Source organism: Lactuca serriola, chromosome 4 (genome assembly GCF_051521515.1).
Source record: "Lactuca serriola cultivar US96UC23 chromosome 4, Lser_US96UC23_V15, whole genome shotgun sequence".
Taxonomy (NCBI): domain Eukaryota; kingdom Viridiplantae; phylum Streptophyta; class Magnoliopsida; order Asterales; family Asteraceae; genus Lactuca; species Lactuca serriola.
In genome coordinates this window covers 359363780-359507958 of record NC_136411.1, presented here as the reverse complement: position 1 = coordinate 359507958, position 144179 = coordinate 359363780, and positions in this window count along the sequence as shown.

Genomic DNA, 144179 nt, shown 5'->3' with positions numbered 1-144179 from the left:
CTGACATGTGTCGTGCTCTTAGACAGTTGTAACTTTGGAAGGTCATAACATTTGCATCCGAACTCCCTTTTGACGTTCTTTATATCCACATATAGGTATTTACAGGTACTACAACTCCGATTTAGTCTCCAATAGCTAATTATAAGTCTATTTTAAATTCCTCTTATTATAGAGATTTATAGTGTTGGGGTTTATCATAATTTTTCACGTGAAGTCAGATTTAGACATTCTCTATAACTTTCAAATCGTATGGACGTATACTTTGAGTTGTATCATAAATTATGTATGAAAGTTCATACTTTAACATGAATTACATAGTAAGTTTATCATATTAATAGTTTAACAAAATCACATTACATGATTGGCATAATCACATGTGATTTGTTATAGACCTATTTTGACTGGTGTTACACATGGAAACTAAAGAGTCATTTGAATGATTAGCTCTAATTAATCTTAGAATTAAATCCAAATCAATTCTAATAAATTAATTAATCATAACTATTTCTAATTAATATATTAATCATATAATATATTAATAAATCATATATTTCAATTTCTAATTAGTTTGTTGTTCATATAATAAACTAATAAATTATCCTCTATCTTCAACTGTCATTCTAATTAGTTACTAGTTTTGAGGGCAACCTAAAAAGTACTTTGATTTTAATTCAAGAATATAGCAATTTAGTTAGTCTTAGACACCTTAATCAAATAGTCTCCCACTTCGATAAGTCTGTAACTACAATTGCATGTATAGACCTTGAAATAAACAACAAAGAGTGCTTTCCAAAGCCACTGTCGAACTATGATTCAAATCAACTTTTGGCCCTAACATAAGTGATCAAATATTTATGGACACGAGACATGTATCAAAATCAATCTCATTGTCCAAAATTATGTTTCCCGATTTGTAAAGACTTGATTGGACTTCAAATTGAACACATCAATTAGTCCTGGTTGGGCCCAACACTTTATAGTCACCATCAAATCATCGATGGACCCAATGACATCGCCTTTACTGTTAGGGAAAAGGAACAAATTACTTTGATTATATAGTCATACAATTCACTCATCAAATCACACATGCCCTTTATCACACCCAATTATGAGATGTGTTTGAGTAAACCAATGCACAACTGATCTGGAAACTGTGAGCTATATATCTCTGTTTAAGAATAGAAGATATTATTGTCTTAGAATTACTCATGACAAGATCCATGAAGTAGTCTCTAAGCATGAGTTTATCCAATACATAAAATCTCTTTTTTCAAAGTACTCATGAATATTGTATTAATTCCAATTGCAATGTCTTAACCTCAATCGACAATCTACAATCAATTCATGACAATCATAATCAACTACTTACTTCCAAAACTATGAAATACTGTGGAATTTTGAATAATTATTAGATTAGTCAAGGAAGTAAAACATGCAAAGTGAAACATAATAATACCCATTGATTAATTATGACATCATACCCATTGATCATAAATAAATCTCTGTTATTTAATCATCATAGAAATTATGAAGTTATTCATTGTATAATGTTTCAAGTAATCAACTAACCACTTGAAATAGATAACATCAGTCATGCCATGTCCTGATTGTGCATACTATGCCTCTCGTGGGTCCTTCCTTGTTGAATAGATCGATTAGACACTAGTCCAATGATTCTTAATTCACGATTCTAAATTCTTATCGCTATCCAAGATGTGGTGGAATTCCAACTTTACATGCATTGACTTCTTGTGAAATCGAGATTCTAAAGTCTCAAAGACCGAGTCTCCAATATTACAGAATATTCCACTGAAACTTTGTTACTAAATTTTTTTTCATACTAATGAGGTTTCAAATTCAAGGTTCGCTCCTTGAACACCTTTCTTACATTAAAGTTACCAACTCACATGTAGCTTTTATATCCAACTCTTATAATGGAGACATTTCCATATACCCATCTCCCATTATGGAATTATTTCCATATTCCCATATGAACATCAATGATGACCAAGAATCATCTCGATCCAAAACGTGTCACTATGGTTCTTCCAAAAGAATACCATACTTCCAACTATCCACAAGCAACCAATCTTCAGTAAACCTCAAAATGTTCTTGACAGTTTGTTTAATAACTATACTCACTTGAAATTCTAGTCCTTTTTCTCACAATGCTTAGAGCATTTTTAAAAATTAGAATAAAAAATATTATAGCACATGTAATCAATCCTATATCCAAAGCATATGGGGCTCGATTTAATATTACAAGGGTCCGATATATGTTCATTTTCTTGCTATAATATTTCAATATATAGAATCTCCAATGTTAAAGCATTCCTACATGCTATTAATATGTGCCTTTATACAATCTAAACCTTTAGATACGTAACTAAGTATGTGTATCATCTCCCTTATGTCCACTACAGCGTAATAGTTCCCAAATTTTGCAACTTGTACATTATAGACATTGTTGCATATCGATAGTATTTTAAACATACAATACCAGGAATAACAATTATGCTCCCACTATCTTTGATAGGTACTCAGAAATCAATTGCACTTCTGGAAATCAATACCATTTAACTTTCTCATGGAAGTACAAATTCGTTTTTCGCAATGCTTCGTCAAGCCTCTAATTAGGTTTCTTAAGCTTATGCACTTTATCTGGATAGTTAATGTGTTTAACCTCTTCAAGACGTGATAAATGTATCTCCTGAAAGTTTAAACAATTCCTTACCATTCCTCACAATTCGAAATATGAAGAGGGATGCAGTAATCATATTGTCAATTTAAGTATGCAATTAACACAACCAATATCTATGTTGATCTTTATTAGTTCCTTAAAATCTATCAACGAAAGTGTTTCCTCATAATCATTTTCATGAATTAGAGCGAAACCTTTTGTCAACTAGATTCGAAGGCACATATGTTCCCATCTATGTAGAACTTTATTTTTCAACCTACAGTCATAAGACAAGGTTCACGACTAACCAAAATCACATTTAGTTCTCCTTGATGTACTGAACTTCACTTAATCTAAATTTCTTCCTTGTGGCAGCTCAAAAGCCCACCAGTGCTTCCATGTTGTTAGCAACTCACCCATATTGATCAATCTACTTTCACTGACCAACGTACTTAGGCTTTTGCAGTTAAATGAAAAACATATAACTTATAGGGGTTACCAAATCAACTGGTAGTGCACATAACTTAGAATAAAACACAACATGTTATCAACCTCAGGTCGCATGCTAGTGATAACTAAAAGGATCATTTTCCGTTGACTCTTGATACTCTCAATATCAATAAGACTCTCACTGAATTCTTGACATATGTGTTTTTCTCTCAAGAAACAATCCTTGACGAGCTAAAATAAATATTCAAAAGTTCATACAGATTTTCGACAAGAAAACACTTCATAGAATATGTCTCAGCTTGTTTTTCGATTAACAAAAACATCATAACTCCAATTACAAATGTGCTAGAGTAAGAAAACATTACTACTCCACATTTTACAAGGTGTTGTTATCCTTCTTAGTTTTTGAAATGAGTTTCAAGATATGATTCATTTTTACTAGAGCATGGCTCTGAAACTTTGATTGGACACAAAGTATAACTCATCTTATGATCGAACCATTTATAGCAATGTTCTTTTCCTCATCTTAGTCATATAATTTCACTAAGATGTTCTTCTAGGATTTATTGTGATACAATTCGACAATTACTAACACAATCATAAAACATGATACTAAAGCATTCTACTTCATTTTAGATTGGAGAATCTTTTATGTTTCTACCTGATAGATTACTCTATTTGTTCGGCTACTCTTTGAAATTTTCAAAAGTATTAGAATTATGTTTAATCATATAAACAAAACCATATTTATTGAAACATTAGTAAATCAAAACGAATAGAGTTATTGTCCTTTATGGTGGATATGAAGAGTGCATATGAATATGTACTAGATCCATTAGTCCTTCACTTGCCTCACATAAACATGTGAACAATGATTTGAGTCATAATTTTCCAATGAACAAGAATCTCACAATTAAAATTGTACGATTCCAATTATCCGTCTAGTTGGTGATCAGATTTCCTTTCACTTGGTTAATTATGATATTACCACAAGCGATATCTTCAGAATCAAATCCACAATTAATATTGCTATTATTAGAAACATAAGCAACACTTTCATTAATGTCATTGCAAGGAAATAAGATAACGAAACTATGTAAACCAAAACTTCATTTTATTGCTAAAAAGAAAATTGGAACTTGCCCTTATAATGCATAAAATGAAAAACTATATGTCTAGACATCTCTGAAGAGTAATAGCAATCTAATAAATTATCCTAACTCCCTAGTAGTAGCTCTAAATTCTAACCATCGAACCATGTCACCAAAGTCCATTTACCACGATCAGATTTAGCTGACTTCACTTAAGCTTCCTTCTTCCTTTTAGATCCTGGAATACCATCAAAAAGTGATCATCACATTATGTAGTAAGGGTCTAAGAGTAGGAAATTATAAAACAATGGAGTTAGATATTGGATGTACTAGAAGTAGAGTCATATGAATTGACTTTACCATCTCTGAGATCCTTCAAATACTTTGGGAAGTTTTGCAACCTATGTCCCTACAGTTGGAAATAGAAAGAAAATGGAATGTCTGGGTTTAACACATGGAACGATCCTAGAACAAACATTTCTCTTAAGAATACAATCAAACGGTTTGATCTTAGATGACCCATTTGCATTAGGAAGAGAAATCTTTTCTGGATCACCAATGTCACCATTGCCAGTGTCCATGGAAAACTTGGAATCTAACCCTATAAGCATCTCTGATTCGGATGTGTTCTTAAATATTTCTGCCTAAATAACCACCAACACTTGGGTCAGATCTATTAGGGTCACATCAAGATTCCTCATATGAAATTTCATAAAGAACCGACAATACGACTTAGGAAATACAACACCCATCCTATCTAATTTGTCAATGTACGACTTCATTCAGAACGTGCGCATACGTAGAATTTCCATCTTCAGGTTTACATGCCAAAAGGGCTTGAGTTGTTTCATATCTTTCAACTCGTGACGTTGAGAGAGTCATAGGAGGAGGAGGAGCTGGAAGAGGTGAAGAGAGACGATGTATAGTTCTACCATTTCCTAAGGAAGGGAATACATTTTCACCTTGGCTTGAAAGTGGAAGATCATATCTAGAAGATTGAGGAAAATCATTTCCAAAAGAACGAGGAAGACAATTATTATCTTGATTTGACATCTAATATTTATGTAACATCCAAAAAGTCAAGGACAAAACTTTCATTTTTAATATAAGAAAACCTTTAGTAAAAAATTGAAAACATTTCTATTAAAACAAATAACAGATTTTAATCCCAAAGATCACATAATGTGGAATAACATGGGTGAATGCGCTGCAATCGTCCCAAGCTCCTTTTTCTTGAAACCGGAAGATATCTAAAACCAAAACTGCAAACCGTAAGCACGAAGCTTAGTGAGTTCCCCAAATACCACATACCATACATTTTAACGGGGCCACACATGCCATACAAACTGTGACCCATACATATCAAACATATCCATAATCAAGTAAGGTGCTATGTGCCAAACATAGTCTTCCTATTATGCCACGAGCCGCATGTGGTCTTTCTTGTCAAGCCTGGGGCCACCCCCTCGGTCTTACAGACAAGTGCCAAGAGCCACCTCCTAGTCTTCCATGCAAGCATCACAAAGACAAATAGCAAACATACTACTCTACTTAGCTAATCAGCACATAGTGTGCCAAGAGCCACATCCTAGTCTTTCATACGTAAAAGCATACAATCTGCCAAGAGCTACCTCCTGGTCTTTCATACATATTGCCTCGGGCTAACCCCCGAGTCTTCCTACCGTACATACTAACATACTGTGTGACAGGAGCCGCCTCCTGGTCTTTCATGCATAATGACTAGAGCTAACTCCCAAGCCTTCCTTTCATACATAAACTAAATGGTCCGACATAGGTGCCTTAGACCCACACAAACAGTGAGGAGACTCAACTCACAAGCTGACTGTAGAACCCTGCGAATAAACCTCTCGCAGCTAGCTGGCAGATCCCCAAACTGCTGGTCTCTCGATGCCCCGAGCTACCATTACCCAAAGTAACAATTAGACCAATTCAATAATCCTCCTTAGGGTGAAATGACCAGTTTACCCCTAGTCCAACTTGGTCCATATCTAAGGCCCAAAGCCTTAATACAAAAGGCCCAACACTTGGTAGGCTTTCCAAGCCCACTAGTAGTCAACTAATGGCCTAATTTACTAAATTGGGCCAAATCCCTCTAATGGGCCTTACCCTAAGCCCAAACATATTCTTGGCCCAAAACGTCTAACTTCTGATGAGCCACTAAGGCCCAAAGACCCAAAGTCCACTTCTTCGTCCAAAACACACCGAGCCCATAACTGATGAGTACGCGAGGCGTATTCTTCTGTATGCTAAGAATACTGGCTGAAGGTGGTGTACGATATGCGTACCTGCATGTACGCCCATCGTACCCCTCTGTCAAGCTATTTTTCCCATTAAGTGCTTAATACTCCATTCCAGAATCGACAATTACAGATCCAAGTCCTCTTCAACGTCTTAATCCGTAAAGTTGATTACTTGGTGGATTGAAACCCACCAAATGAGCCCAAACATGAAATGAGACAACAAAATTCCATAGAAAGGGCTAGCTCTCATGCATGGTCACAAATGAACCCTAAATATTGAAACTTTACTTCTTATGGGACTCATATGACACTAAGGGTGGCAACCCTAAAGGTCATAAAGGTTCATTCTTAGGACCAAAAAGGTCTAAAAACTCCATTAACATAGATCTAAGCATACTTGAGGAAAGTTTCAAGCTTTATATCTCAAATTGATCTGAAATGGAACCACAATCTAGGATCTACTACTTTTCCTTTGATCCACCACCTTGCTATACTCTTCACTTTCTTGAAAAATGGCTTCGCGACGCCAAAATGCTCTCTAATGGCCTCCAAAGCTCCAAGAACACTCATGGGAGGGTTAGGGTTTCGAGGTGGCTGTCTAAGGATGAGATAGAGGATGATATCTAGGGTGTTATGTGCTTTATATAGTGACATACCCTAAAAATTAGGGTTTAGGGACTTTGAGCGTACATTAGGCCCACGCCTCTCTACACCAACGATCATATGACATTATACGCTGGGCGTACCCAGCTAAACACACACATACATTCCTTGGATGCATGGGCTTCCTTGCCACCAAAACTCCATTAGGGGCTAAAATTGACAATAACTTCGAAGCATCATAACTCCTTCATTTTAAGTCTATTTTCGACGAACTTTATATCCTTGAAAAGGTGGCGGGAAGCCCTATGCTCCTAGCCATACCCCCAAGCCTAAAACCTTCAGGGTAAAACCCGAGACCCATAAAAGACCAAATCTCCCCTGCCCTTTTGCTTCCGAGGCCACAATCGAGTACTTTCAAAACTGGGAGTTACAAATCTCCCCCACTTAAACTAGGATTCATCCTCGAAGTCTTCTGCAAATACTTATCTCAGATACTTTTCATGGGACACAATAGTTACTCCAAACTAGCCTGAACGCTCACAACCATTCTTATACAACACCTAACCTAGTTTGCTCAGTCCGACACCCAAAAGGACCGCTACACTTGACATCCTGAGGGTCCAACCATTACCCTGTGCAACTGATGGTCTTCCCACAACAACGGTACATACGCGACACCTTTCCTATCTATGCGAAGGACAGATCCTTTGTTGCAAGTAAATCTCCAGCCACTCACAGTGATGGTCCCTTTGATGTTACCCACTTGAACTCTTCCACTTACTGTGACCTGATGCCGAACAACCAACCCAACGAATGGTTCATATAATCCTTTAAGTAATAGATTCATCCCTGTAACAGTTAGACTCATACGAGAGCTTCGCAATAGAGTCAAATCGCTTACTCTGAGATTATTTAATCCTGCTGTGAGTGACTTAGCACCTCTCGGTTAACTAACTCTTCCATGCACGAATTTTCTTATCACTACTCTTGCCCGAAGATCCTGCTGTCTCTTATCCTCCTTCCGGATGAACCGAGACCTCCCAGGTCCCATCATTCTTGTCGACTAACTAGGAATACTAGGTTATGCCCGGTTACCGAACCCAATCATGTTGTGGCCTACTCACATCTGTGCGGCCTACCGTGTCCTGGTTTAACTTATCTAAAAAACTCCACAAGCGAGTCATACATCAATACATTCTTATTGCCGAATCGGGATTGACGAATGCTACGGGCCACCCCACAGTCTCACGCCTCCATAGTAACTAACCACTAATGAATGCTACGGGACACCCCGTAGTCTTAATTTACCATTATACTAACGGCTAACTAATGAGTTCTATGGGATACCCCGTAGTCTTACAATACCAATATTACGGGCCACCCCGCAGTCTTACTATTCTACTATACGAATGCTATAGGCCACACCACAGTCTTATAATACCAATGCTACAGTCCACCCCACAGTCTTACTATACTAATATACAAATGCTACAGGCCACACCACAGTCTTACAACATTCCTACTCTATCTGCCAACAAGTGAACGGTATGGGCCACCCTATAGTCTTACAACACTTCTACACTCTCTGCTAACCAATGCTATGGGCCACCTCGCAGTCTTACTACACTTCTCATTCTATCTGGCCACTGGTGAATGCTATGGCTAACCTGAAGTCTTACAACACTTCCCACGCTGACTGGCTACTAGTGAATGCTACGGCTATGCTGCAGTCTTACAACACTTTCCATGCTGACCATGGTCTTTCACTGACTACTAATCTGAACACACCCATAATCGAGCATACAAGCACGATCTAGAATCCCAATCTATACTCATGTCCTGACTGAAATTCCCAACCTAATTTTTTTGAAGCCGTCTATCAGACATCCGAGAATGCGATCTCACTATCAGGAAATTTTCCGAACTTCCTATTCACACTTTCCTCAATCCGCACAGCCGCTTGGGCCGTCTTTCTTCCCGAAAAGGATGCAAAACATATCCCATTTTCAAAACCGCTATTGCTTCCGATTAAATGACCGTTTCTCCCACACTTAGCTTCAACTAAGTCTTCACATCACATGAGAATCGGAGGATTCCAGTTCCTTCCTTCCTTACACGATAGACACGTTAACTATGAATGCCTAATCTTGCTAGTGACCTATCACTAGCCCACTCCAAAAATCATGCAATAACTGAAGACTAGATGAAAGCTTTCTGAAATCCTAACACTAATAACCCCAAACGCTTAACCTGATGTCCCTCTCGACATCAAACTCTAGTTAGCTGATGCTGAGAGTAGCTTCTTTAGTGATAGACAGCTTCTCTTGGTTCTTACAAAATCTATCCTAGCACAAAGACTGAACTTCACTAAATCCTGACGATGGAGGATAACTATCCTGCTGAACCATGACCGCATATTTCTCATGATGCTCCTGAACTGATCTCGGCCGTAACCGAGATACCACTAAACCCTTCGAACCAGAAAAGCGAAACGACATTACACTAGCTACTAATAATTCCCAGTATGCAATTGGCATATGACATTTTTCGCAAATACAATCCAAATATAAGCATGGAGATAACTCATACATACTATTACCCAAGACCGAGGCAAGAACAACCATAATACAGATAGAATCGAAAAGGGCAATTGATACATACCTGCAACATTGCCTTCTATAATCTGGATCTCCCTCGTCTGTCATTGCAAGGCCCTACCCTCTCGCCCATCTGTAATCCTCAAAGTAGTCAGGGTAGTCGGACTCCCTGCTCCTCCCCTCATCGTTGGGCAGTAGACCTTCTTGTGGCCCACCTAATCATAGTGAAAACATAATGGGCTTGCCCCCTGTGGGCAGTCCCTGCTGACATGGCCATCCCTGCTACACTTGTAGCAACCTGAACCCCTGGAATGGTAAGCTCGCTCGTGCAGTTTACCACACGTGTTGCACTAACTTCGGCCCTGCCGACCTACCAATCACTGATCTGATGTCATGGGTCTCATCTCGGGACCCTCCAAAGTATACATCTGATCTGACCTCTTCTTCTTAATGTGGTCCAACCCAATCTCCCTCTCCATCACCCTGGAAATCATAGAATCCAAGTTCGGGCATGCGGAGTAGCTGACATGCTCTCGCATATCAGCTCTCAACATGTCATGATAGCGGGTCTTCCGCATCTCCTCATCTCCCGCTTACTGAGGCACCAAGAAGGCCCTCTACCAGAACTTGGCGGTAATCTTCACCACTGTCTCTGTTGTCTGCCTCATGTCCAGGAACTCCCTGTCCAGCTGCTGAAGCTCCATGGCCGGTGCAAACTATGCCCTAAACCGGGCCACAAAATCTGACCAAGTCATAGCCTCAATGGCTGAGGCTCCCAAAGAGTCACCAACCGACTCCCACCAATCTTTGGCTCTGTCTCTCAAACTGTTGGATTAATGTCTAAGTCCATAACTATATTTGGTATGTACTTGACCCGACCCGGCATGGTCCATTTGGGTTGCACTTCACCGACACAATTTATATGGTTAATCTTTTGAGAATAGTATATTTATGATTGATATTAATATATTATAAGTTCTAATATATTAATATGGAATCATATTATTTAATTAGTATTGATCAAGAATTAATTTAGAATTAATTAAGTGATCAAAATGAACTAATTAAATATGGACTCTTATATATATATATATGGAATGGGCCAAGTTCATTTAGGTTGGGCTAAGCTTTCATGGATAGTCCATGGAGTGTTTAACCCATGGATCCTAAGAAATGAAAGGTCATGGGTATTAGGGTTTAACCCTAATCCTCCACATTATATAAAGATGTCCTTGGTTGGTGAAATGGGCACTAGTGTGGTACACTAATAAGGGCTAGCCAATTTCACTAGAGAGAACCAAGTATCCATATTCTTTAAAGTCTTCCAAGGTGTTTTGGTGATTTGTGATTCCATTTGAGGCTTCCACACTATTGGGGCTAAGCTCTTAAAGCTTAAAGACATCAAGCTACATCAAAAGGTATGTATTCTATCTTGTTACATTCATTGATTTGTATGCTAGATTAGGATAATACCTTGGATGTTCTTATTTGCATGTGTAATAGAGAAAACATAGATCCAAGGTATTTAGGGTTGCATGTACACTTAGGAGTGTTAGAATGCTCAAAACCCAACAGTGGTATCAGAGACAGGTTTGTTTTCTTGTTATACTTGCAAAACTGCTTAAAAAATCGAATTTCTTGCTGTCTGATCATCAGACTCGGCGAGTCCATCAGGAGACTCGGCGAGTCCATGCCTAAAAAGTGATGAATTCGATCCAACTCGCCGAGTTGATCCATGCACTCGACGAGTTGGACCCCCAGACAGCATAAACTCGACTTTTTTGGCTGGAATTGGACTAGGAACATTACCCAAAGATGTTTTGGACTTATAAACTTGTTTTTGATGTGGTAATGTTCATGCTAATCCAATTTTTAAAGATAATTGTCAATAGATTCATGTTTTGTATTAGTTTAAAAAGTTACTCTAATTACATGGAAAAAAGTTTGATTTGAATTATTTTGTTCTTATGAGTTGCTTAGATTAATAGAAAAGTTGAGTGAAATAGTTGTTTTCAATCCAAATTAATCTAAGAGTTGATTCTAAAATGTGTTTTTGTAACTTGTCCTCAAGTTATATGAAAAGTCACATTTAAGTTTCATAAAACTCATAAAAGTTGGCAATGGTTACAAAAGATGAAGAGTCTTGTCCTTAAGTTATGGACGTTCAAGAGTCACTTCATTAATAAATTAATAAATAAAGTGTAACCTTAATTAATTTCATAAGTTATAAAATAAAGAAAAGTTAATTCTTTTATTAGTTTAAAGTCTTCCATAACTTGTCCTCAAGTTATGGAACTTGAAGAGTTTTTGGATTAAAACTACTTTAAACACGTAAGTTATGGAATTAATTAGTTTTGAATAGTTTCAAAACTTGCCCTCATGTTTTGGAATTTGTAAAGTTCTCACTTATGAATACTTTAATTCCAAGTTAGCCCTTAGAGTTTTAAAAGTTAAAATTCAACCCTTATACTTTATAATATTATAAGTTAATAATATATATATATATATGTATAAGAGTAAAGTCAGTCTTACCGCTAGTACGCCTCATTCACGAAGCCGGTCTATAAGGTGGGTATAAGGTTGTTGCCTATAAAATGGCAACTTAATGGGTGTCCACTCTCACCCACCGCTTGCTTGACCGGTGGAGGGTCGTTAGCCGAACGGGTTTGACTGGACTATAATTCTCCCTTAATAATTCCCAATCTTAGTTACTTAGGAAAATGTGAATAAGGTGCTAATCCATGAAATTACACTTTGCACTTTGTTTAAGTCGGTTAGTCGAGCGTGTGTGGTTAACCGGCACACTAACTCGTATTTAACAAGGTAAGCAAAGGGTAACTTAATGTTTATCATAGTATTGATGGAGCATGTGTGGTTAACCGGCACATCGATTAAGGGGTAAACACTTAAGGGTACCAAGTAATTTGCATGGTTACTTCACACCTTGTTTTGTGATCCTCGACATCCCAGTCACAAAACCTGAAGGGCACACTCGAGATTGAAACATGCCATTGAACAGTTCAATGAATCTCAAAAGATCTAGGAGTTTCAAAAACCAATTAAAACCTAATATTACTTTTCATTTATCTTGTTCGAAATTGGTGAATCGTCATTCACCTACCTTCAAATATTTTATAGCTTGGATTACGGCATACCTTTTCTAAGTTATAAAATAGTTTGTTGGGTCCTAGCCTTAACATTTCATATTGGGTGTATATTAAGGACTTAAGATCAACTATCTTGAATATCTCCCAAAACATGTCTGTTTTAGACATTTATGATCTTCCCAAATCTCTTGAAACAAGCTTTCCTAATGAAGATGATGTCCCATGGATATCATACATCTTTCTTCTCCTCGAATTATTCTCCCTAACCCACAAGTTCTTGAAAAGTTTAAGGTCACTCAAGCCCTATTGGAAAGACAAGGTCTAGGTGTGGTCACATCTTGGAGATGTAGTCACATATTGACAAGCCGGGAGAGTTGGGTGTCAAAGTCTTAAGAAAGTTGGTGGTTCAATCACTTTCTAAGTCACATAGTGAGTTCCTTTGGGACACCTATGAAACAGACTATGACAAGACCCTTAATGATCTTATCTGTTTGCTAAGATCAACTTCCTAAAACTTAATGGACATTGACAATGATGACATTGGATATCTAGTAAATCATTCTCTTCCCAATGGAAAGGGATCGGCCATAGTCAACTCGGTTGACCAAATGGTAAAGAGAAAAGCTAAGTCTGTGATAGTCCCGTGTACCATTATCAAAGGGTCCATATGTTTATATTGCCAAAGAAAGGGGCATTGGTTGCGAAGCTGCCTAAGGATGTTAAAGTCAATAAGTTTGACTCTACTTCAGGTAAAGTCCACTATCTAACTCTGTTAAGTTTCTATTCTGAGATTCCTGATACATGATGTGACTGGGTCACATGGTGATGTTTTAAGAATCAAAGAAAAGTGAAGAAACTTAAAGAAAGAATATGCTGAATCTGATCGCGTAGATGGATTTCTATCACGTAGTTTGAAGATCGGATTCTTGAGCTACTTCTTAGGAGTTATGAGATATTGCTTAGAAATAGATAACAACAAGTTTTCATATGAATTGTAAGGACAAGTTTTTCCGCAAAGTTTTAAAATAAAAGGAAAATTTTTTATTTTATTTATTTTAAAATATCCTTACAATGGCATTTGAGGAAAAATTGTTGCTTATATGATTCCATTAAGAGCAAGAGTGGAAATATGAAATTGATTCTTTCATTTGTGGTAATGTCTAAATTTACCAAATAAGGAAAGATTCTCATCACCCAAGTTTCAGTTGGACCAGAACTTGGAATCATGCAAGTTTTATAGCATGATGAATGAGAACTTTTAAGTTTTGGAAAATTAAGACTAATTACTTGTTCACATGGATGTGTGAGTCAAGTAAAGGACTAAGGGATCGAGTACACATTCTTGTGCACTGATTAAGTCCACCACAAAATATTGATAAAACTATTCGTCATAGTTTACTAAAGCTCAGTAAATATGATTATACTTACAAGCTTAAGTGTAATTCTGAGACATTGGAGAAAGGTTCCAATGTATGACAGAGCGAATAAGAAGAATCAAATTAGGCAGAAGGATAAAAGTTTCTCAAATCTGAAAAGATGGGAGAGTACTTTAGCATCAGTTTTGTGATCATCTTAATGATTAAGAAACCATAGCACAATTAGTTCTCTAAGGAAATCTTAGTGCATTCTTATGACTAAGAAGAGGGATCTTGAATTGTTGAAATGGTTAAATCAAGAAGATGAGTCATACTACAAGTCTTAGAGTCATACTCCAAGATTGTAACTTGAGTGACATGTCTTAAAGAAGGTTTAAAACACTTGTCAAATGGAAGAGTAAAAGTTTCCTACTCTTGTACATTTGAAATTGGTAAGTTGTGATGTTTTGGATAAAACAAAGACCAACTTAGGCCAAATGTGTGAAGTGTTTGTCTTGATTAGAATCCACACTGTCTCTTGGATGTTTGACAAGAGAGTCTTAAAGGTCTTGAAAGTCTCAAGAACTAATCAAGAATAAAACCTGAAGTTCTTCTCTAGCACACGACTTGAGGTTTATAACCTATCGTGTTGACATATTCTGTGCCCATTCCAGTTAAAGTTGGCTTTGCATATGAGTTCATAGAGTTCTCAAGTGGTTGCACAACAACTTGGAAGCAATGGCAGGCCCTTGAGCTGCCAGGTGGCAAGAAATTAAGATCGAGTTCAATCTATATGGTTTTGGATTTGTCATTATCTTTGTCTTGTGATTCTGGTTTTGACAAATTCATATGGGTAGGAACTCATACACCATATAAATCTAAGTTTCATAAGATTTCTCTCCGATTCATGAAAATGATGGTGAGGAAACACTTTCACTAAGTAGATTTTAGCTAGATAGCAATTGTGATATTTGCATTCTCAAAGTCGTTAGTGGAGCGTGTGTGGTTTACCGGCACACTAACCTGGACTTGTGAGAAGTGGCAAAAAGATCTAACCATTATGATTACGGCATCCCTCTTCATAATTGTTTAGATACACAAGTGTGCTATCTAAGAGAAGGTGTATGATTTTGATAAAGCCTTATCAAAACAATCTAGTATCAGAAATCTGAACTTTGGTAAGAAAGTCACGAAGTATTGATTTCTAGAAGTCCAGCTGATTTCTGAGTACATGTCAAAGCTAGTAGGAGCATAAGTGTTATGCTAATAATCATCATGTTAGTGAGAGCATGATAATTATGATAAAGGTTGCAAGTTAGAAATGTTAATTATAGAAAACAAAAGGTTTCAATTGGGAAAAGTTGTTTTGCTATAATTAAGGGAGAGGAAATTATACTACATCTCAAATCTATAAGCTTAGATCGTGAGGTTCTAATCATTTAGTCAAGGATATATATGAATTTCATGTTGGAATGGCTCAAAATAAGGAAATTTTGTATATGAGTCCATTATTTGCTTTCTAAAATTCGATTATGATTACGACATCCCTTTTCATAATCTGAATTATGAGAACTTGGCAAATTGAAATGGAAATGTTATAGCAAAAGACTGGTTTAGTCTTTATGTGAGACATCATGAATCGTGTCCCATATGCTTCGGATATAGGATCGATTACATGTGCTATATTCATCCTTTCTAAAAATTTTCCAAATGCCTAGGGCGTTAAGAAGGGAAAAGGTTTAGAACTGGATATGACTAAAATGATTAAACAATTGTCGAGGACAATCTAAGGTTTACCAAAGATTGGTTGCTCAAGGACAGTTGGAAGTATAGTAATAATTCTGGAAGGACCATATTGACATCATTTGTAAGGAGGAAACTCTTGTTCAGAAGTGATAGTCAAAATGGAATCTGGAAATGTTTCAAAGTTAGAATTTTCAATCTGTGTAAGATTAAGGAAACTTAATGCAAGAAGGATGTTTCCAAGGAGTTGATCTCCTTTGGAATGCTCTGTAATGATTGTTGTCAAGTCTTTCTGATTTTGTACATAATCATTACAAGAAGATCAATGCATATAAGTTTAGAATCTAACAGATTTCAGTAAATGGCATGAATTTGGAATTCTTGCATTTGCAGTAAGGATTTGGGAGTGTGAAAAGAGAATCATTGAAGTTATGTTCAATTGATCTAGTTCACAAAGTAAAGATCATAGACAAACATAGTATGCATACTTGGTGTGTGGCATGACTAGTGTTTAGAAAACATAGTGTACATGCTTGGAGCATGGGACAACTATTGTTTTAAATTTCAAGAATAAAGTTGATAGCTGAAACAGTATACAATGAATAATCTGTAATCATATGGTGATAAATAAAAGGTGTTTTATTTATGTTCATAGGTTTTGATACCATATTGGATTCAATTATTATTGTGTTTCATTTTGCATGTTTTGACTTCCCGAATAAACTAGGTTATTCTTCCGGAATGACTAAGTAATTCAAACCATCCACAGTCGGTCATATGTTGGAAGTAGATATGAATTAAGACTTTCATGGGTTGGCTTGTAGAGGTCTAAGGTGTTGGACAAAGGGCTACAACACTCATGAGTGCTCATAAGTTCTGAGTATTGGATTCAACCTGCGCTCATTGGAATCACTTCATGGATTTTATCACGAGTGATCATGAGACGATAATATCTTATATTCTTCAAACCTAGAGATATGAGTTGTTACTATGAGTTGGTTGTACATTGATTGCACGAAAACGCATTTGGTAACTCGATGCTATAAAACGTGCCTTTGTGTATGATTCAACAAGTAGTAGAACAAGCCATATGAGTCGAAGTTTATCCCTTCCTTTTACCTTCGGGATAAAAGTGATATCTATGGGCCCCTCGATGATTTGATGATGACAAATGGAAGTGCTCGGCCAGGCCAGGACTAATTTGATTTGTTCAATTAGTCAGTCGTCATAAATCAGAAATCGGGAAACAACAAATGGACAGAGAGAATGATTATAATCCATGTCTCAGTCCATATGATATCTAGAATGGAGGAATATATGATCCCTTATCTAATGGACAAGTTCGTTGACGAGATCAGAGTTCGACAGCGGCTTTAAGAGCTATGATTTCCAGTTAGGTTTGAAGTCATACGCAATAATAGTTTTAGACTTATCCAAGTGGGAGACTGTTGGATTAATGTCTAAGTCCATAACTATATTTGGTATGTACTTGACCCGACCCAGCATGGTCCATTTGGGTTGCACTTCACCGACACAATTTATATGGATAATCTTTTGAGAATAGTATATTTATGATTGATATTAATATATTATAAGTTCTAATATATTAATATGGAATCATATTATTTAATTAGTATTGATCAAGAATTAATTTAGAATTAATTAAGTGATCAAAATGAACTAATTAAATATGGACTCTTATATATATGGAATGGGCCAAGTTCATTTAGGTTGGGCTAAGCTTTCATGGATAGTCCATGGAGTGTTTAACCCATGGATCCTAAGAAATGAAAGGTCATGGGTATTAGGGTTTAACCCTAATCCTCCACACTATATAAAGATGTCCTTGGTTGGTGAAATGGGCACTAGTGTGGTACACTAATAAGGGCTAGCCAATTTCACTAGAGAGAACCAAGTATCCATATTCTCTAAAGTCTTCCAAGGTGTTTTGGTGATTTGTGATTCCATTTGAGGCTTCCACACTATTAGGGCTAAGCTCTTAAAGCTTGAAGACATCAAGCTACATCAAAAGGTATGTATTCTATCTTGTTACATTCATTGATTTGTATGCTAGATTAGGATAATACCTTGGATGTTCTTATTTGCATGTGTAATAGAGAAAACATAGATCCAAGGTATTTAGGGTTGCATGTACACTTAGGAGTGTTAGAATGCTCAAAACCCAACACAAACATCCTGCAGCATACCGGACCTTCGACCCCTCATGTCGGAAGCTAATGAACTGAGCAGACTCCATGTTTGTAATCCATCTCCTAGAACCAATGGGGTCTTTCACCCCGTGGAAGTCTGGCGCACCACATCCCCTGAAGTCCTTGAAGGAGAGTGTGCGTGTCCCCATCTGGACAGATGTCATATCTCTCCTAAAAGCCCTGAGGCGATCCTCCATCAACTCAATAATCCCCTCCTTGATCGGCCCGAAAATCACTGGTGTCGCCTCAAGGATACCACTCGTGATCTCCGACACGATGAACTCGCGCAGACTCTCATCCTCTGGTATGGATCTCGAACCTGAACCTGATCCCGATCCTGATCCTGATTCTGATCCTGATCCTCCTGCTCCGTGACGCGTAATCATCACCATTCTGAAATAATAAATAAAGTTATCAAGGGCATCCAAAATCTCGAGAGGTCTCACACACTCTACTAGTTCCCTGGTTTAATCTCGGACCTCCTTCACTCGAGTACGGATCCCGTGCCTTCAGTAGTACAGGACCATACTACCTTCCACATCTATATGTACTTTCCTCAAGGATTGCTTCGACTGTACCAAGTCCCTTCTACTACTGCTGCACTCTGTGCTAATCTCATCCTAGGCTTTCCTAGGTTCCCGAACCCACCCAGTCCTCAACTGCTGAAAGATTCCCAGTAATGTCAACTAACTACCTTATAAATATACCCACATGCAACAAAGATCATATAATCCTTCAAATAAAAGACTCATCCCTAGAACGGTTAGACCCAAACAAGAGTTGTGCAATAGGGTCAATTCCATTACTCTGAGGTTATCCAGCCTGTGCCCCATGTGACTTAGCATATTCACTTATTAGCTAACTAACATCACTAAGAGTCCCTCAAAGCACAAAGCAAGTAGAATTCAGAGAATGGAAAATCTAACCAACCAAGCCATTTTATCCTCTTGTCAGGAATCAATACTCGCATGTAATTCAAAGGCTCCTACAATCAGGCATAACATAAACAATTCGTCTGACTACTAGCTGATCAGTTCCATCATGCAAATGTATAAGCTCATATAAGCATACAAAGTCATCTCTCTTAGATCCTTAGCTTTAATCTAGCATGCGAATCACATAATCATATCCTATCACTTAACAAACATTTGTTGGCATTTTGGGAACCACTTACTTGAGCTCGGCCAATTGCACGCATCACACCCCTTTTTTTTCAAAGTTCTTTTTTCTTATTAAAATTCCTTTCAAAATTTTTTATAAAAATGATTTTTTTTTGAAAATTTTTCATACCAGGTCCTCAATTTGAGTCCAGACACCCCCGAGAGTGTGCCCGAATCCCTCAAACCAAAGCTCTGATACCAACTTATAACATCCCAAAATTCAAGGACAAAAATTTCATTTTTAATATAAGAAAACCTGTAGTAATTTTGTTCCAGACATTGAAAACATTTCAATTAAAACAAATATCACAATTTAATCCCAAAGATCACATAATGCGGAATAACATGGGTGAAAGTGTTGCAATCATCCCGAACTCATTTTTCTTGAAACGTGAAGATACCTGAAACCAAAACTGTAAACCGTAAGCACGAAGCTTAGTGAGCTCCCCAGATACAACATACCATACATATTAATTGGGCCATACATGCCATACATACTGTGAGCTATACATATCAAACATATCCATAATCAAGTAAGGTGCTATGTACCAAACATAGTCTTGCCATCAGGCCATGGGCCGTATGTGGTCTTTCTTGCCAAGCCTGGGGCCACCCCCTCGGTCTTACAGACAAGTGCCAAGAGCCACCTCATGCTCTTCCATGCAAGCATCATAAAGATAACTAGCATACATACTACTCTACTAAACTAATCATCATATAGTGTGCCACGAGCCATATCCTAGTCTTTTATATAGTGTGCCAGGAGCCACCTCGTGGTCTTTCATACATATTGCCTAGGGCTAACCCCTGGGTCTTCCTACCATACATAATAACATACTATGTGCCAGGAGCCGCCTCCTGGTCTTTCATGCATAATGCCTAGGGCTAACCCACTGGCCTTCCTTTCATACATAAACTAAATGGGCTGACATTGGTGCCTTAGACCCAAAAAAACAGTGAGGAGAGTCACCTCACAAGCTGACTGTAGAACCCTGCGAGTAAACCTCTCGCTGCTAGCTAACGGATCCCCAAACTACTGGTCTCTCTACTCCCCAAGCTACCATTACCTAAAGTCACAATTAGACCAATTCAATAATCCTCCTTAGGGTAAAATGACCATTTTACCCATAGTCCAACTTGGTCCATATCTAAGGCCCAAAGCCATAATACAAAAGGACCCAACACTAGGTAGGCTTTCCAACCCCACTAGTTGCCCATTAATGGCCCAATTTGCTAAATTAGGCCTAATCCCTCCAATAGGCCTTACCCTAAGCTCAAACATATTCTTGGCCCAAAACATCTGACTTCTGATGACCCACTAAGGCCCAAAGTCCTTTGCTTGGCCCAACCTGAGTCCCAAAACACATCGAGCCGATAACTGATGAGTATGCGGGGTGTACTCTTCTGTACGCTAAGCGTACTACCTGAAGGTTATGTAGGCTGCACATACCTGCATGTATGCCCAACATACTCCTCTGTCAAGCTACTTTTCCCATTAAGTGCTTAATACTCCATTTCAGAAGCTACAATTACAGATCCAAGTCATCTTCAACGTCTTAATCCATAAAGTTGATTACTTGGTGGCTTGCAACCCACCAAATGAGCCCAAACTTGAAATGTGATAACAAACATCCATGGAAAGGGCTATATATCATGCATGGTCACAAATGAATCCTAAAGATTGAAACTTTACTGCTTATGGGACTCATATGACACTAAGGGTGGCAACCTTGGACCTAGAAAACGAGTTGAGTCATAAAGGTCCATTTTTGGGACCTAAAAGGTCCAAAGACTCCATTAACATAGATATAAGCATACTTGAGGAAAGTTTCAGACTTTATACCTCAAAATGATCTGAAATGGAACCACAATTTGGGATCTATTACATCCCCATTGATCCACCACCTTCTTATACTCTTCACTTGCATGAAAAATGGCTTCACAACACCGAAATGCTCTCTAATGGCCTCCAAAGCTCCAAGAACACTCAAGGGAGGGTTAGGGTTTCGTGGTGGCTGTTGTCACACCCCACTAAAGCGAAAACACGAGGTGTGGTAGTATAAAGGGTCTCATAACAAAAGTTTAAAGATAACACCAACCATAGTATTAAAAATCATTACAAATTTACAATGAGTTGATCAACTTTTAAAAGAAATTACAATGTAAATTGAAATACAATGCATGAGAATGCTCCTAAAAGTGATGTGTCCCTAAGTGTCACTTACTCGATGATTCCTGAAAAAGCATGTAAAACGAGCGTCAACTATAAAAATAGTTGGTGAGTACTCACAGATAAAAAAAAAATATTGGTTCCATGAATCGAAATCAAAGTTTTGATAAAAGTTTTCATAAATAAAATTATATTGTTAAAATGAGTAAATAAATTTTGTTGCTAAAAGAAGTATACAAGTGTCGTTGCTAGCATAAGAATACAAGTTTCGTATGTGAATAACGATTCTGTTCATGAGTTCACAACCTAAGCCTAATGACCGAGGGTGCTCTATTGACTACTATGTGTATCGCAAACATAGTGTATAAAATGGTAAAATGCACTCAAACGAATCGTGCGAGTGAGGAGTTATCTACCTCCTGATAGCGTTATCCATAATAACCATGGGCTCAAATGAGTTATTGAGTTGTGTCTAATGATTCCAGGGACTTAACCGCGATACACTCCTAATGAATAAAGTAACATACACATACATGAAAAATATAGTAACCAATTTTGATATGTGTCAAAATGAATACAACGAACATAAATACTTTAGGACATGCTTTTCCACCCCAAAATATTCAAAAACCGAAAATAAGGGAGTCGTGAATACTCACAATATGTATTGAGATGATGCAAATGGTGCCTTGAACTATGCTCCACTCATAAGTCTCTAATAGAAAGCTAATACCAATATACTTGCTACTACAATAGAATTATGTCAATATTGTGTCAAAAATTAATATTGTTAAGTTACAAACATTTTTCTGTGGAAATTAAATTTCAAAGAATGAATTGTTATAAAACCATTTAAGTGGAAAATTCTCATTATTGAAATGTTAATATTTAACGTTTTAAGGGGTGTTCCAATGATTAAATATTCAAAAACTAAATCAGTTTAGTTCTAAAATTTGCGTTTCAGTTTTAATTGAAGTCAAAGACCATAAGATATATTTTCTTGAGTTTTTGATTTGTCTACTATTTTTCCCCATTTTAGTTTCTTGAATAACCATAAAATCATGAAAAATACTAAACTATTAATTAAAATTACCAAAAATCAGATTTTGGTTTTAACTTGATTAGAAGACTTCCAAAAAAAATTTCATGGAATATAGATATGTAAACCATTTTTCTTATATTTGATTCTCTAAATAGATAGAAATTCATAAAAATAGCAATCAGTTAAGAAAAATCCCCAAACTTTTTATAATACTTCCATTACAAATAATTATGCTAAGAAAAGTATAAAAATGGATTAATAAATAGTTTAACCCGATTTTATGATTTTTTTGCTTTTATTCTAGCAAAAATGAAAATAATTAGAATAAAGTTTCCAAAATTGCCAAAACTTTTTGAAACACTGTTATTATACATATAGAACCTTTGACAAAATATAAAAGGTATTTTTCAATTAGTTTTGCTATTTTTCATTGGTTTATTCACTTTAATAATCATTAATTGGTGAATAATTATCAAACAGTTAAATTAAATTACAAATTTTTTTTTAAACATCATTTACAGTGTACATAATCTGGGAAAAATATCAATGGTTATTTTTATATAGTGTAATCCAATTTTGTGTATTTAAGTGTATTTAATCTTAGAAAATAGAAGAAAAATAGTATACTGAATAGACAAATCATCAAAAATTTTATTTAGTGTTCAAATATAATTTAAGGTCTTCAGGTAAATTTTTATGAAGTTTCGATGAGTACATATATTTTTCCCATTATTAGTCCATTATAAATACAAAAACCGGAGAAAAATAGTAATGCATTATCAAAATTCTTAAAATTTGTTTCTCAGTACTCCACATTAGGTAGGAGCTGCAAAAATTATTAGATAGACTTTTCAAAATCGTTAATGTGGTTTTATGATTTATTTCAATTAAAAAAAGAAAATTAAAAACCATAGCAAATAGTAACAAAAATCGATGAAACTCACTGACATGTCATCATTCACTTTAGGGGTCATCCACGAATTTACCTATGATTTATAGACCTCGAAAAGTTTTTTTTTTATGAATTATTGACCTATTTTCTTGCAATAATTATAGTAATTCGAGAAAAATGAATTATTTTCTAAAAATTTGTAGAACATCTCATTTTGTTGATGGAATTCTAGGAAAAAATGGATTTGGTCATAAAAGAAATTTTAGATATTTATGTGAAAATAAATCCTTTATGAACCTATTTGAATGTTTTTTAACAACAAACTTTGATGATCAAGCCTCTAAGCTTGAAGATCATCAAATGTGTGTTGGTTTTTAGGAGAAATAATATCACCATATACATAAAAATCGTGGTTATGAACATGCATGTGAATAATCCATTCATAGAATGGTGTGGAAGAAGAAGATATGCAAGAAAACTTGAGATTTTGAATTAAGATTGAAGGGGGAATGAAGGATTTTTGTTTTTAACTCAAGAACAACTTCAAATGTTGATGTTTGTGAGTAGAAATTGATGAACTTTGCTGCCAAAATTCATGGTTTACGATGAGGGAGAGAGAAAATGTGGTGGTGTGTGTGAGAGAGATAAATGAGAGAGATAAGAGAAGAGTGTGCGAAAGAGGAACAAATGATGAAATGTTTTTGGAAGAGGCTTTCTTGGAGAGAGGGGGATGATTTTGAGGGGTGAGAGATGAGTTTTTTTATTTATTTTCCATAAATTTTATAAAATATCTCCAATTTCTTTATAAAATTCCCCTAAATTTTAAATAATGTGCATTTAGATAAGATTTGTTCATAACTCTTGAGTTTTTAGTTTATCACATAAGGTTGACTATTAATGGGTTAAATTTTATTTCTCTTGATTATATTTTTCCTCATTTTAATTATTTTAGAATAATATTGTAAGGTACATAATTATTTTTATAGAATTTTTAAGATTAAATTTCATAAATTTAGGTTTTTAGGGCTTTTTAGGGTTTTGATGAGTCTGTAAGTCTTTAGATATCAAAATTAATTAAATTTTGGGACTTCAAACTATTTTAGAGTTACATAACTCTTATTTATATTAGAAATAACATTTGTAATTTATATTTACCAGTTTATTGGCATTCTATATAGTGATTTCGAGATTCAAGCGAAATTGAGGAATCAAGTATACTAGTCCTAGTTTTCAACTTTAACTTAAGTTCCTATGAGACTCAGACCTAATTTATACCACTAGGTCAAGTGCATGATGTGTGTATATGGTTCATAAAAAGGTGCTCGATTCAAAGAGTGACCCAAATATGGATAATCACTACAGTTAAGTAGTTGTAGAAGTCACATATCAATGTGAAATCTAAGTATACTATCCATGGATTCTAATTGTTTCCAAGTTTCTAGTAGGTTATAACTTAGTTTCTAGTTACTAAATCTAGTATGTGTCGTGCCTACATGTAAAACCAAGTTTATCAAATCTAGAACCGACTAGAATTTTGATAGTTGTCACAGTCTCCCTCGGTTGAAAGAATTTCGTCCCGAAATTCAATTTGTGACGTATTCTATTAGAAATTAGTCGAACACAATTGTATAGTTGGGGAGGTGGTGACTTGAAGAGCTCTTTGATTACATTGGGTTAATTCCTCACGGAAAGAGCCCAACCCTTTAGCTATCAACAATTTAGTGTTTCTTTAATTCGAGTTCTACAGCCTAGATTGCGAGAAATTAGGATCATGAGAATCATGTTCCAACCCTGGTGAACTTGTTGAAAAGATTATTTAATTAGATATTATCTGAATTAAGAGAGCACTATAAGTTTGGTTGAAGCACCAACTACAGTGACTGTTAAATCCACATTTATTCTTAAGTCACATTCTAAATCAGCACTAAGTGTAAATTCGCCAGCTAATAAAGAAGCAATTAAGAACAATTGGTTCACTTTCGGGATGGCAACTAAATCTGGAAAAAAAAATACATATTCCGAAATAAGAAGGGGTAGCACAAATGAAAAAGAAGCAACCGAAGGTAAGTTTCTAAAGATATGTACTAAGGGTAAGCAACGAAGTTTTGGTACCTCTCGAATGTAAAGGCTATTTAAGTGTCATCTACAAAATGAATTACGAAACGATTGAGGATTTCCGAAGCAATATTTACTACTACAGTTCCTCTCACTATAATAAAACAATATTCGAAGAAAGAATACATATATTTAGAGAGTCATTGTCGCAAATGGACGCGATGCAAGTTTATGATAAATTAAATCAGCTTGTCTAGATAGCAATTTGAGTGTTAAGAAACGATAAGTAATCTCACTATTATCAAAATGTTTAATAATTCCAAGATAATGAAGATACATGAGTGACGATCAAACGAAGTAGTAAAATAATAAACAAATAAATTAAAGTTAAAGGTTTAAGTCGTCATTAAGGGAATTTTTATACAAATATTGATATTACGCTTTTTGAAAAATTGACTAACTGTCTAAGTCAATACAAATACAAGTTTAAGAGGAGTCGGAGTATTTATGAAAACAAGTTTGAGAGTTTAGGAACTCACTGAAAATTGAAAAGTATAAGCTATTTTAAAAAAGGTGTAAAAATGTCGATCGTTGAAAATAGTGCATTCTTTATTTAGCGATCCTACAAAAACAATCATTTGAAGGATAGATAATCGTAACATTTAAAACTTTTTATGTTCTTTAGAAGAACATAAGAAAATATATTCTTTACATATACTTTTTGGTTTTAGAAAAATGGTAAGCACAAACGTATTAACCATGTGTATTAATTGTAAGGAAAATACAATGGAAATTACATTTTAAATCAAATTTATAAATTCTGAAAAAAAAAAAAAAAAAGAATAAATGTAAATAAGGATCACTTGTTTATAGTAGACTTCAAAGTAAAAACAAAATGTATATGATAAAATGTGTAATTGAATATATCAAAGTTGACTAAATCAAAATTATATCTTACGACTATACACATATTAATTACTCAAAACAAAAGGTTAGACTTCTAGTCTGCATGTGTAAGAACATGGTACCAAGAGAAGCAAAATAGACAAAAACAAAGTTAGAAAATATATTATGTTATTATTATGGGTGTTCAAGATCTAAAATCAGAAGGAGAGAAAGAAATCAAGTGTGGTGGAACCAAAAGGAAGGAAGAAGCAGTGATTTCTATTGTTAAAATTTTAAGATCAATAATTATATGTAGATTTAAAACTTAGGTTGAGATATATTTCAATCTTCAATAATTGATGTATGTTGATAATTAAATAGACATGTGGAAGTTTTAAAGTGTTTGCTAGAAATCATGAGTTATCTATTAACTTAAACTCTATTTGTGAAAAAGAAGAAACACAAAACATTGTAATTGAAAATCAGACAATTTTGAACTTTTTGACTGGAGTCCAACAATGGTTAAAACAGATAAGTTAAAGACTTCACATATTTAGATGAATAATTTTGCATTGTCGAAAGTGCGTCACTGGAATTTTAAAAGTAAACACCAAGTTTTTTCAATTCTTTAAATTTTAGAAACTTTACTAATTATAAAACTTGCCCTCAAGTTTCGAGATTAAAATTTTTTAATTAAAAGTTTAATTTGTAATGTTAAATTCTAAAACACTAATTTTTGAAAAAGTTCAAATTGCACCCTTATGGTTTTATTAAATTAATTAAGTGTATAATTAAAAGAAAGTTAATAAATCCATAGTGATATGGTTTACATTTAATTAAATTAAAAGTGTAATTTATTAAATTAGACCACCTAGTATTTTAAAAGTGTAAGATACAAACTTATACTATATATAACATTAAAAGTCTAATATTATATATGTATAACTTAAACTGCTAGTCTTACCGTTAGTAGGCCTCATTCACGAAGCCAATCTATAAGGGGGTATAAGGTTATGGCCTATAAAATGGCCTTTTAAAGGGTGTCCACTCTCACCCACCGCTTCCTTGTATGGTTGCGGGTCGTTAGCCGAACGGGTATGATAGGGCAAACCCTTTCCATTAAATGTATAATGAATTATGAAGTAACTAAATATATTTTTTTACAAAATTCCCAATCTTAGTTACTTTAGGCAAAAGTGAATTTGATGTAATCCCATGAAATTACACTTTGTACCCTTGCGAAGACGTTAGTGGAACGTGTGTGGTTGACCGACACACTAAATGGTTCTAAGCAAAGGTAGCAAAGGTAGCAAAGTATGACTCAATGTTTGTTATAGTTCGGTGGAGTGTGTGTGGTTAACCGGCACATCGAATAGGTGACTGTAACATTGGGGACACCATGTAAGTTTGCATGGTTATTCACACCCTGTTTTGTGATCCTCGGCATCCCAGTCACAAATCGAGGGGCATATCGAGATTTAAACATGTCATTGAAAATTTCAATGAATCCCAAACGATCTAGGAGTTTTTCAATACATTTAAAAATTAAATTCTTTTTCGTTTTTCATGGTGGAAAATTAGTGAATTGTCATTCACTGACCTTAAAATGTTCTACAAGTGCGATTACAACATCCCTCTTCCAATTTGTAGGATATTGTGCTGGGTCCTAGCCTTAATATCTCATTTGGGTGTTTTATTAAGGACTCAATCAACTAACTTGATTTTTCTCCCGTTTTGTAGATGTCAAAGTATGACAACTATGGTATTCCTAAATCCCGTGGAACAAGCTTTCTACATGAAGTTGATATTCCACGATTCGATCGAGGAACCCGACATTATACTTCACTTTCTCCACCTCCTCTTATTGTTCTCCCTAACCCACAAGCTCAAAGGATCGAAAAGTTCAAGCACACTCAAGCCTTATTGGCAATGAAACATGAAGATGGAAAGTCAGTGTATGCACACGTCTTAGAGATAAAGTTACACATTGATAGATTAAGAATGTTAGGAGTCGTTTTCTATGAAGAACTGGCTATTGACTGGGTTCTTTAGTCGCTTCCTGACTCATATAGTGAGTTCGTAAGAGAGTACTATATGATGGATCACGACGTGACCCTCATCGATCTCACCTATTTGCTTATTGTTGTTGAATCAACAATGATTTGGCGCAATGGAAAAGCAAAGTTGATTGGTGGATCTGCCTTCCAGACCTCTATGGATATAGGCAATGGCAACGAAAGGCATGCCATGGTCGAAAAGTTTAATCATAAGAGAAAGGGAAAGTCTGAAGTAGTTCTTTGTGCTGTTTCAAAAGAGTCAATTTGCTTTTATTGCCAAGAGAAAGGGCATTGGAGACGAAGCTGCCCTGTCTACCTGAGAGATCTAAGAGATGGGAGTGTCAAGACCTTTGACTCTACTTCAGGTAAAATCAAATATCTAACTCCATTAAGTTCCTATTCATTGATTCTTAATACATAATGTGATAAGATTACATTTGAATGTTTTTCAGGATCAGAGAAAAGAAAGGAAGCTAGATGGAAGAGCAAGATGAGTCTGATCACGAAGAAATGGATCATGATCCCATGGACTTGAAGATCAGATTTTGAGCTTAGAAAGTTATGATAGATTAGGAATATTTGATTACATAGTTTTTCAGTTGATTTTGCATTGTAAAGACATGTTTTCCGCTGCTTTTATGAATAAAATAAAATTTTTTCTTATATATATATATATATATATATATATATATATATATATGTGTGTGTGTGTGTGTATATATTGTTGGGTAGCGTAGCTTTAGTTTGTATTGCGTCATTGGGCTCGGTTAATAGTCCATGTTTTGCACTCCGGTTTGGGCCTGTCCAACCGTGAGCTTGTAGGGTTTAGTATATAATAATGTGCTTGCACGCATATTAGGTTAACGATCTAGAATATGATTGACAGTATTACGATAGCTTTGCAGATTTCTTTATCGTTCTTGTGAACCCTTTAATCCTCTACAGTAGAAGTTCTTTATCGAGCTCTTCTGAGGATTGTTTATTAATCATTCGACATCGTTTGATCCATTATTGTGTTCTTGTTGTTTACTTGTTTGTTTCTTTACCTGTTTTAAAGATCTAATCGATCTTCAAGTTAGTTTTTTATCTTATCAATTGGTATAAGAGCAGGAGGCTATGTAATCGATACACTTCTTTTCTATGAAAAAGGTTTCGATTAGGGTTATTCCGCAATTACTGATATTTATTGAGCCGTCATCTCATTATTGACGTATCTCGATATTTATTGTTTTGCCCTAATTTGATTTATTACAAGTCTGATCTTTGAACAGGTTATTCGATCATTATGGACGAGTCGCAATCGAATCCCATCAATATTTCGAACAGTATTGGATCAACAACGAAGATTCCCATCCTGTACACCCATGATTATGAAGTCTGGGCGCATCACTTTGAAGATTACGTTATAGGATATGAGGATAATGGATACCTCATCTGGGAAGCAATTATTTCTGGACCGTTTTCTCATTCTGCAACTTCAAGGATTATTAAAACTCAAAAGGAGTATAATGATCTTCTGAAAGATGTTAAAGATATTGCGCAAGATGAAAAAGATAAATTTCAGTGCAATATCAAGGCGTTAAGATTGATCATATTCGCCCTTCAGTCCGATACTTTCAGGCTGGTGAGTTCATGCACGACGGCAAAAGAGATATGGGACAGGTTACGTGAACTGTACTCCACAGACGAAGATCTAGAACACTCCATTCAAACCTTACACTTGTCTGAGTTTGGTGAATTCAAGCAAGGAGCCGAAGAAACTGTGACCCAAACGTTCGATCGCTTCAATCATCTTCTTAGCAAGATGATCAAACATGATATCAAAAGGAAGCTTATTGAGCAGAAGGTTACATTTTTGAACGGTCTCAGATCCGAGTGGAGAGCAGTTGTGTCCACAGTTAAAGCGCACGAGCAATTTAAATCCTACTCCTTGGCGAAACTGGTGGGCATCTTGAAATCTCAGGAGAAGATCGTGTTGCAGGAGAAGAATGTGGTTTCAAGCCTAGGTTCGTTAGCCCTCTTGTCCAAAAGTAAAGCTGCGATGGAGGACGGAGACCTCAACTTGGAGGATTATGACCTCACGTCTGAGGATTATGCTATGATGGTGTCTAACCCCAAGAGGTTCATCAAAAGGAGATTCCCCACCAACAAAAACCGAAATTGGTAGGGGAGTTACAGCTCTGAAAAGGTTAAAGATGAACCGAAGGCTAAAGAATCAAGGAAGGAACCGAAGGCTGAGGGTGATTCTGGAGTAAGCTGCTACTATTGTGGAGGAAAGAACCACTATGCAAAGGATTGTGTCCTCAAAATGATGGCTGAAAAGGATGAGGAAAAGGATGAAGAAGCTTTTTTTGCAGAAAAAGCTAGATGAAATTAGGAAGAAGAAATCTACCGCTAATCCCTCTATGAATGCTCTAATTGTGCAGGGTTCGGTAGCTGATGACGAGTTCGGTGGCGTGGAGGTTTGGTCAACCGACTCTGAAGATGATGAAGAGAGGAAGCCTTCTCATGGAAAGGCTTGTGTGACTAAAGAAGAAAGCAGTGGAGGAAGATGCTTGATGGTGTCAGACATATCTCAGATGAGGGGATATAACACTGATGGTGGGAGTAATGAACCGAAGGAGCAACAGGACATGTGCTTTACAGCTAAGCCGCTTAGCATGCAGTTCAACGAACATGACGAACTGATCAAGAAGGTACAATCCATCATTGTCTCATTTAAAGTCCCAAAAAGCTCATATGAAAAAGAACTAAAAAGTGTTAATTCAAGAATCTCTCATCTAGATAGTAGTTTAACTCAAACTCGAGTCACCAATTCTAACCTAACTGACCAATTAAGCAGGGTGTCTTCGAAGAGTGAGGAACGGTGCATGTGGATCGAACTGAAGGAGTCGGAATTAATCAAAATAAAAGATGAAAACATTTATTTACAAAGAGACAATTTAAAGCTTTTGAAACAGCGAAATGTTTTTTGTCTGATTGCTAAACGTCTTTACTCTAATATTACTCAGCTTCATTTGGATTGTGAAATAGGACAAAAGATTCATCGCATGATTTTACCCTTCCTTGAGTTTAAGGAGGATGAAATTGATGCTGAAGCGTATAATTGTGAGAGTGTTATTTCATCTAAGGACGTTAATCCGACCTATATGTATGGACTAGACAAAATAGAATCTTTCATTAAATCCAAGGACCATAAGGACATGCTTAAAAACCTTTTGGATGAAAATGATAGACTGAAACTAAGAACCGAACCATACAAAATTTGACTCTTTAAACGTCAACTTGAGCTCAGAAAATAAAATTGATGTTGAAAATGCATCTAAGCTTAATGAAGACGACAATATGAGTGAAATTTCTGTAGAGGACACGGTTGACTGTTCAGAATTTGTAAAAAGCGAACCTGAAAACCACAAGAATCTTATTTCAGAAAATTCAGTGGAGTTCGCTCGTTTGTCCCAAAAAAAAGTCCCCGATTCTTGTAGAGAAGGCCGTAGTATATCAAAAGGTTAGAACCACTCCAAATCAGGTATACAAGGTCACAGGAGTAACCGAACATCAGACTGCTGAACTCACAACTATTGTAAACGAAGACAATGCTGATGGCTGCGATGAGTTCTTCTAGTCAGCTCCAATCGATAATGCTGATGAAACAGTAGGTTTGTCTGAAAGGACCTCATGGTAAAGCAAAGGCAGATATGTGCCATAACCCTTAAATAAACCTGATAGCTTCGATGTGCCAAGCACTAGCGGTACGAAAGACATTCCTCAAGAAAAAGGAATTCCAGCAAAAGAAGTCACATCTTCAAGTGAAACTTCCTTAGTTCAGAGTGAACCAGCTAAAGAAAAACCGAAACCGAAAGCTAACATCCATCATCAACCGAAGCAGATGAGAAATCAAAAACGGCAAAGGAATCAGAGATACAGGAAGAATCTCTCTGAAAGAAAACAGTTTTGGCAATCTCAGAATGCCTATTTCTCACAACAAGACAAGAACTTAAAGTCAGAGAAAAATCCTGTTGAATCGTAAGAGAGCAACAACAACCGAAAGCAAAGGATCGGTTCAGAAAATGATTCCAACCGAAAGCAAAGGTTCGGTTCTGAGAATGACTCCAACCGAAAGCAGAAGTTCGGTTTAGAGAACTACACCAACCGAAAGCAAAGGTTCAGTTCGGAAATCAAAAGAGATCAAAACTCTAAGGTCGGTCCCACCAATGATCAAAAGCAAAAGGGTCACCTAGAGTCTTCTACCAAGATGTCAACTCAATCTAAGCCTTCTCATTCTAACTCATCTAATTCTTCTCCACCTCGTTCTAAATTCCATTCTGCTCCTTCTCAAAAATCTCGCTCATCAGCTGAACAAAAAGGAAAACAGAAGGTCTCTTCAGTTGAACAAGAGTCAAAACCGAAAGCAATGAATCCTAATAAAATTAAAGTTTTTACCATCAAAAAGAAAGATGAAACAACACTAATAAAACGAACATATCTTGTTAACATCTCTCTTACTATTCCTATTCCTGTGAAAGGCTCACGTGGACCCAAGAAACTTTGGGTTCCTAAATCTGCTTAATTTTTGCAGGTTATTAGTGACGAGCAGTTTGACGAAGAATGGTATATTGATAGTGGCTGCTCGCATCACATGACAGGAAGGAAGGAAGAGCTAAGGGAATACAGGTCTCTTTCAAATGGTGGAAACGTCAAGTTTGGGACAACTCCTTCGGCACCATAAAAGGATATGGAATGATTACAAATGGTGATTTCACGATAAGGAAGGTGGCATACGTGGAAGGACTACAACACAACCTCATCAGTGTATCTCAGCTTGTTGGAGGTACCGGTCTCAAAGTCTCATTCGATGATGAGGGCTCTGAAATAATTGAGAAGAAGACGAAAAGAGTTATTCTCAAATCAGAGCGTAAAGGTGAAATGTTTCCTCTAAACCTCAAACCCATCAAAGGAAACCCAGCTATCTGCCTGTTATCAAAAGCACAATCTGACGAAAGCTGGTTGTGGCACCGAAGGCTCTCTCATCTTAACTTTAAGGACATCAACAAACTTGTCACTGGAGGTCATGTTCGAGGTCTTCCACTGCTCAATTTCGATAGAGATCACTTGTGTGCTGCATGCGAAATGGGGAAGCAGAGTCGTCAAAGTCATCCATCAATAATAAACACTAAAGTTGTTGAACCACTTGAATTACTTCATACTGATTTATGTGGTCCTTCATCTATCGAAAGCATCGGTGGTAGCAAGTATATTCTTGTTATTGTTGATGACTTTTCGCGTTTTACATGGGTGTTCTTTCTGAAGCTTAAATCTGAAGCGACTCACAAGCTAAAAGTGTTCATTAAGCAGACTGAAGTACATCTAAAGAAGGTCGTTCGCAACATCAGGAGCGACAATGGCCTGGAATTCAAAAATAGAGAATTAGTCACAACTTCTCAGCTCCCTACACACCTCAACAAAATGGGATTGTCGAAAGACAAAATTGATCTTTGTGTGAAGCAGCCCGAACTATGCTAAGTTTCGCTTCCTTACCTCTTTATTTTTGGGCTGATGCTATTTCTGCTGCTTGTTTTACACAGAACAGGTCATATCTCAACAAGCGATTCACGCTCACTCCTTATGAGATTCTCAACAACAGGAAGCCCAGTGTGAAGTTTTTCCATGTGTTCGGTTCACGATGTTTTATCTTCAATTCCAAAGAACACCGCAACAAGTTCGATGTAAAAGCCGACGAAGGAATATTTCTGGGCTATTCTCTCACTTCTAAAGCGTACAGGGTATTAAACAAGCGTTCGAGGAAAATCGAAGAGACTTACTACGTGACTTTTGATGATAGCTATGTCAAAAAGCTAAAGGCCAATGAAGACACAGCTGAGGAAATTTTTCCTCAAACTGGCCAAGTCACAGTCTCGATCGCTAATCTATTCGAGAAGTTCATGGAGCTCTTTGATGAACTAGAGAAAGCCACTCTCTCAGAAGCAGGCGCAGCAGAAAACAAGGTAGATCATATGAAGCAAATTGTCGAAGATGCTGCAAGAAGAATGAATGAAGGAGGATCAGGTTCTGACGATTCTCCACTACACAATGCTTCAGTCGAGGGGGAGGATCAACCATCGTCAACTCAGCCGACCTCACATGTTGAGGGGGAGCCAAGGTCTCCAACTGCTCCTGAAAGCGCTTCACCAACCGATAGTGCCACACCATCCGAAGGTGCATCAACGCCCGAAAGCTCCACACCACAAGAAACCTCTGAAACTCAAAGCATTCCTGAAAGCTCATCTATCAAGGGGGAGCAAGCTGATATGTCTTACGACTATGAAAGCCAGTCCGAACCAGAAGAAATGATAAATGCTGAATTGGATCCAACCTTTGATCCAAACTATCCTCCTCTCACCAAATGGACCAGAGATCATCCTATCTCTCAAGTTGTTGGTGATGTATCTGAAAAAGTTCTGACTCGATCGCAACTCAAGGCAAAACAGACTTGCTTGTTTTCAAAAGTCGAATTCTGCATGTTTAACTCATTCGTATCAAAAGTTGAACCAAAGACAGTTAATACTGCTCTTGATCACTCCGATTGGGTTCAAGCCATGCAAGATGAACTGAACGAATTCGAGAGGAACAAAGTCTGGCGTCTTATTCCAACTCCTCCAGATGCCTCGGTTGTTGTCTTAAATGGGTCTTTAGGAACAAAATGGACAAGGAAGGGAACGTAATTCGAAACAAAGCTCGTCTGGTGGTGAAAGGATACTGTCAGGAGGAAGGGATTGACTATGAAGAGACTTTCGCTCCTGTAGCTAGGCTGGAATCAGTAAGAATATTTCTAGCCTATGTTGCCCACAAAAACTTTGCAATTTACCAAATGGACGTCAAATGTGCATTCCTCAATGGTAAACTCGAAGAAACAGTATACGTGGAGCAACCTCCTGGATTCGTAAATGAAAAGTATCCAAATCATTGCTACATTCTGGATAAAGCCGTGTATGGACTGAAACAAGCTCCGAGAGCCTGGTATGAAACGCTTACTAAATTTTTAAAGATGTCCAAATTCAAACAAGGTTCGGTTGACCCAACCTTCTTTCGCAAGAAGGAAGGTAACCACCTTATGATCGTTCAAATTTATGTCGATGATATCATCTTTGGCTCAACGAATCCTAGCCTAACAGCTGAATTCAGAAAGCTGATGGAGACTAAATTTGAAATGAGCTCAATGGGTCCTATTAACTTTTTCCTTGGCTTAAATATTAGACAGGGACCCAAAGGCATCTTTATTAATCAGGAAGTTTACACGAAGACTCTCCTAGCAAAATTTGGCATGATGGGAGGTTCCAAAGTCAAAGTTCCAATGGCATTCGACACCAAGCTCACCCCATCCCTGGACAAACCGGCTGTTGATATTACGCTTTATCGAAAAATGATAGGCTCACTAATGTATCTCACTGCTAGCAGGCCTGACATAATGTTTTCTGTTTGTTACTGTGCTCGATTTCAGGCAAATCCACGTGAACCTCACATGCTTGCAGTGAAGAACATTCTACGATATCTCAAGCGAACTACCTCTCTAGGTCTATGGTATCCTTCCAACTCAGGCTTCTTCGTTCAAGCCTACTCAGATGCAGACCTTGGAGGTTGTGGACTCGACAGGAAAAGCACCACTGGTGGCTGCCAATTCCTTGACGGGAAGTTGGTTAGCTGGCAGTCAAAGAAACAAACGTGCGTGTCTTTGTCTACTGCTAAAGCTGAATACATTGCAGCTGCATCCTGTACCTCTCAAGTGATTTGGATCCAGAGTCAACTTCGAGACTATGGACTCAATATGAAAAAGATCCCACTATATTGTGACTCTGAAAGTGCAATTAGGATCTGTCATAACCCAGTGCAACACTCCAAAACCAAACACATAGCACTAAGGTATCACTTCATCAAAGATCATGTGGAAGATGGAAATGTTGAAGTACACTTTGTTATAACCACTGATCAACTGGCTGATGTCTTCACCAAAGCTCTTCCTGAAGCCTCATTCAACAAAATTCTACAAGGGCTAGGTATGATGGAATCAGAGTCAGTACCACAAACTACCTCTCAACCTCAAACATCAGAAGCGAAATAGACCGAACGTTCGGGTTCGGTTGGATCATCTGCACTCGCTCATCATTTCAAAGGTAGTTTTCTTGGTTGTCAATTTCATGTACAATGTGTTTATCTATTCGTCTAAAGTATTTCCTATTTGAAAGTCTAAATTCCTTGGTTTCTAAAAATTTTTCCAAACCGAAACCTACCGAAGGTTCGGGTTCGGTTTTTCAAAATTTTTCAAAACCGAAACCTACCGAAGGTTCGGGTTCGGTTTTCCAAAATTTTTCAAAACCGAAACCAACCGAATGCTCGGGTTCGGTTTTCCAAAAATTTTTAAAACCAAAACCAACCGAACGCTCGGGTTCGGTTCCAAAATTTTCCAAAGTTTTTTTAACTCTTTTTAGTTTCTTTCTGAGTCTTATTTTTTTACTTTCTTATTTTTATTTTTTTTATATATATCCAAAACTCCAAAAATATTTTGTTCTTTATTTACTTTTTGGTCTTTCATTTTATTTGTGTGTTCGTTCGCTTATGGGGAATTTGTTAGATTAGTTAAGTGTCCCTAGAAGCATGCTGCTGTATGTGCCCAAAATCTCATCAGATTCTGAATAACAGCCTTAATGACATGGTATACACAAACATTGTCTTCCCAATTAGGCTATCATATTTATTCTAATCAAGAGCTACCTAACTCTCTTCTCACATGAGATAAGAGTTTTCTGCTTGGTCCTACTTTTATAGTAGAGGTACTTTTCTTTCTTACACCATCTCCATTACATTTCTCCATTAAATTCGTTTCATCAATGTAACCCTTGAGACTCTCAGAAATTACCACTGAGGTTTATGGTTACTCAAAAAATGTGTTTATGATCTTAGTTTCGTGCCACTACGAGCTGAGTGAAACCCAAAATTCAATACCAAATCTGAATTGACGGTGAACAATTAATTTGCTCAAGTTTTAACTAATGAATTGACGGACGTATCCTCATGAAATCTCAAGTTTTTCTTTTGTGTGATTCCTATGAAATTGTTAAACACCATAACATTTCTTCCCTTGGGATCCAGTTTTATTTTTTTTTAGATTTTATATTTTCCAAGCCACTTTAAAATCATTTCCTACCTACTTGTTCAACAGACTACACCGGTCTCACGAGTACTTTGTTCACTTTCTATCTTATTTCAAGATTAGAACTGTTGAATCAAAGCTAAAGCCACCCTAAGGAGCCTAATTAAAAGAAGCCTTTCAACACTTCTTAATAAGTGTTTGATCGTTATTCAACGGGAAACCACACTAACACTTTAAGGTCTCTCTTGACTTTGAAGGAAGAGATTCGTGCCCGGGATCATTTGTTTCGTGTCATTATTGTCATCACATTTATTCCCAAAAAGATTTGCTTTATTTCTTTTCTTTTTACACCCTTAGCACGAAAATCTTTCATTTTCCAAAATTCTGGTTCTAATAATTACAGGCTTTTTCTTTGGATCGGTGATTAATTATAAAGATGTGGTCAAAATTAATCCACGTGGGAGTATTATTCAAAAGATGTCGTTACAAGGATAAGATGAAGGGTTGCTGACTCAGGCGGGAGTCTAATTAATGTGATTTCAAACGGCGGTAAAAAGGGACGCATGCGAATTTGAAACGTCCATTCTTTAACTGACGTCGTGGACGCGTGTGCGAATTTGAAACGGTTCCTCTCTGGCACAGAACGCGCGTGTGAATTTGAAACGGTTTCTTCAAAAGCGGCGCTTGTTGGGCGGCGTGTTCCAAGGAATCTGACACTCTCTCTCATGCATGATCATCGCTAACCTTAACTGTCACGCATCAGTCAAATTCCGGGGAAAACCTTTCGTATTTTGATAGAAGATTTGGGAAGATATTTCTCTCTCCTTAAACCCCAGTATAAAAGGCAACATCATCTCCCTTTTACCTCTTTACTGCATCCAAATTCCCAAGAGAGCAAAATTTCCCTGAAACCCTCACTGTTCATCATCTTCTTCCCAACTTCAACAATGGCAGAATCATCATCTGTTCACGCTACTTCCCACATCCTTCCCATTCGCCCTCAACAGTGTTTGGTGATCGATTGAACCCCTCAGGCATACGACTCATACATGTTCCCAATCATTGAGTGTCTGAAATACTCGCCCATTGCACCTGCACTTTCTAGGGTGGAATCAGTGCCCATGGAGCTTTTATCGCAGATCTATGCGACTGCACATTATGATAAAGCAGTCGATAGAATCTTCTTCGAGGTTTCTGATCACAAAGCCTCGATTTCCAGGCAACGATTTGGCTCATTGCTAGGGTTTGCTACTGACCCTTCTAGGGTTAATCCGAAGACGATTCCGATAGGGCACCTCTACAATATGTTCTACAATATGGGGTACACGGAGGCGCTCACCTCCGTTGCAAAGTTTAAAAAGTCGTGTTTGCCGCCACAGTGGAACGGCATGTTCACTATCCTTTTCAAGGGTCCTTCAGAACGGAGCTCCGGTTCAGACGGCTCCAGTCGACTCTTCCTCTCCATCATGTACGGGGTTTACAACGGCGTCAACGTCGACTATGGGTTGGTTTTCTGGCAACAACTCATCCAGAGTTTATCATCCTCTTCACGACATTCTGAGGTGTCGTATGCCAGGTTCTGGACCATCATTGCTAAGTGGGCGATGGATAAACACGATGTCTCCACTATTGTCGGTGCATCGATGTCTTCGATTGGTACATTCCATACCACGAAGATTATCATCTCAGATGCATCGAAGTTCTCTTTCATTGGTTCCATCCTGGAGACCATGTACGCCGATGTTCCAGCTGACAGCAGGATCATCCGGACTTACAAGGAGTTCAAGCAGTCTGGTCCGATGGATCTCACGCAGGAGATGCTCAAGTCCATTCATGATGCCGATAAGCCTGTTTCAAGAGGCAAAAAGGCAGACAAAGGGAAGCAAGTGACCAAAGGGGCTAAAGGCCCTTCTCCTAAAAAGAGGAAGGCTACTAAAACTGCTCAGTCCCCGCAGCAGAAGAGGCGAAAGACTCAACCTAAGCGAAAACTCATTATCGCTTCCTCTTCTGGTGAGTCGGAGGGTGAGAGTTTGGATTCGGACGGCTCTCAAAGAGTTGACACCTCTACAAGAGGCAACACCCCACCCAGATCACCTACTCCTGACATGGAAATCCATAACTCACCAATTCCCTCTCCTACTCAAACAATTCCCACTTCCATTCCCACCATAAACGCCACTACCAACATTCCTAAAACCTCTTTCCCTATACCACCACCCATTTTCACCGATGCAACAACAGCCACTGCAAAGGTTACAACCAACGTATCTGATACGGGGGTTCATACCAATGCAACCGAACCACCACCAGTAACCGAACCCATACACACAACCGAAACCCAACAACCACCCGAACCTACCCCAGCTCAAACTCAACCTGAACCTACCCATACCACAACACCACCAGCTTCACCACCACCACCATCTCCAGGTCATGCCTCTGACGGATAAAGGAAAGAAGATAGCTGAGGAAGAAAAGGAAGATGATTAAGAAACCATTGCCAACTTGTTGAAACGCAAAAGTCGTCGCAATGTTGATGATGACAATGTTCATGTGGCGCGAGAAGCTGAAGAAGTTGAACGCAAAAAGAAAGAAGCCCACGATCTCCTCGAGAGTAGGAAGACTCTTTTCCCTGCTTGGACTCGAGAGAGAATGATAAAGGAGGCAATCGATACTCCGAGCATCTTATGGCTCGAACCGGTGATCTCCTTTGACTGCTACAACTCTGTCAACTAGCAGTTCGACATGCCCTTAACCCGAAAGGCTTTTATCTTCCACGCCTTCGCCAACGTTGCCGAAGTCCCTCATCCTCATCCGGAGGTTGATCGGGAATTAATCGAGTTCTATCTGAAGGCCGCTTAACCTCAGTACCAAACCTGGAGCACTCAGAAGATCGTCAACGTTCGGGTTCTGAAGCCTTATACTGAAGGGAGATTTATCAACGTTCGGTTCAAGGTGATCTGAGGGTCTGCAAAAACCGAACATCTCATCTCTTTAGCAGATCTACCGAACCTCAACCCCCATGACTGGATCGTTCTGCACAACATCCTCTTGACGAATGAAGCTGAATATGGTCCGATCATAGACCATCTCAAAAGGATGTTGGTGTGCTATATCATGGAGGTCGCCCTGATGGATCAAGAGATTGCCAATGTCTTCAAGAAGAAACCGAAGATCTCTCCTGTTGGCTCGGCCAGTGATCTGAACCAGATGAAGATGAGAAAGATTTACCCAAGGCGAAACTCGGTCATGTTCACTAGGGCTGAAGGACAGAAATGTCTCTTTGCCTTAGTGGATAAACATCTTTATACCACTGCTTGTCTTGAGCATGTGCTGGGGATCATCCACCGGTGTAAAGAAAATACACCGGACGATATCAAATACTTTAACGACATGATTCAGTGGTACATCCGATTCCTGCTGCTGCTGGCCCAAGCAAGAAGTAATGATCTCGCTCCAATTGACGCAAAGGGGGAGATTGTTGGGTAGCATAGCTTTAGTTTGTATTGCGTCATTGGGCTCGGTTAATAGTCCATGTTTTTCACTCCGGTTTGGGCCTGTCCAACCGTGAGCTTGTAGGGTTTAGTATATAATAATGTGCTTGCATGCATATTAGGTTAACGATCTAGCATACGATTGACAGTATTACGATAGCTTTGTAGATTTCTTTATCGTTCTTGTAAACCCTTTAATCCTCTACAGTAGAAGTTCTTTATCGAGCTCTTCTAAGGATTGTATATTAATCATTCGACATCGTTTGATCCATTATTGTGTTCTTGCTGTTTACTTGTTTGTTTCTTTACCTGTTTTAAAGATCTAATCGATCTTCAAGTTAGTTTTTTATCTTATCATATATATATATATATATATATATATATATATATATATATATATATATATATATATATATATTTGCAATGAAATCGTTGTGAAAAATTGATGTTTGTATGTGTCTGTAAATGGATGTGATTCTTAGTTATGTTATTTATGGTAGTGTCAAAATTTCCTAAGTAAGAAAAGGTTCCCATCACCCAAGTTTCAATTGGACAGAAACTTGGAATCATATGATTTGAATCATATGATGTATGGAAATCTTGGTACTTAGGAAATTAAGACTAATTCCTTGATCACACAAGTTTGTGAGTCAAGTGAAGGACTAATGGACTAGAACACAATGTTGTGCACTAGTCAAGTCCACCACAAATAACAATAAGACTATTCGTCATAATTTACCAAAAGGTCTAGTAAATGTGGTTATACCTACAAGATTAAGTGTAATTCTGAATCATTGAAAAGTTTCAATGAATGGCAGAACGAATAAGAAGAATCAATTAGGAAGAAAGATAAAAGTTTCTTAAATCTAAGAAGAAGGGAAAGTACTTATGTATTGGATTTTTTGATCATCTTTATGATTAAGAACCATATCACAATTGATCCTCTAAGGACATCTTAGTGCACTAGTATGGCTAAGAAGAGGAATCGGAAATTGCTGAAATGGTTAAATCAAAAGGATGAGTTATACTTCGTTCCAAAATCAAGTCTTAGAGTCATACTCCAAGATTGTGAATTGAGTGACACACACTCATCAATTGTGAAGTAGAAAATTGTTTTTCTGACTCTTGCACGTTTTAAATTGGTAAGTTAAGATGTCTTGGAGAAGAAAAGATCAACTAAGACCAAATGTGTGTAATGTTTTTGTCTTGATATAAACACACACTAACTCTTGGATATTTGTTTATGAAGAAATGTTTCTTGATAAGAGAATCTAATATGTCAAGAGGTATGTGGGAGTCTGAAAATCTTGAAAAGATTCAAGAACTAATCAAGAGTAAACCTATTAAACACTAGCACACGACTTGAGGTTTGTAACCTATCGTGTTGACAAAATTCTCTTTCTATGCCAATCCTGTTGAGTGATTATGCGTATGAGTTCTACGAGTTCTCAATAGAATGCACAAGGCAAGCACCTTATTCAATGAAAGTACATTGACTGGAATAGGTGAGCTGCTAAATAACTTCGAAGTAATGGTGGGACGCTTGATGGCAAGAAATTAATAATGAACAAGTGTTGTCCATAAGAGTTTGAATTTGTCACAAACATTATCTTTCGATTATGCTTATGGCAAATTTACATGGATAGGAACACATACACCATAAAATCTAAGTGTCATAAGGTTTCTCTCCTTCATGAAAATGATTGTGAGGAAATGCTTTCACAAAGAGTGATTTTAAGAAGATAGCGATTATGTAAATTGCATTCTCAAATTCGATGATGATTACGACATCCCTCTTCGTAGATCGAATTGTGAGATTTGACAATTAGTTTGAACATTTGGGACTTAGTAAAATAAGTTTTGAATTAGTTTAGATACACATGTGAGCTATCCAAGGGAAGGTGTATAAGGTTGTGAAGCTTAGATAAAGGCTTATGAAAGCATATCGTATTAGAAACAATGAACTTTTTAAGTCAATAAGTATTGTTTCCTATAAGTTTAGCTGATTTCTAACTATGTGTCAAACCTAGTAGGAGCATAAATCTTATGCTGGAATGGATATAATCATCATGTTAGTGGGAGCATGATTATTATTAAAGTATTGCAAGGTGGCAATATTAATTATAGAAAAACAAAAGTTTCACTTTGCAAAGTTGTAGGGGTTGAAAAATTGTTTTTGCTATAATTAAGGCAGAGGATGTTATACTTCATTTTCAATCTAAAAGCTTAAATCGAGAAATTTTAATTGAACTTAGTCAAGGTTATATTTATTATTTGCATTCTCAAAGTTCGATTATGATTACGACATCCCTCTTCATAGTTCGAATTTCGAGAACACGGGAAAAAGAAATATTATGACAATATTATAGTAAGAAACTTGTAAAGTATCACGTTTTTTCATTATGAATTGTATCCCATACGCCTCGGGTATAGGATCGATTGCATATGCTATAATATTCGACCATTCTAAAATTTTGAAAATGCCTAGGGAATTTAGAAGGAAAAGGAAATAGAAGCGGTTTTGACTAAAATAATTAAACTGCCAAGGACAATCTAAGGTTCGCCAAGGATTGGTCGCTTGTGGAGAGCTGTAAGTATAGTCATGGATGGACCATATTGACATTATTATGAATAGATAAGATTCTATATAAAATGAGTTGTCATATGGAAAATATGGAAATGTTTCCATATTGGGAGTTAGTGATGGGTTTTGAGCATTCTAACACTCCTATTGTGTACATACAACCCTAGAAACCTTGGATCTATGTTTGACTAAGATACATGCAAATAATTATTTTTCCAAGGTTCTTATCCTATCTAGCATGGCATGGGGAACTTGAATCAAATAAAGGTAGTAGAATTACTTACCTTGTAGTTGTAGTTGATTGCTTTGAGTTTTAGAGCCTAGCACCAATAGTGTGGATGCCTTAAATGGAAATCACAAATCACCACAAACTTGGAACTTGAGAGAATAGTAATCACCTTTCTTGAAATCGGCCCTCTTGCTTTACTCACCACAACTAGTCTGATTTCAAGAGCCAAAGCCTCCTTTATATAGTGTGGTGGATTAGGGTTACATCCATGTAAACCCTAATACCCATGTCTTTTCATTTCCATGAGATCCATGGGTTAAAGCTCCGTGGGGTATCCATGGACTTTCCAAGCAAGCCTAGCCCACTCCAAATAAGCATTAGCCCACACTATATAAATATAAGAGCTCATATTTAATTAGTAATGCTTTTGATCTCTAAATTAATTCTAGATTAATTGTAGATCAATACTAATTAAATAATATGATTTTAGATTAACATATTAGAACTTATAAAATATTAATAAATCATAACTTATACTATTCTCAAAAGATTATCCATAAATTGTTCGGGTGAAGTGCAACCCAAATGGACCATGCCGGGTCGGGTCAAGTACATACCAAATATAGTTATGGACTTAGACACTATATCCAACAGTCTCCCACTTGGATAAGTCTAATAACTATAGTTGCAAGTATGACTTTAGGAACCGATCAGCAATCGTAGCTCTTTAAACTCTGTTGAACTATGAAGCTCCATTTTATATAAGGGATCATATAATCCTCTATTCTAGATATCAGCTGGACAAATACATGGAACACGGTCTTGCTTATTTTCCAGCATTTGTTTCCTGATTTCCGATTTGTTTGACATAGAACTTAACTGAACACATTAATTTAGTTCTGACCGGGCCCGGTACATAGGTCAAAACAAAATCATCGAGGGGCCTAGATATCGCTTCTAATCCTAGAAGGAACAGATAAACTTCGACTCATATGTTTGCTCTACTACTTGTTGAATTACATACAAAAACACGTTTTATAACATCGAGTTACCAATGCATTTTCGTGCAATCAATGCATAACCAACTCATAGGCAACAAATCATATCTCTAGGTTTGAAGACTTACATGATATTACCGTCTCACGATCACTCGAGATGAATTCCATGAAGTGATACAAGTGAGCGTGGGTTGAATCCAATACTCAGAACTTATGAGCACTCATGAGTGTTGTAGCCCCACTTTGTCTAACATCTTAGACCTCTACAGAACAACCCATGACAGTCTTGATTCATATCTACTTCCAACATATGACCGACTGTGGAGAGTTTGAATAATATGATATAAACCATAACATAATTATTCTGGAAGTCAAAACATGCAAAAAGAAATAATAGTAAACGATTGACAAGAGATAGCAACACTTTACTCATAAATAACAACTTTTATTTATCATCAAATGTCAATTACATTTTACAAATTTCAAGATTATCTAACTACTAAAACTAATATCATCCTTCAGCCCTATGCTCCGAGCATGCTGGAGATGCTCAGACTGAGTCAGTACCTCGTGAGGGGATCTGCTGGGTTCTCATCTGATGATACCCTGTTTGCCACGAGGATTCCTTCTTCTATTCGATGTCTGACGAAGTGATGTTTTCTGTCAATGTGTCTGGATCTCCCATGATCTCTTGGTTCCTTGGCTAAGGCAACCGCACTATTGCTATCATAGAAAATCTCCATTGGCTCCTTTATAGCTGGTACAACTCCAAGGTCTCCGATGAAGTTCTTAAGCCATATAGCCTCCTTTGCTGCCTCGCTTGCTTCTATATACTCTGATTCACAAGTGGAATGAGCCACTGTCTCCTGCTTGTAACTTTTCCAAGTGATTTCCCCTTCGTTTAGGGTAAAGACCCAGCCCGACTGAGAGCGGAAATTATCCATGTCAGTCTGAAAGCTAGCATCACTATACCCTACAACTCTCAAGTCATCACTCCCACCGAGGGTAAGGACCCAGTCCTTAGTCCTTCGTAGGTACTTGAGGATATTCTTTACCGCATTCCAGTGTGCCTTGCCAGGGTTCCCCTGATACCTGCTAACCATGCTCAATGCAAAGGCTACATCAGGTTGAGTACACGTCATAGCATACATGATCGATCCTACAGCTGAAGCATAAGGTATTCAACTCATTTCTACTATCTCAGGCTCAGTACTAGGGTTTTGTGTCTTACTTAATCTGGCGTTACTCTGGACGGGTAACTCTCCTTTCTTGGAGTTATGCATGTTGAACCTTTTCAACACTTTGTCCACATAGTTTCTTTGACTAAGTCCAATTAGTCTTTTACTCCTGTTTCTCAAAATCCTTATCACTAGGATATAAGCAGCTTCACCAAGGTCCTTCATAGCGAAACACTACCCAAGCAAAGACTTAACTTCCTGCAGTGTTGGGATGTCATTTCCTATGAGTAGTATGTCATCCACATACAGTACCAAAAAACTGATTATACTTCCACTAGCCTTGACATAGACACAAGATTCATCTTCACTCCTTGAAAAAGCCAAACTCTTTGACTTTCTCATCGATGCAAAGATTCCATCCGTGAGGTGCCTGTTTCAATCCACAAATGGATTTCTCGAGCTTACACACTCTATTTGGGTACTCTGTACTGACAAAACCCTCTGGTTGAACCATGTAAATATCTTCAGCCAACTTTCCATTAAGGAAAGCGGTTTTGACATCCATTTGCCATATTTCATAGTCATGAAATGCAGCAATGGCTAACAGAACCCTAATAGACTTAATCTTGGCCACTGGTGAAAAGGTCTCATCATAATCAACTCCCGGAGTTTGAGAATAACCCTTTGCAAGCAGTTATTCCTGATAAGTGTGTACATTACCATCCATGTCGGACTTCTTCTTGAAGATCCATTTGCACCCAACTATCTTACGATCAAATACATTTTCAACCAAGTTCCAAACTTGATTGTTATACATGGATTGTATTTCGCTATCCATAGCCTCTTTCCATTTAGCAGCCTCAGGGCCTGCCATGGCTTCCGTGTAGCTGTTAGGCTCATCCAGATTTACCAGTGTGTTATCACTGATAAGTGTTTCACCTTCTGCAGTAATATGGAAACCATAATAATGCTCAGGTGCATTCCTAACTCTGGTGGAACGCCTTAGAGGTATAGATTCTTCAGTCGGCTCAACAGGAGTTTCCTCCTCAGGTTGAGGGCTAGGGTTTGAGGTTCCTTCACCACTTGACTCTTGAATTTCCTCAAGGTCAATTTGCCTCCCACTGTCTCCTTGGCTCATGAATTCTCACTCTCGAAAGAATCCTCTTCAAGCTACAAAGACCACATTATCACTGGGTCTGTACAAGATGTAGCCAAAGGATTTATGTGGATAGCTGATGAAAGTACACCTTTCGCTTCGGGGTTTGAGCTTATCCTGAGTTTCGTGTCTCACGAAAGCCTCGCAACCCCAAATCTTGGTGTGGTCTAGATTGGGAACTTTTCCAGTCCACACCTCGTGAGGTGCTTTGGCAACCTTCTTTGTAGGGAATAGATTAAGGATATGTGCAGCAGTTTCTAAGGCATACCCCCAAAATGAGATTGGTAGCGAAGCTCGACTCATCATGCAACTAATCATGTCCAACAAGGTCTGATTGCGCCTCTCAGCTACACCATTCAACTGTGGTGTCCTAGGAGGTGTCAATTATGAGACAATCCCACATTCCTTAAGATAGTCAAGGAACTCAGTACTAAGATACTCACCACCACAATCGGATCGAAGCATCTTAATGTTCCTGCCCAACTGGTACTTCGGGCAGTTTCGCTTCTAGTGCAACTTTTCATGGCAATAGAAGCATTCAGCCTCATTAGGGTTAGCAGAAGAAGTGACAAAACCATTCTTGGTTTTGCTTGAAGAGGAGCCTTCAAGGGTCTTACCCTTGGTACCCTTAGAAGGGTTCTTTCTCTTCTTCCCTTTTGCCATGCCCGATTGCCAAGACATTGGCCGCAGTTGGAGTAGGAGTAGGAGTAGTAACAACCGACACACACTTTAGACCACTTTCAGCGGTCTTCAAGAGTCCTGGAAGTTTGCTGAGGGTGACTTCTTCCTTGTTCATGTGATATGTCATGCGGAATTGATCATAACACGATGGCAAGGAGTGCAAAATGATGTCTATTGCTAACTCCTTAGGGAAGTTCACATTCAGCTTCAGTAAACGGTCCACATACCTTTACATTTTCTGCATGTATCCCATGATGGGTTCACCATCCTTAATTCGAGTTGTTATCATGGAGGAGATTATTTCATATCACTCTTGACGAGCACTTAGATGGTAGCGGTCCATCAAGTCCTGGTGCATCTCAAAAGGATAATAGTCCTCATAGGACTTTTGGAGCTCGGCTTGTTGGATTAATGTCTAAGTCCATAACTATATTTGGTATGTACTTGACCCGACCCGGCATGGTCCATTTTGGGTTGCACTTCACCGACACAATTTATATGGATAGTCTTTTGAGAATAGTATATTTATGATTTCTATTAATATATTATAAGTTCTAATATATTAATATATAATCATATTATTGAATTAGTATTGCTCAAGAATTAATTTATAATTAATTAAGTGATCAAAATTAACTAATTAAATGTGGACTCTTATATATATATGGAATGGGCGAAGTTCGTCTCGGTTGGGCTAAGCTTTCATGGATAGTCCATGGAGTGTTTAACCCATGGATCATATGAAATGAAAGGTTATGGGTTTAACCCTAGTCTACACACTATATAAAGATGTCCTTGATTGGTGAAATTGGCACTAGTGTGGGTACACTAAGAGGGCTAGCCAATTTCACTAGAGAGAACCAAGTATCCATATTCTCTAAAGTCTTCCAAGGTGTTTTAGTGATTTGTGATTCCACTTGAGGCTTCCACACTATTGGGGCTAAGCTCTTAAATCTTGAAGACATCAAGCTACATCAAAATGTATGTCATCTTACTAGTACTTTGTAGTATAAGAGCTTCATAATATACTAGTTAGGATTAAAGCCTTGGAAAGTTATTATTTGCATGTATAATAGAGAAAACATAGATCTAAGGTTTGTAGGGTTGCATGTACACCATAGGAGTGTTAGAATGCTCAAAACCCAACAGTGGTATCAGAGCCTAGGCTTGTTTTCTTATTATTCTTGTAAAATTGGCTGAAAAATCGAGTTTTTATGCTGTCTGCTCAGCAGACTCGCCGAGTCCACTGATGGACTCCCGAGTCCAAGACAAAATGCATCCAACTCGCAGAGTTGGTTCGTGCACTCGACGAGTTGGACCCCCAGACAGCATAAATTCGACTGTTTTGGCTGGAATTGGACTAGGAACATTACCCTAAGATGTTTTTGGACTTATAAACTTGTTTCTGATGTGGTAATGTTCATGCTAATCCAATCTCAAAGATAATTGTCAATAGATTCATGTTGTGTATTAGTTTAAGTGTTATGCTAATTACTTGAAAAAGTTTGATTCCAATTATCTTGTTCATATGAGTTGCTTAGATTAATAGAAAGGTTGATTGATTATGTGTCTTTGATCCATTTTAATCTAAGAATTGATTCTAAAATGTGTTTGTGTAACTTGTCTAAAAGTTACATGAATAGTCAAATTAAAGATTCTTAAAACTCATGAAGGATGGCAAAGGTTACAAAAATGAAGAGTCTTGTCTCATTGAATGGTTTTATGACTCCATAACTTGTCCCCAAGTTATGGAAGTTCAACAGTCACTTCATTAAGTAATAAAAATGTGTAACCTTAATGAATTCCATAAGTTATAAAATAAAGAAAAGTTAATTCTTTTATTAGTTTAAAGTCTTCCATAACTTGTCCTCAACTTATGGAACTTGAAGAGTTTTTTTTAATTAAAACTACTTTAAACACATAAGTTATGGAATTAATTAGTTTTGAATAGTTTCAAAACATGCCCTCAAGTTTTGGAATTTGAAAATTTTTCTCGTATGAATACTTTAATTCCAAGTTAGCCCTTAGAATTTTAAAAGTTAAAATTGAACCCTTATACTTTATAATATTATAAGTTAATAATATTATATATATATATATATATATATATATATATATATATATATATATATATGTATAAGAGTAAAGTCAGTCTTACCGTTAGTAGGCCTCATTCATGAAGCCGGTCTATAAGGGGGGTATAAGGTTACTGCCTATAAAATGGCAGTTTAATGGGTGTCCACTGACACCCACCGCTTCCTTGACCGGTGGAGGGTCGTTAGCCGAACGGGTAGGACAAGTACTATAATTCTCCCTTCATTATAAGTGTTAATGATAAATACTAAGTAACTAAACCTTTTATAAATACTCAATCTTAGTTACTTAGGAAAATGTGAATAAGGTGCTAATCCATGAAATTACACTTTGCACTTTGTTTAAGTCGGTTAGTGGAGCGTGTGTGGTTAACCGGCACACTAACTCGTATTTAACAAGGTAGGCAAAGGGTAACTTAATGTTTATCATAGTATCGATGGAGCGTGTGTGGTTAACTGGCACATCGATTGAGGGGTAAACACTTAAGGGTACCAAGTAATTTGCATGGTTACTTCACACCTTGTTTTGTGATCCTCGGCATCCCAGTCACAAAACCTGAAGGGCACACTCAAGATTGAAACATGCCATTGAAAAGTTCAATGAATCTCAAAAGATCTAGGAGTTTCAAATCCAAGTAAAACCTAATTAAATTATTTCGTTTTCATGGTGGAAATTGGTGAATCGTCATTCACCTACCTTCAAATATTCTATAGCTTGGATTACGGCATCCCTCTTCCAAGTTATAAAATATTGTGTTGGGTCCTAGCCTTAATATTTCGTATTCGGTGTTATATTAAGGACTTTAAATCAACTATCTTTAATATCTCCTAAAAAGATGTCTGGTTCAGACATCTATGATCTTCCCAAATCTCTTGGAAGTTCTCTTCCTCCACCTCCTCCAATTATTCTCCCTAACCCATAAGTTCAAGGTCACTCAAGCCCTATTGGCAAGGCAAGGTTTAGGTATGATCACATCTTGGAGATGAAGTTACATATTGACAAGCCGTGAGAGTTAGGTGTCAAAGTCTTGAGAAAGTTGGTGGTTCAATCACTTTCTAAGTAACTTAGTGAGTTCCTTTGGGACTCCTATGAAACAGACTATGACAAGACCCTTAATGATCTTATCTATTTGATTGGTACTTCTGAATCAGCAATAATTTGGAAGGCTAGTGAAGCATATTTGATTAGAATTTCGACTTCCCAAAACTTTATGGACATTGAAAATGGTGACAATGGAAATCCAGAAAAAGCATTCTCTTCCCAATGGAAATGGATCGGCCATAGTCAACTCTGTTGACCAAATGGTAAAGAGAAAGGCTAAGTCTGAGATTATCCCATGTACCATTACCAAAGGATCCATATGGATCTATTGCCAAAAAGGAAAACGGCATTGGTTGCGAAGCTGCAACCTTTACCTGAAAGATCATAAGGATGGTAAAGTCAAGAAGTTTGACTCTACTTCAGGTAAAGTCCACTATCAAACTCTATTAAGTTTCTATTCTTAGATTCTTATTACATGATGTGACTGGGTCACATGTTGATGTTTTAAGAATCAAAGGAAAAGTGAAGGAAACTTAAAGAAAGAATATGTTGAATTTGATCGCGAAGATGGATTTCTTTCGCTTGGTTGAAGATTGAATTCTTGAGCTACTTCTTAGGAGTTATGATAGATTGCTAGGAAACATGTAATAACATAGTTTTCATTTCAAATTACATTGTAAGGAAAAAAAATTTCCACATTTTAAATAAATAAAAGTTTGTTGTAATTTATTTTTATCTCCTTACATTGGCATTCATGAAAAACTTGATGTTTGTATGTTTATAACAATATTAGTAATATGAATTTGATTCTTTCATTTGTGGTAGTGTCTAAATTTACCAAACAAGGAAAAATTCTCATCACCCAAGTTTTAGTTGGATAGAAACTTGGAATCATACAAGGTTTTGAGTGTGATGTATGAGAACTTTCAAGCATTGGAAAATTAAGACTTGTTCACATGGATTTGTGAGTCATGTAGAGGACTAAGGGATCGAGTACACATTCTTGTGCATTGATTAAGTCCACTACAAAAGATTGATAAGACTATTCATCATGATTTACTAAAGTTTAGTAAATATGGTTGTACTTGCAGGCTTAAGTATAATTCTGAAGCATTGAAAAATTTCGATGTATGGCAGAACGAATGAGAAGAATCAAATTAGGCAGAAGGATAAAAGTTTCTCAAATCTGAAAAGATGGAAGAGTAATTTAGTATCATGTTTTAAGATCATCTTAATGATGTTGAGACCTTATCACAATTCATCCTCTAAGTGCATTCTAATAGCTAAGAAGAGGAGCTATGAATTGTTGAAGTGGTCAAATCAAGAAGATGAGTCATACTTCGTTTCAAAACAAGTCTTAGAGTCATACTCCAAGATTGTAAGTTGAGTGACATATCTTAAAGAAAGGTTTAAAACACTTGTCAAATGTAAGAGTAAAAGTTTTCTACTCTTGTACATTTTAAATTGGTAAGTTGTGATGTTTTGGATAAAACAAAGACCAACTTAGGCCAATTGTGTGAAGTGTCTGTCTTGATTAGAATCCACACTATCTCTTGAATATTTGGCAAGAAATTCTTATAGGTCAAGGAGACAGTAGGAGTCTAAAAGATCCTGAAAGGGTTTCAAGAAGTAATCAAGAACAAAAACCTGTATTTCATCACTAGCACACAACTAGAGGTTTATAACCTATAGTGTTGACATTTTTATGCCCATTCCAATTAAGTTGGCTATATATATGAGTTCTACATGTTCTCAATTGTTTTTATAGCTACTTGGAATCAATGGTAGGCCCTTGAGCTGCCAGGTGGCAAGAAGTTAAGATTGCACAAGTTCAATCCATATGAGTTAGGATTTGTCACTAACCTAGTCCTGTGATTATGGTTTTGACAAATTCACATGGATATGAACACTTACACCATAAAATCTAAGTGTCATAAGGTTTCTCTTCGATTCATGAAAATGATGGTAAGGAAACTATTTCACTAAGTAGATTTTGAGTAGATAGCAATTGTGGGAATGACAACAGGTCTAAACATTATGATTACGACATCCCTCTTCATAATTGTTTAGACACACATGTGAGCTATCTACGAGAGGTGTATGATATTGATAAAGTCTTATCAAGGCAATCTAGTATCAGAAATCTGAACTTTGGTAAGAAATTCAATAAAGTATTGATTTCTAGAAGTCCAGTTGATTTCTAGGTACATGTCAAAGCCAGTGGGAGCATAAGTGTTATGCTAATAATCATCATGTTAGTGGGAGCATAATAATTATGATTAGTATTGCAAGTTAGCAATGTTAATTATAGAAAACAAAAGTTTCAATTCCTGAGGTTGCAGGGGTTGAAAAAGTTGTTTTGCTATAATTAAGGGAGAGGAAATTATGCTTCATTTCAATTATGAAAAGCTTAGATTGAGTTTATAATCATTCTAAAGAGCTTATATTGAGATTTTAATCACCTTTAGTCAAGAATATGTATATAAATTTCATGTTGGATTGGTTCAACTTAAGAAAAATTCTATATATTGCGTTCTCAAAATTCGATTATGATTACGACATCCCTTTTCATAGTCAAATTTTGAGAATACGGCAAAAAAATTATTATGGAAAAAGACTGGTCTAGAACCATGTCTTTATGTGAAACATCATGAATCGTGTCCCATTTACTTTTGGTACAATATCGATTACATGTGCTATAATATTTATCTTTTCTGAATTTTCCAAATGCCATGGGGCATTAAGGGTAAAAATGTCTAGAATTGGGTATGACTAAAGTGATTAAGCAATTGTCGAGGATAATCTAAGGTTTACCAAAGATTGGTTGCTCAAGGAAAGTTGGAAGTATATTGTTAATATTGGAAGGGCCATATTGACATAGTATGAAAAGAGGCAACTCTTTTTCAGAAGTGGTAGTCAAAATGGGAATATAGAGTTGTCTCCATAGATGGAAGCAATCTGTGTAAGATTAGAAAAAACTTAGTGCAAAAAGCATGTTCAAAGCAATACATACTTTGAACATAAGGCTTTGTGTCCATGGAGTAGGTCTTCATTGGAATACCCTATAATTGTTGTTGACAAGTCTTTGTGACTTTGTACACATTCATTTCAAGAGGATAGTGCATTTAAGTTTAAAATCTAATAGATTTCGATTTGGGAGTGTGAAATTAGAATCATTGAAAGTTTGGTCATTTGGTTTATTTCACAAAAGTAAGGATCACAGACAAACATAGAGTGCATACTTGGTGTATGGCAAAGCTATTGTTTAGAAAACATAGTGTACATGCTTGGAGCATAGGACACCTAGTGTTTTAATTCAAGTATAAAGTTGATAAAACTGAAACAATGAATAATGAGTAATCAGTATGGTGATAAATAGAAAGTGTTTTATTTATATTCATAGGTTTTGATACCATATTGGATTCATTTATTCTTGAGTTTCACTTTGCATGTTTTGACTTCCATAATAACAAGGTTATTCTTCCAGAATGACTAAGTTATATAAACCATCCACAGTCGGTAATATGTTGGAAGTAGATATGAATCAAGACTGTCATGGGTTGGCTTGTAGAGGTCCAAGTTGGTGGACAAAGTTATGCTACAACACTCATGAGTGCTCATAAGTTCTGAGTATTGGATTCAACCCGTGCTCATTTGAATCACTTCATGGATTTTATCACGAGTGATCATGAGACGATAATATCTTATATTCTTCAAACCTAGAGATATGAGTTGTTACTTTGAGTTGATAGTACATTGATTGTACGAAAACGCATTGGTAACTCGATGTTATAAAACATGCCTTTGTGTATGATTCAACAAGTAGCAGAACAAGCCATATGAGTCAAAGTTTATCCATTCCTTTTACCTTTGGGATAAAAGCGATATATGTGGGCCCCTCGATGATTTAATGATGATACATGTGAGTGCTTGGCCAAGCCATGACTGATTTGATTTGTTCAATCAGTCAGTCGTCATGAATCGGAAATAGGGAAACAACAAATGGACAGAGAGAATGATTTATAATCCATGTCTCAGTCCATATGATATCTAGAATGGAGAAATATATGATCCCTTATCTAATGGACAAGTCATTGACAAAGGTCAGAGTTCGACAGCGGCTATAAGAGCTACGATTGCCAGTTAGGTTTTGAAGACATACTCAATAATAGTTTTAGACTTATCCAAGTGGGAGACTGTTGGATTAATGTCTAAGTCCATAACTATATTTGGTATGTACGTGACCCGACCCGGCATGGTCCATTTGGGTTGCACTTCAACGACACAAATTATATGGATAGTCTTTTGAGTATAGTATATTTATGATTTATATTAATATATTATAAGTTCTAATATATTAATATATAATCATATTATTGAATTATTATTGATCAAGAATTAATTTATATTTAATTAAGTGATCAAAATTAACTAAATAAATATGGACTCCTATATATATAGAATGGGCCAAGTTCATTTAGGTTGCGCTAAGCTTTCATGGATAGTCCGTGGAGTGTTTAACCCATGGATCATGTGAAATGAAAGGTCATGGGTTTAACCCTTGTCTACACACTATATAAACATGTCCTTGGTTGGTGAACTTGGCACTAGTGTGGGTACACTAAGAGGGCAAGCCGATTTCACTAGAGAGAACCAAGTATCCATATTCTCTAAAGTCTTCCAAGGTGTTTTGGTGATTTGTGATTCCACTTGAGGCTTCCATACTATTGGGGCTAAGCTCTTAAAGCTTGAAGACATCAAGCTACATAAAAAGGTATGTCATCTTACTTGTACTTTGTAGTATAAGAGCTTCATAATATACTAGTTAGGATTAAAGCCTTGGAAAGTTATTATTTGCATGTATAATAGAGAAAACATAGATCCAAGGTTTATAGGGCTGCATGTACACCATAGGAGTGTTATAATGCTCAAAACCCAACAGGGTTGTCATGGTGGCCATCATTATGCATGCCACTTTTGTAGCATCTGTTTCATGTACCTCATATTCAGCAAGCTCTTCTGGAGTAGCAGTTGGCTCGGGTACCTTCAGCTCCTTGTCGAGAACATATTCTTTGTTCTCATATAGAGTGACCATCCTGATGTTTCTGATCCAATCTGTAAAGTTGGATCAATCAAAGATGACTCTCCCATAAAGACTCATGAAACAGAAGGAGCTAGTAGGGTTTGAGCCAGAAGCATTGTTATTGGAAGACATCTAAAAAGAAGAGGGAATAGATTAGATTAGATTTATATATAGTCCTTAATAAAACACCCAAATGTAGTATTAAGGTTAGGATCCAACACAATATTTTATAACTTAGAAGAGGGATGCCGTAATCTAAGCTATAAGACATTTGAAGGTAGGTGAATGACAATTCACCAATTTCCACCATGAAAAACGAAATATTTAATTAGGTTTTAATTGGTTTAGAAACTCCTAGATTCCTTGAGATTCATTGAACTTTCTTCAATGGCATGTTTCAATCTCGAGTGTGCCCTTCAAGTTTTGTGACTGGGATGCCGAGGATCACAAAACAAGGTGTGAAGTAACCATGCAAATTACTTGGTACCCTTAATGTATTACCCCTCAATCATGTGTCGGTTAACCACACACGCTCCATCGATACTATGATAAACATTAATTCACTCTTTACCTACCTTGTTAAGTTCAAGTTAGTGTGCCGGTTAACCACACACGCTCCACTAACGACTTAAACAAAGTGTAAAGTGTAATTTCATGGATTAGCACCTTATTCACATTTTCCTAAAATAACTAAGATTGGGAATTTAATAAGGTTTAGTTACTTTAGTATTATCATTATACTTTTAATGAGAATTTATAAGTCCTTGTCCTACCCGTTCGGCTAACGACCCTCCACCGATCAAGGAAGTGGTGGGTGAGAGTGGACACCCATTAAGTTTCCATTTTGTAGGCAACAACCTTATACCCCCCTTATAGACCGACTTCATGAATGAGGCGTACTAGCGGTAAGACGACTTGATCTTATACATATATATATATATATATATATATATATATATATATATATTACTAACTTATAATATTATAAAGTATAAGGGTTGAATTTTAACTTTTAAAATTCTAAGGGTTGGAACTAAAGTTTTAATCATGACTTTACTTGTTCCAAAACTTGAGGGCAAGTTTCGTAAACTTTCAAAACTTTTCATTTCTTATAACTTATGAATTTAATTGAGTATTAAAAATGAACACTCTTCATTTTTATAACCCTTGTGTTCTTTTAATGGGTTTTATTAAAGTGTGACCTTTGGATTTCCATAACTTGAGGACAAGTTATGGATTCCATTAAAATGCATAATGATCATGAATTTAAACTACCAAGTAGGTTACAAACAATTCCTATGATCATCTAATCTTCATAAGTTCAAGAACATGAATATGAACATTTCAAGAATCATAAATTACTCATAAAACTTGCAATTTTTGATAATAGCCATTGTAAATAGATTAACATAAACATTACACCATCTAAAACAAGTTTTATAATACCAAAAAAGTTTATGGTAATGTTTCTAGTCCATTTCCAGCAGCAAAAGTCGAAAATGCATTATGAGGCTTCTACTCGTCGAGTGCACGAACCTACTCGACGAGTAGGATGAATTTGGTCATGGACTAGGCGAGTCCCCCTATTGACTCGGCGAGTTCATCATGTAGACAACAAGAAAATCGACTTTTTTCACTATTTTGCATCAAGTATCAAACAAAGAAAACCAGGCCCTGATACCACTGATGGGTTTTGAGCATTCTAACACTCCTATGGTGTATATGCAACCCTAGAAACTTTAGATCTATGTTTGACTAAGATACATGCAAATATTTATTTTTCGAAGGTTCTTATCCTATCTAGCATGGCATAGGGAACTTGAATCAAATAAAGCTAGTAGCATTACATACCACCAATAGTTTGGATGCCTCAAATAGAAATCACAAATCACCACAAACTTGGAACTTTGAGAGAATAGTAATCACCTTTCTTGAAATCGGCCCTCTTGATTTACTCACCACAGCTAGTCTGATTTCAAGAGCCAAAGCCTCCTTTATATAGTGTGGTGGATTAGGGTTACATCCATGTAAACCCTAATACCCATGTCTTTTCATTTCCAAGAGATCCATGGGGTAAAGCTCCATGGAGTATCCATGGACTTTCTAAGCAAGCCTAGCCCATTTCAAATAAGCATTAGCCCACACTATATAAATATAAGAGCCCATATTTAATTAGTAATACTTTTGATCTCTAAATTAATTCTAGATTAATTGTAGATCAATACTAATTAAATAATGTGATTTTATATTAATATATTAGAACTTATAAAATATTAATAAATCATAACTTATACTATTCTCAAAAGATTATCCATAAATTGTTCGGGTGAAGTGCAACCCAAATAGACCATGCCGAGTCGGGTCAAGTACATACCAAATATAGTTTTTGACTTAGACACTATATCCAACAGTTAGATATCGAGAATAAATGTCTAGATTAGAAACTTTTATGCAAGAAGGATGTTCAAAGGAATGTACTTTGAATATGAGACTTCCTGACTATGGAATTGTCTTGTAACAATCTCCAATAAAGTATTTTGTAAATTCATTAGACGAGTCTTGGTGACTTTTGTGTCGTGACATTAAGAAAGGGTTGTTCCATAAAATGTTAGAATCTAACATATTCTAGTAGTGGCGAGAATTTTGTATTCTTACACTAATGGATTAGGAATTATGAAATGAGTGTGATTGAAAATGTTATTCAATTATACTATTTCACAAAGTAAGGACCATAGGTCAACATAGCGTGCATGCTAAGAGCATCGAACAATTGTAGTTATAATTCAAGTAAGAAGTTGATTACCTGAAACAACAAATGATGAGTATTCAATATGGTGATTAAATAAAATGTTTTATTTATACTCAAAGGTTTGAGGCCATATAGGATTAGTATTATTCTTGTGTTCACTTTGCATGTTTTGACTTCCCGAATAATAAGATTATTCAAACCTTCCACAGTCGCTCATTCTTTGGAATTAGGAATGAAAGAAGACTATCATGAATCTGTCTGTAGATTGTCTAAAATGTTTAGACATAGCACAAGTTTGCTACAAGGTTCATGAGTGCTGCTATAAGATTAGAGTATTGCATTAAACCCACGCTCACTTGGATCGCTTCATGGATTTTATCAGGAGTGATTGGTTAGACAATAATATCTTATATTCTTGAAATCGAGATGTGTGAGTTGTATCTTGCGAGTTGGTTGCACATTGATAATACGTAAATGCACCAGTAACTTGGTGTTATAAAACGTATTGTTGTGTGTGATTCGGTGAGTGAGTATAAGCGAGCATTGAGTCGAAGTTTATCCGTTTCTTTTACCCATATATGTGGGCCCCTCGATGATTTAGTGATGACACCCTAAGCGCTTGGCCAAGCCGGGACTAAGTTGATGTGCTCACTTGTAGTTTGTTGTCGGTCGTCGTAAATCGAAAATCAGGAAACAACACATAGACAGAGAGAATAATTTAAATCCATGTCTCAGTCTATACAATATCTAGAATGGAGGAATATATGATCCCTTATATAAAGGACATGTATCTGATAAGATTAGAGTTGACAACGGATTTTGAAAGCTACGATTGCGGATCAGGATCGGAAGTCATATGCAGAATAGTTATTAGACTTATCCAAGTGGGAGACTATTGGATTAGTGTCTAAGTCCATAATAATTTTGGTATGTACTTGACCCGATGGTGCATGGTCCTTTTGGGTTGCCTTCACCAAAGCAACTTGATAGGATAAATTATGGAGAGAGAGGATTAATTATGATTTATTAATTATATTATGAGAATAATATATTAAAGGAGAAATCATATTGTTTAATTAATATTAGTCAATAATTAATTAAGAATTAATTTTGTGGCTAAAAGATATTAATTAAATAAAGGGGACTGGAACTGTCAATTGTGTGATAATTGAATATTGAGCTAATGGACTCCATAGAGGATGGAGTGGACGAATTCTATGGGGAAACCCATTAGAAATCGTCCAAGACCTCTAAGGAGGGAGTCCATGGGCTGCTTAGGGCCTAAGCAATAAAATTAGGGTTTCCTTGTTAGATAACCCTAATAGCCTCATATATTTAAGGACCCCTAGGGCACCAAAAACTTGGCTAACTAGTTCCTTAGGGTTTCTAGACGTTTTTGGGTGCCTCTCCTCTTCTCCTTATTCATCCTCTTGCTCTTGGTGTTTGTGAGCCATTAGAGAAGTGACACTTGTGACTCTAAGCTTTCTGAAGCCATTACAAGGAGGATTTGAGATTGTTATTGTTACATAACAATCAATGTAAGATCTAAACCCTATTCTTATGTTAATATTGGTTATCACATGCTAGATCTAGGGTTTAAAGTCTTGGATGAATGCATGTACAATAGAGAAACCTAGATCCAAGCATTTGGGTTTGCATAAGCACATAGGATGTTCTTATGGCCAAAACCCATCAGGTCTTAGTGGCTTCATTTCATGCATTGCTTCATCTTTTTTGATTTATTCTATAATTAAATTTAATCTGTATAAACTATATAAAAGGGCGAAGGTTAATATGATATGAATATGTAATTATTATTGGTTTTTGTGTTTGACATATCTTACCCTTATCTTTTGATGGATGTTTTTCCGAATTTATAAAAAACATTAAATGCATTGAAAACATAACATAAGAAGAAAAATATATCTCCAATTAGAAGTAGTCACAATATAGAGTGGTGTGTATTATGAAAATAGAATGGTTTGTAGAAAAAAAAAACACCCTTATATAATTAATAAGTTTTGGGATTCATGAATATAGTTACGTCTTTGTAAGCCAAGTTGCATAAAGCCAAGCTTTTCACTTTGTTTTATATTAAAAACTAGACGAATACTCGCGTGTTGTGCACAATACAACAATATATTTGAAATCTTTACAAATATATGTTTTTAAATATATGAATGACATTGTTGTTAGCTCTTATATAATAAATCTTAAAATATGTTAGTATAAACATGGTTTGTTTTGAATTATATGATAAAGTAAACATCCTTTAAAATTCTATAAGCCCAATTGTCTCGATAGTCGCTACATGCAGGTTACTCATGAATAAAATTAAATAAAACATATGGTTAATGGCTATGTATAATTTTTGTAATTAATTAATTTTAAAAAGTTTATTTATTTAAAATTTTAATTTCTATCATTGTAATTATTTAAAACATCAAACATTGTTTTTTTAAAGGTAACAATATAATATTTGTATATAATATTACTTTTAAATACTGTTGTTGTAATTTAAAATAATGTATTTGAAAACTCTTAATTATTTTAATTTGCTTTCGGAAATTAAAATGTCTTAAAATTTATTTGATGGATATTATTAGTTTCTTTGATTGTAGTTATTTAAAACAACAAACATTTTTTTTATAGATAACATTATAATTTTTTATATGATATTACTTTTAAATACTCTTATCGTATGTTATTTTTAAGCCACTTATTTGAAAATTGTTAGTGACTATAAAAATGTTTAAGTTAACCATTTAACAATATATTTAAATTAATAATTTAACTATTTTGCATAAAATCATAAATTATATAAAAATTGTGTCTTCAAAATGACAATTGCTCACATACAACAACATATCTAATCTAATAAGTTAACTATAATATGTTAAATGGTTAAAATCATAATTTTATAAATAGAAGTAAAATTAATATGATATTTAATATTGTAGTTTAGTTAATTTGTTATTAGAATTTTGTTTGTGCATTAATTTAACATTATTAACCAATTTATAATAATTATTAGAAAGAAATTGAAAATTAATGGTGGTTCAAATGCATGTAGCATAAGTAAAAATATATCTTTTATATATATATATATATATATATATATATATATATATATATATATATATATATATATATATATATATATATATAAAATAAATTTATGGAATTTAGGTAAAAAGAGAAAATAAAAAAAACAATACAAAATATACAATTAGGGAAAGCAAGGTTAATAAAATCTTTTTGAGATTTTTTTAGCACCATCCATTGTAAAATAGCTTCACAGTTTGAGCATACGCTGTGCACTATACCATAGACCACGGTATAGTGTGGATGCGGTAAACAGTGTATCGACGCCCCAAAAAAGTCTGCGTTTTGAATACATTACGTTACAATTTTGATAAAAATACACTCCTTCAAATGTTGTAGTTCATGCATAAAAATGTATATTATGGTGAGTGTTGTAATGTGTGATATGACCCCACCAATTTGTAGGGTGGAAAAAAAAGGAAATGACAATACAAAAGTGTGGTATGTACTTATGATACCCACAGAGGTATTTAATAGAAATACGTAATAATTTATCTAAGACATCATGGAAGCATGAAAGGAATGAATGTAAGTTGTTGGTAGACAAGTATATGTCGAAATCAAAAGCATTGTTCACCTTAAGATAAACAGACAAACAAACCAACTACTTGTTTGGTTCTATTTATCCTTACATATAAAACCATTTGTGTTCGATTCCAGCTTTCCTCTTTTCCTTTATCTTTTTGTCTCCACTGATTTAAGGATTTTCCGCGTCCATAAGCAATTATATATTATTTATTTTCCAATATTTACCTTTTGTGTGGTTGCTATTGAGTTATGTTGGGCCTATGTATCTCAATCAAAATTGTTAAGATCGGAATCCTACATAGGATTATTTTCGGGTTTGCAAGACCGTGATTGTAAGATCGGGATCGGGATCTTAAGATCCCACAAATTAAAATACAATTTTAATTTATAATTTTTAATCATGAAAAATATTTCAAATGTTCAATTTTTCGTTCAAAAGTTATAAAAACTTCAAAATGTTAGTCATAAGTCCCAACACAAAATAATAAATGATAAATTTTTAAATTGTCAAAAAACATAAAGTGTTAAAAAAAATTCATTTGCAAAAAAAAAAATAAATAAATAAAAAAAAATAAAAATCAAGGGAAGGTAGGATCGGAGCGGATCGAGATCCTACGATCCTACCCCAAATACGATCTGTTTACGATCCGGATCGTTTTTTATATCTAAGATCGTACGATTCTACGGACATGATCGTGATTTTGACAACCATGATCTCAATATAACAGTTTATATATATATATATATATATATATATATATATATATATATATATATATATATATATATATATATATATATATATATATATATATATATATATATATTCGAAAAAAAGATGCACGCCTTAATCATTCGAACTAGACTTTATATAGTACGGTTTAAAACTTGTGGCACAAAAATAATTGCATGATTGTTAGTATTAGGGTTTAGGCTAAAGGTTCTTAGGATTTAGATTAGACTACTTATATATAGCTATCTCTATAAGACACTTATGTATCACAATTTATATAAGGTTTAACCTTTCTTATTAATTAAATAATTTATTATCGTATATGATATCAGAGGTTTATGTTAAATCATATTGTTGACCACAATCCACAACCACGATCAACCACCTTTGACGACCCTCACTAATACTAATGGGAGTGGTTGCGGTAGAGACCGCACCACCAGTGCAAAATAAGCCGGAACACAACCCCTCCACCACGGTTTTGCTGCAGTGGAGGCCGCACTATGGCTTCCCATGAGAGCGCTCCTTTCTTCCTATTTTATTCCATGTGACGGTTGAATGGTCAGATTTAAAAAAAATGTTTTTTCCTTTATAACCTTTAAACTTTCCTATTTAAACCTTTCAAACCTCAACATTTTTTTTTCTTTCTACTACATTTCCTCTCAAAAAAAATTAAAAAATGTTGTCATCTGATTCTTCTGAAGACTTTGATATTATGTTTGATGTCTTTGTAGCTGCTGCTAAATTGGCAGAGCAAACGTATGAAGTGACATGTAGTAGCGCAACCGGAAGTGCTAAACGAAGAACCTCATGATACGTTATAGAAATCGTGAAGAAGCAACCAACGATTAATGCAAGATTACTTTTCAAGAAAATGGAACTTTTCAAAGGTAGTATTTCCGAAGGCGTTTAAGAATGTTCAAACCTTTGTACAAATATATAGTCGATGATCTAACGAGGGAGTTTAATTTTTTCCAACAAGGGCCTGATGCTATAGGTACACCCGGTTTCACCCATTTACACAAATGCATAGCTGAAGTTCGTCAATTAGCATATGACATATCTCATGATGCGTTAGACGAGAGTTTAAGGATGTCTGCTAGGATTGTTCGAGAAAGTCTCCATTATTTTTGTAAAACCATTAACCAGATTTATGGGCAAAAATATTTATGTAAGCCTACACGCAATGACATCATGAAATTGCAATCTCATCATGCTAGCGTACATGGATTTCCTGGAATGTTAGGAAATTTAGATGGTTTACATTGGGCATGGGAAAATTGTTCTACCTCACCCCATGGTCAATTTACCCGAGGAGATCATGGGCATCCAACGGTCATACTTGAAGCTATGACATCACAGGGTTTGTAGATTCGACATGCTTTTTTTGGTTCTCCCGGTTGCCTTAACTACATTAATGTTCTTAATCATTCACTTATATTTAACAACATATACCGCAAATCTACACCAGATTCTTCTTTCCAATTGCGTAGAACACCATATAAATATTTTTATTATCTAGTTAATGGGATCTATCCTGATTATGCAATTTTTGTTAAATCGTTTACATGTCCGCATGACACTCACCAGAAAAAATTCAAGAAAGCTAAAGAAAGAGTTAGGAAGGATATCAAGCGGGCTTTTGAAAAAACCAAAAATTTCTTTCTACAAGGCAAAAAATGCATGAAGACATGTATACATGTATAATACTACATAACATGATTATCGAAGATGAAGGAAGAAGATATGTGATTATGATGAGCATGAAACCATTTCCGAGACACAAGCAATAGTAATTGGTAGCGAAGAGTACATTGAAAAGAGAGTAGAGGTCCGTTCCCATGGAACATTTCAGAATCTTGGTTTAATTCTTGATCTCCCCTGCCTACTCTTCTGTTTTTTATCTTCATCCTTGTTTTCTCTTATTTTTTTCAGTTTAATCGTCTTCTACCGATCAAATTGCACGCGAACATTAGTGATTAGGGCTTAGGCCCAAGGTCCTTAGGGCTTAGATTAAGCCACTTGTATATCTCTTTTTATATGAGGTTTAACTCTCATTATTAATGAAACATTCCATTATCTTACGATGATAACAATTAGATAGTGGGGAAATCTGAATTGAGCTTGACTCATTTAAATTATAAAAGCTCGAGCTTTGCTTTTGACTATTTCTATATGGTTGAGCTTTGTCTTCTTTGATCAAATAAGCTTAAGCGAATTCAAACTCAGCTCAAACTCAACTCGGTAATCTAGAAAGCTTGAGCTTGTCAATTGGTTTGGACTTTGGAGTTCGTAAACGATAAAAATAAATTATGCAGGCCTCTAACAAGAAATACAAAAAGATAGTTTGTTATAGAATGAAAATGAAAATGAAAATCAATAACCACATGTTTATAGATTTTTCTACATGTTTATTAAACATCTAATAAACCTAATAAATCTAAAAAGATGAAAAACAAAAAGATAAGAAGATGAATGGGATTCGACCAAATATCCTCTAAAATTATTGTGAAAAATTATAGTTTTGTAGCATTTCGGAAAGAGAATTCTAACTATCTTTTTTTACAGCAAGACTTTATTAAAAAACAGCAAGAAGCTGGAATTACAAGAGACAATAGATTAGGTAGCATTTCGGAAAGAGAATTCTGACTGTCAAAAATATTCGGATTAGAACAAACAATTGAGAAAGTATCAACACCAAATCAATTTGTAAAATAATGTTGATATTGTTGGAATAGCTGAAAGATTTTGAAAGCAATTATTAGTCAGAGCTTTTGTAAAAGCGAAGTTAAATATCCTCTTACAAAATTTTCCCACTTTTCCTCATACCCATTGGCATTATGAAAAGTGTCATAATCAAAGGATATTAATGTCTAGCAACTTTTTATGGAAATATTGGACTTTAGGCTACATAGAATGGTTAGTGAGTCGCCTCCATATGGTGAGTTGGTAAAGCTAACCTACGCGCAAACACCCCCTAAGGGTCGTAAGTAGGTGGTTTCATAAGTCTACTAACGCTTGGTTACAAAGGGGAGAAGGTATTTGTGACCGTTTTTTTTTACCATTCTAATTAAACAAAAAAAAACTATCTAATATTTGTTGGAAAATTGGTTTTAACCAATTCTAAAAGTGTGTTTTTTTCTCATTTTGAAGATGATATTTGAACATTAAATATAATCAAAACTGTCAAATAATTGTATGTTCGTGTTCTCCTCTGTGATACCTACATCTTGATATATCATACGTCTAAAAAGAATTATAGATTAATTAGAAATTATAGTTCAAAAGTGGTTGAAAGAAATTAAACAAGTGGTTTAATGAGTTTTTGCTTTATCCCACATAGGTGAGAAGATGAAAAGAAAATAGCTTTATAGCTACAAAAGGTTTTTAGCCTTGTAATTTTAATGGCAAAAGGCTTTCTCTTGCAAACGCAGGAGGGTGCAAGTACGAACCATTTTGTCTTGGGCTCACTAAACATGTGAGTGCGCGTCCCGCGGGTACGAATGCACCAGTGATCGTTGAGAAAAGTTCAAGGATGTTTTTTGTAATTATTTTCTTATTAGTTAATAGTTTTTTCACGAATGCACCAGTGATCGTTGAGAAAAGTTCAAGGATGTTTTTTGTAATTATTTTCTTATTAGTTAATAGTTAAAAAAACGACTAAAAAACCATTAATAGTTAGATTTCAGTTTTGATTTCTTAATTAAATTAGACTCTTTAATTCTTCAACTGTTACATGCTTGAACCTTTATTATTTCGAGTATGAATACATGTCTTAGGCTACTGATTGAAGACACCGGATGAATTGAAAATCTCTTCTTATCTTATGCTTTTGTTTCTTCTTTTACCTATTGTTGCAACCAAGGTATTTTTCGGCCTTTATGGGTGTTCGAGCGATCTTGAAGAATTGTTTTTTGTTGTTGTATCCTGGGAAACAAACACCCATTTAGGGCGAATTTGTTTTAAGGACATTATGTTAAACACATGCCTCAACAACAAGTATATGCTTGTTCTGTCGTGCTGATTAAAGTGTTATATTTTCATAACAATATTTACCTCTAAATAACACAATATTTCATACACTATAGAGTGGAGAGTTCTTAAGGAAAGCTAAACGTCACGTATTAAGTAAATGCTTCTAGTAATTGCATTTACAATCCCAAAGCGTGTGGATACCCATACGTCTCATAAAAGTTATGGATGTGTATAGTGTGTATCCTTTTTTTTATATAAAATTACGATCATGGTACCTAGTACACTATCATTTACCCTTAAAATTATAGAGAAAAAATACAATTAAGAAGAGCATATTGATCAATGGAATCTTCTACCCTTTCTAGTGAAACTTATCCATGCATTGACGGTGGATTATGAAACCAAAAAGAAGGTGTAAGAAACATTGTATGTAATATATGTCATTCTACAAAACCATGATAGTTGCATACATACATGGAATACATGACGAATATTTTTTTTTAATTTATAATGTTGATTTATGTTTTTTATTCAACATTACAATGGTTAATTAACGTGAATTTTGACATGAATAAGTCTTTCTATAGGTTAAAATCCGGTGTAGATATTGATAAATATGACTTTTACTTATCTAATAAGTTTCTTATTCTTAATAAGGAAATTGAGTAATCTAACCAGTTTTCAATGGTATTTTAAAAACATTAAGCATTCTTTTTTGAAAAATGACCACATGGCCCAAAACGGGTCATTCTGGAATTATATTTAGGAAATGGTAATAATTACGGGATCCGATCCGATTATGTGGCCCCCCTTATACATACCGTTTCGAACTCAATAACTCCTAAATATCTTCTTTTAGCAGTGAAGAGTATCACTTTATATAAGTAAGTTTACAATTATATGTCTTTATTGTGAATTTTATGTTAACACCTATATAATTTATGCAATTATATCGGTTTTATTTGTTTTTATGCGATTGTTAGTGGTATAAAAACAATTATAGGATTACATTGAGTTATATATGTATGGTACATTGAAAAATCTTACCAATGTCCTCATTTAGACTCGTCCAGAATAAATTTGGAAAACGTATAACACCTTCAGAATACTAAGAACTCGTCTAGAATACGAGTAACAATTATAGAATACGGATTAAAAATGTTAAAATCTGGAACCTTGATCCATAATGTTTTCATTCGGAATCCGTGTAACGCCCCAATTTTCAACCAAAAAATTTTATTTTTATTTATTCAATATTCAATTACATTAGAGTATAATGCGGAAACATGATTGTGAATGCATGTGAGTATCATTGAACCGTGCCCTTCTCATGAACCAACCGAGTGCCTGAAAAAAATTTGTAACAACCGGGTAAATGATATGCTTAGTGAGTTCCCCCAATATAGAAAGATACCACAATACGTACACATACAAACAAATAGGCCCCACCCGATCAACATAACGGGCACCGCCTAAACTACCTAACGAGACTGCCTAATTTACATGACAGGCTCTGCCCCAACATATTAAAATACAATGGCTACTCCTTTAAGTTCTACCAATACAGGAACACATAACACATTCATATAGGCTTTTCTTATCACAACCCCGACCGCCGGGGGAAACGTTGGGCGGAGTGACGTGGGGGAAATTGGATCCAAGCTTTTATATATATATATATATATATATATATATATATATATATATATATATATATATATATATATATATATATATATAGTGATATCCCCAAGTTCACGACATAAAAGACAGATTTGTTTATGCTTATTTAAAAAAAAAAAATCAGACCATCCTTTTTGAAAAGTAGTATTACGGAATTTGTTCCCAAAAAACATGATAATGATATTATCAAATCATTTCCAAACAAATGTATTTTATTTATACTAAAATACTGGGATGTCATCATCAATACAAAAACATAAGCATAACGAAATCTTACAAGTCTTACATTAATTAAACTAGTGGCCTAATCTCTCTGTAGAATGTATCTTTCATATATAGCCACCTATGATACAATAAACTGAGTAGGTCAGGTTGGAAAAACCTGGTGAGTACATAGGGATATTAATCCTACAATGTTATATATATATATATATATATATATATATATATATATATATATATATATATATATATATATTAGAACTCGCAATTTATAATTTCACCTCATATAAGAAATTTTACCCCGCCCTGTCGATCCTCAAAACGGCACGATCCATACTCTTGGATATATAATTATCAGCTTTACCTAATCCATACTCCCAGATTTGGTATGTCTAATCCATGTTTTCGAATCAATGACAAATAACTATGCCTACACCATACTCTCGGACTAGGGACGAATGACTATGTCTAATCCATGCTCTTGGATTAATGACAAATGACTATGCCCTCTCCATACTCCCAGACTAAGGACGAATGACTATGTCTAATCCATGCTCTCAGATCAATGAAAAATTTTAAAGTTCTACCCTCATGTATATCTCACCCATACTCATAAGAATATACGACCCGATATTCATCTTAATTAATTTAGGTTATCATATATGCCCTTAACACGTATTTCAGGCAATATCAAATATTTCACACATAAACATATATTTAATACTTTAATAAATATTTGTATTAAAACCATGTTCATAAAAGGGACTATGCACTAACACATAAACTCTTTAACATTTATTTAACTCTTTAACATATATTTAATACTTTAATTAATACGTGTATTAAAATCATGTTCATGAAACGGACTATGCACTCACATATAAACTCTTTAACATATATTTAACTCTTTAACATATATTTTATACTTTAACTAATACTTGTATTAAAATCATTTTCGTGAAAGGGACTATGTACTCACACATAAACTCTTTAACGAATATTTAACACTTTAACAAATATTTAATACTTTAATTAATACTTTTATTAAAATCATGTTCATTAAAGAGACTATGCACTCACACATAAGCTATTTAAGATATATTTAACTCTTTAATAGATATTTAATATTTTAATTAATACTTGTATTAAAATCATGTTTATGAAATGGACTATGCACTCACTTGTTAAAGTGACGACTTGAAATTCGGGCAACACTTCGCTTGTAGCAATTGTCTTTTCCGTGGATGTAACCTAGTATTATTATCACTAAGTTTTATTCTATTATTTATTGCAACTAATTATTAGTATAGATTCCTCATTAACTCAAAGTCTACTTTCATGATGTATCAAGTAAGGAACAACCAGGTAGGATCATATTGAGGTAGGGTCTGTTTGGTATACGAACTATACTGTTTGGAAATCCCACTTTAAACACCTCACTAAATCACAGCCTAGACATCATCCCCGTAAGTAGATCAATCAATATAAAAACTTGGAATCACTGATAAATCTTGTTTATAGGTTCATAAGTACAATAATGAACTTAAACATAAATTGTACTTAAAATATGGTTAACATAACTCACTTACAAAAGGGTTTAGCGAGGAACTGGGATCTGCGCAGACAGAACTTCTTAGCTGAAAGATCTTCTTCTCGAGGCCTTCTGGCACTCCAGAACTTGCTACTAACACTTAGGAGGTGCACGGGAAAGACTTAGAGAGCTTTGGGGTGTTTGGGAGAGAATGGGTGAGAACAATGTGAAGAATGGAGTGATTTGCGATTTTTGTTTATAGGTTGTCTGAATGTTGAACATGGGGCGTTCAAGAGCCAAATGTTAGGCGTTCACATGCCACGTGTCACCATCTGGTGGCAAGCCGTGGTGAGGAAGCGCCATGTGTCATTTGCTGGTTACTCTAAAAACTAATTATCTTCTAAAATCCGTAACTGTCACATACAAGCTTCATTTTTTATGTTCTTTATATCCAAGCGTAGGTAGCGACATGATCTACAACTTTTGTTTAGACTCTATTGGCTAATTTTGACTTTATTTTTAAAGTTATATTTTAACAGGCTTAGGCAACTAATGTTCGTTAAAAATTCATAACTTTGTCATTCGACATCAATTTTCCACTGCCCTTATATAATTGAGCTCCTATTAGTGATATCTTCAATTATCATTTAGGTTGTGTCAGCTAAAAATCGATCGATCTAAAATTCGATTTATGGGTTGTGCATTGCTATGCTAAATTTTAGAAAAATCATAACTCCTCAAACAAATTCTGATTTGGACGTTCTTTTTATGTACGTTCTTGGTTTAACATATACTATGACTTTCATTTAGATTGCTAATTCTAAAAAGTAGCTTATCAAAAATCACTTTTTACGATACGTGGCGTCGTGTCGGTTTTGTCGCAAAACTTCAACGGGTCATAAGTTCTTCGTTATAAGTCGGATTTTAGCGTTCTTTTTATGTATGAAATCCTTGTGAAATATACTATACTTTGGTTAAGATTATTTATTCTAAATAACATTCTATCAAAAAGTCATTTTTAACGCTTATTATCTCTAAATTGACTAGCGTAAATCTGTGGGCATTATGTGACAACCGTCAAAATTCGAGTCGCTTCTGGATTTTGACTAAACTTAGTTGCATGTATAGCCATGACACATACTACATTTAGTAACTAGAAGCTATGTTATAAACTACTAAAAACTAGGAAACAAATAGAATCGAAGGATAGTGTACTTAGATTTCACATTGGTATGTGAATTCTACAACTACTTAACTGTAATGACTATCCATATTTTGGTCATTCTTTGACTCGAACATCTTTTCATGAAATACGTAGACACATCATACATTTGACATAATATTAGAAATTAGGTCCGAGTCTCGTAGGAACTTATGTCAAAGTTGAAAACTAGGACTAGTATACTTGATTCTTTAATTTCGCATGAATCTTGAAACCACTACGTAGAATGCCAATAAACCGATAAAAATAAATTACAAACATTATTTCTAGCTTGAATAAGAGTTATGAAACTCTAAAATAGTTTGAAGTCTCAAAGATTAAATTAATTTTGATATCCAAAGATTTATTAAATTCCAAAAACCCTAAAAGCCATAAAAACTCATATTTATAAACTTTAGCCTTAAAGTTTTTATAAAAATAATTATGAATCTTATAATAATTAAAATTATGAAAATTCAATCATGGAAAATATAAATTAAGTCATTGACATTTACCCTTAATTTAAAAGAAAAAAATACAATTGAACCTTGTAAAAACTAAAGATGATTTTTATAAAAACTAAATATGATTTTTATATAAATGATTAGGAGGCCATATTTATTAAAAGTAAAGCTTTAAAAGCCTCTTAAAATCCTCTCTAATCTCTCTTAAACTCGGCCTCCACCTCCCAAGAAATCTCTTCCCAAAAACACTACAACAATTTATTCACTCCCACACTCTTCTCTTATCTCTCTCATTTCTCTCTCACACACACCACCACATTTTCTCTCACCCTCACCCTAACTCACGAAATTATCAAGAAAATGGGTCCAATAACACACCTTGAACTCTAAATCTTCATCATCATATGGTGTTCTTGAAGGTAAAATCGATTTCTACTTCATTATTCCTTCAAAGTTTACTATTTTTCTTGGATTTTCTCCATCTTCTACTCCATTCTAATGAAAGATCATGAACACATAAAGATAAACACAGAAACATAAACACATACATACACATACTCACGGTTTTGATGATGATGGTGGTAGGATTTCACCCAAAAACAACATGCATGTTGTAGATGGTGAAGTCCCATGACCTAAACCTAAGTCAAAATCATGGAAATGCACTTTTCATCACGTTTTGGTGGAAAAACATCACATGCATCCTAAGTTTTCTTTTAAAAATGACTTTTAAACATTTCAAACTCTTGAATGGCCTTCAAACCAACATGCATGTGAAAATCTTCAAGCTTAGATGCAAGATGATCAAAGTTTGTTGTTAAAAGCTTTCAAATATGTTCATAAACGATTTATTCCCAAATAAATATCTAAAACTCATTTTCTGATCAAATTCGCTTTTTCCCAGAATCCCACCAACAAAATCGGATGATATGATTATTTTCAGAAAATAATACGTTTTTCTCGAATTATTATAATTATTGCAAGAAAATAGAGCTATAATTCATATAAAATACTTTTTGAGGTCCATAAATCCAGAATATATTCATGGATGACCCTTAAAGTCAGTAAATATCTCTCATGAAGTTTCATCAATTTTTGTTACACTTTTCTATGCTTTTTAGTTTTCTCTATGATTAACACAAATAAATCATAAAACCATGTTCCGAGATATTAAAAGAGTATTTAATAATTTTTGCTTCTTCTAGGACACGTTTAATACTCAAAAAAATATCTTTCGGATTTTTCATAATGTATTTATAGTTTTCCACAATTTTTCATTTTATAAAGGACTAAAATCAGGAAAAATAGTTTTACTGATCCAAAATTCATGACAATTTACCAGAATATCTTATATTACATTAACATGCGATATAAAAATTTGGATGATTTTTTATCTTAAGTATGCGCGTTTTGTTCTATTTTCCTATTTCCTAAGTATAAACATTCATAAATCCAAAAATTGGACTCCACTATTTTAAAATGACTCTTGATATTTTTCTCATATTATATACAACATTAAATAATTTTACAAAATATTTTCAGGAATTATCTTAACTGTTTACTATTTATTCTAATTTTTATTTATTAAATACACAGAAATTATAAAACTCACACTCCTATATACATGAAAATCACATTTGACATTTTTCCCAGATTATACATTCTTGATAAAAGTGGAATACCAAGTTTGTAAAATTTTACAAAGTTTTTTCAAATTATCTCCATTTTTCTTATAATAAATGCACAAAAATAGTAAAATTGGGTTAAACTGTTTATAAATCCATTTTAATATTTTTCCCAACTTATGTACACTGTGTATGAATGTTACAAAAAGTTTTGTAACTTTCCTTAACTTTTTAATAATTATTCACGAATTAATGCTTATTTAAGTGAATAAAACAAAGAAAATATTTAAATTGTTTGGAAACCAACTTTTATATTTTTCTCAATTTTTAAATATTTAATAACACTAGTAAAAAAGTTTGGTGAATTTTTTAAACGTTTTTTTATTTATCTCTATTTTCATAGAATAAATGCATAAAAATTCGAAAAGTCATGTTAAACTATTTGAAAATATGTTTTTTTATTTTTTTTAATAGATTTAATATGTTCTATAATAGTAGTGCACAAAGTTTGGGGATTTTTATTAACTTGTTGCTATTTTTCATGAATTTTTATCTATCTAGAGAATTAAATGTAGTTAAAATGGTTATACATATCTATAATCCATCAAAATTTCTCTGGAAGTGTTATAATACAGTTAGAACCAAAATTAGGAGTTTGGTAGTTTTTATTAACTGTTTAGTATTTTTCATGATTTTATGATTATTCAAGAAATTAAAATGGTGAAAAATAACTAGATAAATAAAAAATGCAAGGTAACTTATATTAAGGTCTTCGACTTCAATTAAAACTCAAATGAAAAGTTTGGGCACTTTTGGAACTAAATTGACTTAGTTTTTAAATATTTAATCTTTTGACACCTCTTAAAATGTTAAATTTTAACATTTCAATAACGAGAAATTCCACTTGAATTTGTTATGCAATAAATTGTTTCATAGAAATCTAAATTTCACAGAAAAATGTTTGTAAGATCGCAATATTAAATTTTGACACAATATTCGCATAATTCTATTGTTGTAGTAAGTATATTAGTGTTAGATATCGATTAGAGACTCACTAGTGTATACCATTATTGTAGGAATCAGTAGTGGTACAAGTGGAACTTAGTTCAAGGCATCATTTGCATCATCTCAATGCATTGTGAGAATTCACGACTCCCCCTATTTTCGGTTTTTGTGTTTTAGGGTGCAAAAGCATGTCCGAAAAACTATTTATTATTCATTGTATTTAAATTGAATTTTTATCAAACATGATTGCTATATTTTGTTATATTTCGGTATATATGTTTATGCAATTTGAAACATGAGGCCTTATCGTCTTAAGTCCCTTCCCATACACTTTACTCCAACCATTAACTCTTTAAGCCAATGATCATTATGGATAGCGCTATTAGGAATTGACAACTCCTCACTCGCCTGATTGTTGGAGTGCATGATACCATATAATCTTTGGAACGATAAACATATATCTTGATAGGGCATCAATCATAGGCATGGTTGTGAACTCATTGTTTGCTCATACACATACAAAACTCCTTTGTTAATTATAGCAATGAACTTTGTTTCTCATTATGGAAATGAACTTTGTTTCTCATTATAACAACGGACTTTTATTACTGGAAACTTATTTACTTGTCTTAATAATGAACTTGTTTTCTCCTTATAGCAACAAACTTGATTGCTCATCATAGCAATGAAACTTGTTACTTGTTTTAATAGCAAACTTTATTTCCCATGAGAACATGAACATTGCATCTCATTTGGGCAACATACTCTATTCATCATGAAGACAAATAATTTTGTTTATACAAACTTATTTACTCATTTTAACATTGTAATTTTATTTATGGAAACTTCTATCAAAACTTTGATTAATTTTCTTGAAATCAATATTCTTTTTAACCTATGAGTAGTCACCAACTATTTTTATAGTTGACACTCGTTTTACATGATTTTTCAGGAATCGTCTAGTAAGAGGCACCTAGAGACACAACACTTGTAGGAGCATTTGCATGTGTTGACTTTTAAATACATTGTAATTTCTTCTAAAAAGTTGTTAAAACCCAGTGTAAATTTTTAATGATTTTTAATACTATGGTTGGTGTTGTCTTTTATCTTTTGGTATGAAACTCTTTGTACTGCCACGCCCAGTATTTTCGATTTAGCGGGGTATGACACAAGAATTCATGGCCCATAACCCAAGTGACTCAAGGCCCAAAATGGCCCAAAAGACCTTCCAGTGAGTACACCTCGCATACCAACCCAGTACGCCTAGCGTACTTACGCTCAATCGAAGAAAGGGAATTGGGTCGCAACCCGTTACGCGTAACGTATAAGAGAGGTACGCCCAATGTACTCCAACTGAAGCCAAAACAACCTTAAGATCTTAATGCTTAGAGACCATATCACCGAAATCATAGATCTAATATCCAAGGGATGTCTTAAATCAAAAAAGTTCCCGACTTTATGACTTTGCATCGCATAACAGAGTGCACACCAAATCCCTAAATTCCTAACTTCACCTAAATGCCACTAACTCATGCATGGAAGATGTATACCCATCATGATATGATTTTTATAAGTTAATGACCTCAAAAACGACTAGAAATAAGGCTCAAAGGTTCTGAAGTAACTTCTACTCACAAGATCCAACCCAAGGGACCAAAACAAGCTCATAACATAACCTAAAACAAGATTCATATTAAATAACCATCAAGATTGACGCTTTATACCTCCAAAAGATATATCTAGGTGAACAAGCTCTGGATCTACAAGCTCCTAGACAATCAACACTTTTCCAATGAACTCCGTATTATCAAAGATACACCAAGATCACTCTAAAACACTAATAGTCTCAAGAATCTCATAAATGGGGCTGAAGGTAAGAAGGGTTTCCAAGAGGTTAAGTCCTTTAAATAGGGTCTAATTCCCAAAAACTACGGTCTGACCATACCATGCTTACACCCAACATAATCCAGGTACACCCAACATACTAGGGTGAATCACCGCAATCATTTAAGCAATGTATGCCAAACGTACATGCCTTGTACAGCTAGTGTACAAGCCAAACTCTACCCCATTAAAACTTCAAAAGACCATAACTTAAGTGTCCCAAATCCATTTTCGACATTCTTTATATGCTCGGAGAGATAATGAAAAACCTTTAAAATCTCATTTGTTTTAAAACCTTCCGAACTTAAATAATTAATTCAAGAAATGGTCTGAAGGATAACTGTATACATCCACTCCCAAACCATAAACTGAAATCCTGGATCACCCAACTGATATATATTCCACACTCATTTGGGTCTAAAATCCAAACCCTAGAATTCTAGGGCCCTAAATTGATCCATTTAATTCCCATAATTCTCAAAATTCGAAGCTTCTCGAAACAAGATTTTACAACTCTCCCCTACTTAAACTAGATTTCATCCTCGAAATCACTCCTTGCTACTTTCCAAGCACTCAACTGATCGAATCAATTATTCTCAAACCCCACTTCAGTCTAAACATCGACTTATACATTCGATGACTCTCTAATTCTACAATCGAAACCCACACTTAGCAGGACTCACATACCATATCGACAAATGAATCCTTGACCCACTCACTTAACCCAATCTAACTAACCATTGTTTTTCTGCCTATTTTCCAGAAATCCACAACCTTGTCTGACTTTCGACTTAGAAAACTCTTCCGGGGAGTAGTCCAAACGACTCAAATTCGCAACCTAAACCGAATGAAACTCTTTTGATCCTAAATTATCTTACAGATACCACAAGAAAAATAAAATCCATGCCCTTTCACTGATACTGAACAAATTTTTATTTGACAATAGGGGTGACTCCAATCATGAGTCTCACCCCTAGTTGCTAATCAAGTCTATATCTAATATCCCGATAACCAAAGATTTGAACATTTATTCTTTCCAAGATCTTTGAATTCCATGATCACCTTTCTTCTAAGCTAAGATATAAAATCTCTAATCCCTAATTGTCCAAGAGTCTAACTGCTACAGGCTACCTATGCCTAAACATAACACAAATTTCATCCTTTGACCATAAAGTTGTCCTACTCTAAGCGAGTTCCAACACCTCAATCAAGACAATTACTAATGGATATGGCCCATACTATCATAACCAAATGGGCCCCACCCATAGGTCTCAACCAATCTGCATAATGGAACGTGCCTCGCCCATGGGTCTCACCTACTCGGTGGCTATATAGGCCCACCATCAACTCAGATCCGATGATCCTCATTCCAAACAAGGAGTGGTCAACCAACAATATTGTTCGACTCGGCGCATGCATGCATTGTGATCCTTCAACAACCCAACAACCACTCCTGCTATGATCTATCTCTATAGAAACAAAAATAAGTGATCGATAGATTCTATAGTAAATAATGTGAATTAAATGACAAGAACAATGATCAAAATAGTATCAAATGCTTTGATTGTAATAACTCTAGAAGAGTTTAATAAGAACCTCTCTGTAAAAGATAGGTAGGGCGACCAATCGTTAAACCTAATTGATACATGAATGCAATATTTATAAGCTAAACGGTAAGCATAAACACGAGAATGGACAAGACCATATCGGGATAAATAAACCTATACAAAATACATTTGACACAACACTAATAAGCCCAACAATCTCCCCCTTTTTAGTCAAATGAGAAAGGAGATTCTTCATTGTTGTACCTTTTGAACCTTGAACAACCTCGACATGAAATTTAGAAGAGTATTTTGGATCACGAGATACTACTTGATCATAGCAGAGAAGCATTTCTGAGCAGCAACAGTGTTAGCTTTACAATCTTCAGTTAAGCCAGGTGTTAAGTTCAAAGTTGTAGTTGAGTATAGGTGTTTGTCTCCCAAACAGAACATGTTTTTTAGAACTATTTGACCTTCCTTCCGTTGGTACACCACACTCCAATGTTCCTTTGTGATTTTACCCAAATTGAGATTATTGAGGTCCTTCGATTCTTCTATAGGTTTCAGAACTGGCATCTTCTTCAGAACAACTGTTATTTCTACATCCATTTTTGCAATCTTATGAATATAACAAATTAGTATCATCTTTAGGTGTGCAACTATAGGCTCATATGTATGCTCGTTCTTTGACACAATTAAGAACACTGAAATCCAACCAAATGGATTCATGCAAGGTAAGTCAGCCAAAGTAAATTCATCTTCAGTATGATTTGCTCCTCAGAATCCTTTGACCTTTATGTTTATGAAGTTTTCAATCCTAACAGGTGCTTAAACCTTCAATATAGCAATCTTCTTTAAACTCCAGTTTTGAAATTGAGGCTCGCCATATTTAATATAGAAAGAGAAGAGAATATGATTAACATCAAAGTCACAGAGTGGTGCCTTCTTAATCTTCTCAGAACATCTAAACAGAAAAGCCCTTGTAGTAAATGAAAAATCGAGTTGTGAATTAGCTAAAATTTTCAAATCAAATGAAACCGATGGCTCCAACTAGTGGATGCTTGGATTATCAATAGCTTAACTCTAAATCCTTTCCATAGTCCATGGCGGAAAAAGCGACTTCTAAGCCTCAAGAGTGACTTTGGCATCTTTCTCTTTAGCCTCTTGAGCTTCCAATTCGTTCCGGATTCTCAGAAGATTATCAAGTTCTCTGTCGCACTTCTTTCTCACAAGCTTTTCACCTTCAGAAAGCTCTTATTCTTCTTTTTCTTCTTCTTCTTCTTCTTCTTCTTCTTCTTATTCTTCTTCATCCTCAAACATCACTTTCTATTTTCCTTTTTTTTTGATGTAGAAGCTTCATTATCCTTCTGATCATTAGGCTTCACTTTTTGCTCAGAATCACTAGTCTTTTGATCTTGCTTCAAATATTCTTTGATTTATCCCCCTTGTTTCAGAAGAGAATCACTTTCCAAAACTCCTTCTATTATGTTCAGTTTAGTTAAAACTGGTTGAATTTTTTCTGAAAGGTGTTGACGAACTGAGACTGTGAGTACTGAATTATGAGTCTCAACAAGCCTTTGCAAGTATTGATTAATTTTAGAATCAGAACTTTTAATGACTGTTTTCTCAGACTCGAAGTCATCAATATGCTTGTTTGTGTAATGCAATTTCACCGAAAGAGTTTTGGCTTTCTCAGTCCTTACAGCCAATTTATCCATAAGATTTTTTTCTTCAGCAAGGTCGGCATGATGCGGTAAGATCTTCGGGAAAGACTTCCAGATAACAAGATCTTCGGGAAACACTATTGGTGTTGTACCTGGTAACAAGTCTATCCGAAACTCCACTTGTCTATCAGGTGGTAATCCGGGAAGATCTTCGGGAAAGACTTCCAGATAATCACATACGACCGGTATATTCTGCACCTCCTTCTTTTCCTTCTTAGCATCGATAAAAAATGCAAAATATGATGCACATTCCTTGGATAAACATTTCCTAACTTTCATCAGGGAAATGATTCCAAAATTTACTCTATGTTTGTCCCCGTACACCATAAATATCTCTTTCCCCGGTGGGTTTACCCTTACTATCTTCTTTCTGCAAAGGATCTCAGCATCATTGACACTAAGCCAATTGATACCCAGAATGATGTCAAAACCGTTCAACTCTATGGGTAACAGCTCCTCCTGGAATTCGTTTCCATTTAAGTCGACGACTATGTTCTTAATATGATTACTAACATGTACGAGCTTGCCATTAGCAACTTCTACAATCAGTGCATTATAGAGTTTTTATACAGACAATGCTAATTTCCCACCAAATTTACGCGATACAAATGAGTAGTTGGCTCCGGAATCAAATAATATATTGGCAGGCAAACCATTTACAATAAAGGTACCTGAAGTGACATCTACTGCCTCCTTCGTAGCCTCGAGCGTCATCTGGAAGGCTCTCGCCTTCAGCATTGTTGGAACGTTGGGCCTTCCCGCATCCTTCTTCTTTAGGAAATCCTTGGCAATGTGCCTTTCTCATGACACTCGTAGCACACCCTCTTGTTGATAGTGCAGTCATTGGCATAGTGCCCCATTTTCACACACTTGTAGCAGGTTACTTCCTCGCTACATTTACCTGAGTGCTTCTTCTTGCACTTCTCTCACCATTTCGATTCATTTCCTCCTCCCCCGAACTTCTTTGAACCGAACTTCTTTGAACCGAACTTGCTCTTCTTTTTGTTGGGTTTAGCAAACCCTTCAAATTTCCTCTTCTCGCCAACCTCAACCTTGCGGGCGGCTCTTCCCTGGCTCATATCCTCCACAGATTTGGTAGCCCAGATAGCTGCCTCCAGAGTAGGTGCCTGACACACCGACACCGCGTATTTCCAGGGAAGTCCCTTGCGTACTAGTCAATTTTCGTCAATTCATCCGGCACAAGACGCAAGACAAACTCCATCTTCTCTGTGAATTTGTTCATGTATTCATCGATTGACATGCTTCCCTTCTTCAGGGTCAAGAACTGGTTCTCTAGCTCAAGCAAGTTTTGAGCTGAGCAGTACTTTCGTTGGAACTGCACCAAAAACTCTGCCTATGTTAGTTGCAGGGGATCATTGGGGCTCTGAGTTTTCCCCAAGGTATTCCACCAATTCACAGCGCCTCCTCGGAACTGACGCACTGCAAAGGTGGTTTGCAGCTTGCCTCTGCAACCGTACGTCATAAAAGCTAACTCCATTTCTAAGATCCAATCCATGACTCTGATCGGATCTACCTTTCGAGTGAAAGTCGATGGCTTGCATGTCTAAAAATCCTTGTACTTGCATCTGATTCTCTCGACTACATCATCTTGGTCGTTTCTCCTATTAACTAGCGGATCAGCTTGGCCCACTGACCTACTGTAGTTTCCTTCCTTCGATTGTTCGAGAAGCGGCTCCTATTGCACAATGGGCACGGTGGCTTCGTTCTTATTCTCTTGCATTATCCGCTTCATTTCTTCCCTTTGTTCAGCCAACATAGACCGCATCATGGCTTGTACTCCAGCCATGGTGACTGGCTCAGGTGCAACTTCTTCTACGACTGGTATTTGCTGTATCACTGGGGGTTGATCTTGGTTCCCATTTACATTCACGTTTCTGGTACGGATCCTTGCGATCTTGATTTATACACTGAATAAGGTGAATTTAGATCTTTATTTAGGACTGACATTTAAATCATCCTTATCACTCCGAAACGTTTACATGTTAGTTATAATATCGTAGTCGTACGTTTAGAATCCAAAACACATAAGGTTTCCAGATCCAGTCGGCAACATACCATAGATCCGAACAAATAACAGCATATCAGGCACACAACATTTAGCACATAAAAGCATTTTAGGCATAATTCCTAAAATAAACTAGTGCTCACATCTCACAATCATGCTCTGATACCTATAAATTCCTAGTTTGCTTAAACTAATGCTCTGATATCAGTCTAGAAATCCTATAAATTCCTAGTTCGCTTAAACTAATGATCTGATACAAAATGTGACATCCCCATTTTCACGGCTAGAAAAGATCGATTTTGTTTATGCTTTGTTTGAAAATCAGAGTAACATTTTAAATAAAAGTGTTGCGGAATTCGTCCCAAAACAAAATATGATAAAGATTTATCAAAATCATTTCCATAGAAATGTATTTCATTAAAAAGACTTGGGATGTCATGTTCGATACAGATCATAAGCATAAACAATACAACATAGGCCTTACTACATTATTCTGTATATACAGGCCTAAAATCCCTTAATCTCTCATCCCAAGACATCACATCTATGCTCATGCGCCACTACCTGTAATACAAGAAACTGAGTGGGTCAGGCTTGGGACCTGGTGAGCACATAGGGTTTTCAACCCACAATAAATAAGTTTATTAATTTCATCAATCAACAATAACCCGATTACCCATTCCCGTTATCCTCTCATTATATCCTTAAAAACCTATCATAAGGGACCTAGCCTAAGGATAATCATCGTGATGGACACTACTGCTAAGGGGATTCCTCAACAATAAATTTTCTTAAGGCAACCATGTGGGGGATGGAGTACACCTGGTGAGAACACAGTTCAAATAAACACGCAGTTCAAATAAACACCTACAGGTTGCGAGCCTGCTGGCGTTCCAATGGACTGTCAATAATAGTCTGTGGTCATCATCTATACTCCGCTAGATGAGTGGATCATCAATAACATCTATAACGAGGCTTCTCATCATTTTATTTTGTCACACAACACCTATTACATCTACCCATGTTTTACCCAACACATTTGGTAGATATAATATATATATATATATATATATATATATATATATATATATATATATATATATATACAGTTTAAATCTTTAAAACATGTATAAAATTGTTCATCTAGCATAGATAGCAAGTATACAGATAATATGCACACACAACACTTAATGTATATAAAATAATTCATATCTATGTGTAAGCTGAAAGTAACTCTGCACTCATTTGATAAGGTGGTGACTCGGTACTCGGACAGCGCTTCGTTTATTTTAAAATAATTTCCTTCGACGAAACCTAGTATTATTACCACTAGATTTTTGTCTAATATTTACCTTGACTAATTATTAGTCTTATTATTATTATATAAGCGTTTAAACAATACTTTCCAACCACTATGTACAGACAGGGGCCAGACATAAAACACCGGAGGGCAGGAGCATTTTGACAATAGCACTTCTGAAATCCAACAACCCTTTGCGGTGCTTTAAACCAGATTCCCCGTACCGCGAGTAGTTAAAAAGATATTATAACGACACCTATATAAGTGATAAGAATATCTCAAATAATTATTATAAGTTCATAATAACAATACTAGTTTAAATATAAACTATATTTAAAATAGGGTAAACATAACTTACTTACAAGGGGATTTTAGCTAGGAGTCGGGCTATGCAGGGGCAGAACTTCGTCGCAGAATCTTTCTATGAAAGATTCGTGCATCGCTTCAATGCTCACCTTACTATACTAAAACTATAGAAAGAGAAGTCGAATCACGAGGGACTGAAATTCTCAGGGGATAAGAAAAGAAAGACTCTTGAATCAAGAGAATGGTGCAATAAATATGAGAGCTAGAGGCTCTTATTTATACTAATTGAATTTTCATAAACTACCCTCCATAATTACTTAATGACCTTCTACTTATATAAACAACTAAACACCCCTTTATAATACTATTTTAAAAAGATTTAACAATATTTGTACTAAACTAATGTCGAAAGAACTCAACATTAGTCTTATAATGACCGCATCGTCGATACCTTTCAAATTATATATACATATGTATATATGTGTACGTATATATGATTTATACTTTATTTTGATACGTAAATATGCTATTATAATTTGTAACTCGTTCATACGAACTCCGTTTTTGACGTTATTTATATCCACGCATAGGTGGAGACGTACTCTACAACTTTCGTTTAGACTCCGTCGGCAATTTTGACTTTATTTTTAAAGTTATATTTTTAACAGGCCATGACAGGATTGGTCCGTTAAAATCTCATAACTTCTTCATCCGATGTCCATTTTCATTTGTCTTTTCATCGTTACGCTACTAATAATGAGATCTTCGATTCTCGTTTAGGTTGTGTCGGCTAAAAACCACTCAATCTAAGCCGAAACTTCAAAAAATCATAACTTCGTCATACGAAGTTAGATTTGGGTGTTCTTTTTATGGACGCTCTCGGTTTAACATATTCTACGACTTTCGTTTAGATTGCTATGGCTAAAAGTCGCTCTATCGTAAATTCACTATGACTTCCGTTTAACATATTCCCGGTGTCACGCCGGTTCTGTCTTGAAACTTCGATGACTCATAACTTCTTCGTTATAACTCGAATTTCGGCGTTCTTTATATCCCCGAAATCCTTGTTTCGACTACTACAACTTTATGTAAAGATATCGGGCTTATCTCACACTTTATTTTTGATGCTTATTTTTATTCTTTATTTATTACACATTTATAAATAAGTAATAAGAATATAAATTCACATAATTCACATAATACTCAAATATTTTATCTTTATTATCTCAAAAAGTGTTACAATAGTTGACCTAGACTATTACATCGTCTAAAAATGCTTAGCCCCGAAATGCGGGCGTTACACCCGACTAATTGAAATACCCTCTAACTATGGTCCTCGATACGCAAAATGGCATATGAAAATTTTTGAATAGTGAAATAAGAAATCATAAAGGAACCCCAAACCTTCGATAGAGACATTAGAAACTTTCCAACGTTATAGCTTCGATCCTAGCTAGAGGGATCTACTCACCATGCAAAAGGGATTTTTTATCTGTTACTACAGCACTGGCCAATACTATACTTATTCTAGATAAAAATATCATTACATAAATGGGGATCAAAACATATACAAGTAATCATTTGAGGTTCAACCTTGAGCTTATGTAGGACAATAGTTTTTGGGGTCTGCACTCCGTCCGCCACCCATGCAGGACAACCAGATTGGAAATGACCTAGTTGATGACAATGGCAACATATCTAATCCTTCTTACAATCTTGGTGCACATGCCCTCTTTCTATAAGCTTGAGACACTTGAACTTGTTACAAGCAAACCCACGAGTTCCCCCACACATGCCACATATATTAAAGTCCCTAACTTCGAGTACTTAGCTTTGTTGTATCGAACTCTCAACCTCTCTATAGCTACTCTGAACTGTGTATCGTCCTTATATTTCCTTGTTATGCTTCCACATAAGGACTTACTTCTCTAGTAGCCTCAACAATCTCCTCTGTAGGCCGTAAGATTGTGATATGCTCCTTGGATTTGACAATCAGTATTTCTGTGATCCGACCAGTAATATTAGGAAACTCATCGAATATGATCAGTGAGACCTCAGTGGTAATCCATTAACATAATCTTGCGTTGTCCGCACAAATCTCGGTGGGATCTACTTCCCAAATAGCTGTCGACATCCTATTAAACAAAACCAAAATGTCACTTCATAGCCAAAATATCATAATTTATTCATCAAACTTCACCCACAAAATAAAAACCTAATATTAACCCTCTACCGACATTCTTAGAATCCCCATGACGATTCCCGAATCGAGTATGGATCTTGTGCTTTCATTAATATGAGGCCAATACTACCTCCCAAATCTCTACATAATTTCCTCAAGAATCATTTTGAATCCTATAAGTTACCTTCTCGAACTAGAATTTACAAAACCCACAAAACAGCGCACCATTCCCACTAAAGCACCTCATAGGCTTTCTTAAGGTTCTCATCCTTCATTTCCATCAGCTGCTGACTCCCACTTATATCAATTATTATCACAAGAATACAACTACATGCTATAAAGGTTAGATAGTCCTTTTGTAACACCGTAAATTTTCAAACCATTTTTTTCAATTTAAAACACATTTATCTCAATTTCAAAATTCCCAAGAGTGCCACAAACATCAATTCATCAAAACACATGTCCAAAACTATATATATATCACAAATCCAGGACCCTCTCAAACATAACTCTAACTTTGGTGGGTGTACAATCAAGCCGACGCCTTCCCGTGATCTTGAGAAGTACCTGAAACACATAACACATAACACGGTAAGCACGAAGCTTAGTGAGTTCCCCAAAATACCACACACATCATATTAGCCACTCGCATCTAACTCAATATGACCCTCCGGTCAATGTGTCTCAGTGGAGACCCTCCGACCCCACAACTCGGATGGACCCTACGGTCCTAACTTAATAAGCTCATAATAATAATGCTCAGGATAACTCACAAAGACATAATGTAGAATATCACAATACACATATAAGCATATAAGACATCTCAGTCACACAAAGATACCACTCTTGGTAAGTATAATGAGAAGACTCACCTTGCAAGAAAACGGATAATCTCGAACTCAAATCACTGGTCTAGCCTCCGCCAAACACATACAACAATTATCCCTAATTAATCACGGCTATCAAGAAGCTAAGCTAACCCTTCTACAAACTCATAGAAGGGTAAAAGACCACTTTACCCCTCAAAGGCCTTAATAGTCCACAAACTCATGTTGGGCGTACTCCGATGCCACGCATGCATCGGGGATTCTCAAACAACGTTGAGTGTACTGGGATTACACTTGGCATACGCCCTAGTTAAGACCTTGGCTCATTTCACAGATCTGGCCCCCTTAATTGCTCTTATTCCATAAAGTCAGTGACTTTAAGCCTTTGCATGGCTGATAGGGTTACAAACACAAAAATTCCTCACTCTCTTAACTCAAAATGCTCACATCTCATGCATGGTTTGATTCCAACGTCCAATTCTTGATTTTTATGACACTGCACCACTTAATACACTCAAAGGTGTTGATCATAGTCTTTGGAGCACAATATCTCATAAAGTCTCCAACTTTTGGGACAAAAACCCTAAAATACTCTACTATGATACACAAAACTAAAGAGTGAGAAAGCTTGAAGCTTTATACCTCTATATGAAGCTCAAAACATAGTTATGCTCAGATCTAAGGGCTTGGACTCTCACTCCTTCTTCTCCTCAGCTTCTTCTTCAATCCAAGAACACACAAAATCACTCAAAGGCTCTCAAATGCACTCACAAGCTCTATGAACGAAGGCTTAGGGTTTAATAGAAGTTGTTTTCTGATAATGGTGGCCAGGAATGAGGCGATCATATCCTTTATATAGGGACACACCCTAAATTATGGTTTTCACTCTGAGCCTAGTACGCCCAACGTACTAGGTGTCTTCCGAGTCTAAAGCACATACATGAGTACGCTAAGTGTACACTTGCATACACCCCGTGTACTCATTCACCGCCTTTCCTCAAAAAAGGATAAATTGGACAAGTACTCAAAAGACCAAGGGTTACAAGGTATACCTGGACTTGGGATGTTACACCTTTGACTAAAAGACTCAACCGTACAACGGTTAAACCCATATGAGAGTTGTGCAATAAGGCCAAATCAATCACTCTAAGACTATTTAACCTTTTCCAGCATGTAACTTTAACGTATTCATTTAATAGTTAGGTCACATCAATAAAAGTCCCACAAAGCACAATGCAAGCAGCATTCGATTTCCTTATGCATGCAAATTATACCAAATACATGATCAAATTGACTGTCGAATAAAAGAATCTACCCTAGGACCACAACCAGATGAGGAGCAAGAAATAAGGATAAATCAACCATTTTAGGGCTTTTTGATCCTTATCGTATATAATTTTTAAAGCATACACTTAGCAATCATTTTCACTGATATAGATTTCAAACCTAACATAGCATCGAATTCCTCCTAGGCTACAAGGCATTACATATCAGGCTAATCAATCATGCAAATATTGAAGGTATCCTTTTCCTTATCCTAGAATGCAAGAACTCATATCATATAACATATCAACATGTATGGGTATTATGGGAATCACTTACTTGAGCTCGACTGATTGCACGCATCGTACCCTCTTCTTCTTTATAAAAATCTTTTAGAAAAATTATTTTCTTTCAAAAAGATTACCATTACCTTAGTTTGAGTTTAGACACACCCAAGAGTGTGCCTGAAAACCTCAAACCAAGGCTCTAAGACCAACTTGTAACATCCCGAAATCCCATGGAAAAATTTTCATTTTTGAGAAATATTAAAAGATCGATAGATTCTATATTACAAGACAAATCAATGATCTGGAATGATGATGATTGAAAACAGTTGGAATCTATTAATCTCAACAATAGAACAGTTCATGAAGACATAACTATTCTTTTAGTCTTGTAGGAAGATGTAACCCTAGATATTACATGCATATGCTATATATAGACAAAACAAGACAACAATTCTGAAAATGGACATGCCCTATTTCGGAATTGAAATTGAATATAAATCAAAAAACAAACATTTGACACAACACTAAATAAGACTTAACAATCTCCTCCTTTGTGTCAAATCGGAAGGAGGTCTTCTTTATTGCCTTTGAGCATCTAAAATCTTCGACATGATCTTCATAAGGGATGTCCAGGAAGATATATACCAACGAATCATGTCTGAATCACATTTAACATCCACAATTGAGTTAGACCTGTTCTCTTCTGCCTTTGTAAGAATGGAGTTTAGAGCACTTGTAGATTACAAATGCTTATCCCTCAAAAAGAACATGCAATTCTTAATTTCCTCTCCATCTTTCATTTTGTAAATGATGTTCTAATGCTTCTTGTCAATGAGTTCTCCCTTCAGATGTTGGATGTCTTTTGATTGATCAAACGACTTCAGAATTGGTTTTTTTTTTTCAGAACAGAAGCTATTTCAACATCCATCTTCGCAATTTCTAGAATGTAACACTTAATCATTCGCTTCAAGTGTTCAAATATGGGATCGTACTTCTCCACTTCCTTCAAAACAATTTAAAACAACGAAATCCAATCATAAGGATTCATGAATGGAAGATTAACCAAATTGAACTCATAAACCAAATGATTGGCACCTCGAAATCCTTAATAATGTACATCCAGAAAGTCTTCAATTTAAACTGGCAAGCCAAAATTTAGTCCAATAATTCTTTTAAGACTCCATGACTCGTATTGGGATTTTCCATACTTCAAATAAAACGAGAAGAGCTTTCGGTTTACAACACTATTGGAGATCAAGGATTTCTCAATATTTTCAAAGCATTTGAAGAGGAATGCCCTTGGAGTGATGGGTAAATCCAACTGACACTCTATATCATTATGTGTGTCAACTGAGGTTGTTGGCTCCAAATAATAGAGATGCGGATCGTCGAATGCTTCATTTTATATCCGCACAAGAGTGTAGACGGGAAACAAGGGATTTTTATTTTCAAGAATCAATGTTGAATTCTTGACTTCAGCTTTTTAAACATCAAGTTTTTCCCTAAGGGAATTGAGTTCGCCAAGCTCTTTATCATTTTTGTCTCTTGCAACCATTTCGGATTCACTCATCATTGGGTCCTCTTCAGTATCCTCTTCAACTTTGTCTTTTCCTTTTCCTGATCCGAAAGCTTCATTATCCTTCCGACCAGACACATTTTTTAGGTTTTCTTCCTCTTCTCCCTCTTCTTTCAAAGTTGGTCCGCTTCCTGAAACACCCTGAATCTGATTTAGCATTGTGAACATAGGTGTGAGCTTTTCGGAGAGAGACTGACACACATAGTTAGTAAACATAGGAGACACAACGATTTGCAACAATCGTTGGTTGATATCAGAAGTGCAACCTTTAACTAATATTTTCTCTTCTTCAAGCTTGTCAATATCAAGCAATGCACGTTTCAATTTTTCTTGAAGAACCTTAATTTTCTGAGTTTGGTTAGCCAGAGCATCCGTGATCTTGTTTTCAACGGCCAAGTCATTTTGTAACTTCATGAGCTGTTGAGAGATTGATGAATTGAGATCAAGATTGTCTAGCTGAATGACTGTACGGATGGATGAGAGAGCTTCTTTTTCAGCTTTCAAAGAAGACCGAAAACCTTCTATGAATTTGTTTATATCTTCAATATTCTTTTCAAAAGAAGTCTGAATGTCAGTCATGAACTCCTTGACTTCCTGTTGCAATTGTTGGACTTTTTCGGTAGCTTCAGAAATCTTTTGTTTGGAAGCTTGATTAGCTTTTTTTGTTTCTTCAAGAACTTTGGTATTTGAGGATGTAAGCATTTCCACAGTTTTTCTATGAGTAGTCAGCAAATTTACCCATTTGGTGGAAGAGAAGGCATTTGAATACCCAAAAGTTGAATCAATATTTTCATTTAGTTCCTTGAATTGTCCTTTTGTCATCAGAGCTTCTTCGTCATCACTATTGACATTTACATTGAATGGTTGGAAGACGAAGTCAGCAATTGGTTCTTGATCATCTCCAAATAGAATTTCAGTATCATCATCAAAAAGAGGAACAAAAGAGGAAGGATGTTCAGAAGTCACACCAATGTTGGCATTTGGCCCCATATCAGATGTTTTACCAGTGATGCCTGAAGTCCTTATCTCCTCCGAAATGGTTTGATAATCAGAACTTCTGGTGGAGTGGAGACGGTTGAGTCCGTGAATATTGGTGAGGATATTGGGATTTGAACTAGAGAAAGTGATGTTTCAACAAAACTCATTTTTGGTAGAAGAGGGATGGATGATATCAGAATTGATGATGTGATTGGTGAGGTTGTCATTTGTGATGTTTATGGATTGAATAGAGGAGGAGGTGGAGTAGTGGTGATATTCAAAAATGCATTATGCATGATAGTCTCAAAAATATCTGGTTCCGGAATGGAATAGATTTGAGGAGAAGATGCCTTCAAAATACTTTCAAAATTGGTGGGTTCGAAAGTTGTAGTTGTATCTTCCTCTTCATAGTGTTCCTTTGAACATCTTTTTTCCGCTCTTTGGATTCTTCTTGAAGCACCAAAGAGGGAGGCCGTGGTTTTAGAACCGGCTTCTTTGATTTTTTGTAACTTTTATTCCATCAGAAGGAGCAGCCTTGGCCTTCCTTTTTCCTTCAAGTTTTGGTTTGTCACCTTTATCAATGATCTCTTTAATTCCACATGCATGGGACGAACACCAAAAGAGGATAATTTTTGATAAGCCTTAATAATTACGTTGCCAAGCGAAATTTTTTCTAACAATGAGTCTGGAATGGAACCAACAAGTTCAAAATTCTTGGGATCCAACATTATGAATGTAGTGGTTTGAAGTGACAAAATTTCAGCCATAAGAGAATCTAGCATTTGAGGAACTTTGTATTGAATAAGTGCTCTTTTGACAACGATCGACCAGAAACAAGCATATGAAATCTTTGTATGACGTGTGGATGAACTGGTGCTATGAATGAATTGAGCCCAAATTACAGACCCAATATCCAAGTTGATACCATAGTATAACCCATAGATCATGTAGATGTAAATTGTAAAAAGTCGAAAATAGTGTATTGTATTGTTTCGCATTTTATGTTATTTTACTAAGTCATTTTTTATGCGAAGTGAAAATGTCTAGACTTAGTATACTTTTTGTATGTTCCCTATAAATAGGGACTGAGGTTAGAAGTAGAGAGGTACGAAAGCGAAACATAAATCTCTCTTCTGCTTATTCTGTAATCAGTCTTAATCAATATGAGATCTGATTAATATTTACTCATTGTGTTCTTAATCTTCAATCATTCAAATCTATCATTTCTTTTCTCAAATCTCGATAACAATTCTCTTCAATTGGTATCAGAGCAGGATTCAAACTGCTTAGATCTGATTTTCGTATAAAAATCATTTGCTTTTTGAGTTGCAAAAATTACTCAAAATTTTCCGCGCATTTTTGGTTTTGAAAATCACTTTTGATCTTCAGATTTGAATTGATTCTGTATTTGAATTGTTAAGTCGAGTAATCGATTAGTGATTTGTGATCAATTCATTTGATCAAATTCTGAAATTCATCAAGTTTTCAAGTTTTCGGATATTTTCTGTGTTCATCAATGGCGAACTTCAACATGAATACAATGACTTCTTTCTCTCACTTGCTTGGTTCCTCAACCAAAATTCCGATGTTAATTCTAGAATACTATGATCAGTGGGCTGATAGAATGGAAGATTACTTAAATGGAATTGATGAAGAACTTTGGAATTATATCGATGGAACAGTACAATCTCCTGCTAATGTTCAACCAATTGGACCATCCACTGCATCTACTGATGTTGAAGAACAACGAAAACGACTGAAGAATAATGAAAAGAGGTGCATGAGGGAACTAAGAGGTGCTCTACCTCCTGTGGTTTACAATTACATTCGTAGTTGTAAAACAGCCAAGGATATCTAGAATACTCTAAAAGAAAAGTATCAAGGTAGCGAAAAGACGAAGATCAACTCTTTGAAGCAATGTCTAGTTGAACTGAAGGAATTCAGACAAAAGGATACAGAAACTCTCGAAAATTACTATGATCGTCTGAATGAGCTTATGTTTCGCTGCAATAGGTATGGTATCACTAGATCTCTCATGGAATTCAATTTAACTTTCATTATGGGTCTTCGCAAGGAATGGCGAAGTGTGAGCATGATGATTAAGAATCAACAAAGTTTTGATACAACTAAATTGAATGATCTCTACAATCAACTGAAAATACATGAATGTGAAGTCTCAGAAATGTATGAAGAATCAAAACAAGTTATTGGTGGTCCTTTGGCTCTTGTTTCAAAGGTATCAGAAACTGATGAAAAAGATGGTTCAGATGAAGAAGGATTTTTGATGAACTCCGATGATGAAGCTGTAGCATTCTATTCAAACAACAGAGTTAAGAAATTTTTCAAAAAGCCTTTTAATACAAAAGGAAAGAATAGTGATGTGAAGAATGTTGTCACAAGAACTGGAGGGGAGGAGGGGAAGAAAATGGAGAAAATAGATGAAAAACAGAAAAATGCGAATGAAGAGAAAAAGTTGAAGGGTGATTCATGAATTTACTGTCACTATTGCAATGGTGCGAATCATTTCGCAGCTGATTGCATGTTGCGAAAGAAAGAAGAGAAGAAAGAAAAAGTTAAAGATGAAGCATACTACTCCGAAAAGATTGAAGAATTACGTGCTAAGACCAAAGGAGTGTCTTTAGTTTCTAAGGGAGAATCTGCTGATGAAGAAAGTGGAACTTATCAGATCTGGTCTTCAGGATCTGATGACGAGGAAATGAGGCATCCCACACATGGGGCAATGTTCGCACGTTTTGAGGATTGCAAAGAGAACATTTCAGGGCGATGTTTTGTATCTAAATCCACTGACAAGTCACCCATGACAACCAAGGTATGTGCAATTCTTGAATCTTTTAATATTCCTTTATCTGCTTATGATGCTGAAATTGTTTCATTTGATGATATTGTGGCTTATTTTGAATCTGTTATTGTGTCTGCTAGTAATGAAGCTAAGAAATTAAATTTGCAACTTAGTGAGACACGAAGAGATTTAGAAATAAAGAAGAGCAGAGTTGAAAAACTGGAAATGCAAGTCAAAAATATAGATTGTGATAGGAATAATCTTACAAATGATGTTAGGTTGTTGCTAGCACAAAGAAACATATATTGTAATTCAGCAAAAAGATTGTATGCAAATTTAACTGCTTTACATCATTCTTCTGACATTAGTAAAGAACAACATAGGAAACTTTTACCTTTTCTTGAGTATGAACGTGAAAAAGTTGATGTTGTTTCTTATGATTGTGAAAGTACAATTGCTCAATTTGACAAAATACCTGATGATAGATATTCATATGGTATTGTCAAAATTGATGAATTTCTGAATGCTGATGAATTGGTTAACATTGTCAATGAAAGTTTGACAAAGAGTGAACAAGTAAAAATCATAAAGAAAACTGAAAATTCAATTCTTACCTCACAATTCAATTATGCTGATATTGATGAAAATTCAGATAATGTGAGTGAAATCAGTAAGATAGAAGAGGAAGAAGTAGTTGATTGTTCTCAATTGTCAATCATTAATATCACATCTAAGATCAAAGGTAAAGAAATAATAGTTGATTCAATAGTAGAGGATGAAGTTGATAAATCTTCAACTTTGCAACATTGTAAGTTTGATAATGTGGATGTTGAAAGCTGGAAATCTGATGACACTAATGAAAACAAAGAAGAAAAGAAAGTTTCAACTGAAACCCCTCAAAGAATTGTGGTTGATCAAGTGTTTGAAAATACAAAAGAATTTGACAAAATTTTAAATAACAAAGGCGCACATTATTTGGAAACCAACACAGTGGTATATCCAAATTTTGTATGTACTGATAAAACCATTTTTCCAAATCAAGTTTTTGTCACTACTGGAAATGCTGAGAAAGTTCATCCTAAATTCAACAAAATGATTGAAAAAGATAATCAAAAGTCCACGACAGAAGGTTTTTTCGCAAACCAAAACACAGAAGAAAACAATTTAACTCAAAATCCTTATGTGTTTCAAAAACAAAAATCATTACAAAAATGGGTGGTTAAAGGTGAAAAATCAAACAAAATTTTTGAAAAAGTTGAAAACTCAAAGTTTGAAGTAAAACTAAATTCACATGAATTCAAATTGATGGTTGGAAATTACTCAACAGAAAATAATGTTTCAAAAAGAAAAGCAAGAAAAGCAATATTTTGGCAAATTAATAACAAATCAAGAGATGAAAAAGAACAAATTTTGAAAAGATCACAATCTCAAAACAAAAATACACAAATAAATTCAAGTTTTCATCAACCAATAAACTCTGTTGACAAGGTTCCATATATTCGCAAGTATGACAACAATCGAAAAATTGAGAATTCGCAAAAATTTGCAAATAATCAAAAGTTTCAAATTGTTTGCAAATTCACGAATAATTCATCATGTTTGAAAAATTCAATTCAAGCCAAAGAGAAATTTTCACCAAAACAACGAAATTTTCCAAATCCTTCAATATCAAAACCAACCAAAGTTTCATATACAAAAGGAAAATCTGATGTAAGTACGATCAATCATTGGTTTGAAGGGAAAGGAAAGAAATATCAAAGTGGGAAGTTTTCAGAAGAACAAATCAAGAGTGCATTTGATAAGTTCACAAATAATTCTTCAAATGCTAGTGCATCATCTCATAATTCTCAAGTTTCGGTTCAAAAATGGAAACCAGTTATCAAAAATGCGAATGTTGTGAAGGATAAGATTACAATCAATGGAAATCCAAAATTATTGAATGACTATATCTCAATATCTAGAACTGATGATGTTGATATAAGGGAATCTGTTACAAACAAAGTGAAAACATGGTTTTTAAATTCCAAAAATTTGTTTCATTCTACTAATGATGGACCCAATAAGTCTTGGGTTCCTAAATTCTTTCAATAAATGCAGGTGATATGTGACGAGCAATATGATATGAAATGGTATATTGATAGTGGTTGCTCTCGTCATATGACTGGAAGAAAGGAAAATTTGCGAGATTACTGAAGCTTGGAAAATGCTGGAGTAGTCAAATTTGGAAATAATCACAAGTTTCAAGTGAACGGGTATGGGAAAGTCACAAATGGAAACTTCACAGTAAATAGAGTTGCTTATGTTGAAGGTCTTCAACATAATTTGATAAGTGTATCACAACTTGTTGTGGGTACTGGAAATCAAGTTGTATTTAATGAAAAAGGAAGTATCATTTCAAATGCAAAGACGAATGAAATACTCCTCAAATCCAAAAGATATGGTGATATGTGTACACTGGACATCAAACCAATTGTGGGAAAACCAGCTGTGTGTTTACTATCAAAAGCATCTAATGATCTCAGCTGGCTTTGGCATAGAAGATTGTCATATTTGAACTTTCGAAATATAAATAAACTTGTAAATGAAAATTTAGTTCGAGGGTTACCAGTACTAAAATTTGACAATGATTCTTTGTGTGCAGCTTGCGAACAAGGAAAACAACATCGAAAAGGTCATCCGATTGTGATAGATTCAAAAATAGTAGAACCATTGGAACTTCTTCACATTGATTTATGTGGACCATCAACTGTTGCAACAATAAATAAAAAGCGGTATATTTTAGTTGTTGTAGATAATTTCTCTAGATTCACGTGGGTGTTTTTTCTCAGGTTGAAATCTGAAGTTGCTCAGACGATGATTGATTTTATCAAAAAGATTGAAATTAGTCTGAAGAAGAATGTACGAAAAATTAAAAGTGATAATGGTTCTGAGTTTAAAAATCAAACTCTTGATATTTTTCTCACAAGCAAAGGCATTTCACATAATTTCTCATCACCATATACTCCACAGCAAAATGGTGTAGTTGAAAGAAGAAATCGATCTCTATGCGAAGCAGCTAGAACCATGTTAACATATGCGAATCTACCTCAATATCTTTGGGCAGAAGCAGTGTCCACAACATGTTTTACTCAGAATCGATCATACATTCATCGAAGATTCAATGTTACTCCATATGAAATAATCAATAATCGGAAACCTAATGTAAAATTCTTTCATGTTTTTGGTTGCAGGTGCTTTATCATGAATCTCAAAGATAATTTGTCCAAGTTCCAAGCTAAAGCTGATGAAGGCATATTCTTAGGATATTCACAGAATTCAGTTGCATACAGAGTGCTTAATAAACGAACAAGAAAAATTGAAGAAACTTTCAATTTAACATTTGATGATTACTATCTTAAACAAATTGATAGTAAATTTGAAAATAAATCAATACTTGTGGATTCAAATACTCAAATTGATAATTCTGAAATCAATGATTTTGATTATGACTTAATTTTTGGAATTCCTGACAGGGCAATTGACGCATAAAATAATGCTCCTGATAATCAAACATCAGAATCCTCAAAACATACTGATGAATCAACGATCACTACAACATCGATAACTTGTGAAAGCACACCTGATGTTCGTATGGAGGAGGAACACACGAGTATTCATGAAGATTATCAGCCAACTTTCGAGGGGGAGAAAGAAATTATAAATCATCAAGTTGAGGGGGAGCATTCGCAGAATCAACATGAACATCATTTTGAGGGGGAGTATCAAGATGCAGATCATGTTGAGGGGGAGCATGATGAAACAGAGACAATTAATCTTGATAAAAATGAAGAGTTTCATGAATTTAATGATAACTTTTCTGCTGCAGGATCTGAAAATGAAGATATGTATGAAGATGCACCATTAGAATTTGATCCTAATTTTCCACCACTTGAGAAATGGACAAGAAATCATCCAAAAGAACAGGTAATTGGTAATCCACAAGAAGGTGTGTTGACTAGAGCTCAACTTCGTGCGAAAAATAAGGTACTGAATGCAAACCAAGAACTATGTATGTTTAATGTCTTTATTTCGAAAATAGAGCCAAAAACAGTAAAGGATGCTATGGAACACTCAGATTGGGTTGTTGCTATGCAATCTGAATTGGCTGAATTTGAACGAAACAAGGTTTGGAGATTATTTTCTAAACCTTCTGATGTTTCAATTGTTGGATTAAAATGAATTTTTAAAAATAAAACCGACAAAGATGGCAATATTATTCGAAATAAAGCAAGACTAGTGGTAAGGTTATTCGCAACAAGAAGGCATCGACTATGAAGAAACATTTGCACCTGTTGCAAGACTTGAAGCAGTTCGCATATTTTTAGCCTATGCAGCTCACAAAGACTTTGATGTTTATCAAATGGATGTTAAATGTGCATTCTTAAATGGAAAACTAGAAGAAACAGTGTATGTTGAACAACCACCAGGATTTGTAAACAATGAACATCCTACTCATGTTTATATCCTTGACAAAGCTGTATATGGGTTAAAACAGGCACCAGGAGCCTGGTATGCAACACTTACAAATTTCTTGAAACAATCTAAATTTAAACAAGGATCAGTCGACCCCACATTATTTCGCAAGAAAGTTGTGTGTCATCTAATGCTTGTTCAAATTTATGTTGATGATATTATCTTTGGTTCAACTGATCCAGCATTGTCAATTGAATTTGAAAATTTAATGAAAAGTCAGTTTGAAATGAGCATGATGGAAAAAATTAATAATTTTCTTGGTTTAAACATAAGACAGAACAAGGAAGGAATCTTAATCAATCAAGAAAAATATACGAAGAACTTTCTTGAAAAGTTTGGAATGCTTAATAGCACAAAACTCAGAGTACCTATGGCAGTAGGAACAAGACTAACTCCTTCGTTAGATGCTCCTGTTGTTGATCTAACACTATATCGTAGCATGATAGGGTCTTTATTGTACTTAACTGCAAGTAGACCTGATATTATGTTTTCGGTTTGTTGTTGTGCTAGATACAAGCTAATCCAAGAGAACCTCATTCGACTGCAGTGAAAAATATTTTTCGCTATCTAAAGGGAACCGTTTCTTTAGGACTTTGGTATCCTGCGAAAACAAGATTTTTCATTCAAGCTTTTTCAGATTCCGATCTAGGAGGATGTACTTTGGATAGAAAAAGTACGACTGGTGGATGTCAACTATTGGATGGAAAGTTGGTGAGCTGGCAATCAAAAAAATAGACTTGTGTGGCTATATCAACCGCTGAGGCAGAATACATATCTGCGGCTGCTTGCACTTCGCAAATTATTTGGATTCAGAGTCAACTTCGTGATTATGCAATAAACATGAAAAAGATTCCTTTGTATTGTGATTCACAAAGTGCAATTCGCATTTGTCATAATTCAGTACAACATTCAAAGACAAAACACATTGCTCTTCGATATCATTTTATCAAAGATCATGTGGAAGATGGGAATATTGAAATTCATTTTGTTAAAACAACTGAACAACTTGCTAATATTTTTACAAAAGCTCTTGATGAAAAATCATTTGTTAGAATTTTAGCAAGTTTGGGGATGATTAATGCGAATTCAATTTCAACAACACAAGACTAAAAGTTTTGTTTAGCAGATAAGAGTCAACATTATTCAGAGGTTACTGTTCATTCAGAGGCTTCGCATGGCTTCGCATCCACATCTTTTCGCATCTGAGCTCATAACAACTAAGGTAAGGTTTACGAATAATTTTTTTCTTTTGAAAAATCAAAAATACAAAAAGATTTTATTTTGTTATGTTTTCAATTTTGAAAAATTAAAAATCCAAAAAGATTTTATTTTTTTATGTTTTTAATTTTGAAAAATAAAAAATACAAAAAGATTTTATTTTGTTATGTTTTCAATTTTGAAAAATTAAAAATCCAAAAAGATTTTATTTTTTTTTTGTTCTTTAATTTTGAAAAATTCAAAAATCACAAAAATATTTTTGTTTTCTTTGTTCTTTAAACTTTGTGTGTTGAGAATTTGATAGAGGGCTAAAATGCGAAGAGGTCATACTTATTTGTTTCTATGGGAAGGTATTAATTTTCTTTTAAAAACTAGTTAGGATGTCCCTAGAAGCATGCTGCTGTATGTAGACCAAAACCCTCAACACGACTCTATGTGTGAAAATAAAGACTTAATGAAATTATCACATGAAAATTTCTTCCCAAAAAGGCTTATATTCGCATAAGTCAAAAAGAGCTACCTTACTCTTCTCAAATGAGTTAAGAGTTTTCTGTTTTGTTCATTATAACAGAGGTACACTTCGATTCTTATCCAATCTTTTTAAACCAAACAATTCTTACACTCCAAATTTTTGAAGAGATTTGTCCTTGAGGTCTTTGATCAAACCAATCAAAACCTAGACAAATCACAAGTCTGTGTTTAAGATCTAACATCATGAGTCCATGATGGAAGTGAAACCCAAAAATCATAAACCTTAAGGAATTGACGGGGAACTTTGTTCCAGATTTTTATGAAACCTTTGTTTCAGTATCAAAAATTTCGAAACTTCAAATCATATTCAATTCGCATGTGTGGTCTTGATCAAATATTCACAACCAAGAATGTTTGTTACCCAACAAGATCCAGAACAAATTTTCTTTTGAATATGATTTCAGTGTAAGTTTTATTCGCAAATCCTAGTCATGATAAATATTTTCACAAGCCAACTTGTCACTGACTACACTGGTCAAACAAGTAATTTCATTTACAATTTCTCACCTTATGTTAAGGCTGATATGTAATGAAATTTCAAACCAATCCAAAATGTCTTTTAAAAGAGGCCCTTCGATACTTCTCTATAAGTATTCGATTGTAGTTCACGGGAAACTACACAAACTGTTGATTATCTATCTTGATGATTAACGAAGCAACCTTTGCCTGGGGTTTTACTGCATTCATGTCAAATTAAATTTTTGACATCACAACATTCCAAATTTTCTTGTTTCTTATCTTATTCTGTTGACACAATGCACACACGAAATCCTTGAGGTTCTGAGCAAAACCAACTCAGACTGATGATTTCGCAAATATGGCATATGACTTCACTTTAAATCCCAAAAGTGAATGAGCCTTGCTTCCATGCGAAGGGTTTTAACGGTTCAGATTCTATAACGGAAACTTGATAGGCTGTATACTCAAAATGGTTGGTATTCTATCCGGTTTTCAAGGAGATGTGACAGTTACTTTTTGAAACATAGTTATCTTTTGCAGTCATGATCCGAGTTTCAAGGTGCCACATCGGATAACATTAAATGTATCCCGCTTTAATTTCAAATCAATTTTGAGTAACCTATAAAAGGGGGGATCAGGAACAGTATGTACGGTTACGCAAACAAGAACTCTCACAAAACTTCAAAGTTTAAACCTTGATCAAAACTTCAACTTTCTCAAAACCCTAACAATGGTAGCCACTCATTCCAACACCGATGAGGTTCTTTCTCAATCCCTGATGAAGATTCAAAGCACAAATTACCAAGTTGATCCAAATGTTTCTGCTTATCCTAAAGAATTGAAGATGCTTATCGTTGCTCTGAAACGATCACCTCTATCAACTGCTATGTTTAGTTCATTCGCTGTTCCAATGGTATGGCTATCTCGTGCAGCTTCAACAGCATCATACAATCACACGGCGGATGTGATTACTTTCAATTTAACTAACAACAAATGGGTTAAACTATCCAAGAAGTTGTTTGTTGAAATTTTGCAGATTCCAAACAACCCTCTGTTTGTCAAACCTGTCAACTCGGAGATCATTCACATGTTCAATGAGATGGGGCATCAACCGGAGCTTGAGAAAATCAGTGACTTCAGAAAGTCTGGGTTGCCGTGTATCTGGAATTTCCTATTTGGCATTTTTCTAAGATGTCTTACAGGAAGATCAGTCGGACTGGATAGAGGAAGAATGGAAATATATGCTATGGTAATGGGCATCTACTATGATATCAATGCTGATTATGCAACTCAGTTGTGGAAGGAATTTGTTAAAAGTCTTGAAAATACAAATTCGGAGAAAGGGATTTCATGTGCAAGATACTGGAGCTTAATTCTGGAAAAAGTTTATGAGAAAGAAGCAATTCCAGTGATGACAGATGTTCAAGTTGCTGAATTTTCCATCTATCAATTTCCAAAGACTGTAGAAGATGATGAGGCAATTTTTTCTCATGTGGCTCGTATTCCAGATGCGATGCTTCACAAAGTTTCTCCAACTCACAAAGTTTTGGTAAGATATTTGCGAAATATTGATACATCAGATCAGACTGGAGTATTACTAGATGTTGCTACTCCATCAAAGAAAAAGAAGGTTAGCAAGAAAAATGTGAAGGGTTCATCCTCACCAAAAGTACAAGATGAAGCTATTCCAACTGAAGAAACTTCATCAAAGTCGAAGAAAGAACTCATACCTTCTAAGTCTGGGGTATTGAAGAAAATTCGCAAAGCTGAAGTGAGTAGTAAAGGCGTTACTATTCGTAGTATTCCTGCACCGGTGTCTCCAGGCAAGAAAAGACAACGAGCTGAAGATGTTGCCAAAAATATGCAACATACGCTTGTCAAAAGGAGGAAGATGGTGATTTGCAATGAATCATCTGATGAAGAAATTGTTCCGGAAACTCCACCCATCACATCTATGGTAAATGTTTCTTTACCACTTATTCACACTTCGCAAATTTCTACCACTCTACCACAAACCAAACCACTCGAAATAGTTCTCACCAAATCAGTTTCTGAGGAGGTACCTATTTCCAATACAGTTATCAATGTATCTGATACGGGGGCACTTATCCTGAGTGTTGCACCAACAATCCAAACATCATTACCCATTTCATTACCTGTTACCACTTTATCCACCACTTCATCAATATTTGATCATGCTCTTCAAAACCCATTCACAACACTTTTTCCATCTCAATCACCCGAAAATCCTCAACCTTCGCAACAGTTGTCTGCTACTGAAGTTGAAGGAGGTGCCTTTGGAGGGATACTTGATGATATTCCTTTTGATTCAGATGAAGAAGATATTCCTGATCATATGCTGATGACAAGAAAACAGTTTAAAATTCTGAATCAGAAATTGAAGACCATTATTCAAACGCAAGCTGATTCTGGTAGAATATCTTCTATATCAGGCATGGAGGTTGATGTCATGATAAAAGGGGCTGAGAAACGTATCATGGAGAAGGTTGATCAAACAGACAAAAATAATGAGCTTAGACTTAAAGCACAAGGGAGCAATTTTAATTCTGTTGTTCAAGATCTAAAAGCTGCTACAAAAGAACGTCATATTCTTTTTGTACAAGATGTAAAGAAAGTTCGTGAGGATGTAAACTTTAAGATTCAAGAGTTGAAGTCTGAACTTGCGAAGGATCTTCAGGATGTTCATACTAAACAAGCAGATGTTCAAAAGCAGATTGTGGAGATTTCTTCTAAACTCCTAAAGCTTATTGATATTCCTGTTCTTGAAGCTCATAAAGCAGAAACAACGGAGAAGTTTGATCAGCTGATAAAGTTAGTAACTGAGCTTAAAACAGCAGTTTCGCATTTTTCATCAACTCAAATCCTTACTCCTGAATTCTTGTGTCTAAAGATTAATACTTTAGAACAAGAAATTCAAGAAGCTCTTGCTCCACTTACGAATTTCACTTCTTTACTACCGAAGAGTGCTCCACCTGTTTACACAGGGGTGCAAGGGGGAGAGAAAAGACGAAGTAAAGAAGAGGAGGCAAAAATTGTTGGAAAAGTGATATCGACTCAGCTTATAGCCACTCTTCCTATTCCTACGAAACCGATTTCTTCAACTACAATTACCACAAAAACAGTTTCCAAAGGTGTTGTTATTGGAGAAAATGAAGGAGGTTCAAGCTCAAAATCTCAGATAGATGTTGTAGGAAAAGGAAAAGGGATATTATACGAAAAATCAAAGGAGGAGATGAAAGCTGATGCAGAGGCTGAGTTGGAGAGAATGAGACAAGTACAAAGTATCATGAGGCAAAGGGCAAGTGATCCTCCCTCCATGAACAAAGGAGATCCTGCGAAACTTTACTCTTATGAAACAATAGAGTCGAAAGTTGTGGGAAGGGAGATGTATCAGTTCGAGAAGAAGCCGAAAAGAAGTTATGATATTGCGAACTCATATCATTGTCAATTGGATTTCCTAATAAATGAAATGCTGTTCATCACTGCCCAATATAAGATTAGTGAGAAATTTGATAATTCTGATGATTATACTCACATGAAAATCAGATTTCATGCAGTCTTGGGGAAGAATCCAGATGATGTTTGGTCTTTAATGAAGATCAAAAAGGTGCTGACAATTAAGAAGGATACTTTGTTTGAAGACATGCTTCAAAATTTCTGTTATTTTGTTATCAGAGCAGACAACAAACAATATGACTTCACAGTAGCTGATTTTCCATTGATGAACTGCAATGATTTAATTCAAGTAGCTCTGATCTTGAAGCATATGGAAGAAAACAATCTTAAAGGCTCTGAGACAGATGTGTTCAAGGTTGGCTTCGCACATGTGAAGACATTCATCGATAATTATTTCGACTGTTTGGCTCTTACAGATGAAGAATTAGCAAATGTGCTGGGTAGAGAAGTAAAAGTTCCATGGGAGGAAACTTTATCTCAATCAGCTTTGTCGAAGTATGTTGTTGGTGAAATATGCCTAAAACCATTTGGCATGGTGTTTTCTAGAAGAGATACAAAAGGAAAACCAAAGAAATTTTTGTTCAAAGTCTCGGAGATTGAAAGATATAATTCTTCGCAATATACGCACTTCATTATACGTATGAATAACTGCAAGAAGAATAATGAAGGAGACAAGAAAGATCTCAAGAAGGTGATCTCCTGGTATGGAGAAGTGCGAAGGACAATTCACTCTGCAATTCAAAAGCTTTTGAGTTGAATTGCATTGACTGTTTACAAAGGGGGAGAATGTAGATGTAAATTGTAAAAAGTCGAAAATAGTGTATTTTATTGTTTCGCATTTTATGTTATTTTACTAAGTCATTTTTTATGCGAAGAGAAAATGTCTAGACTTAGTATACTTTTTGTATGTTCCCTATAAATAGGGACTGAGGTTAGAAGTAGAGAGGTACGAAAGCGAAACATAAATCTCTCTTCTGCTTATTCTGTAATCAGTCTTAATCAATATGAGATCTGATTAATATTTACTCATTGTGTTCTTAATCTTCAATCATTCAAATCTATCTTTTCTTTTCTCAAATCTCGATAACAATTCTCTTCAGATCAAGGTGTAGAAATTATTGCTTGCACTGTCAGGACCAGAAACCCTTTCTGACAACCTTTCGAATAGTAGATTAAATAATCCATTCCATATTGGAGGTAAGAAAGATTTCCTAAACTTTGAAAGCAAAGAGATACCACCAGTGTAGCCCATTCGGAAGAACATCTCGATCAAATAGGTGGCAAGAATCGATTCAGGATCACACTAACTTCAGACGTAACAAGCCCTAGAAGTTTGCAGAAATCAGGCTTCGAGATCGAGGTCTTGTGGTTTAATACTTCAAAATTGATGACATCTTCCAACATGTTGTAGATTGCAGTGAAGAAAGATTTGGAGAGATGAATGAGAGGAACATATTCTGACATTGTTAGAGCTTTCATCAATGGTGAGCACTTCAAACACTCGATCAAAGGTCTGATCAAGGCGTTGTAGCGGGATGAATCGAGATTAAATATCAGATTCTAGTTGGGTTTTACAGCCAATATGACCATAGAGGTGGATTGATTTGTAAACGAAACGTTCTTAGAGGTAGCCATTGAAGAGTGAAGAAGAAGATGAACAGTAGATGGCTTTGATTTTGCTTGAAAATTCGTGAGCAGTGTTTGCAGTGAGAGAAAATAAACCGTTTGAAATCCTTATAAATCATAGATAATGAGTAGTGAGGGAAATCGCCATTTCTTGTTCCCACAGAGCCAAAAAATCAGCCAATAATAATGTGTCAGTCCATCAATCTATTTTTAGAAGTCGTTATAAAAGACACACAGTTGTCAGGGAAATTCAAAAGTCGCACCAAGTTTTGAATTAGCCAATATGATAACAATGACTTTATGGAATCAACAATTTCGGAATACTCATGTTCGGACTCATCGATTTACCCTCCAACTTTGCATAAGCTAGAGCAATATCCAATGGAATTACGACCTAGGTACATGGCTTCAGAAATCAAATAACCATTTGGAGAAGAAACCAAACTTTGTAAAATCACAAGGATATAGAAAAGGTATTCGTAGTATTGGGTTTTACTCAAAATCATGGTGATAACGATTTAAAGATCATAAACACAGATGTTTTGTAACCTAAACCTCAGTGGTAAAACATGAGAGTCTTAAGGGTTACGATGTAGAATAATAGATTGGGAGTTTCACGAAAATTATTTTAGCAATGATTTTGCAATCATAAATAAGAATTGTTGTAGCCCTATACCGAAACACGTTTTGTTTCGCTAGTCAAGGGAACTACATGAAAGTCATGATAAGATATGGTAGACATAAATTATGAAGCCAACCGTCAATTCCTTGTTGGAAACTAAAATTCATAAATGAATTTAAATTCTTAGAAAAGAAAATATTTTTGATGTTTTTTGATGATTCAGTATATTGAAATAAAGAAAAATATTTTTGAGATTTTTGAAGTTCTGAAAAAGAAAATACTTAAATGAATAAAATATTTTTGGAATATTGGTTTTCTAAAAATAATAATGATAAAAAAAATTGGATTTTTGTTTTTATAAAAAATTTACAAAGATAGTAAATTCCGAAATTAGAATGAACAGTTACTTCAAAACCATTCCGAAGATCGGAATAATTCGGAAGTGAGCACTAAATTCTGACAACTTTCGAAGATTGGAACCATTCAGAATGCTACAGTAACTCTGACAATTATGATGTGGATTTCGGAACAGATTCAACTTCGATCATTCCCAATCCTTGTATAATTTGATTAAATAATACTTCTGGTAAGGCCTTCGTAAAGATATCTACTAGCTGATATGAGGATCAAACAAAGTGAACATCCACATTTCTATCTTTGACATGGACCTTTATAAAGTGGTATCTCAGTGTTATATGCTTTGTCTTGGAATGTTGCACCGGATTGTGGTAGATGTGTATGGCACTTTCGGAATCACAATATAATGGAATTCGTTTCATATTGATTCCATATTCTCTTATTTGATTCTGAATACACACCACTTGATATATACATGATGCTAACTAACAAGCTTGCCATCCACAAACTGACATCCACCTGATGTGCTTTTCCTATCAAGGCCAAAACCCCCTAACTCAGCATAAGAGTATGCTTGCAAAAAGAATCCCGAATTGGATGGATACCATAAACCTAGATAAGTAGTTCTTTTCAGACACTGAAATATGTTCTTAGCCACCCATATATGAAGTTCTCGAGGATTTCATTTGAAACCTGGCATAATAACAAACAACAAACATTATGTCAGGACGACTAGATGTCAGATACAATAAGGTGTTGGATCTATATGCCCAAGAATCATTATGTAGTGATATTGCTAATAATATATGATCCTATAGGATTACACCTTTATCAAGTTGGCACATTTTGTATATTTTTTATTAATACGATTATTAATAAATAATATAAATTCTTTTTATTATAACTATGGAATAATTATTGTTTTGTAAAAATAATAATTATAATAGAGTATTACTATTTATTATGTCATATGGTATGAGTTAATAAGTCATGCACAACATTTTGGAGTAGTTGGATTCTTTTGTCTTTTACCTAAAGAAAAAGTTTATATTTTATAAACTTGGAGTTTATAAAACATAAAGAATCCTTATTTTTAATATGTATGGCCGAAAGTGATGATGGTATGGAAGGTTGCTTGTTAAACTTCCTTCCTTTGTCTCCAATACTTCTAAAGGCTATCATTAATTTAGATTATTTTTATGGTTAGGCCTTACTTTTCATTGACTATATATGAGATGCACGAGGCTTGCGTTTTTCGCCTAGTGAAGCACTTCTTCTTCCTCTCTTTTTGTCTCTAAATCTGTGGGTTCTTCTTCTCTTTATCCTCTCTCGCTCTCACTCTCTCTTTCTCTCTCTCTCTCTCTCCCACTCTCTCTCTCTCTCTCGTGAAGTATGTTTGGTGGTTAGAATCCCTCTTGAGTTGTCTAATTTAGTTCTTATTTAAGAAAAACAAGAATACAAGAAGGAACTAGCATTCCAAGTGCCTTACTCTTAATGGTGGATATATATATATATATATATATATATATATATATATATATATATAGAGAGAGAGAGAGAGAGAGAGAGAGAGAAAGAGAGAGAGAAGATCATACACTTTGATCTTTTCCTATCTTCATCAACACCCCAAAACCAAGTAGGTTCAAAGGCTTCAAATGTTATCTCAAAAACACCCTATGGTTGGTTTTATTTCATTCTAACATAAATGGATCCATGATGGTTTGGTTTTGTTATGAACTAAAAATAAAGTTGTTATATTTTAAAGTCTTCCGTTGCCGGTTTTTGTGAAAAACAAACTTTTATTCCGTATAAAAACCATTACTAGTTTATCAAGAGAAGGAGTGAGTTTTGTTCCGAATGCCATATGGACTTTTACTTTTTGAATCACCCACCATTCTAAATTTGGCCAATAACGTCTTTGTGAATGCTCCTTGATTGATGAATATTCCCTCTGAACTCCGTCTTATATTTAAACCAAGGAAAAAGTTAATTTTACACATATAACTCATTTCAAATTTTGTTTCCATTAATTTTCGGAATTCAACAGTTAATCTAGGATTAGTTTATTCGAAAATAATGCCATCAACATAAATCCGAACTATCATTAAATGGTCACCCTCCTTCTTCCAAAAGTAGGTAGGATTAACAGAACCTTGTTTGAATCTAGACTGTTTTAGAAATGAGTTAGTGTTTCATACCATGTGCATGTAGCTTGTTTAAGACCATATACTGCTTTGTCCAAAATATAACAGTGATTCGGAAATTTTTCATTCACCAAACTTTGAGGTTGTTCAATGTAGACTGTTTCATCAAGTTATCCATTCAGATAAGCACACTTCACATCCATTTAATATACATCAAAGTTTTTGTAAGTAGCATAGGCTAGAAATATGTGAAATAATTCAAGTCTAGCCACAAGAGCGAGCGTCTCTTCATAATCGACACCTTCTTGACAATATCCTTTGACGACCATACACACTTTATTGTGAATTACATTCCCATCTTTTTCCATCTTATTTTTGAATACCCATTTTATACTAACCACAGATGCATTTTCCAGAGTGGAAAACAATCTCCGCACATTGTTACGATCAAATTCATTAAGTTCTTCTTGAATTGCTTGAACCTAATTTTCATGATCAAGAGCAATTTTAACAGTTTTGGGCTTAATTTTTGAAATAAAGGAATTAAACATGTAAAATTCCAATTTACAAAATAATGCAGTTTCCTTCACTTTTTGTTGAGCATGAGTGAGAACTCCTGAAGAAGAATCTTCGATCACTTGAGACCGAGGATGATCTTTGGTCTGTTTTTTCATTGGTGGATAATTCTAATCGTAGACTGCACCAATTTAAGCAACAATTTCTTCAAATTTCGATGAGCATCCAAGTCATTATTTTCATTATTCTCCCCCAAGAAATTTACATGTGACCCATCATTTGGATTTGAGCTCTCCCCCTAGAGTGGAACACCTGAATTGATATTAGGAGTTGAACTATCCCCTGGATTGGAATATTAAGAGGTTCTGACTGAGTTGGAGTTCCAGTTGCATTTGGAATAGGTTACTCGTTAGGAGTCTCTAGTTCTTCAACAGCTACATCAACAATCTTTAGTAATTCATCATCATGATTATTCTTGGTGTTTGATTCTGAGGAAATTACCCTTTTAGGATCATCAAAAAAATTAAAAAATCCTCATATAGATTCGTAAGAGGAATAGCCTAAGAATTTCTTGACAGGAAGATTTCTTCAGTTTGATAATCACTCTTTTGATATTTCTTCATGTAATTGTCATCAAACGTAACATAATAGCTTTCTTCATTTTTCTTTGATTTCTTGTTCAGAACATGATATGCCTTTGATATTAATGAATATGTGTAACGTCCCAAAATTCAAGACTAAAAATTTCTTTTAGTAAAATATTACTTAAAGTAAAATCGTCGATTCAAAGCATAATGAAAGTAATAGTTTTCAAAACACATGTTCATTATCAGAGTACTACATCCCAGGCTGTCTAAAATATGGTGTGTCCCATGCGATCATCCCGAGCTCCATCATCCGTTATCGGAAGTACCTGAAACCAAAACTGAAAACCGTAAGCACGAAGCTTAGTGAGTTCTTCCATCATACCATACAATCATATAACATACATATACTGTCTGGCATATCTGGGTGCCCGACCTACCCCTGCGGTCCTCTCGACCGGATACTGCCTAGCATATATGGGTGCTGGCTCCCCTTCGGTCCTCTCGACCGGATACTGCCTAACATATCTGGGTGCTGGCTCCCTTTCGGTCCTCTCGACCGGATACTGCCTAACATATCTGGGTGCTGGCCTCCCCTTCGGTATCTTTCAACCGGTAACCGGGGACTATTTCACCCCTAACACTACCACATAAAAGCATACCATAAACACATAAGCCATATACTACCTAGCATATCTGGGTGCTGGCCTACCCCTTCGGTCCTGTCGACCGATAAGTGGGTTCTATTTCACCCGCTACTACCACTATCACATAACATCATATCATGCTAGCACATAAACATAACATCAGATACTGTCAGACGTATCTAGGGTGTCTGACTACCCTCCGGTCCTAACAACCGAACTCTACTGATGAGCCAGGGAGCCCCGTCCATGCTCCTACTGATAGTGAGATACGGGCCCAGCCCGCACTCACTCTTTCCCTAACTTGGGCCTCGCCCGTGATCTGCTGCTAATGAAATGTGTAAGTCCATCCACACTCTGCTATTGGTGAGGTACGGGACCTCACCCACACTCACCACCCTACCAGGCACATACAAGTATCACACAGACAACAAGTATAAACTATCACATAAACCATTCCTTGGGCACCCGCCCGCTAACATTGGACCTCGTCCTGAACAACATACTAGCATACGATATCTAGGGCTAACCCCCGGGTCTTCTACTCATATCTACATGGGCCGGCATTGTGGCCGTAGACCCATTCACACAAAGGGAAACTCAACTGATACTCCTGAACTGCTGCTGCTAATCCTTTTGTCCGCTACCTGACCACTGACTCCGAACTGCTGCTCCACTAGCTCCCCGAGCTACCAATATCAACATATCACTTAGTCTAACTGACCTCCAAGGTCAACTAAGTCAACTCTTGCCAATGACAAAGTCCTGGTCAAAGTCAACCTTTCCAGGTCAACCCTACTCGCCGAGTCCAGATACTGACTCGCCGAGTTCATATACTCAGGGTCCTTCCATTCGCGACATGACTCGCCGAGTCAGTCCATGACTCGCCGAGTCCAACGATTTCCGAGTCCTAACCTGTCCAACTCGCTGAGTCGGGTGTCCAATGATTTTCGAGTCCTAACCTGTCCAACTCGTTGAGTCACCACCCAACTCACCGATTCAAATCTCAACTCGAAGGGTTTGGGGCTACGCGACCTGACTCGCCGAGTCCAAGAACAAACTCGCCGAGCATAAGGAAATCTTCATCCAACTCGCCGAGTTCACGCCCATCATCATTCGACTCGACGAGCTGTTCATCCCACTCGTCGAGTTCCTTCTCATCTTCATGTTACTCGCTGAGTCCACTCGAAGGACTCACCAAGTCCATTCAGATCTACATACATGCAGAGGACTTTTGAGTCATGCATGGACCCCAAACTGTTGATCTACCCTTCCCAAGCCTATTCCCCACGTAAAGTTGCAAACTTTACGTATATAGAAGGAGATCTAGGCACAATCCACCATAAACTAGGGTTTAAGACCAAGAGGCTCCGAAATCGACTCAATGGCTGATACTTTGTGCTTCTCTAGGCCATAACACACTTGGATCTGAAGTAGCAACTCTAGATCCGACTTCTAACTCAATTGGGTGGGAAACCATGGCTTAAAAGCCCCAAATCTCACTACCATAGAAGATCTAAAAGAGAGAAACGACTTATTACCTTCAGATGCTCAGAAATGTTCCCCAATCTTCAGATCCAAGACCAATTCTTGAAGCCTCAATGATTTCCCCTTCTTCTTCTTCCTTCAAATCACTCAAATATGGCTTGGGAGCTTGAATGGGCAACAATGGGGCTTGGGGATCGATGCTATGGGTGCAAGAGGCAGTAAAGGGACCCTATGAAGGAGATTAAGGCGTTTATCAAGGCTCTAAGGCCCGAAAGTAGGGTTTTCCTCGCACAGACCAGGCTCGCCGAGTCACCTTGGCCGACTCGCCGAGTCGGTCACTTACTCCTCGACTCGGATCCCGCTCAGACTCGCCGAGTTCCTCCTTGGACTCACCGAGTCGCCCCTAAAAATTAGGGTTTCTTTCCTTTCTTGGCCTTCCAAATTTTGGGTGTTACAACTCTCCCCCACTTAAACTAAACTTCGTCCTCGAAGTTTGCCATGGTCCACCGCCTGCGATCTGGTTCCAAAACTCACCAATTATCCCAACACCAGCTGCCTACCTTCGCTGGTCTTCCACCTGGTCATTCTGACTAACATAAACCCCGCGGATAAAACCTCAGGTCAAACCTGACCCTGAACAACTTAGAAACACAACTTAATCAACCGAAAATCCTTCTGGTACTCATCGAGTACTGCACTGAACCTATAAGGGTTCACCCTTTCTTTCCTTGCACAATTCCTTGCCTCCACAAGGCAAAGCTCCATAACCAACTATTCCTTCTGTCACTATGAAGGCCCTAACCTTCACCAACTCCATCACCCCCGCTATTACCAGTACGGGTCATCAACGTTGGTATCCACTGACACTCCCCTCTGCCAAAACTTGGTGCCGAGCACCCCTCGATTCAAGTAACTGAATTCCACCATACACTACTTACCCGTAGTACTACTGACTGAAAATCCTGCTATTCCTTGTCTGCCTTCTGGATGAACTGAGACCACCCTGGTCCCTACCAACCTATCAGTGTCTGGATTACCGGCTCCCACCGGTAGCTAGTCCCAACACCACCACTAGTCGCTCCTAGCGACTTCCGAAGAAACTTCGACCACCTATAACTGCTCGATCTATTCTGCTGTTCAGGCACTACAAACCTGGGATCCCCGATCCCCTAATCTTGACACTAAGGTCCCTACCAGGTCCCACCTGTGCTGCTAAAACTCACGGGCCTCGCCCACGGGTCTCACCCAACCATATCCTGGAGCGGCCTCTCCCAAGGTCTCACCTCTCTAGGGCTATACAGGCAACTCCCTATAATTCTCATCCACTACCCATTCCTGATCCCTATCTGATCACTAGGAGATAAGGGCCTCGCCCCAAGTCCGCTAACGAAGCTACTAAGGAATGCTACGACTTACCCATAGTCTTACATCACCATCCATTGCTGACTGCTCCGTAGTCTTACAACACTTCCACCACTGACTGCTAGTGAATGCTACGGCTGCCCCGTAGTCTTACATCACTTCCTACCACTGACTGCTAACTTGAAGGCACCCATGTGCCATTGGTTCTCAAGATCCTCATTCCGACTCCCCCGAGTCCTACGGGCGATTCACAACCTGAATTCCCAACTACACACTAACCATTACCATCACACGCACTAATTGATGGGGAGTTTCTCAAACTCCCAACCCTGAAATCCTCAATCTATCAAACGCTGAACTACTTCCTTTCCTTCTCGGAGGCCGCGCACTCATCCTGGGTCTGCGTGCTCCTACCTTTGCACACTCGGAGGATTCTCCCCCACTTCGATCCTGCTTACCCCTTGTTACTCAATACTCAAAAAGAAATCCCAATCCTTTCTACCATTCCATAATCAATCTGTCGAGGAACCCAAGCTTACCATAGCTAGGGATCTAACCAATCCATCTCTAATACTATACAACTCCGATCTAGCGAGACATACCAAGTCTCTCCCAAGCATGCTACAGTTACTGCATCCTATGTAACCTTCTCCAATAGGGCACATCCCCTCACTACCCTTCGAATATCCAAGATATGCAGATGGCATATAACTCGATCACAATCAACCGCTCAAAAAATAAGATACTCATACCGATAATGATGCAAAACCATAACAATATAATCATGCGCAAATAAAAGAACTGAAAACGGAAATCGCATACCTGCAACGTCCAGTGCTGATTGCGCCTCTAAGGTAGTCATCTGAAGAGCTCTGCCGCCTACCGCAGGTGCCTCTGCACGGCCCTGACGGCCGTCTGTGCTCCTCAATGTTGCAGGGGCAGTTGCCATCACCCGTCCTACTGAAAAAAAAACTGGGGCACTGGGCCTTCTTGTAGCCCCACTGGTTGCAGTGAAAACATAACAGGTCTGATCCCTGTGAGGTGCTAGCTGTACAATCCCTGCTAAAATGACCAGTCCGACCGCACTTGAAGCAGCCAGACTCACCGCCGCTACCACTACTGCACGCGCCTCCGTGCCCCCTGCCACACTTCCCGCATCGGTTGCGGTCATGATAATCCCTCGATCTCGAATCCGATCCCTTGGGACTTTTCCCCGAACTCGCGGCCACCTGAACCTCATATGGCTTCCTCTTCCGGATCTGCTCCAAATCAATATCCCTCTCCCTGGCCCAAGAAATCATATCTTCCAGCGTCTTCCAGCTGGATCTGCTCACGAACTCCCTGATGTTATCCTTCAACATCTCATGGTATCGCGCCTTCTTCATCTCGTCATCCGCGACATACTACGGTACAAGAAGAGCCCTCTTCCTGAGCTTGGTGGTGATCTCCGCCACAGTCTCAGTGGTCTGCGCCAAATCCTTGAACTCCCGTGCCAACTGCTGCACCTCAATAATCAGCGAAAACTCCGCCCTGAACTTGGCCGAGAAATCGCTCCAAGTCATCGCGTCCAACGCGGCATCATCACCCAAAGCATGACCAATCTCCTCCCACCAATCCCTTGCTCTGTCCTTTAGAAGACAGGAAGCGAGTCTGACCTTGTCCCCCCTCAGGGCACCGGCTCGTACGGAATGCGTTGGCAACATCAGCCAACCATCTGCTGCTAGCGATGGGGTCCCTAACCCCATGATAATCTGGTGCCCCGCAAGCCCTGAACTCCCAAAATGTCAAGGTATGCGCTCCTATCAAAGTCATCATCTCAGAACGGAAGGCTCCCAGCCTCTCATCCAAAATCTCCAATATACCCTCCTTGATCGTGCCAAAGATCACAGGAGTTTGATCTAGCATACTGCGCACAACCTCGGCGGATATCAACTCCCTCATTCGCTCCTCGAGCTGCTCGGCTCCTGAGCCCGAGCCTGATCCCTCTCTGGCGCCTGATCCGCCCACTGGTCTCTCTCGCAACGTCACCATGCTGAAAATATAATACATTCTCAATCAAAAAATTGATCACTGCTGCGAGAACAAACACACCCTACTAGGTTCCCAGTCTTGTCTTGGCCCTTCTCGATTCGATTACGGATCCTCTGCTTTCAGTAGTACGGGCCCATACTAACTTCCACATCTATCCGTACTTTCCTTAGGAATTGCTTCAACTCCACCAAGTCCCTTATCCACTAATACTGTTCCTAGCACTATCTCATCTTAGGCTTACCCTAGGGAAACCTCGGACTCAACTACAACCAGTCCTCAGCTGCTGAAGGTCTCCTTGTGATGCCAATTAGCCATCACCTGGATACCATCACATACGACGAGGCTTAGATAATCCTTCAAGTAAAAGAGTCGTCCCTACAACGGTTGGACTCAGACGAGAGCTGCGCAATAGGACCAAGTCCAGCACTCTGAGATTATCCAACCCTGATCACATGTGACGTGTAGTATCCACCTAATGGCTAACTCCCATCACTCAGAATCCCACAATGCACAGAGCAAGCAGCATTCAGACAAGGGAAAATCTAACCATAACATACTCAAGTAATCATATCCAAATAGCAAGAATCTGAACTAGCATGCAACACAAACTCATAAACTCAGGCATAACCTAAACAGGCTATCCTACTACTGTCTAATCAGCACTATCATGCAGCTCAAAAGCACAAGTAACAGGCACATAAGGCATCATCCCTAGATCCTTAGTCCTATTCTAGCATACTGTTCTATCAACTGATAATCATAACATAAACTTGTATGGGTATTTTCGGGTACTTACTTGAGCTCGGTTAATTGCATGCACCACACCCTTTTTCTCTTTTCAAAGTTCTTTTCTTTCTGAATTATTTTTTTGCCTTTCTAAAACTGTTTTCTTTCCCAAAACTCTCTTTTTACAAAACCGTCTTTTCATTTTGAAAACTCCTATACCAATTCCTCAGTTTGAGTTCAGACACACCCGAGAGCATGTCCGAATCCCTCAAACCAAGGCTCTGATACCAACTTGTAACGTCCTAAAATTCAAGACTAAAAATTTCTTTTAATAAAATATTACTTAAAGTAAAATCGTCGATTCAAAGCATAATCAAAGTAATAGCTTTCAAAACACATGTTCATTATCAGAGTACTACATCCCAGGCTATCTAAAATATGGTGTGTGCCATGCGATCATCCCGAGCTCCATCATCAGCTACCGGAAGTACCTGAAACCAAAACTAAAAACCGTAAGCACGAAGCTTAGTGAGTTCCCCCATCATACCATACAATCATATAACATACATATACTGTCAAGCATATCTGGGTGCCCGACCTACCCCTGCGGTCCTCTCGACCGGATACTGCCTAGCATATCTGGGTGCTGGCTCACCTTCGGTCCTCTCGACCGGATACTGCCTAGCATATCTGGGTGGTGGCTCCCTTTCGGTCCTCTCGACCGGATACTGCCTAACATATCTGGGTGCTGGCCTCCCCTTCGGTATCTTTCAACCGGTAACCGGGGACTATTTCACCCCTAACACTACCACATAAAAGCATAGCATAAACACATAAGCCATATACTACCTAGCATATCTGGGTGCTGGCCTACCCCTTCGGTCCTGTCGACCGATAAGTGGGGACTATTTCACCCGCTACTACCACTATCACATAACATCATATCATGCTAGCACATAAACATAACATCACATACTGTCAGACGTATCTGGGGTGTCTGACTACCCTCCGGTCCTAACAACCGAACTCTACTGATGAGCCAGGGAGCCCCGTCCATGCTCCTACTGATAGTGAGATACGGGCCCAGCCCGCACTCACTCTTTCCCTAACTTGGGCCTCGCCCGTGATCTGCTGCTAATGAGATGTGGAACACCATCCACACTCTGCTATTGGTGAGGTACCGGACCTCGCCCACACTCACCACCCTACCAGGCACATACAAGTATCACACATACAACAAGTATAAATTATCACATAAACCATTCCTTGGGCACCCGCTCGCTAACATTGGACCTCGTCCTGAACAACATACTAGCATACGATGTCTAGGGCTAACCCCCGGGTCTTCTACTCATATCTACATGGGCCGGGCATTGTGGCCGTAGACCCATTCACACAAAGGGAAACTCACCTGATACTGCTGAACTGCTGCTGCTAATCCTTTTGACCGCTACCTGACCACTGACTCTGAACTGCTGCTCCATTAGCTCCCCGAGCTACCAATATCAACATATCACTTAGTCTAACTAACCTCCAAGGTCAACTAAGTCAACTCTTGCCAATGACAAAGTCCTGGTCAAAGTCAACCTTTCCAGGTCAACCCTACTCGCCGAGTCCAGATACTGACTCGCCGAGTTCATATACTCAGGGTCCTTCCATTCGCGACATGACTCGCCGAGTCCAACGCTTTCCGAGTCCTAACCTGTCCAACTCGCTGAGTCTCCACCCAACTCACTGATTCAAATCTCAACTCGAAGGGTTTGGGGCTACGCGACCTGACTCGCCGAGTCCATGAACAGACTCGTCGAGCACAAGGAAATCGTCATCCAACTCGCCGAGTTCATGCCCATCATCATTCGACTCGACGTGCTGTTCATCCCACTCGTCGAGTTCCTTCTCATCTTCATGTTACTCGCTGAGTCCACTCGAAGGACTCGCCGAGTCCATTCAGATCTACATACATGCAGAGGAATTTTGAGTCATGCATGGACCCCAAACTGTAGATCTACCCTTCCCAAGCCTATTCCCCATGTAAAGTTGCAAACATTACGTATATAGAAGGAGATCTAGGCACAATCCACCATAAACTAGGGTTTAACACACTTGGATCTAAAGTAGCAACTCCAGATCCGAAATCGACTCAATGGCTGATACTTTGTGCTTCTCTAGGCCATAACACACTTGGATCTGAAGTAGCAACTCCAGATCCGGCTTCTAACTCAATTGGGTGGCAAACCATGGCTTAAAAGCCCCAAATCTCACAACCATAGAAGATCTAAAAGAGAGAAATGACTTATTACCTTCAGATGCTTAGAAATGTTCCCTAATCTTCAGATCCAAGACCAATTCTTGAAGCCTCAATGATTTCCCCTTCTTCTTCTTCCTTCAAATCACTCAAATATGGATTGGGAGCTTGAATGGGCAACAATGGGGCTTGGGGTTTGATGCTTAGGGTGCAAGAGGCAGTAAAGGGACCCTAGGAAGGAGATTAAGGCGTTTATAAAGGCTCCAAGTCCTGAAAGTAGGGTTTTCCTCGCACAGACCAGGCTCGCCGAGTCACCTTGGCCGACTCACCGAGTCGGTCACTTACTCCTCGACTCGAATCCCGCTCGGAGGAACTCGAGTTGGCCACTTACTCCTCGACTCGGATCCCGCTCGGACTCGCCGAGTTCCTCCTTGGACTCGCCGAGTCGCCCCTAAAAATTAGGGTTTCTTTCCTTTCTTGGCCTTCCAGATTTTGGGTGTTACTATATCCCTAAAGGATTCCTTTATCAGCTTTCGCATTAAACTTGTTCCGATTTTCTTTAGAATTGTATAAAAAGCACATGGATCTAAACACATGAAAGAATTTAACATTATGCTTTCGATTGTTGAAAGTTTCATAAGGAGTGATTTGAAGATGTTTGTTAATATAAGAGCGATTCTGAGTAAAACAAGTTATTGCAACAGCGTTAGCCCATAAATATAGAGGAAGATTTGCAAACGATAGCATTGTCCTTGTAGCTTCACAAAGAGAATGATTTTCTCTTTCAACTACACCATTCTGTTGTGGAGTGTAAGGAAAAGAGATATTATGAAAAATTCCTTTTCTTGTCGAGAATTCTTCAAATGCATGATTTTTGAACTCTGAACCTTTATCACTTTGAATTTTCTAAACTGGCTTTCACAATTGTAGCTCAAATTTTTTCATGAAATCAAGAAGCTTCTGAGTCACTTCGGATTTTATGCTTAAGAAAGAATACCCAAGTAAATTAAGAAAAATCATCAACAATAACCAAAATTTATTTGTTACCACCAATGCTTTCGATAGTTGAAGGACCATAGAGATCAATATGAAATAATTCTAGTGGTTCAATGATCTTGGTAGTCATTATGGAAGAATGACTCTTTCTGCTTTGTTTTCCGACCTCACAAGCAGCACATAAGTGTTCCTTTTCAAATTTCAGAAAAAGAAGTCCACGAACAAGATCACCAAGCACAAGCTTCCTGATATCTTTGAATTCAAATGAGAAAGCCTTCTATGCCACAACCAACTATCATCCGAAGATGCTTTTGCAAGCAGACAAATAGATGGTTTTCCTTGAATCATATTTAGATTGAGAGGATACATTTCTCCTTTCCTGCTTGACTTCAAAATAACAGCTTTAGATTTCTTTTCTATGATTTATGAACCTTCTTCATCAAAATATACTTTAATACCTGTACCTACAACCAATTGAGAAACGCTAATTAGATTGTGTTGAAAACCTTCAATGTAGGCTACCTTACACATTGTGAATTATCTATTAGTTATCATCCCATATCCCTTTATGTCACCAGTGGCATTGTTTCCATATTTCACTTTTCCACCATCTTTTAAAGTACAAAACTCTCATAATTCCGCTTTCCTTCCTGTCATGTGACGAGAACAACCCGTATCAATGTACCATTCCGAATCATACTTCTCGTCATGCATAACCTACAAAATCAAACATGTTTAGGAACCCAAATTGATTTATGCCCATGTGTGAATTTCGTTTGAATAGGAAAAATCTTTTTTTTGTCAACCCAAAAATGATTTTCTGATCAAAGTATTGTTCATCCCTTTTTCCATTTTAAAAACTTCAATTTTTTTATTACAAAGATTTATTTAGACAAAATCTGATTTTCTTTGAATAAGTTCTTTGTATTTTGAAGCCATCTTTTTTTAGAACTCTTTTTCTTCCTTTTTCAAATGTGCTTCGTATTCTGCAAGAGTAATTTTTGGTTCCAAAGCAACTTTGTTTTCAACATCAAAATCTTTTGATTTAGCAATTGGTTTTGAAATTTGCGACTTTGGTGAATAACGTAATTTTGGTTTTGGAATTTGAGATGAATCTTAATTCTGATTAGAAGATCTCAATGAATTGACCGAACTTTGATTTGAATTCATTCCAATTTTCTTCCAAAATTGATGTCTTTTGATGAAATTCTTTTTGTATCTCGTATTCATTTGTCTTTCCTTTACAATCAATTCCTCTGTAGATCTCTGATAATTTGCGTTAGGTTTTTCTTTTCAAATTGGTATTTCATTTTTTTCCAATGAAGTTTCACTTGAAACTTCTTTTGTACCACCTAGACCGGTCTCATCATAACAAAATTTCAAATGATTCAATGGTCTACAAACATATTTTACTTTTGATTTCCAGGAGGTCATTTCTGAGAGACCTTTAATTTCATCAACATTGCCGATTGGCTTTAACCAGAAAAATTCATCACGCCCTTTTGCATTATCAAGAGCAACCATGGACATTAATTCAAAACTGAAATTTTTGTCCAGTCCTTTCTTTACAAAAACTTGATTTGGTGTTTTTGAATTTGTGGAAAAAATGATGCTTCTTCTTTCAAAACTTCTAAACCCTTATTTTCAACAATTTTAACAAATTCGATTGAGTTTCTAGAAACTAAATATTTCTTTGGTTCATTAAGATTTTTCACAAAAGTAGAACAATCAATTTTGTCTTCTACAGATATTTCACTTAGTTCGTTTTAATTAAATTCAAAAATATTTTCAGAATTAAGAGTATTATCCGAATTCATTTTCTTGCATAATAAGTCATATTTATGCATAGCAATCAATTTGATTTCTTGTTTATCTTGTTCGGTTAAGATATCTCAAGTCCAACTCTGTAAGAATCAAAGACATCATCTGAAGATACAATGTATTCACATTAATAATATTCAACATCAATCTCATCTTCTTTCAGTTCAGAAAAGGTAAAATCATCTTATGCAAATCTTTACCTTTTTTGCAATTTATGTGAAGCTGAGTTATATTAAAATACAAATGTTTTGCAATAAAACAAAAAATGTTTTGTTGTTTCAAAAGTACTATGTTATCTCTCTTACGAAAAATAATATCATCTCTAGATCTATTAAGCTCAACTTCCAAGGGTTCTATTCTTATACATCTCTCCTCATTCTTAAGTGTTATCCAATTAAGATTATCATTCAGATTAGAATTACTACTATGAGTCCTTTTCAAGCTATCACTAAAATCCGAAATCGCATAACGTAAATTGTTCAATTCAGAATCATAACGTTATGTAAGGATATTAGGAGATTTAATAATAGAGTGTACCTTTTAGACAACCCTCTTGCATTCACTCACCAGTTCCTTGATTGTCTTTGTAGAAAAACAATTATCTAAAGCGTTTCCACCATCAGTGGCATATCCTTTCATTTCTGAATTGCTACTCTAAACCATTAAACACTTGCCTGTATAACCTTGCCTCTCGGAGTTCACCACGAAACACCCACCATGAGTAGTTTTCCTTACTTCATCTGAGTCATTTGACAACACTTTGAATTGTCCATCATCACCGTCCTCTTGTATCATCAACACAGGTTTCGCAGTTGATGCATTTTCTCTCAGATTTATTCTATTTTATGAGTGTAGTAGGCTTCATCCTTATCCTTCTTGTTCTATTTAAGAGGAAGAAAACTTGTTGGAAGGATAATGAAACTTCCGGATTAGGAAAAGGAAAAGACAAAGTTGAAGAGGATATTGAAGAGGACTCAATGATGACTGAATTTGAAAGGGTTGCAAGAAAGAAAAAGGATAAAGAGCTTGACGAAATCAATGCCCTCAGGCATAAACTTGATGCTGAAGAAGCTGAAGTCAAGAATTCAGCATTGATTCTTGAAGATCATAAATCCTTTTTCCCGCCTAAACACTTCAGCGGTGACAAAATGAAGCAATCGACGATCCGAATCTCTATTGGTTGGTGCCAACAACCTCATTTGACACAAATAATGATATAGAGTGCCAGATGGATATACCCATTACTCCAAGGGCATTTCTCTTTGGAAGCTTTGAAAAGATTGAGAAATCATTGATCTCCAACGGTTTTGTAAACCGAAAGCTCTTCTCGTTTTATCTGAAGTATGAAATCTTTTGAAAAATGATTCTTTCCCTGATAATAATTGCAGTTATATCCATAATCACCTAGCAAACTCTTCTCTTTCTTCTCATCGTCATTCTGAGAATTCTTATAACTCTCGTCTCTTGGCTTCTCATAGTTTGTGTTTCCCTGTTTGTACTTGCTTCGGAAACGAGAGAAATTCTTCTTGAAAAACTTCTTTGGCTTAGACACCATCAACACTTTATCTTCCTTTGAGATATCATCATCTGAAATGTCATATTCATAATCATCAAGAACAGACTTCTTTTGCTTATCACCTTTAGCGACCAATGCCAACGATCCAATACTAGAGACTAACTTAGCTTCTTTTGTGACTTCATCTTCATGAGATTTCAAAATTCCCACAAGTTTAGCCAGAGAATACTTTTTGAACTATTCATAAGCCTTAATAGTATAAACTATCGATTTCCATTTAGATTTGAGACTGTTCATGAATGTTACCTTTTCTTCAATAACTTGTCGTCGAAGCTTATATTTAATCATTCTGCTCAACAAGTGATTGAGCGATTGAGAATTTGTTCTAGATGATCATCTGGTTTTTGCAGAAAGGATCCAAACTCTGACAAAACTGTCATTCGCAAAGAATGTTCTAAGTCGTCATCACCTGAATATAATTTCTTCAGTCTGTCGAATGATTCTCATTTCCTTTAAATTACCCAGTAGCTTGTCCTTCTCATCATTTGGGTTGTCAGTGTGTTCAGTAATGATTGCATCATAGCGACCCAGAGTTTTGACTACTTTTCTGTTACCCGAATACTTATACGTTTCAACCTTCATTGCATGCCAAATACTAGATAGGAATCCTTGTTTTTGATCTAATGTTGTTTGGGAGATTGAATGAGAGAGAGTGAAGATCATTGTTAGGCATTTTAACGAGAAATCAATGAAAAAAATATACAATTAGAAGTGTAAGCTTGAATCGAGTTCAAGGGACAACAAGAAATTTAGATCAGAGATCTGCAATCGATTGAAACGATTGAGATAACAAGAAAAGATCTGAGAAAACTAAAAAACCCTAATGAAAAAGCCTTTACTCGACAGAAGAATATTGATTAGATTACATTATCTCCTCCTTTGACACCAAGTGTGAAAATATTAAAAGATCGATAGATTCTATATTACGAGACAAGTCAATGATATGGAACGATGATAATTGAAAAGATTTGGATTCTATTAATCTCAGCAATATAACAGTTCATGAAGGCAAAATTATTCTTTTAGTGTTGTAGGAAGACTTAACCCTAGATGTTACACGCATACGCTATATATAGATAAAACAAGGCAACAATTCTGAAAATGGACATGCCCCATTTCGTAATCAGAATTAGACATAAATATGAAAACAAACATGCGGACACAACACTAAATAATATTTAAACATCAGAGTAAAATACATAAACAACTACTGTGGAAAAAACTCTTAGGGATGTTGTGAAATCACGTCGGGCACTTCCCTTCTAAACTTGATATACCTAAAATCATAATCATAAAACTACAAACACAAATCTTAGCAAGTTCCCCAAAATATTACATACAACATATATACAAATATAACATCACGTACCCGTTTCGGGTCCGTATCAACCCTGAATCCATAATGACTCTATGTAATAGCTTGTAATTGTGTCAGCTTTGTTTCAACCCCAAATTACATATCAAACCCTAGTCCATAATGACTCAATATAATAGCTTATAGTTATGTCGGGTCCATATCAACACCAACATCCATTTTGCCCCTCATGCATAAGCATACAAACATATAAGCATGGGTCACAAAGAAAACAAGAAGATACATACATATCAAAAAGTGTCATGAAGACAACCATCAGCCTACAAAAGTAATCCAGTGGGCCAACATTACTTCATTCGACCCACGAGTATAATGAAGAGACTCACCTCAATCTGATGTCAATAAATCTCAGACTCGAGTTGTTGTTACAACGGATTCTCACACTGAACACATGCAAGATTAATCCTAAAATGTAATTAGGTTAATGACCCATAATCAAAGTTCTAATCATATTCTATCATGCTATGGGGTAAAAGACCATTTTACCCTTCCCATACTTGACCTAACAATTCATGGCCCAAAATGAAAATGACTCAGCCCAATGTCACACCCCCAAACCGGAACGGCAGAAACGTTCGGGGGCGGAGGACTTCATGTTCATTATCATAACCATAGTGAAGAAAGTAAACACAACCATCATAAATATAATTTAAAAGGTTACATCGTTGCAAAATACATGTTTCCAAATAAATTACATATGATCTCAAAATAGTTCAAAAGAAATCTACGGCTTAGCATCTTGCCTTCAAAAGTCTTGTGGTTACCTGTATTACTGATTACCTGAGAATACAAGTTGTTTTTGAAAGACTATCAGCATTAAAGCTGGTGAGTTCATAAGCAATTTATGAATGAAAAATACAGGTTGTACCTTAAAGTTTGTTATAAGTTTGTTTCCAGAAAATCCAATATTTTCTAAAAGATTTAGTGTAGTCTTAACTGATCCAAGACTTAGTATATGTAAGTAAATCATCATACTTATATGTTGTTTTTATAATTAAATAAAAACCTTTTTTCATGAAATCATTAAATTCCCGTGAACGGTGTGTGTGTTAATTTTCCCATGTGAGTTGTTATAACCATACTATGACTCGAGGAGCTCGTACTCAATGTTCTTCACGCATCGGAATGTTGTGATACTTGTCACCCCACACCTGTCGGTCTAGCAGTTGCAAGCAGCTCAGGTGCGGGTTGTCAATCCCAATATAGATCTATATACAACTATCACACTCTCCCTACAAGAGATTCTGGCTATAACTATAGGACTTTTAAGTAGTACTAAAGAGTACCCTGAGGATGAATGTCTCAAAAATTTATTCATTAATATGTTCACGTAGTTTGTAATACAATACTAGCTTTATAACTCGATAGTATTACCGTTTGAGGTATCCAAACTATACCTATTATAGTTTTATCAAAATGTTTTATGTTGTACATGGAACCTTACTACGCATGACTTTGTATTTGAATAAAATGACATTGGAAATGCTACGTATAAACTCCTACACACCTTGCTCAACATGTTACAAGGTGTGAATAACTCTTAAACTTGTTTCAACATTTATTCATAACTGTCACTGTTTTAGATTATTTATAGAAAAAATCATCGTAAGCCGTAAACAAAATCCATAAACTCGGAGAGTTTGGAAAAAGAGTCTACTATGTTCACAAATTTTCTTATAATTTTTTGTGGTCTCAAACCAATGTCAAAATGTTCATTTTCACAACCTGGTCTGATTTCGTTGCTGCAGTGATAGGCAGTTTTGTAAAAATCGCCAAAAATTGTAGGAAAATCGTATGGAGATGTGCAAGTAGTCATTTTAAAGGTATACACCTGAACTATTTGCATACTAAAATTTTTTGAAAAATATTAAGTTTAGGTGGGGTAAAACAATTCGTGAACAGGTGACAACTTTTCTATTGTAAGCTGTCAAGTTAAGTTTCAAATATGCTTTAGTGTTTTAACTTGTATCCTCCCCCTGAAGACTAAAGAAAACTAGATAATGTAGGGTACGAACTCACCTTTAGTGATTCTTGGAAGAGTGGAAGGTCAAGACGAGGGGTATAGTGTCAAGAACACTTGATGAAAACGTAAAAGTTTGAATGATCCTAAGAACGATTCTTTGGCATTAGAGTGTGTGTAGATGAATCAAGGATGTTTAGAAAATATGGAATAACATTTGATTTTAGAGATAATACTTACCAAAATGTGAAGTAATAGCCCAAGAACACTTCCAAAAGTGGCTGGAAGTTGAGCGAAACTAAGCTTTCTTTGTAAGGTAAGAAAGGTGTAAAAGTGTGGGAATGATCAAGTGAATCAAGAAATCCTCCAGGGATTTCTTTATATAGGAGAGTTGTTGGAGTAAGTTGTGAGTTTGAAGTGATATGTTCATTGGTTTGTGAGATGTGGATAAGGTGGCACGTGAGAGAGTGACACATGGAAGGCAAGTGGGCACACTTGACCCACTTGTGGGGTAATTATCCTCTTAATATAAAATAATGATTTTAAATCAATAAATCTTTGAGAAATAAATAAAATACGAGTTATGGGAGTTTAAAATAGTAAAAATATGAATTTGGTGAAAAAATCCCGTCAAAAATGGGCTTAAGAGGCAAAAGTAGTCAAAAACCGAGTGAAGGAAGCGAACCTGCGAGGTGTTCGATGGTTCAGGCTAAGGACCGAGAGTGGCACTAGGAAGGTCCGAAGCTAGGAGAAGGGACCGAAGGTGGAGGCTCGGGCCCGAAGAGTTCAGTTCGCATGGTTCGGACTGAAGGGTGGCTTCGCTTCTGACAAGTTCGCCTCTGACAACTTCGGTCCTTATGAGAGGTTCGGCCCGGAGAGGTACCCTCTAAGAAGGTTCGGTTCCTAAGATGGTTTCGGCCCTAAATGGCCGTTTTTCAATATATCTTCTCGTTTTGATTGATTTTTTTGCCAAGTTAAGGGTTGGGATGACCCGAATGACTATAAAAAGTATAGAGAGATTTGAGAGAGATTTGGGAGAGATTGGAAGAGATTTAAGAGAGATTCACTTTCAGCCATTTTTGTTGAATTATCTTGCAATGCAAGGTCTGTAGACACTGTTCTACTTTGTTTATGATTATTTTAAGTTTCCAAAAGGGTTCATAGACGTGTTTTGATGCGTTTAACTCCGTTCTTAGGGTTTCACTTTGATAAACACATAGTGTAACGACCCAATTTTCACGCCCAAAAATTTTGTTTATAAATCATTACATGGAAATCATTAATAATTAAAACATTGTATAATTAAACCATTTCAACTCGAAAACCAAATTGAAATCCACAACATTTAAACAACCAAAATATCAGAGTGTCAATCCCAGAATAAACTCATAACTGCGGAAACAAAAGTGTGTGATATGCTGCTACCGAGCCTGCTCCTTCCCCTTGGCTGAAGAGGTACCTGAAACAACAACTGAAAAACGTAAGCACAAAGCTTAGTGAGTTCCCCGACTGTACCACATACCATAATAATCACATAACATACATCTATCGGCAGGCATATCTGGGTGCCCGACCTACCCCTTCGGTCCACTCGACCGGATATTGCCTAACATACCTGGTGTTGGCCTCCCCTTCGGTCCTCTCGACCGGATACTGCCTAGCATATCTGGGTGCTAGCCTCCCCTTCATTCCTCTCGACCGGGTACTGGAGACTACTTCTCCCCTCTACTACTACCACATAACATGTACCACAGTATCAGAATCTATCTAGCATGGCTGGGTATAACTACCCCTTCGGCCCTATCGACCGGATATCTTGGGGACTATCTCCTCTACTACCACTAACACATAGCATCACATCATACTAGCACATAAGCATGGAACAGGTAGTAGTAACCCTAGATGAATATCACGGAGACTATCATCCACATACAACTCCTACTGGTGGGCCGGCATTATGGCTGTAAACCCACCGCTACTGGAAGGTAACTCACCTCGAAGTAGCTGCTGGTCTGATCAGGAACTGACTGTCTACTGCTGCTGCTGCTACATTGGAAATCCTCCGGCTGTAATTCCCACAACATACTTAATCAATCACTACTAACTGTACTTTGGGTAAAATGACCATTTTATCCCTGATCATGTCATAAGTCAAAGTCAGAGTCAACTTTCAGTTTACCCGACTCGCTGAGTTGGCTCTCCAGCTCTCCGAGTCCCTATCCAATCGATTGTCCTGGATCCCGTCGTACTCCTCGAGTTAGGCATTGACTCGACGAGTTCTCCTTCTAAACTGAGGTTCAAGTCCTTCATCCTACTCGCCGAGTTGTATGAACAACTCGCCGAGTTCATCTTCATCCGTTGAACACTTATGCTGAGACTCGCCGAGTTGTATGAACAACTCGCCGAGTTCATCTTCATCCGATGAACACTTACGCTGAGACTCGCCGAGTTGTATGAACAACTCGCCGAGTCTGTTCTTGATCTAAGGAGATTGCCTTGAACTCGCCGAGTCAGGGCAATGACTCGCCGAGTTCCTTCATGGATGAGTTCGGCTTCCAACTCACTGAGTCACACCCCGTGACTCACTACTCACACTCGACACAACGGAAAGGGGACAAATCGGAGACTTGCGAGCAGACTCGCCGAGTCAGTTGAACGACTCGCCGAGTCGTCGCCATGCAATCACTATATACATGATTTTGCTCGATTCCAGTCCATTCCATTCACAGATCTGGGTTCCTAGAGCATGAATAACACGTAAAGTTTCCAACTTTACATGTAGATACTCACCAATGAGGGATTTAGGGCTCAAAATGCCTCAAAAGGGTAGATCTAGGGTGAACAAGCAACATGGGTCCATAAAGGTGGTAGATCCAGGCTCCTAGAGCTCGATTCCACTAAGATCTATGAGCTACTCTACTTATTACGAGTCCTTAAGTAAACACAAGCTTGGAAGTGGTTCAAGAAGGACTTTAATGGGGCCATAAGCATGAAAACATGGGGGAAAATGAGCCATACCTTAGTGAACACTCTGAGATAGCTCAAAGATGCTTGACCTCCTCTTCTCCTTCTTGATCTCCTCTCCTTGTCTCTCCAAAGCTTCAAGAGAACACCAAAGGCTTCAAATCCACAAGAATCAAGGCTTAGAACGAGGTATAAGGCTCTAGTGAATGGGGGCTGGCTTGGGGCGGAAATGAGAGATTAAATAGGGTGCAAACCCCTGAAACTTAGGGTTTCATCAAACAACAGTGACTCGCCGAGTACAGGATATGGACTCGCCGAGTCGCCAACTTAAACATGTCCTGGGTCCTGTCTCTACTCGGCGAGTCGGACCTATGACTCGCCGAGTCCATGGCTAAAAATGGAAAATACTCAAATAAGATTTACGTACCAGGAACCAGGTGCTACAAATCTCCCCCACTTATTTTAGACTTCGTCCTCGATGTCTGCTGCTCGATCCTGAAACAACTTGCGGTAATGCTCCATCATCTCTTCCACCGTCTCCAAGTCCACTCCGAACCCTTGCGGTGCTGCCATTGCACCTTCACTAGCTCCACCTTCTTGTTCCTCAAATCCTTCGACTTCCTGTCGAGGATTGCGACTGGGCGCTCAATGTAATTCAGGCTGTCGTCAACTTATATATCCTCTAACGGCACTACCACTGAATCGTCCACTAGGCATTTCCGCAACTAAGAAACATGGAAAGTGATGTGGATCTGGCTGAGCTCGGCTGGCAGATCCAACCTATACGTCACCTTGCCCACCCGGGCTACAACCCTGAACGGCCCAATATACCTCGGGCCCAACTTACCCCGCTTCCTGAATCGAATGACGCCCTTCCAAGGCGACACCTTCAGGAGAACCATATCCCCGACTTGGAACTCCAAGTCGGATCGACGCTTGTTGGCGTAACTTTTCTGTCGACTATGAGCAGTCTGAAGCCTGCTCCGAACCTATTGGATCCTCTCGGTCGTATTGAGCACCACCTCGGTGCTCCCCATGACTCTCTGGCCAACTTCACCCCAACATATTGGGGTCCTGCACCTCCGACCGTACAACATCTCAAATGGGGGACGGTCAATACTCGTGTGGTAGCTATTGTTGTATGAGAACTCGGCCAAGGGAAGGTACGTATCCCAGCTACCACCGAAATCTAACACACATGCCCGTAACATATCCTCCAAGGTCTGGATGGTCCGCTCGCTCTGACCATCCGTCTGTGGGTGAAAGGCGGTCCTAAAATGCAAATGAGTGCCCAACTCGTCATGAAATCTCTTCCAAAACCTAGAAGTAAAACGCACATCCCTGTCGAAGATAACCGATACTGGCACCCCGTCCCGCGCCACGATCTCCCTCATATAGATGTCGGCCAATTTCTCGGCCGATATGCTCTCCTGAATCGGGATAAAGTGAGCACTCTTGGTCAATCGATCCACGATGACCCAAATCGAATCTACTCCACGCGCAGTCCTGGGAAGCTTCGTGATAAATCCATCGTGATATCTTCCCATTTCCACAGTGGAATATCCAACAGCTGCATCTTGCCATGCGGTCTCTGAAGTTCGGCCTTGACCTTCCTGCAGGTCAAGCACCGCTCGACGTACCATGCCACATTCCGCTTCATGCAGGGCCACCAATAATCTGGACGAAGATCCCTATACATCTTCATCGCCCCGGGATGAATAGAGAATCGGGACTTGTGTGCCTCCTCCATCAAGATCAGGCGCACGCCTCTATGATACGGCACCCACACCCTACGGTGTAGTGTCAGTAGTCCTCGGCTATCATAACCGAAGGAGGGAACCTGACCCACCACACGCTCGCTCTTCCGATGTTCTTCCTTGATAGCCTCCTGTTGAGCCTCCCGAATTTGCTCCAACAGGGGAATCACTACGGTCATCCTCATGCAAATATCCCTGATCGGCGCCGCCTTGCGGCTAAGCGCATCGGCTACCACGTTGGCCTTCCGCGGGTGGTAAAGGATCTCGCAATCATAACCCTTAACCACGTCCAACCACCGACGTTGCCTCATGTTCAGATTCGGCTGATCCATGAGGTACCTCAAACTATTGTGGTCCGTGTAAATGGTACATCGAACCCCGTAGAGGTAATGTCGCCAAATCTTGAGGGCAAAAACCACCGCCCCCAGCTCCAAATCATGCGTCGGGTGGTTCGCCTCGTGAGGCTTGAGCTGCCTCGAAGCGTAGGCAATGACATGCCCCCTCTGCATCAGTACCGCGCCCAACCCGGAAATGGACGCGTTACAATAAACCACAAAATCCTCTAAGCCCTCTGGCAGGGCTAAGATCGGCGCCTCGCACAATCTCTGTCTCAGCATCTCAAACGCAACCTGCTGCTCGGGTCCCTATCGAAAGACTACGATTTCTTCGTCAGCCGCGTCAGGGGTACGACTATCTTGGAGAAGTCCCGAATGAATCTCCGATAATAGCCTGCCAATCCTAGGAAACTCCGAATCTCAGATGGAGACTTCAGAACCTCCCATCTCATCATGGCCTTGACCTTGGCCAGATCGACCAAAATCCCGTTCTGGTTGACAAGGTGTCCAAGAAATTGCACCTCGCGCAACCAAAACTCACACTTGGAGAACTTGGCAGACAAGCTCTCCCTCCTCAGGGTCTCCAATACCTCTCGCAGATGCTCCTCATGCTCTTCCTGTGTCTTGGATTAAACCAAGATGTCATCGATAAAAACTATCACACACCGATCCAACATCGTTCTGCATACGCGGTTCATGAGGTCCATGAACGCGGCAGGAGCATTGGCGAGCCCGAACGGCATCACCACGAACTCATAATAGCCATAGCACGTACGAAACGCGGTCTTCTGCATATCCTCCTCCCTGACCCTCATCTGATGATAACCTGAATGCAAATCAATCTTGGAGAACCAAGATGCCCCCTGAAGCTGGTCAAAGAGATCATCAATCCTCAGGAGTGGGTAACGGTTCTTCACCGTTACCTTGTTCAGCTCCTGGTAATCTATATACATCTGATGCGACCCGTCCTTCTTCTTCACGAACAGAATCGGGGCTCCCCAGGGTGAACTGCTCGGTCGAATGAATCCCTTGTCTAACAGCTCCTGCAGCTGTGTAGACAACTCCTGCATCTCAGGAAGAGCCAACCGATATGGTGCCTTGGCTATCGGAGCCGCACCAAGAACGAGGTCAATCCTAAACTCAACCTGTTGCTCCGAAGGTATCCCAGGAAGTTCCTCTGGAAAAACATCTGCGAAATCTTACACCACCGGAACCTCGCTCACCGTCGCCTTACCCGCCTCCCGGGTATCCATCACGTACGCGACATATCCTGCGCATCCCTACTGAAGGTATCGTCTAGCCCTCACTGCCGAACAGATTGTGGGTCCACACTGTGGCCTCTTGCCATGAATCACTAACTCTCCCCCACTTGGGGTCCTGACTCGCACTAGCTGCTGCACGCAATCTATCACCGCCCCATTGGGGCTCAACCAATCCATGCCTATAATCACCTTGTTCCCACGCAACGGAAAGGGAACCAAGTCTACCAAATAACGCTCCTCAAACAAACGCAATACGCAATCCCGAAACACCATCGATGCTCGCACCGATCGATCATCAGCAATCTCTACCTCCAAAGGGCAATCTAACTCGCCCGAAGACTCAGGAAACTTCTTGCTAAGCGCAAGGGAAACAAATGATCGGGATGCACCCGAGTCGAACAACACCGGAACTGGGATGCCATTCACATGGAACGATCCTAATGCATACATATACACAGAGAGCACATATCAATAACATAGCATCATAAAAATAAAATAGAGGGAAAAGAATCATACCCGTCACCACATCGGGTGCGGCGCGTGCCTCCTCGGTAGTCAGCTGAAATGTCCGGCTCCTCACCACCGGAGCCTCTGCCTTGCCCTGTCGGCCATTAGTGATCCGCAGGGTCACTGGAGCTGGCACCTTCACTGGCGCTGAAACTGTCAACTAGGGGCAATTGGCCTTCTTGTGGCCCCTCTGGATGTAGTGGAAACACAACAACTCAGACGTCTGAATAACCGCTGTCGGAGCAGTGCAATCCCTGCTATAGTGTCCAGGCTTGCCGCACTTGTAGCAGCCTGATGATTCCAACATGCACGCCCCCTCGTGCGTCTTGCCGCATTTCCTACAGCATCCCCGTCCCTGTTGGCCTTTCAGCCCCACATCCGATCCCTTGGGCTTCTTCCCTGAAGCCCCTCCTGACTGACCCTCTTCTGCCTTCCGTTTCCGGATGTGCTCCAAGTCTATCTCCCTCTCCCTTGCCCTGGCAATCATGGAGTCCAAGGTGGGGCAAGCTGAAAAACTAACGTGCTCCCGGATATCAGCCCGGAGCATGTCGTGATAGCGGGTCGTCTTGATGTCCTCATCGCCCGCATACTGGGGCACCAGCAGTGCCCTCTCCCATAACTTGGCGGTGATCTCCTCCACAGTCTCCGTCGTCTGTCTCATGTCCAAAAACTCCCTGGCTAGCTGCTGAAGCTCGACAGCGGGCGCAAACTCCGTCCTGAACCTGGTCACAAAGTCCGACCAGGTCATAGCCTCGATAGCTGAGGCTCCCAACGAGTCACCCACTGACTCCCACCAATCTCGAGCTCGGTCCCGTAAACACCCTACTGCATACGTCACCTTCGACCCGTCGGGGCAGAAGCTAGTCAACTGTGCAGACTCGATGTCTGCAATCCATCGTCTGGCAGCAATGGGGTCTCTCACCCCGAGGAAATATGGCGCACCACTGCCCCTGAAGTCCTTAAAGGACAGCGTGCAAGGCACTGACTGACCAGATGCCATGTCGCTCCTGAACGCCCTAAGGCGATCCTCCATCAACTCGATGATCCCCTCCTTGATCGACCCAAAGATGATGGGGGTCGACTCAAGGATGCCTCTAGTAATCTCTGACGCGATGAACTCGCGTAGTCCCTCATCGACTGGCTCGGAACCTGATCCCGAACCTGACCCCTCTCTTGAACTGCCATCTATCGGCCTAGAACGTAGTACCACCATTCTACAATACAGGAATAATAACCGTTAGTGATACTAATACTTCTTGAGGGATCACATCTACCACAAGTTCCCTGGTCTCATCTTGGCCTCCCTTGGCTCGGGTACGGATCATCTGCTTTCAGTAGTACGGGCCCATAATACCTTCCACATCTATCCGTACCTTCTTCAAGGACTGCCTCGACTCCACCAGATCCCTTCCACTACGGCTGATCACTACTATACTCATCCTAGGCTTGCCCTAAGGAAATCTCAGGCTCCACCCTACCAGGTCCTCAGCTGCTGAAGGCCTCTTAGTAGTTCCAGTTAACCATTACCTGAATACCATCACATGTGGTGAGGCTTGGATAATCCTTCGAGTAACAGGCTCATCCCTACAACGGTTAGACTCAAACGAGAGCTGCGCAATAGGGCCAAATCCAGCACTCTAAGATTATTCAACCCTGATCACATGTGACGTGAAGTATTAACCTAATGGCTAACTCCTACCACTCAGAGTCCCACAAAGCACAAAGCAAGCAGCATTCGAACTAAGGGAACAATCTCAATCAACTCTATCTGCTTACAGGAACTGTACTAGCATACAATGCTAAGCTCATACCATCAGGCATAATCTATTCAGGCTATCCTACTTGTTGTCTACTCAATACTAGCATGCAATTCTCATACAGCTGAAACACATAAAGCAGGCACATAAGGCGTCACTCCTAGATCCTTAGTCCTATTCTAGCATGTTGTTCTACAAAAGCTGATAAACATAACATAAACTTGTATGGGTACTTTGGGGAATACTTACTTGAGCTCGGCCGGTCGCGCACATCACACACTTTGTTCTTTCTGAAAACTCTTTTCTCAATTTTTAGAAAACATTTTCTTTTAGAAAATCTTTTAATCCCTCGATTTGAGTTCAGACACCCCCGAAGGTGTGTCCGAATCCCTCAAACCAGGGCTCTGATACCAACTTGTAACGACCCAATTTTCACGTCCAAAAATTTTGTTTCTAAATCATTACTTGGAAATCATTAATAATTAAAAGATTGTATAATTAAACCATTTCACCTCGAAAACCAAATTGAAATCCACAACATTTAAACAACCAAAATATCAGAGTGTCAATCCCAGAATAAACTCATAACTGCGGAAACAAAAGTGTGTGTGATATGCTGCTACCGAGCCTGCTCCTTCCCCTTGGCTGAAGAGGTACCTGAAACAACAACTGAAAAACATAAGCACAAAGTTTAGTGAGTTATCCCACTGTACCACATACCATAATAATCATATAATATACATCTATCGGCAGGCATATCTGAGTGCCCGACCTACCCCTTCGGTCCTCTCGACCGGATATTGCCTAGCATACCTGGGTGTTGGCCTCCCCTTCCGTTCTCTCGACCGAATACTGCCTAGCATATATGGGTGCTAGCCTCCCCTTTGGTCCTCTCGATCAGGTACTGGAGACTACTTCTCCCCTCTACTACTACCACATAACATGTACCACAGTATCAGAATCTATCTAGCATGGCTGGGTATAACTACCCCTTCGGCCCTATCGACCGGATATCTTGGGACTATCTCCCCTACTACCACTAACACATAGCATCACATCATACTAGCACATAAGCATGGAACAGGTAGTAGTAACCCTAGATGAATATCACGGAGACTATCATCCACATACAACTCCTACTGGTGGGCCGGCATTATGGTCGTAGACCCATCGCTACTGGAAGGTAACTCAACTCGAAGTAGCTGCTGGTCTGATCGGGAACTGACTGTCTACTGCTGCTGCTGCTACTCCGAAAATCCTCCGGTTGTAATTCCCACAACATACTCAATCAATCACTGCTAACTGTCCTCTGGGTAAAATGACCATTTTACCCCTGATCATGTCATAAGTCAAAGTTAGAGTCAACTTTCAGTTGACCCGACTCGCCTAGTTCGCTCTCCAATTCGCCGAGTCGCTATCCAATTGATTGTCCTGGATCCCGTCCCTACTCATCGAGTTAGGCGTTGACTAGACGAGTTCTCCTTCTAAACTGAGGTTCAAGTCCTTCATCCTACTCGCCGAGTTGTATGAACAACTCGCCGATTTCATCTTCATCCGTTGAACACTTATGCTGAGACTCGCCGAGTTGTATGAACAACTCGCCGAGTTCATCTTCATCTGATGAACACTTATGCTGAGACTCGCCGAGTTGTATGAACAACTCGCCAAGTCTATTCTTGATCTAAGGAGATTGCCTTGAACTCGCCAAGTTCTTTCATGGATGAGTTCGGCTTCTAACTCACTGAGTCACACCCCGTGACTCACTACTCACACTCGACACAACGGAAAGGGGACAACTCGGAGACTTGCGTGCAGACTCGCCGAGTTAGATGAACGACTCGCCGAGTCGTCGCCATGCAATCACTATATACGCGATTTTCCTCGATTCCAGTCCATTCCATTCACAGATCTGGGTTCCTAGAGCATGAATAACACGTAAAGTTTCCAACTTTACGTGTAGAAATTCACCAATGAGGGATTTAGGGCTCAAAATGCCTCAAAAGGGTAGATCTAGGGTGAACAAGCAACATGGGTCCATAAAGGTGGTAGATCCAGGCTCCTGGAGCTCGATTCCACTTAGATCTATGAGCTACTCTGCTTATTATGAGTCCTCAAGTAAATACAAGCTTGGAAGTGGTTCAAGAAGGACTTTAATGGGGCCATAAGCATGAAAACATGGGTGAAAACGAGCCATACCTTAGTGAACACTCTGAGATAGCTCAAAGATGCTTGACCTCCTCTTCTCCTTCTTGATCTCCTCTCCTTCTCACTCCAAAGCTTCAAGAGAGCACCAAAGGCTTCAAATCCACAAGAATCAAGGCTTAGAACGAGGTATAGGGCTCTGAGGGTGAATGGGGGTTGGCTTGGGGCGGAAATAAGAGATTAAATAGGGTGCAAACCCCTAAAACTTAGGGTTTCATCAAACAACGGTGACTCGTCGAGTACAGGATATGGACTCGCCCAGTCGCCAGCATAAACATGTCCCGGGTCCCGTCTCAACTCGGCGAGTCGGACCTATGACTCGCCGAGTCCAAGGCTAAAAATGGAAAATACTCAAATAAGAGTTACGTACCAGGAACCAGGTGCTACACATAGATTTACCGATACACTCGAATTCTTGACACATAATTGTACGTTTTCACAGAATAACTTTTAATCATACAAGTATTATACAAGATTGACTGGTTCGACTTCTTGACTTGACTTTGACTTGTTTACTTTAACTTTGACTTTGATTTGGATTTGATAGTTGTCACATTATCCCCCCGTTAAAAGGAATTTTGTCCCGAAATTTGCATTTTTGAGAGGGACTTTAAGGGTTGGGGAATAGATGTGGATACTTTTGCTTCCTTTGATCCTCACGTTCCCATGTAAATTCGGGTCCTCGCTTGGCGTTCCAGTGGACCTTTACGATGGGGAGGCGGCTTTGTTTCGTCGATTTAACCTCTCGATCCATGATTTCAACAGGTTCCTCTATGAAGTGGAGGTTCTCATTGATCTCAATTTCTTCTAGAGGAATGACAAGGGACTCATTAGACAAACATTTCTTTAAGTTCGACATATGAAAGGTAGGGTGTACGTAGCTGAGTTCCTGTGGTAATCGAAGCTTGTATGCCACCGGGCCAATCCCGGCGAGGATTTCGAATGGCCCGATATACCTTGGATTTAACTTCCCATGTTTTCCAAAACATATTAATCCCTTCCAAGGTGATACTTTCAGTAGTACTCGATCTCCAACTTGGAAGTCCAAAGGCTTCCGTCTTTTATCGGTGTAGCTCTTTTGTCGGTCTCGTGAAGCCTTCATCCGTTCTCGAATTTGGACGATCTTTTCTGTTGTTTCCCTTACGGTCTCCGGGACGATGAGTGTGATGTTAGGAACTTGACGTTTTTCTAGTTGCGTATTGCCCACCTTAGACCAGCATAGGGGTGATCTGCACTTACGGCCATATAGGGCTTCGAACGGAGCAACTTTGATGCTAGTGTGATAACTATTATTGTATAAGAATTTGATAAGGGGTAGGTGGGCATCCCACGCTTTACCAGAGTCCATAACACAAGATCTTAGCATGTCCTCTAATGTTTGAATGGTCGTTTCACTCTGCCCGTCGATCCGTGGGTGGTAGGTTGTACTCATGTCCAGCATAGTTCCCATAGCTTTCTGTAGTGACTGCCAGAATCGTGATGTGAACCGACTATCTCTATCAGAGATAATGGATATCGGTACTCTATGAATTCGTACAAATTCTTTAATGTAGATCCTTGTCAGTTTCTCCATTTTGTCGGTTTCCTTTATCGGCAGGAAGTGAGCGAATTTGGTTAATCTGTCGACGATTACCCAAATGGTGTCAAGTCCACCAGTTGTCTTTGGTAACTTGGTAATGAAGTCCATTGCAATTCGCTCCCATTTCCAATCGGGTATCACTGGCTGTTGAAGTAGTCACGAGGGCTTCCAATACTCTACCTTAACTTTTGCGCAAGTTAGACACTTGCCTACGAAAGTAGCTATTTCGGCTATCATGTTCGGCCACCAATACAACTTCTTGAGGTCTAAATACATCTTGTATGAGCCGGGATGCACTGAGTAACGATTTTTGTGAGCTTCGTTCAGGATAACGTCCCTGAATCCACCAAATTTCGGTGTCTAGATCCGCTTCATGAGACAACGAACTCCGTCATCCCTGACTTCAAGATTTTTGACCATTCCTCTCAATGCTTCGCCTGCCACGTTCTCTAGTTTCAATGCTTCTTCTTGTGCCTCCTTGATTTGTGTGGACAGGTGTGAATGGATGGTCATGGTTAATGCCTTTACTCGGCGGCCAGAATATTCCTTTCTGCTTAAGGCGTCTGCCACCACATTGGCTTTTCCCGGGTGGTAACGAATCTCGCATTCGTAATCGTTTAGCAATTCTACCCATCGTCTTTGTCTCATGTTGAGTTCTTTTTGGGTGAGGATATGCTGAAGGCTCTTATGATCGGTGAAGATATTGCATTTGGTGCCATAGAGGTAATGCCTCCAGATTTTTAGGGCGAAAACTACCGCTCCTAGTTCGAGATCATGCGTCGTATAGTTTACCTCGTGCGTCTTCAGCTGCCTTGAGGCGTAGGAAATGACCTCTCCTCGTTGCATCAACACACATACAAGACCTTGGTTTGATACATCGCAATAAACCACAAAGTCCTCTGTTCCCTCTGGTAGGGACAAGATTGGAGCATTACACAGGGCTCGTTTCGGCGTTTGGAACGCAACCTCTTGCTTATCCCACCAGGCGATGGTGACTCCTTTTTGAGTCAAGGTGGTGAGTTGTTTTGCAATTTTGGAGAAGTTTTGGATGAATCTTCGATAGTAACCGGCGAGTCCTAAAAATTGACGGATCTCTGTGGGTGTTCTTAGTGCTGCCCAGCTTTCGATTGCCTTGATCTTTGAAGGGTCCATATATATTCCTTCCTTGCTGACTACATGCCCGAGGAAATCCACTTCTCGAATCCAGAACTTGCACTTTGATAATTTTGCGTATAATTTCTCCGCCCTTAGTGTTTCCAAGACTTAACGTAAATGTTGGCTGTGTTCTTCCTCACTTCGGGAGTAGACTAGTATATCGTCGATGAAAACAATCACGAACTTGTCTAGGTAAGGTCGACACACCCTATTCATTAGGTCCATAAACACCGCAGGTGCATTTGTTAAGCCGAAAGGCATCACTACAAACTCGTAGTGACCATAGCGTGTTCTGAAGGCTGTCTTGGGAATATCCTCTTCTTGAACTCGTAGTTGATGATATCCAGATCTAACTTCAATCTTCGAGAAGAAACTCGCTCCTTGTAGTTGGTCGAAGAGGTCATCGATTCGAGGCAAAGGGTACCGGTTTTTGATGGTGAGTTTGTTTAATTCACGGTAGTCAATGCACATACGGAACGATCCTTCCTTCTTCTTAACGAACAAAACCGGTGCTCCCCAAGGCGAGAAGCTTGGTCTAATGAAGCCTTTTCTCAATAGTTCGTTTAATTGACTGGACAATTCCTATATCTCGACTGGGGCTAGACGGTATGGCGATTTGGCTACAGGAGTAGCTCTAGGAATTAGGTCGATTCGGAATTCGACTTGTCTAGCAGGGGGTATTCCTGGAAGGTCTTCCAGGAATACGTCAGGGAAATTACAGACCTCCGGAATGTCCTTTATGTTTTTAGCTTCTTGATTCCTATCCACGATGTTGGCTTGGAAGGCGTGGTACTCCTTGCGGAGGTACTTTTGGGCCTTGACACACGAAATGATCTGAAAGTTTGAACTGGGTTTGTCGCCATAGACGAAAAGAGTTTCACCACTCGGCAGATTAAGGCGAACGGCCTTTTTGTGACATAGAATTTCGGCATGGTGAGGGCATAACTAATCCATGCCAATAATGACATCAAAACTTTTTATAGTGACCGACATAAGGTCGATTTGGAAAGAATGATTGTTTAGGGTGAGAGTACACCCAATGTAAATGTCGTTAGTGTTCTTTGTTTTTCCATTAGCCATTTCTATGGTGAATGTGTCTTTGAGTATTTGTGGTTTTTGTTTAAGCAAGCATTTAAATTGATGGCTCACGAAGCTTTTCTCTGCGCCACTATCGAAAAGAATGCATGCGTATGTATTGTTTAGGAGAAACGTACCGGTGACCATAGTTGGGTCTGCAACTGCTTCCTCATGACCTATCGCCAGAACTCTGCCCACTCCACCAGTGTTGGGGTTTCTTGCCTTTGGGCAGTTTCGCTTGAAGTGTCCTGCCTCTCCACAACCATATCAGGTTTGACTTGCTCCTGCGTTGGCATCTTGTGCATTTTGTTGGACTAGAGCTTTACAAAATCGAGTTGTGTGCCCCTTTTTGTTACAATTGGTGTAATGCATTTCACGGCAAGCGCCATTATGGTGAAAGCTGCATTTGTTGCACTTTGGTAGGTTCCTAGCGTATTGCCTTATCGGAGTTGGGTTGGTGGTAGTTGTGGCGGCGTTTACAACAACCAGTTGTTGTTTCTTTACAGGGTCTTGAGCAGGTTGACCCTTCTTCTTGCTCCATGACTTCCTTTTGTTGTTTCATCCTTTAGCTTGCTTGGTGGTGGTTGTCACAGTGCCATGAATGGCTTTATGATCGATGAGTTGTTGTTCTAGTTCTTTGGCACTATCAAAGGTAGTTGGCCTTGAGGCCAATATGCTTCCTTGAAGTTGGGAAGATAGTCCCCAAATGTATCTTTCGACCATCTTGCTTTCCGACGGAACCATCCATGGACACAGTATGGCTAGATCATTAAATCTTGAGGTATAAGACAGGATGTCAGAGCCTGTCATTTTGAGACCCCAAAGTTCCTCTTCCAACTTTTATATGTCGCCCCTTGGGCAGTACTCCTTCATCAACATGGTTTTCAGGTCTTCCCATGTTATCGAGTTAGACACCGGAAGTGTCAATTTCTTGACGTGGCCATTCCACCAGGTGAGTGCCCTTTCAGAGAATGTGCATGCTGCAAACTTGACCTTGTTTGCTTCAGGGCATGCACATATATTCAAAGACTGATTCGGTCTTCTCAAACCATTGAAGCACTGCTATGACACCTCCGCTCCCATTGAAATTTTTAGGTTTGGCATTAGTAAAGTCTTTGTAGGTACACTCTCTTGAGCGTCCTTGATTGTCCCCGTTGTTAGAATTTGGGGGACCATTACTTGCACCACCCGCATTATTGGTGCTGATTTGGGACATTGCGGCTGCTACCACGGCTGTTACGGCAGCTTGGAACATTACTGGGTCGAATTGAGGGGGTGGTAGAGGTGGTGGTGGTGGTGGAGCTCCTGCAGCGCCGCCACGTCTAGGATTTCTACGAGGTGGCATTTTCTGCCATAACAAGAATGAAAATACAATAAGTCTTTAATAGCGCTCCAAAAGTCGAGAGTTAAACTAACATTATTAGTTCTTTAAGTACATAATGATTTCGACTTGTAAAATTATTGTATGAATCCATTAATACTAGAGGTCTATAGATAATAAAATATAGACTTAATGAATGCTGATAGATTTGATTTACATGATATGTTTGAGATAGAATCCATACCAGGCCCACCCATAAATCGTTTGATGTATAATATTTACATATAAATAAGATTAAAGAAACTTTCGAATCTAATGGGTCTGCCATGGGTTCACAACCAAACAAGGAACATGATCTAAGGCGGAACCATCATTTCTAGGTCGACATGGTCTTAATTATATATAATTTGACTTATAAATCAAACAACCATAAATTGGACACCAGTAAATTTAGTCTGAAAACAATCCTTATCATGAACTTGATGTGATAAAGAAAATAGTGTGTTAATTTCATTGATATAAATTAGTATACAATATTGGGAAAATTTGACCCTATAAGGGTCTATGTTACATCAATGTATGGAAAATTTTGACCACCCAACAGATCCTAGAAGTCTAAACACTTAAATTGCGGGATTGGACATAACATACTAGAAAATAATAGTAATATTTATCCGCAAAACTAGATTAAGCTGAAGCGAGCAGTTTAAGTACTACTTGCGGTGGTTGAAGCTCTGTTGATCATGAAATGAAGACACGAAGTTCCTCATTTTGGCTCTGGATTCAGCCACCTGGCGTTCTGCGCCTGTCAGACGTCCTTCTAGAGCAGCTCGATGTTCTCGGAGTTCTTGTACTTCAGCTCGGGTTGCGGCCATCTCCCGTCGAAGAAGCTCAGTGCGGTCTCAAGTTCGATCGTGATCATCATCCAAATGGAGAATATTAACGGAGTTGACTTGACTGGTGGCACCAACTTCCATGAGATGACGTGTGTTAACTCTTGTTTTCTCTTCGTGCCGTGTGACACGGGGAACTATGACAGCGAGGGCTCAGTCGGCTGACCCTCCTTTGCTAAGATCGTAGAAACCCCGTTGCATGCCATAGGGAGGTAATTGACCTTGCTCTCGGCTCCATTAATGTATAGTTTCGGTCCATCGGGGTGTCGGGCCCTGGTAGTGTTGTGGAGGATTAGGGGCAAGGTGTGGATTGTAAACTTCAGGTTCCGAATCGGTTCCATCTGAGTCTTCTTTTTCTTCTTCTTCACCATCTACTGATTCTTCCTCTTCCATAGGTTCTTCATCCTCCATGGGTTCCTCGTCAGAATCTTCCTCTGGGTCTTCCACAATCCAAACAACATTCCCTTGATTGGGGAAATAGGGGTCACCTGGTAAGTGAAATCCTTCCATCGCGCCCGTATGAGAATAAGGATAAGAAGGATATGGCGAGAAATTTTAGTATAAGAAATTAGTTATTGTAATTTTATGATATGATTATTTGTGTTAAAATACTCCTATAGTATTTTTACGTTTGATTCTCAAGATTTTTGGTAAGTTGAAGACTTGTTGCTCATCATGATCCTCCTTCGGCATACGATGGTCATACCTTGGCTAAATATAGTTGATCAGACTATATTCTTCCATGATTTGACTACATACTCCAAAGCCAGATCATGGTGTCCAACTTGTCTCAATACTTTTATGTTATTGCTATTGTGATACTGAACTAGTGAGTGCGATGGTACGAATACTTTTATAAAAATACGAGTTTTTACTTTAAAAAGTATTTTTTTAAAGGCTACGTCAGACAATTTTGTCCCGTTGTATTTATAGTTTGTATATCTTATGTGGTTCGATATACTTAGTTCACTATAAACAAAGCTCTGATACCAATCTGTCACACCCCCAAACCGGAACGGCGGAAACATTCAGGGGCGGAGGACGTCATGTTCAGTATCATAACCATAGTGCAGAAAGTAAACACAACCATCATAAATATAATTTAAGAGGTTACATCGTTGCAAAATACATGTTTCCAAATAAATTACATATGATGTCAAAATAGTTCAAAATAAATCTATGCCTTAGCTTCTTTCCTTCAAAAGTCTTGTGGTTACCTGTATTACTGATTACCTGAGAATACAAGTTGTTTTTGAAAGAGTATCAGCATTAAAGCTGGTGAGTCCATAAGCAATTTATGAATGAAAAATGCTGGTTGTTCCTTAAAGTTTGTTATAAGTTTGTTTCTAGAAAATAAAATATTTTCTAAAAGATTTAGTGTAGTCTTAACTGATCCAAGACTTAGTATATGTAAGTAAATCATCATACTTATATGTGGTTTTTATAATTAAATAAAAACCCCTTTTCAGGAAATCATTAAATTCCCGTGAAACGGTGTGTTTGTTAATTTTCCCATGTGGGTTGTTATAACCATACTATGA